At 34.3% G+C, this 144,179-nt stretch overlaps 2 protein-coding genes across 4 annotated transcripts in view; one reads left to right on the forward strand and one right to left on the reverse strand.

Annotated features, from left to right (window-relative positions):
• Positions 1 to 4,655, reverse strand: part of LOC123718828 — a 34,208-nt gene extending 29,553 nt beyond the window's left edge. Inside the window, exons 1-2 of the mRNA XM_045675736.1 lie at positions 4,421 to 4,655; positions 3,517 to 4,127 (exon numbers count right to left, since the gene is read on the reverse strand). Coding sequence (XP_045531692.1) covers positions 3,517 to 4,127; positions 4,421 to 4,547 — 738 coding nt within the window. The 5' untranslated portion in view covers positions 4,548 to 4,655. The remainder of the gene's footprint in view (positions 1 to 3,516; positions 4,128 to 4,420) is intronic.
• Positions 4,656 to 9,380: 4,725 nt separating this feature from the next.
• LOC123718631 (homeobox protein caupolican-like) lies at positions 9,381 to 98,132 on the forward strand. Of its 3 annotated transcripts, none has more exons than XM_045675304.1 (6): positions 9,381 to 9,743; positions 69,906 to 70,274; positions 83,833 to 83,945; positions 87,927 to 88,234; positions 93,178 to 93,754; positions 96,358 to 98,132. In XM_045675304.1, exons 1-6 carry the CDS (start codon positions 9,654 to 9,656, stop codon positions 96,359 to 96,361), a joined length of 1,461 nt encoding a protein of 486 aa, XP_045531260.1. In that variant the 5' UTR covers positions 9,381 to 9,653; the 3' UTR covers positions 96,362 to 98,132. The 3 variants fall into 3 exon arrangements, with proteins under 3 accessions (XP_045531260.1, XP_045531261.1, XP_045531262.1); XM_045675305.1 differs by lacking the exon at positions 9,381 to 9,743 and adding an exon at positions 51,163 to 51,400; XM_045675306.1 differs by lacking the exon at positions 9,381 to 9,743 and adding an exon at positions 58,962 to 59,018.
• Positions 98,133 to 144,179: the final 46,047 nt, after the last annotated feature.

Here is a 144,179-nt window from a genome sequence, read left to right on the forward strand (position 1 = left end):
TATAACAATAGTTATAATAAGTGCATGAAACTGCGAACGATTTTTTTTTCAATTTCTCTAGTTAATTGCCTTATACAAGAAACAAACGAAGAAATGTGCCAACGTCCCCTTAAATAAAGTGTTTTTTTTTTTATATTCTATTAGCGCCGGCGCACTCCGCTAATATCATTATTAAAGACATCACTTTCTTGGTTAATGTTTTACTTGGAAATGGTTTGGAATTGAATATACCAAAATTAATTATGGAAAAATGGCGATAATTTAACACTGCCGGTTCGCCGTTGTATCCCCAGGCTATTGCGTTCAGCCGATATCCTGGCGCGATCAAGAAAAAATTAATATCGGTAATAATCAGATTTACATCATTATGACCGCTAAAGGGTCAATGGGGGTTTTACAATTCAATTAGCCTCGCCAGGTGTCGGCAATTTTACCCGAAGAGCAACCAAAGTTTTATTATTTAAAAGTTAGTTAGAAATAATCATTTAGTATTCATTCATTCAATGACAATGGAATATTTGGATTATCTGGACTTGTATGAACAACAATAGATCTTTCTTTTATTCCCTTCTATGCATGATATGAGTTAATTTTTCGATCTCTCGCAACTTTAGCAAGTGTTTGTAGCGTACGTAGTGAAAAAATCGAAGTTTAAACGGCGACTCACGCACGCTTAGTCCAAGAGCGAATTCAGAACCTGAGTCCAGTCAGGGGCTCGCTGTATCACTTACATATATGTATTGACATTCGTACAAAGGCTTCTGTCTGAACACAGAGTTTATACGTTCTTATACATAAAAACCTTTGTGTCACGAATACAAAATTAAATACAATTTAACGGTTATCCTGTATATCCCACCCTTTAAGAATCGATTTATCGAATGACCAGACCAATATGAACCATGTTTCGTATCTCTATATAATAAACAGATCGTACATTGTTTTCTATGTCGCCGTTGGCTATTTACCAAACTTGCCGTAAACTACCGCCATACTGATGATCTTGTACTTCGATGACAATAATTACATAATTATAAAGTGGGACTTGCAAACAGGAGTAAATTGTATCAAGACATTAATAAATAACATTTCGATAATGAGAGACAAAACAAATGATATATAATTATCACTTCTTTTACGACGTCGAAGAGTTGAACGTATGAATATCATGATAGCAAACTCTAAATCCCTCATTTATAAATGTTGTATGGGTAAAATTTGTGGAGTAAGGTGTGGCTCATGCTTTAATGGAGGCCGTTGGAAAGAAGCCTTCGAATTTGTAAAAAAAAATCTGTGGTGCTACATCCTTGGGTCTCAGATTTCAGTAAATGTTTCATGTCCATTTGTTAATCTAATCGGCTCCTGTGCCTGAGGCACGCCGGCGACTTTTTGCGTTTAGGGAAAGCCGATGTTTTCCTTCACCGTTCGAGCGAATGTTAAATGCACATATAGAATGAAAGTCCATTGGCGCTGGGGATCAAACCTACGACCTCAGGCATGAGTCGCACGATGAAGCCACTTGGCCAACACTGCCTTCGAATTTGTAGAGAGGTATATATTCGGCCGGGATAACTTCGTTAGCGCGTTTCAGGGTAGGTATCGCAGTGTCTGTAGCCATGGAGTGTAAGTGTAGGTGTAGGTGATAAAAAGCAATCTCAATTTTAAGCCAACTATAACACTCATAAATACGATTAACACATGGGGTAATGTTCTTACTAACTCTCGACTCTAAATCCTAACATATAAACCTCAAATTGCCATTGAATGTTTTGTGAACCATTGAAATGTAACGAACCATTCTTCAACTAAATCAATTTTATAGTTAGTTAATTAAAAAAATATATATTGCTACGTATCCAGTATAAAAACAGTTAGCTAGAGCGGCGAAGTAGACAATTACTGAGAAAAGTATTTTATTACCTATATTTTTGTATAAAAATTATTTTCTTCGTATAACATCGTAATACATAACTTTTTAATACTTAACAGAATTATAAAAAGATTATCACCAAGCCGCACCCCAACAAATTTAATACCAGTCAAGTATAATGAAACACTTTCTTGACAGACACTTGGTTAAATCATTTAATAACGAGGTTTGTCGTTATCACATTGTTAGGGTCAAAAATATTTTTATACAGCCGGCAAACAGGTGCGCATTACTAAGACATTGAGGCCCAAAATTTTCGTAATTAGTCCTCGTACAAAGTAATAATTACGTAAGTAAATGCTACATAACAATGTGAGTGAAAGTGCTAATTAAAAGACGATTAGACCCTTCGACTTTTTAAAATAGGGGGAATAATTTAACGTTTTATTTAAAACACGGAGACGGTTTGTTAACTTTGTAATTAGAAGTCCAACTTGTCGCAAGGAAATTATAAAGTATAAATTATTATAACGTAAAATACGCCTGTGTCAAATATTTGTATGAACAATCTTACAGCGCACAATGCTAAGAATTTTTCGTTTTCGTTTCGTACTAAGTCAAACTCAATTAAAGACAATGAAACGCCTAGTATTAAACGTGCTGGAGTTTCAAAAGATATAATGCTACCGAAAGAAATAACTGGTTGTGTTTTAATACTGGCTTTCCTACTGCAATGCAAACTGTAACCACATTAATAGGTACTAAAATGTCATAGATATATGTTTAACTCCATGTTTCTCACAGCTGGCTGTTAGCTAACAATGACTTTACAAATAAATTTACACATAAAGTTTCACTACAAGCATTTTGCTAACTACAATATACAAGCAAAAAGGGTTACACTAGTTCCATCTATTATCAGAAAGAAATAATTGCTTCTAAAATTTTGATGATATAAGTGTGGCAAGGGATACAATACAGGCACTATAATTAATATCTTCTATTTAAAACTATCATTCTCCATTCATAAAGCCATGAGCCTTACTTTGTACATATATCTCAACGGAATCATATGAATTAAAGTAGCATATAAGAAAAAAAAAACCTTAAATATTTCAGATGCCATTTAAGTATTTAAAATATTTTGTTCATTCAATGAGATTTGTCAAAACACATTTTATTTTTATAACTACATATAGCCAACAAAACTCTATAGTTACTTATGCTCTATTTTTATCCGTGGTAAATTAATATTTTCATATTAATCTAAAAATTCATTTAATAGTTTATCTATAGATGTCACTTTGATATTTGTTTTGTATTTATAAATTATGTAAATTTAACAAATTACTACAATGCACATAGTATCAATAAAATAATTTCAGGTTTTCACAACCTACTGAAATTAATATTTTTTTTAGAGAATGTGGATTTAGATACTAAATATCCTAAATACCTATGAAAGGTATGTAGTTGAACCAGAACACAAGTATATGCCCTGGACGGTGTTTTTCCTAAAAAAACAAATGTTTCACATAGCACTTACAGTGGTAACTTATGTCAAAATCAATTACCTATGAACCTGAAACATGAATGTACTAAAATATGTGAGTCTAATGAGAGATATAACAATTACAGTTACTTACCGAAGTATTGTTGCCGGACTTATTGGATTTCAACACATCACTCTCAGAAGCCATTCTATTAAACATTTGTTTTCTTTCTTTTACTGATATTTTTTGCTCACTATCCACAAGCATGCTGTCACTTTGAGAAGAAGTTAGACTCGGTGTTTCAATCATTTCTATTGTTTTGTTAGTTGAGATTTGGGGAGATGTATTAATGTTTCTTGTACTTTTTTCCATTAAATTTTTTTCTGATTTTCTACGAGGATGTACCTTTGGTGGCACATCTTCTATTAAACTTTCTTGTGATGTATTTTGTGGGGTACCAACAGGTGATTTTTGGTACACGGGCTCCTCAACTATAGGGTCCTGTGCTGGCAAAATGGATCCTAGCATATTAAAGTCCTGATTAAGCAATGGAAGGGGAGGTCTAGCTGGAGGCTTTTCAGGTGTTTCTTCAACACTTTCTTCGGTCAATTGAGTCACAGGTTCAGCTGCTTTGGTCTCAATTTCATTTTCTTTTGAATTACTTGGAAAATATTTCTTTTTCAGGATCAACCATTTTTCATTATTTTGAGTTTTGATAATAGCCAAAGTATTTACATGCTTTTTAAATGTATTTCTAGCTTCATCTAAAATAATTTACAAAAAATAATTCTTTATTTACAAAATATTTGAGTCATATTAATCCTATCTAGTAAGGTTCAAATGAAGAGTTCCAGGTATGAAATACATTATATAAATAGTATTTTATTGTTATGAAACCACATAAAATTTTAAGTAATTGCATTACTATTTCTAAATAAAAGCTAAAATGTGATGTGATGTACTATAAGCTAACAATTTGTAATATAATATGTTATTTATTAAAACACTTAATATGTCCTTGAATTATTAGGATGTAAGAATGTCTAAACTTACGTACCTCTCATATTTGGGTTCATTAGAAACACTTTAAAATGTTTAACAAGATCGTGATTTGTAACCTTGCCATTATGTGCTAACATAAATTTTAATATTTCTTCGAAACTTAACTCGGCCGGCGTATTCATTTTTTATTGTTTATATTAATATCTGTACATAAATCACACTTTATAACGCCAAAATAACAGTAATACTACTTTAAGATAAACGAAGTTTGTTCAACTTTCCAGCGACAATCAATTATCAAAACAACGTAACGTTACAAAAATCACATGGTGTCAATTGTCATCGCTACAATTGCGGGCAAACGTTTCGTTTTACGTTTATTATTTCCATAATCATATAGATTTACACGTATTTATAAAAATTAAATTTTGAATGAAAATCGTACTTTTAAATAAAATAAGATATTTCTCCAATGTATTCAATCATCGCTCCAGACCATATCTCAGGTGTTTCAGTTAGTTCATACTTGTGCATTATACTAAGTCCATGTATCTATCCTTAGAATTACATAATATGTTCCACGTAATAAAAATATATTTTTTAAAGTTATTACTACTTTATAAATAATTCTTCCAACTAAGTATTGGACGCGATTAGTGCTTTAAATAAGAGAATTATAAGATTTCTCTTTCTCTAAACAATTATTGATGAGTATTTGATCTCTGACTTTTACTTTTCAGCTCATAATTTCCAAAAAAAATATATTCTACTATTTATGCTTCAAAATATTCAGTGTAACTATGAGTTGGATATTATAGCTAGCTGTGAACCAGTACCATTAGTAGGTACATTTTAGAATTGTACTACCAATATTAAAATACAATAACTATGAAGAATAACGTATTGAAATTTAAGGTACACCAATCACCAGGAAACAGTTTTATAATAAGTACGTTTAAATTATAAATGTCCCGACATACATTAGTTTAAATTTCGTAAATACTCATTATATTTTTGTGAACTTAACGCGATATAATGCGCTGGTTGTTATATAAGTCATGGCAGACTACATAGGTATATGTTTTGTAGTAGCTCTATCGAGACGAACAACAAGTCCATTATACCGAAATGCATAACATAGTTAAACACTTAGCGGATGAAGTTGTGAACCTAACAAGCGTCCAATTAAAAGTTAAATGTCTAATTCTTGTTAAAGTTGAAGTCCACAACGTGGATCAAAAGTTTCTGCTCATAGGTAAGACGTGTCCTGAAAGTTTGCTAATAAGTAACCAATAGATTCTCTTCCTGAAATAGCCAAAACACGCATTACCTGACTCCGGTTTTATAGTCTCACAAAGAGTGACGTAAACATAAACATAGTATAACAATAAAATCGTTAATGTTTTCTCAGGTTTATTTTTATATTTAGAGGGACAACATATAAAGCATAAATTTATAAATAATTATATAGTAGATATTTAACAACAATTTATAACGATTAAAAATTGTGTTCCAAAAGTTCCTATAAACTTACCTCTTAGTGTAAATTTGGGTAACGTAACGTTTACAGGGAGTAGTTCTAACCCATTTAGTTTTGTAGTCTACGTATAGATACTGGTCCGTTAAATGTTTGTTGATAGAGGTAAAACGTTTGGCTTTCTTTGTTAATTTATTTATTCATTAATTTTTACATAGGGTGAGTTGTGTGTTTCCTTCGCGACTTTCAGTAATCATACGTGTTAGTGTTGTGGTTAAGCGTGAGGTTTTCATAGAGATCGTTCGTTTCCCATTTTCTCACAAATAGATTTTCCTCTACATTTGTGCTCAATAAATCCAAGAAAGTAGGAACTAGGAACTTCTTAGTTCCAAAAATCAACTATTATCTATTAAAATTAAGCACAAGTAGAAATTTAAACATAGACTATAGACTGCTGAAATGTGAAACGTTGATTAATGTAAATAATGTTCTATAATAGCGTTATAGATTTAAGGAAGTTGATGAAATAAGTATTTAATCTGGATCGAACTATTTATTGTAGTTCAAGAAAAATCCTTTAGATATTATCTTTAACAACACAAGTACCATAGAGTCAACCAAATTCAAAACTGCACCAACCTGCACAACTGTACAGATGAAAAAGCGACAAATTTTAATATTAGTTCCACAGAATAAACCGATCTGTCAAATAACATATCGTTCGTTTAAATAGTTTTGAGTAAGAAAATAGTACGCACATTTGTGTCCATTATATGGAGCAAATAAATTAACCTAAAATGCTTATTAACAAGTACGTGAAATACTTTGAAATAAGTGTTTTTGAAAAAAAATATCCTCCCTCACTGACTCGAACGTTTTTATAGAGTATCAATAACATGTAATGTTATAATTATTACGTTACAAAACAACAAATCTTGTCTTTACATAAGACTTTAAATTGTCACGAAACAAAATCATACAAAAATTAAGATTAGATTTTTTCAGGTCACACAACGAACGTATCGTTTATATTGTATTTAGTATAGTTAGTTATATATTGTACACTCTTCGATATGCCTACTCTAGGACTTTCGCTGTCAAATTGCGTTCCAAACAATTGTAAAGTAAAATAACCCCAAATTAAAGATATATTTACTTTCGGCATCACAATGAAAATTTGAGGAATACTGCATCTTACCTTCATTTACCCTGGCAGAAGGCTGATGACGTAGTTGCCTATTAGAAAATATCACGAATCAAATACAGAAATCTGAAACCATAAAAAGTTGTAGCTTTTTTAAATTAATTATAGCACAATTTGGAGTATTAAAATCGATTTTTTTTACCCCACTTTCAACATGCTTCAAGTTTGATAAAACTTATTTGTATACGTAAAAAGATATTTGTATACGTCAAAATAATATTGTAATCACCACAGAGACTAAAATCAGGGTGAAATTACTTTTCTAACATTGATTTTGTTCCTTTGGAGTAGAGACTCATAGGCCATGGGGTTCAAGAGCACAGGCGCTAATTAAAGATTTAAATTGGCGCCTGGTAGTCAGTACAGGTGATCACAAAGCTGATGCTGTCTTCGTTCAACGAGTACGTATCGCAATACAGTGAGGAAATGCCTGCATTAATCCCTGTGGACCAAAATTTTGTAAAAAAAAATTATTTTCTATTTATCACTTATTTATTATTATAATTACTATGTAGGTTAAGAATATTGTAAATACCATATACTTCATACTAAATTAAATCTTTCATATTTTTCAACTACTTCACGAATTTCACATTTTCTCTTATTTTTTACTTCTGTTGCTAAATAAGTTACTCGTGTTCTAGTATTCGGTGTCTATACAAATATGACTTTGAACCACTCGTAACAGGGGGTTTAGTCAAGATGCCTTAACAGTAGTGTATGTTGAAAGTCGAAAACTAAATTTGTATAAAACTTTGTCGACACGAACTGTCATTTTCATACAAATTTAGTTTTCGACTTTCAACATACACTACTGTTAAGGCATCTTGACAAAACCCCCAGGTTGAATGTATATTTCGTGTTTTTGATAACTCAAAACATTTTGATGTCAATGTCAATTCTAAACTTTTTTAGTAAGGCTACAGATTTTGGCGATGATTTGAGATATAACCAAAAAGTACATAATTAAAAAGGATAGATTATCTTAATTATATTAAAAAATATCTTTTGAAAGGGATGATATAAATTTACGCTCATTACAAAGTCATTTAATGAACATGGAATAAAGTTGTATTATCAAAGTTACCTACTCAATTTAACATTACTGAGGGGAACCCCGGTCCATATTAAACGGAATTAATTAATTTTTTATACGTTCTATAAAAATACTAATTATTTATTGATTGGCTCCGAATGTATTCATATATTTAGTTAGATATTTATAATTAAATTTATGTAATACGAAATATTTCTAAACCTATTTGGATTACGAAAACATGACTATTAATAATTAAACAATTTTTAAAGATAATATAAATAAATTGAAAAAAAAAACTCAAAAGTTGCTGGGCCGATTCGATGAAATATGTAATCCCTTAAATCTTTTCTTATGAAAACTTCGATAGTTTAATCAAACCTATATCGCATACGCTGCGGAAACTGACACCAAAGCAAATTGATGTACCATCTACAGTTTTATAGCTATTATAGATAAAAATAGCATTTAAACGTCCCTTTTCCGAGGTAGGCTGTACAAAGACCAAATTAATGGTGGTGGAGTACATGTAATTCATTGAAATGGAGGTTTAATACGCGCGATTAAATGTATTATTGCTTGACTTTTGGTTATAGATAAATTTCTCTACAGTTAGTTGTTTTAAAAGCGTTAATATATTTATTACATAGCTTTTGTCTAACGTCATGATTCTTCAACAGCCTTTATAGTTGTTGTAATGTGGTATAAAATATTAAAAAATCGACTCATGAAATGTAATTATAAGTTGTCGGCTAGTTCTTTGTGTTGTTTTCATTTATCCTTAAAACGGAGACAGCAACAACTCGAACACACGACCTCGGGGCTGAGAATGTACTACCACTGAGAAATGTGATTATGATAATATGATTGATGATGAATATTAATTTCTTAGTAACGCTTTAAAAGGAGTTAGTATGATAATAAAAAAAACATTGGAAAATTGTCAGTTGTGTTCATGAAAAACTTTCAAGAACTTTCTTAGAAACTTTTGATATGACATTGTACAAGCTGCCTTTGATTTTATTGCGGTATTGTTATATATAAGTTCCTGATGAACCTTCATCATGATGAAGCTGATGATGGTCATACGTTGGTGAGCGATTAGCAGAGGTACGGCCATGTTGCGGCCGCTGACGGCGGGAAATCGCTGCCGCCCATGGGAGGCGTGAGGCGCCGAACCGATAGAGAGGGACAGAGTGAGGCGCATCAGAGAGGCTAGAGAGGGAGGGACGCGAGGCGGCGCGACGCAGAGGGCGTTTTGCCTTGCAGAGACCACGCACTCCTGTTCCGGTCGCGTCGACGGGCGGCCGGAATCCCGCACCTCGCAACACTGATTCCGTACTAACATCTACAACTTTTATACGCTTGTGAATGCGCGCAGCACTAAGCAGCGGGCACGTGAGAAGCCCGCTCAACGTTTTTCTCGCTCACACCCTGTGACAATTGTGTCGCGAACTGTTTCCCGCCAATTTCGGTGAAAAGTTTTTGGCGCGAAAGCCCACGGACCGTGTGAGGATGGCTCGTCAGTGAAGATTGAGGTGTGTTTTGGCTTGTTTGGCTGATTTGACATAATGGATGACTGGGAGAGACACGTGACTCCCCTTCTGCAGGACATGGGGTGTTCCAATGAGGCTCAAGATGACTTCTTTCATCAGCAAGATGTAAGTGCAACCATCTTTGTGATTTGACATAGTTATGTCTTTTAATTCAATAAAATGTAATTTAATAGTGAAAGTTATTTTTGAATTAATCATACGTTATCAATTAGTCTTTACTTACAATTTTTTTATAATTATGTGTGTAAACCATTATCATATATAAAGTGAATGCTCATTTATGATTAATATTCACTATCTTAGCTCCAATTCTATTAAAATAATCTGGATAATGATAACGTCAACTCCAAGTTGGGAGTGATTTTTTAATATAGCTCCATCTACAGTCCAAAAAAAGATTTTTAAGACTATATTATTATTGAATTAACAAAATTGTTTGTATTGTATAGCCTGTGCGATTTTATAATATTACCGCTGCCTATTGAATTTACGAACCGATTGTCTTTAAATACATAAAATTTGCTTTATCTGAAATATATCCATATACTAACTAACTGCACTTTTTAACTAAAATAACCATTATTAGGCACAACATAATATATTGTAATACCTTAAAATCTGAGTTATCGTCTTTATAATATTAGTTATGGAACTCAATTTAATAATCTGTCCTCAGAATCAATTGCTGCGTGATATTAATACATAAGTTAATAACCATAGAGTACATTATTAGAGTGAATATAAATAAATCATGATATAAATAATAAATAGCCTTTTTTATTTTAAGTGGCGTTTGTGTTTTGGATGAGTGTAAAAGCTGAATAGTAATGTTACATAGAAGGATAAAGATTCAATGAATGACGTTCTTCGACTCTTGCATAATAAATAATCCTGGCTAGTAAAAAAAAAAATCATGCAATAGCAGAGCAATCCTGTTACTCGAAGAGGTAATGTTTTACGATTGCTTTACTTTGTATATTTAAAGTTGTTGAATGATTATTTGTCTTTAAGGAGTTGTACTAAAGCAGTCACCCATTGGAGTTTGGTAAATTTTTGTGAGTGTGTTAGTAATCTCATTCTAGGAAAAAATATATTATTTTGTACATTCTTTAAGGCTCACTACATTATTAACCATAATGTAAGTGTCCATGGGTATCACTTAACATCAGGTGAGCCTGCCCGTTTGCCTCCTATTAAATAAAAAAATACATTTATATAGGATATTTAGAACTTGTATAATGAGGAATATACATGAAGATATGTGAAATAAGAACGCAGTAATGATAAGACATATATCCTTGTTTTATTAATTAATTGCTAATCTATTGAAAACTAAATTACAAGTATATTTTAATGCATTTATACCTCAGGGTTATTCCGTACCTATAAGTATTGTCATACGGTGAGGAAATGCCGGCATTAAAGGTACACTGCCACAGGGGCAAACTTTTACAATTTATATTATACTTTTATATACATACGATCATGGAACATTTTGCTATGCTACCCCAGAAACTGTTCGGTTTTTAGGACTGAAAACTTTTTTGCTTTTTCTGTGAATTTTTCTCTATATAAAACTCAGAGTTCAAGTCATAAGTTTTTAATTAACAAATAAAAAATAGGAGTTGATCGCAGAGAGGTAAAAATTAAGATCTGTATGTGTTTTTGTATGCTTTTTCATAAAAAACAAACACATTTTGTTTCAAAAATACATTTTAGGGGTAGACCACCCTTAACATTTACGGGGATGAAAAATGGATGTTGTCTGATTCGCAGACCTACCCGATATGCACACAAAATTTCACGAAAATCGGTCGAGCCATGTCGGAGAAGTTTAATTACAAACACCCCGACAGGAGAATTTTATATATTAGATTGAACCTAGTTCACGTATTTTTGTCGTAATTCAGAATCCACGTTAACATTACAGTAGATAACGTAAAAATGTGTACCAATTTTTTCATAGAGGAAAATCACAAATAACTAAAACATTCCCAAAAAAATATTTTCGTAACACAATATAAATTTCTAAAAGAAATTAGGAGATACCCAACACAACTTATACGATAACATCGGTCCAAAGGGGTTGTTAAAGTAACAGTAGGGTTTAAATTAGGTCTCTAATTTAATGGAAATTCTACATTCAATCATACGGTAAATTGCTAGGGTTTATAAGTCAATCAAAAAGTGGAAATCAATCATAAAAAAGTCTTATAGGCGGCCTTTAATATTGAGTTTATAACTATGTAAACAAATATATTAAATACCAGATTTGTATTCTATGAAATCGAAAATTAATTTCAATGTAATTGTATTTTTCTATGAATTTTTTGTCATTACTTTATTTACTTTAACTTTAAGTATAGTTGTTTGGTAGACTGTTGGCTCGTCGCTCAACATACTCAAGTATTCAGCGAGTAAACTATTTTTTTTATCTACTTGTAAAAGTTATTAGTTATTTTATCATATTTTTAACAGTTCTTTAAACTTTAGAGATGTTGTTAAAGATAGTTGGGAAAAATAATTGGAATATTTTTTTTTGTGATTGGTTATTTTTTTCTGCTAAAGTTGTGTAAAACATCCTTATTTAAACTGAATCATAATTTTTAATTTTACTATGTACACCTTAGAGCAATTTTGCTGTACTCAGAGACGCTCATTAAGAGTTAATTTAAGCCATCGATTAAAGTCCACCACAGACCAAACGAAACTCAAAGGTAAACAAAAAAGGTACTTAAACAAATCGATAAGTAATAATCGAATTTCGCAGCAGTATCAATTTGAATGAATAATTTTCATTAAAATATGATTTAATTCATTGTTTTAAAAAATTGTTAACCTCTTAACCTCGGTAAACGAAATAAATATTTTACATCGTGCTACGATTGCTGAAATGTCGAATGTATATGTAAATAATACATAAATTCGGGAAATATTTTAAGTATTTTACAAAACTGAATTCAATTAGATTCCATTGAATGTGTATATATAGAATGTATCAAGAAACACTTATAAATTCCAGCCATTCCATCTGCCTCCCTTGTGGAACGCCAGTTTCCACAAGAGCGCGTTTTTAAACTTACTTTCCGCCGCACACCACCTCTATGTGGAGCCAGCTGCCAGAGTTATTTCCAAACCGATACGAATTATCCCTCGCGTCCCCGGCGTTATAGGTGACCGTGGGTTATCCAGGCCCAGTTAATTCAAATAAATCCGCCTGCTGGTTGGAAAGGTCAAAAAAGGACTTGAACAACGGTATTATTTTTGAGGTGCTCAAGGATGATGATGTTATACAATGAATATGATTTGCCTATAATGTCTGTAGCACCTAGTAGCTGAAGCGTCCAGCTCTAACCCTGAGGTCGGTTGAATCGTAGCAGTGACTTATTTCAATTACTCTTGTTCGGTGAAGGAAAACATTATGAGGAACCGAACTTACTTGCATAAGGCTTCGAAGGCTGATCTTTTAGTTGCCTATTTAGAAAAACAATGTGGATAATTCAGAAAGTTGAGGCCAACATTTAGTGACGTAGCCCTAGTGTACACAATTATACTTCCTTTGGTATAGGTTTCCAATGGAATAGGTTATCATGCTGGTAATTGTATTTTAAATATAGATCGATCTGTTTTTACTACATTAATTCAATTAAGCTAGTCTTGCATACATATAAAGAAAAATAGTGCACTCTTGAAAACACACAAATTGTCACTGATCTGACTGAAATTAAATTGTTTATTTTCATATAAAAAAAAAGAAAAAAGGAGTTGGCCTAGTGGCTTCAGCGTGCGACTCTCATCCCTGAGGTCGTAGGTTCGATCCCCGGCTGAGCACCAATGGATTTTTTTTCTATGTGCGCATTTAACATAAGCTCAAACGGTGAAGGATAACATCGTGAGGAAACCGGCTGGCCGTAGACTCAAACAGTCGTCGGCGGGCTTAGGCACTGAAGGCTAATCACCTACTTGAAAATTCGATTAACAAATCATCATGAAACAGACACAAAAATCTGAGGCCCAGGCCTAAAAAGGTTGTAGCGCCATTGATTTTTTTATTATCATACAAGACATGATTGAAATCTGTTCGTAAAATTAACTGTTTACTACAAAACATAACTATAAATACATAGTCTTGTACTGCATAAATTAAATAATTAATATTACACTAATATACAATAATTAAATTCAATCTATTGACTCTATCGCTTCACGGTAGAGTCACTTTTAAAACTAGTAAGAAAAAATTACAAATGAAACCTGTTTTTGTATCTTGTGCAATTTAATCGTTGATTTTAATTTAAATATTCGTTTTCAAAAGCTTTGATGTTTATCTATATATTCTTATTTTAATATAAATGATGTAGAATTCAACAAAAGAAAGCAAGAGTTAGACAGTCGTAAATCTCTCTTCGTTTTATTACTCCTTTGAGTGTTTATAATTTTATATAAAACTTTGATGATATGATTCCAAGAAAGCACACTAGTAGCAATTCAGAAACATCAAATTTTATCATAGATCTTAATATGTATATGATCGCAATTTATTAAGACTATGTAATGTATATATTATATATTCCGTGTATGTTTGGTATCATTGTTTTTGTGTTGTATATACGTTATGTAAGCTAAAAACTATACAAATAATAAGACGTGTAATAAATAATACTACCAATGCTAGCAACTGTCATAGGAGCAAAGCTTAAAAAAGTTTGTTTTTGTGTTTTATTTATAGTAGTAGAAAGAAACTTTGTTTTTTAATTATTTTACATGGACGGAAAAACATTCATAGAAAATTAGTTTAAACTCGAGTATAAGACCTCATCTTTATTATGCCTATGGCAAACTTCATAAAAAAATACTGATATTAAGACATTGGGCTTGAAGTAATGTATATATAGTAAACCTTATTTCATTAGCATAATATTCAAGCCATTTCAGTAAACAGACATTTTATATAAGTACTGTTTATTTACATTCTCTGAAATACTATGTAAAAATTATATAATCAAATATTAACAAAGGCAAAAGAAAGTTTACAAGAATTAAAACAATAGTTACAAGTGTTTTAAAAGCCAGGCGAATTTCACACGAACAATCACATTAGAATATATTTGCAATGAATAAGGTTGGAAAGTGTTTAACAAAGTGTATTCGCAATCGTTCGTTACGCGAACCGAAAACGGCAAGTTTTTTTATCAACATTTTGTGAGAAACTTGAGGGGCGGTGTATTTTCAATTAACTTTGTTTTATTTTAAGTTTTAAATATTAAATTCTTTTATATATTTAGCAGTGTGGATTTTATATAATTAGAGTAAAACTTCGTCTTCATTAAAGCCATAAATGTCTAAAACCTGATTAAAGTTATGAAGTATATTAGACGACACATTATAAAAATATTTTTGATAATTATAAAAAGGTTTTTTAAAATGTATTACCGTGTTCACAACTTTTATTTTTATTTGTGACGGTTTCCAGATCTAATTGGCGAGTCGTTGCTTATCATACGATCTTGTTCTGTATAAAAATATATTTATTAAACCGCTAGTTATGCGGGCGAGCTGGGTTAGTAACTCTAGTGTTTTGCCGAAAGTCATAGTTTTAAAATCACCTAATTACTTCAGATCCCCCCTTGATTTCTGTATTTGTTAGGTGATCATATTTTCCAGTATCATAAGCATATTTAAAATATATTTCTCCTCCATAACTTCATTACTAGGAGTTAAATAAGTCAATATTTTGTCTCGTTTATTTATGTTGGAAATGTAACGTCATTGAGTTTTACGATAGAGACGTCCGTCTTTCCACAACTGAGCGTTATTTAAGACAGTTTTTCCACTATGTGGAACCAGCTGACCTCTAATGTATTTCCAAACCAATTCCAATTAGAGGTCCCTCCAGAGTGTACTAACTATTAAAAAGCTAGTAACGCATTCGCGAGCCTTTCGCGGTTGAGAATGTTCAACGTCGGTGCGGTATCACTTAATATCAGGTGAGCCTATCTGTTCTACAAAAACATGGATTTTTATTTATTGTATGTGTTTAAAATATAGATCTTCATATGCATTTACTATCAGTTCCCAACTCTACACCATTTGTAGAACGATTATTAAATACTAAGTTTTTGGTTTACAAAGAGGAAGAGCTGCAATCATTACGCCATGCTTGTCATATTGAAATAAAATGTCATAATAAAGTTAAGTAACCGCTAATTATTTAGTATGAAGCTCGTTTAGTTTACTTTAAATACTTTATTGTGGATGATCGCTGGAGCGGATAATTACCAGTGGTCCGAAGACATTTACGTGAACCTGTGTCCAACATGGATTATTATCGTATAGACGATTTGTCGTTTAAAATGCAAGCGTAGGTGAGTCTTTAAGCAGTAGAATCACTTCTCTATCATCAACTAGGACTAATTAAGACTCAACCATGTTGTATCATTTGAATGAAACGAATTTTGTAATGTATCATAGTCATATTCGTAGTGTAAGTCGTCGACTAGTTACATTACGAAGTCCTGTTTACGTATAAAACAAAATTTTATGGGGATAAAACCAGTTACTGACGGTGGGCAAAAAATATTTTCGAAAATATATGCAAAAAGTTTAGCTAGTCTAGCTTCCACCGCCGAGTGATATAATTTGGTGTCCATGGTTCGTTGATTCTTTTATAAAAGAAAGGAAGGAGTCTTTTTTGAATTAAAGTCTTTGAACCGAATTCCGGCGTCGGGACACTTCCGCCGTAGGGACGTGACGATCCCAACGCCCACAGGTTTCATCAGTGACAGGTTATTTCATCAGCGCAATCAGTCAACCCTTTCCTAGTGGGAGTGCCATGCTGCGGGGTAGTAATACCATCTCCCAAAAAAATTGCGTGAAGTGATGCAATAGGTTCGCCTTATTGTAATCGTGTATCGTGAGGTGAGAGAGATTCCCGGAGCCCTCTCCCCAAAAGATAAAGGTGCAGAACAAACCCTAGTACCGTGGGTTGAACACGCACTCGCGGTAGATAATCCTCGTCTGGGCGTCCTCCATCGGGACTCTCAGCACAGGCTGCCCTTCGTATTCTTGTAATTTTGCTTTTTATGACCAATATAAATCAATTACTAATCGATTTCGGGGCAAACGGAGGTTTGCTCCGTTGGAATGGATGCCTTTGTTGGTTAGCCAACAAAGGCATCCATTTCCACACTCGCCGTGGACTTCACAAATGTTAGATGGCTCCATTTGAAAATCCACGCCGTTCACTATCATTTATTGACTGCGAAACCGGCCTTTCTTTTTCTTACCGAGACTCAGAGATCCTACCCGGCTGATGATACTTCCTACCCCTCCTACTCGGATACAAATTGGAACATGGTATGGCGTGGTGGTAGTTTGCGCGTACGTCAGATAAATGTTCTTGTCACCTCGGGACGCTTGAAGGAATGGACCTATCTAACCTCTGGCTGCGCGGAAGTCAAAACTGTGCTTCGTGGAGTCTCGTACTGGGGTAGACTAAATCTAGTCCAATTGAACCCCAATAAGACACGAGCTCGCTAAAAATCTCCTTTGTTGCTACTTCTCTCCCTGAAGATACCCTGAAAGCCTCAACTAGCAGCGGAATTCTGGGCGGAATACTAAGTACAAAGTGGCAAAATAGTACCAGTACTTTAGTTAGATATAACTGATTTTTATTAAAAACGTTTTTAACGTTCTAAAATAAACCTACAATCTACCTTAATTTCTTAATATTGGCTGGACACCATTACGTCCATCTGGTAGCTGAAGAGATGGTCTTCCTTATTTCGCAACCCGATGCTAGCCAGGCATTCAGACCCTCTGGGATACTTGTAATATAATCACATTTACTACATAATGCAAATCATTCGTGTTTTTTACGTGTGCTCGCGTGATTAATGTTAGTTAATAAATAAATATCCGTAAAATCAAACGGTTTTATTTTTGTGTCTTTATCGTAGAGACGCGTTTTTATATATGAACACTTGCATGTAAGAACTTTGCATACCGATGTTTTTACTCGGACATCAAGCACAGCTAGGTAAAAAATGACCGCGTAATTAAAACTATGTACCATAATTACCTCATGTATTTTTTACACATATTATATGTTTACCGACTGTGGAGCTAATGAAGCATAAGCTTTACAAGTTAGCGATTTACAACTACTGTAAGTAATTAATGATCGCTGGCTAGAAAATAATGTGCGAGTTAAAGTCCTGTAATGTCAATGAGACACCTAGCTGGAGGTATTTGAGTCATATGTTTTAAGAAGAATGTCAAAGATGATTTTCTATGGCTCTCAAACTAAAAGTCGCCTAAAATGAGAACGATTACATTGTTTAAATTTTTAATGGTCTTTCACGAATTTTGTAAACGATTTTGACATTCAAGCATGCGCTAAGACGCATCTAGACTGAATAAACATATTTTGATTGATTTTATGTTACCTACGCTTGCATATCTTCACATGAACGAAGTCCCACTGGCAATAGAAGAAGTGTATACTTATCGATTTTTAAATTTTGATTTGTATCAGATGTTAAGATAAATTCGCACACCTGCAAAATATAAATAAACATATTTCTACTTTCTACAAAAATTTTTTTCAAATTTTTTTGATTTCAATCCAGCGTTTGCGATATCCTCTTACAGCTATAACTGGCGTATATTTATAGGCCAAAACATACTTTATATATATTCATAGAAAACTACTATTTATAAAAATATGTGCGCGTACTAGTGTACACACGTAAGAAGTAAAACTTCTTTATAACCTTATTTTAAAAAAAAAGTTCTACTATATGCAACTTTACAGAAATTAGATAAATAAAGTTAAATAAGATAAAGTTTAACAAAAGGCTTTTATCGACATACATGACAGACATGAACACAAATAATAGAATTATTTAATTTTACCTTATTACTACTAAGATTATTACAGAATTTAATTAATTGTAATAGAATTATACTATCATTGTTATCGTTATTATATATTTTTGTTATTAATGGCTTCGAATCTCTACGAATCGACTGTGGTAGCGACAAGAAAAATATGGCTCGTAACCGAAAAATAAGATGGTAATTTTTTTTCCAACGCCCATAAAGAAGTTTCACTTTGAAAAAAAATGGCCGTGTAACAAATACAATCTGCGGCCCAGGCCTAAGAGGTTGTAACAATCACTTTTGTATAACAATTAGAGTTTGTAAAATATCTTGGCTTAGTAGTTAATACAGTGGAGGTAGGTAGGGTGGACTCAATTTCCGCACTTAGACGCGTGGTTGGTCCGTTGTGCGTAAAAGTTCTGGCTAATTTAGCCAGCCTAACTCCTTCCATAAGCACAGAAGTCTCCCGGGCACTTCACAGGCTTCGCGGAGCGACCTCACTGTTCCGAGGATTTTTTTGCGTTGATTAGCCACAGCATCACATTCCAGGTCTACGTGGGCGACTGATTCCTCTGCGCTGAAACAGCTCGTTCACAAGGGGCTGTCTGTCGCGCCTAGGACAAAAAGATGTTTATTAAGGAGACAATGGCCCGTGATTGTCCCTATCATTGTTTTAAGATTGGTTCTCTTTAGGTTTAGAAGTCGCTTAGTAAGTTGCGGGTTCACAGCCGGCAGAGCCATTTTGGACTGTTTGCAATCTACACTTCGCGACCATCGTTGATTCTAGAGTTTAGCGGATTGCTGGCGAATCCAGGTTCGCATTAGCGAGATCGGCAAGGGGAGGAGCGGATGCGGGCCAGCAGTCATCATACCAGAGCCTCTTCTCGCAAGCTTGTCGGCAGCATCATTGCCGAGAAAACCACTGTGTCAATTTATCCACTGTAAGGTAACTCTGTTGGTTAGAGCTATTGCCTCCAGTGCTTCGTGACACTCCAGTATTAATTTGCTAATACAGTGGAATATATAACAAAACGAAATCAATTAAATATGTTCAAGAATATATGTTTTGATAATTTTACTAATTACCTACTTCCTAATAACCCGAATGACGTCGTCTAATCAAATCCATTTTCAATCCCCCTTGTGTATACTAAAAACGTGACAGTGTGAACTTTTTATGGAATATAATGATCTAGGTATTTTCTCCACTATACTGAGACCTTCTGTTTAACGGCTGGCAAATAACACGTACATAAACCCCCCGTTGTTGCAGGTGTCCATTGGCGGCTGTTAGCCTATCATTCAAAGGTACCCGTATGCTTTGACTCCTATGCCATAAAAAAACTTTTCTATATCCTATAATAAAGTCTTAAAAATAGAACGTTTTGTAGAAGATGTCGTAAGAATGCTTGGAATTGTCCTTCAACTTGGGACGTTTATAAAAGATAATGAAGATATATAAAATATTCGTCAGTTTAGATTCAGATAATTTTTAATAAGCTGAGGTACTATCGGTTATTTCATAAGATTCTTTTTCCCGCCTTGACATATCACCGTTTATATTCATATAACGAATATTAAAGAAGATAAGCAAAAAATTACAATCACAAATAAAAGGCATTCAGATGGTTGCTACTGTTTTTTAGTATATTTGTTCATAAACAACTTGTCGAAGTCACCTTTGCCGTGGAATTACGAGAACAATACATGCATGGACCTATGTCAGGAAAGGCAAACCTTTGGGTATAAAAATCACTACTGTGAAGCGGCTTTGTGGTAAAATTTTAAGTATATCGCGTCTTACCTCTGTCATGTCATATTTTATGGTCTTTAGTGTGTTTTAAATTTCCAATGCCATTTGAATTGTTATTGAGAAATTTATCATAAATATAAATCAATAAATATAACGCGAATAATGTACTAAGCTTATCTTGAACAATTTAAAGTTATCTTACAAAAAGAAGCGCTTCCTTGCTGCGTTTTGAACACTTTCCATTTCCTTTCAATAGTTGACAGTAAAATTATAAGCATCCAATACTTCTAATTCATACAAAATTAATTTCGATAACAAAACCTACGGAATTCAATTAAACAAAAAAAAAGTTGGTATTCATAAATCTAAATTACATATACTGCTAGAACGTTCTCATATCAATGTCATAGAATAGACCAGATGAACTGGCCACTCTTTCTAATCTCCTCTTTGTATTATAAAATCTATATCAGACTCTCCATCAAAATACTTGGGTTCATTTAAAATTATTTAACATTTGTATTATATTGTTCATTATATACAAGGTTTGTGACTCCTGGCATATGTCATGAAACGACAGAGGTTTTTCAATTGGAACTCAGCGAGGCAAAACCATTGCGTGCCCACTAAGTTGTGGTATTGTATTTGCCAGGTTTTACTGAGCATCAGAGTAAAACATGTACCAAAAAAAACATTACTGTCTCTTGAGGAATTACAGGTAAAATTAATGAATAATTCACGACACCAAACTGAATTTCAAATGCTCACACATTGACAACAATATCATCGTTAATTCAGTGATCATTATTAATATAGATATTGTAAGTGATTTTTGTATTTGTCTAAAAACACACAGTTTCATTTAAAAATAGTTTTACCGTTTCCTTGTTGAAAAGCTTGATAGAATAAACAAGCTTATTTCCAATCTTTGTAATGGCTTGTTGTTGGTACTCGTTGTCCTGACTTCCTTTAGTACTATTTTAACTTCTTCACGGGTAAAGCCTCCTTGAGGTTTTCCCGTCCGATAGCAGTATTGGTACCCTATAATTAAGTTCGATACTTCTGAGTTCCATAATTGCGTATTTATCACAAGGGTCAATTTTCAATCTAATTGATTAACTTAATATTAACAAAAAATTTACACCAATAAATACTTAAAATTTTCTTAATTAAAACAATAAATATTCTATGAGTAATTGGTGTTAAACTGCCATATTAGGTGTAATAAATTGTAGCAAAAAAGCTCGCTTATAAACTTACTGCTAAAAATGCCAACGTACATATTTCCAATAAACGAACAAGTAGGTTGATACACGCAAAAATTAATATTTTATTACATACATTCTATAGTTCTTATAAACGAGAAATATTTAAACATAGCCCTTATAATTCTTTAAAGCGACCATTCACGAACGTGATTATATGTGGAAAAAAAATCTATGAAAAATGTATGACAATTTAAGCTCTCGTGTGAAGGCTTAAGATGCAGGTTTTGCCCCGACGAACATCATTCGAAGTGCAGTCAATGCATTTATACGAGCACTTATGTTAACAATAGTCAATAATGCAACACGTTTCTTTAGAAAATCAGCTAATCACAACTGGTCACCAGTTTTTGTGACAAGATATGTGTCTGAAACATTAAGAGACCATTTATTTCAGAGTCAACGGTTTTTAAAATATACAGGCTTATGAAACTGTACAGAGTTCTCAGGACTGATCTTAAGAATATCTATAAATACTGCCATATAAACGTTTTACAGATAATCATTATGATAAATGCACGATTCATGTGTTTTTTCATTATTGTCTCACTGTTTACATATGTTTTAATTGCTTTGGTTTGTTTCATTATTTGTCTAAGTAATTTTATGACCTATGTAGTTTTGTATTTCTTGAGCTCGCTTTATCTAATTGGTTTAGGTTTTTTTTTTCTCACAGTCTGGAGGAGATTGCTCAAAAAGCGATAAGGCCCTCGTCCTGAATATTTGAATAGAACTGTATTTCCATGTCACCGCAATGAAGTGTTAGTACAAGTTAGGTCCGTTTTCGTTGATATCCCATTTGGAGTAAAGTTCTTTGGATACAAGTGCAGATTGTTTTCATCGGCACTTTTCTTGTTTGCTATCAGCGTCGCAATACACCGAAATATCATATACATATACATTGAAAATTATTTTATTTATATAGCCCAGTTCACGTTCATTTCTTTACACTAGGGCCGTGCTTCGATCCCCGTGGGTGCAACACAAAATTTCTCTTTTTGTGTGACTTCAGTTGATAAACTGCTTCACACCTATGCCTATCGTGACTCACACTCCTCTGGCGCAAGCACCCAAAGTGAGTATCACGAGGCCTTCCACGATCTTGCGCTTGTCGACTTCTTGGAGCTCGTGCAAGTGAAATTACCGTCTTGAAATCTGGACAAGTTTAATTAGTTGTTATATATACTGTTATTATATTTGACTTCACGTTTTATTCGTGCGATGGCCTCTGAGGTGTAATCGAATAGAAATGTTATAGCAATGGCGCTTCGCATTTCACCGGCGGTGGGATTAAAAATTCAAAGTGCGTTTTGATGCGCAAGAAATTAATTCGCCATCGAAGATATTCAGCGGAGTGTGGCGCAGCTGCACTTAAGTTTAGAATTACATTAAAATTACCGGTTCTTGGGGAAAATAATGCGGGTAGTTGAACGGTTAGCGGACACACGTGTCCGAGGTGACACTTCCTAATGCTACTCGCCTTTCCCACGGCAATTTCCATTTCTGTTTACTAAAGCGTTAACATTATACCCAAGTTTGCACTTAAATGACTGTCCTAGTTCATGTGGAGTCATTGCTTTTTTCTATAAATTATTGCCTAATAGCCTAGACAAGATAGTAAAAAACTGAGGGGATTTAACGCTTTAAGTCCTGTTTTAAAGAACGAAACGAAACTTCATGATTTATTCATTACAAAAGATTGACAGCGGAAGAGTGTTCTATCATCTAACAATAAGGCCTTCAAGAAAAGTGCGTACCATTTCTTAAAAGGCCATATATGTACTTGCGCATCTGGCTGTGTGTGTCATGGTTGGCGGTATCACTTAACATCAGGTGAGCTTCCGCTTGTTATAAAATAAAGACATTTAAAAATCGGATGATGCTGATAATTGGTTTACTCGTTGATAAATTAAATTGTGCCAGTGTGTATAAGTGCATAGGCACAAATTAAAGATTAAAAGTGGCGTCTGGTAGAAAGTCCCGGTCACTCCTGAGCCGGTAATTTCGTCGCTCAACGAATTAGTATCGCAACACAGCGAAGAAATGCTGACAGGATTCAAAGTAGACTGCCAGAAATCTTTTTAGATTTATTTTATTGTTATAATATACGATTACTTTAATATTGAAAGAGATATTTTTTAATATGAATGTACGGGTAGGTACAGCCCACAAACCTGTGGTTTCTGCTATCTTTCATCACAATCGCCTTGTATTTACATTAATTCTCTTTACAAAATGTATCAATATGTTCTAAAACGATTACCTTATCACGCTTATTACGTAACATCAATAAACTTAACTGAAGATCTCTGTCACTCATAATTCCAAGACTACGAATGATATTAAAAAGCTAAACCACTCTTCTTCGTGAAGCGTATCTTGTGTTGCGCCGTATTTATTCACCGCAATTATTTCGCAGTCACAATACCCGTAGACTCCCCAACTTTACCAAGCCATGATATTTCCCTTCCACCTACACGTCGGTTTTTACCCGTCATAATTAATTAGTGGTCGTGGCGCAACACGTGGCCCCAGTACGCAACTTTTTGCTATGAATACTACGTTAATTGGGGTCATTGTAATTGATTTCCAATTGTTTATATATATTACGTTAATTGAACTGCTAATCTGTAATTTTCTATTACAACGGTACATGTTAATATACGGTAGTAAAAAGAGGATGTAATTATGATCGCGAGTATATCAAATTTAATGCGTCTTTAACGTGTCATCATAATATCGTTCTTAGCCTTTACGACAAATAACTACTGTAGTTTATGTGTATTTTAAATAGTTTTTGTATGAAGAATGTCAAAACGGTCGATTTATATTGTTATTTTACGCAGTTTTATTATTATGTCAAGTATGCAATGTTGATATGTCAAATTTAAAATAATAGCTCCCCACGACACGGGCTAGCGCAGTATCTTTATTAACTAAACATTTTTTATTACGTATAGTAAACGTTTTTCTGTATTTTCTTTATTTTGTTCCAAATCATCATTTATACATTTTAGTGCATAACTGAACTAGATTTTTGGGTATTTCTTCTTTTCATTAAAAAGTAAAAGACGGTACCTTTTGACGTACGAGTCCCTAAGTGATTTCCTTACTCTTGTGGCTAAGTCTTAACGATGTAGTCGGGTCACTTATCATCATATCGTTTAGAATTTGGCGGAAAGAGGTAAGTATATATAGTAAGTAACAACATTTTTTTTACTTGCTTGTACATAGTATACTTTGTATGCACTTTCAACGGTTGCAATTAGCTAAACATTGCGTGCCAAACGTACGTAAGTACTGAGACAACGGAAAACAAACTGTTACCTGCGTTTTCGTAATTATTTTTCCATATATTTGAATTTTATCGCATTCTATACCTTAGATAATTGGTCTGATATAATCATGACTTTTTAATACTTAGATAAGCGTAGTACTCGGAAAATTAGCTTGAAGGTTAAGAATTACTTAATACTGATTAAAGAGATACTAACATGATAATTTTTTTCGTTGATTGAAACAGCTAATCTTACGTGCGAATAAAAATACTTTTATAATTATATTTAAAAGCACTGTTGCAATATTTTTATGGTTATAATATAACATTTTATATACAATAATATCAAATTAAGATTAATGTGTATGTATTGCAGTTTTAAAATGAAATATATTCTAAAACTTGTTGGGTGAACGAATAGTTCGTAGGCACCTCTTTAGGCCAGGTCTTATTAAGATATATGTTGCTTATGTGGAAAAAAATCTTTTGATGCTTATCTTTTGATGATTACTCGATATATTTTATCTTAATATGGCAATCACAATTTATTGAGCAGCGTTGGCTTAGTATCTGCAGCGTACGTCTCTCATGCGCGAGGTCGAGGCTCGAACCTCGGCTGTTCACCAATGGACTTTCAATATACGTATTTAATTACTTGGCAAAAAAAATGATCACGATGGAGATACAGAAATCTGAGGCCCAGACCTAAGAGGTTGAAGCGCCACTGGTTTGTTTTTCGTAATTACAATTGCTTTTGTGTAAAAATTGTAGTGTTTAGTGATTTACAAGCTTCAATAACATTCAACCCCCCACTAATGAAAACATTAATTGTTTATTATCAGATTTAATTACATTGAAAGCAACATCGCAAATTACAATAAGAAAGCGATAACAATGGTATTACTACGTCTTATACTGACATAAGCATACAATGCGCGTGCACAAGATCGCACGATAATATTTATCGAATACTCATCATGACCAAGCTTACAACAAATTATAGGAGATCGTCCACATAGACAAACGAGTACAAATTGAGGAAAAAATACATTGCGTGTAAATGGACAAGTTGCTCGAGAATTAGCATTCAACTGTCGAATGCCGGTTCAAACATTTAACCTGAAGTATTATCTCTTTATCATGAGCTAACCTTTCCGTGAGCGTTATTTAATATAATAACATAAATGATAATCAGCCTGCTGTATGGTAATTACAATATTAAAGATATAAATAATTCAAAGGGCTATCGTGCGACGCACGCGACGTACTTCCGGGAACGCCTAATTAATGCGTGTCTTTGACGAACTACGAAAATTATACAATTATCGAATATCTATAGCTTTATTTAACCACATTTTCATGCGCGAACGCACTAATTTGATTCTCATAAATATTTACTGCTGAGCGTCGAGTCTACATTTGTTGGGAATAATTTTAATGTACTTTGTACAATTCATGGGGTAGATTTCAATTGATAACGATCACACTAAGAGGTTTTTGTATTCTAATTTCTTAATAAACTAAAACCGGTCGGTGTTTATCAAAAATCCTTTAAGTCATCAAGTGCTCTATCAGATTTGCACGTGATTGTGATTGTTAAAGGTCTCATGATAACAAGAACAGTCTTAACAATCTTGGTACACGTAAGTCTTTTTTTTATAAATTGTCATTATTTAACATTACGATCTACCTACCTCAACTAATGAGTAATTAAAAACTAAACTAATTTACGAAAATGTTTATTGTGTCCAATAACACTACTTACAGTCTCTATTAAGGGGAAAACACCCCGTTCTTGCGTAAACTAACATGCATTTACTAACGGTTTTGTCGTTTTCAATCTAACAAAACATAGGTCATTTTATCACTTATTTTGCTTATCTATCTATAATCTTAACAGATTTCCCATGATATTGTTATTCCATTTAACCACAGGTTATGTGTTTAGTATGTATACATTTGACTCATACGAAATTTCAGTTGCTCTGCAGCTTTTGAAAACGTCACTCTGGTATATACGTTGTAAGTTTGTAGCCTATTTCATACTGATCGATTTGAGAAAGAAATTATACACTGGCGGATGTAGTATTCGATTTTATTACGTTTCTGGATAATTGGTACATTGTAACAATACAGCCTTTTATTCGAAATTTTATAACACGGATGTTATTGTTACCATCGGGTAAACTGTTAGCTTTGGTTTACACGATTAGAAACTTGTGAGAAATATTTAATATTTGCATACGATTACATTTTAGTAAAAAAAATCGAGAGATGTTCGTTATAATATTTGTAGTATGTTGTACTACGATTGTTGTATTTATTTTCTCTTTTATATTTGTAATACCTTTAAATGCGGTGCACAATTGTCATTAATTCATTGGATGATAATTTATCGTATGTGTGTTTGTTCAAATTTTTTTCTTGTAATACTTGTTATGTGAGCAATGAAAAGTGTCTTAAATGGTCATGGAAAATCATGAATGAAAATGGTCACTTTATGAAAACCAACCACGAAATTATTTATCAAATAATTGGTGCTAATTTAACAACATTTGTACTGAATGAACGAACGATACGGGTCATTCAACTTGACCGTCCCAAGAAATATATGCACTGAAGCGTGGGCGGAATTTGCTTGAATCGTGTTGATGTACGTACATACCGAAAACATTGCAACACCTCATTTAAAAACCTGTGTTTTTTTTGTTGAAGACACCAAGTGATACGTGATACGTTATATAGATAAAAAATTTCCTTGCCTAATATTAAACTAAATACTAGTTGAAAATAGAAAGCTACCCGCTTTAGTCTCGTCTCTATTTATCAAATTGTGTTTACGCTGTGTTGAACAAAGACAGATGAGTGCTTTGTTAGACTTCTTTTTTGTACGTTAACCACGCTTTAGTTTATCCTTCTCTGGATAAGTTTGCCGTGATAAAAATATGAGAGCTAATTGGCTATAATTACAAGTATAATTGAATGTACAATCTCAGATCGGGCGTTCACAAACGCAATTATTTCCTCGTAATGAGAAACAATTAATTGACTCCGGATATTTGTTTTCTAATCGATATTTAGATCGATAATTTTGTAATTAAATGCGAATGATGGTGTGAATGCTTGATAAATAGATTCATATATTAAAAAATAAGACTGATCGGTACGAGATAACGGCCAATTAAAACAATTCCATCAAAACATTTTGTGTCAGGTCATTCCACCTGCCGCGGAGTTATAATTTATTCATAAGGAGTCAACAGCGATTCGAGTCCGCCTTAAGGGCTCGTTGTATGACACATGGTGAACGCAGCGTTTACTGACAATAAGTTTTTAAGGCTTATGCATTATTTGTTTTGATCTGTTTAAAATAATTAAGCTATGGTTAAGCTAGTAGAAAGGTCAGATAAGTCTTCAAACGATTCTTGTTACCAAATACACTTTTTAATTAAAAGAAATATGAATAATGTGAGTAATTTTTTTGATTGTACCTTTCAAATTGAAAATGTTTCAGAGTTCCTAGCTCTACCATAACTAGACAGCAAAATAAAAATGCAATCTATGTTGTTGTTGTGTTACGTGGTAAATAAAGTGAATGTGATGAGTTCGTTCAACATAATAGAAATAATTGTATAAATCACGGCGACATTAAAATTTATTATGATATCCTTCATCATAAAGTACCAAAAGTTTTAAAGCACGCAGGGTGTGTGGACAGCCTTTATAATTAACGTAGTGCCTTGCTCGAAAGTTGGCTAGTCAGTGTTTAGTTTTTCACTGGGCGATATCGGCGTTTGATCGCAGACTAACCACTAAATTATTGCCCGCTAATCCATATCGAATTTTTAACATTTGTTTCTCCATTTTATATCTTAATTTGTCTGTTAAGGGGGTTATTATAAAAACATATGTGTCTCGAATACTTATGAATCGTTTATGACTGAATAAAATTGTATATACACATTTTTTTTAACGTGACGACTTCTAATAAATTGATGAACGCCGGCTGCCCGCACACAAAGCACGACACATTGTCCCGTTAAGATTATTGTCCCGTAACGCTCATTGTCCCGTTTGCACCACATCTACTCTTTAACACTCGAAGACTTAAGTATGCAATCATTTCATCAATGTTTAGTAATGATGTTGTCACGTTAATCTGTCGTCCGTAAACCGACTTTACAAACAACCAACAAAGACACACAACAGCCAATATTTTTTTTAAACTTTATTCATATAGGTAATTTAGTACACTTATGAACGTCAACAATTATTAATTTGGAAATATTAAAGCAATTTTTTACGCTTCTACTAGCCGTAGTCTATAACAAATAGCGATTGAGATTTTGATTTCAATTTATTTCCACCCCAAGGTTGAGGATATTGAGAGAACTATATCGAACTATTTAATGTTACAGAGTACCAGCTCTGGTCACGCGCAACCAAATTTACCAGCATGCTGAGTAGACTGGAGCCTAGGGTGGCACGTTTTTAGGGCGCCAAATTTGTAAATTTTTTGCTATCTCATAGATTCAGAAATCAAAAAGATTTCTGCATGACGGTTTTCTGATATTTTACAGATAGAAGTCTGTGTTTTTGCCCAACCCACCAACCAGAAATTGACCTCTGAGCCCTCAGCTCACACTTTTTATGCGTGAAAAGAGCTATAATGCAGAAAGTGCATTTTTTCTTCCCACTATCAACCTGTACATGTCAGTCCTACTTCTGGTGGGCTGCGAACTGGATGGCTTGTGTATAATTTGTGCTCCAAAATCAAACCTAAAAAATATTAACGTGCAATTTCAACAGAATTGTTGAATTCGAAAAATAATCTATGACATGACAATTATAAAGGCAAGGGGGAATAAAACATTCACAGCATATACCTTGAAATTGATGGATTTGTAAATCCGCCACTACGCGGAACTAAGGTTTGTGTTCAAGGTTACTTGCGGAGTGATCGTTTGGTTTAGTTATAATGTTAAGTTTACGGGATATTCAATAAGCAGTGGTATGTAGGTACAATGTGGTGTATTTGAAACGCGAATACAATATAGTTAAGAGTAGAATGATATATTTTGTTTTATGAGTCATACTAATTTTATACTATTTTATATAAAGTTACCTAAATAAGTAAGACATTAATTTGTCTTAGTATTTATTTGAAGCGCCTCTTATATGAAATCCATAAAATTAGTTTCATATCGATAAAAATGTTTTGCGAGATTTCAAACACAATTAACGGACAATATTTTTTTTGTATAAATTTCCATTATTGTGCACTTTTTCTAGTCAAGGCTTACTCGAAAGAATATCAAAACAAGCGCACTATTTCAGCACTGTGTATTGATCTATGGACCGACACGTGGATAAAGTGACTATTCATAGGCACGAAGAATTGTAGAATTTAGTATACAAAATTATTTTCGGAGCGTCTCTAATAAATATGTATGGATATAATATTACAAGTTTAACAGAGCACTTCACCGTGTACTAAGTCAGGCAAATATTATTTGTTTGTAAATATACCCGTAGCTTTTCATGGAGGGTGTTAATTAGTTGGCGAGAATACGTCACCAGTGCTCCTTTCATGATGCCCAACGTTACTACCTCTGCCTATACGTATTTCAGCACCAACGAACAATCTTTATAGTCTTTGCAGGATCATACAATAAAAGATTGGTATGTTCATAATACGCTCATAGGATGAGACGATGTGGAAGTTTTTTTATGTAATAAAACTTTCATATTTAATTAATTTTAAATAAGTGATTGTTATAGAGGTAGTCCAAACGGAGACACTTGTTGATTGTTCTTTTTTTTAATTCATTCGAATTTCAAACAGTGTCGCATAACTAAATATTTTTTTTAATAAATACTTTAGTGTTATAATATTAATACACATCAAACAAACAAAATATTTATTTCACAGATACAGAGGCATGAAAAAATAAATATTAAACACGGTTATCTGTCTCTTGTAGGTTCCTTTAGCTACTGCTCTATCATCGAATGATGACGATAAACAGTGCTCTTTGCTAGAGAATCTGTTAGGTACAGTAGGATAGGATATATATAACTAGTCTGGCCATAAATACTGTTTATTTTTTTCCAAATTTATAATTTTTGAAGTGAAACTTCTTTATTTTGAATTTGAAGCACGTTTATTATTTTAAAAACTACTTTCTTTCGATTTTTTCGTGTTCATTATCATATTACAACATGGAATGGGGTGTTAAAGCAAAATAGGGTTGCTGTGATCGCCTTGCAGAAAGTATGTATGGAGCCGTCGGTCTTATTCCAGACACTTCAAAAGCTTGGTATCGTCCGTATATGGTACTATCAACAGATACAACAACACTTCATCCGTCGAATACCAAAAAATATTGCGGCGATCGCGTGCTGTTAGAACTACAAAGGCTGCTATAAATGCTGTTAAAGCCAGAATTTATCAAAATCCGATAAATCTCAGATTTAAAAAAATCTCGAGAAATGAAGATTCCCGCTAAGACTCGGTCGTAAGGCTTATCATTGATATACATGCCCTAAATGAATCTTTATAATTAAAGAGGAAAACGCCTTCAGTCGCGATACGCAGGTGAAAAGCACAAAAATATCCTCTTCCTGGTGAAAAAAATTTCACGATTGAAGAACAAAATGATAAAGTTCGCGCGGTAAACGTGGTTATCATCCTGCGTCGGTATTGTTTTGGTGGATCGTGTCTTATCAAGGTAAATTTTCCATTAGAAACAGTGCGTAGATCCAAAGATTCGTTGCCAAATAGATTTTTTTTTTAATTTTGCTGGGACTTTGATAAATGTGTATATATAAATTTTAATGATATTACATTACTTCAATAAAAAAAATGCATTTTCTTTGTAACAAAACTTATGGATAGACTAGGTAAAAATAGGAGTGTCATATAAAAGAGGATTTAGTGACAGGGTTACGAGAATACGGGTGCTGGTGGTTTGGACATGTAGAAGGGATGAACGAGAATCGGTTTACAAATAGGATATGGTCAACTATGGACGATGAGGTCAGGTCGGGTTCGCCGTGCACACCGTAACCAAATCATTGACGTACTAAAAAAGTCAAAAGCACCCAAGTTTGACATATTGAAAAACATTCAGTTTCGCGGTCATTTGGAAAGAAAGGCTCCTGCCTCTAAGAAACTCGGTGGGATTAGCAAGGCGAGGCGATACTTGCAACCACTGGTTGCCTGCAGTTTCGTGATCGGTCATCGAGACAGAATCTAAAATACCATCTTTATCGCCTCGACATCCGTCGTTCCACACCTGAGCGTTTCTTCAGGCAGTTCACCACGACTATGTGGAACCGGCATCCCATTTTAATTTGAAGTATTTACGAACCAATTCGAATTAGTTAGTTCAATAAAAGCAACGCAGTACGCTTGCGAGCCTTCTTACAATGTGAGTGTTCCTGGGTGAGCCTCCTGCCCTTTTGCCCCCTGTAATAAAAAAGCAAAGGATTTGTGGTATCAGCAATCAGAAGAATGGGCGTGAATGTTTATAAAAAAAATATATCAAATCCGACTATGAATCTTAATTTCGTATTACAATTTGCTGACGTTACATATATGGTTTGTTTCGATGATATAAGACGTAGGGGTTAACAAGGCCGGCAGATTGTCTGTAGATGACAAAGGTAAGGTGAACGAGTGGTCACCGGCCCGTCAAGATAAGGATCTTCACTGTGATAACGTGAAAACGAGCTTGGCTACAGTCGCGTACAATGTTGTTACGATTTAAGAAGTAAATTGTATTATTTAAATTCAAATATAAATGATTAAAGGGAACAAGTTAGTTGAATAACTTAATTTTTAGGTCGGTATGTGTTTGTAAGAAAAAAAAGAAAAGGAGTACCAGAAAGCCTTGGAATAAAGCAAATAACGGGGAAAGATATAATAAGATAAGAGAAAAGGAGGAATAAGTCTTCACTCGGAGCTCATTTACTTATATTAAATACAATAATAACGTATACATAATGAAACACTTTTATATTTGTTATTGTTGTATGTAGCCCTCGTATAGAGGTTAATTTCATTTATAGTCTATACAAGCTCTAAAGACCTTCAGAGGTCGCTGTAGGCATTTTTAAGTACAATACAAAATGTTAAAAAAGGCTTAATTAAAATATACTAATTAAATCATTTCGAGCATATCATTAAATAGACCACAGTATTACCAAACCATTTAACACTTATATTAACGACTGTACCTCACTTATAGTAAACAGCTTTTAGCTTGGCTGTCCCTCCTTTATCTTTGTAGCAGGTACGTACTAATTATATGTTATTATTTTACACAATGTCATTAAGAAACGATGTTTTTATACGTGTTGAAAACAAAGGAATATTGAAATTACACCGTTTTGTTATCTGTGGAGGTTCTAACGTTAATTATTACATTATTATTGTTTTAATTATCCCAACTGAAATGCATCTAATTATCCTACTTATCGTATGCAGTTTATTTTATTCATTGCACATGCGTATAATGGATAATTTTATTTTTATTGCGTTATAATTTCTTCGCATTAATACCTGCCAGCCGCAATGGTTCGTTGGTGAATCTTTAATCACATAATGAAATTACGATCGCTGTGTGTTTAATATAATTTCATTTATTATTAAGATATTCATACCGACATATAATTTAAAACGCCTTCATTTGTTTTGAATAAGCCCTTGAAATCTTCTATTGGAGGACACGCACACAATACATTTATTAGTAATTAAGGACCAGGGGCCAATCGAGCAGATAGCCCACCCGATACTAAGTGGATGGATGGACACTCGCATAAACTCGCGAGGGCGATGCCGGCCTTTTATATTTTTTTCTTGAAGGATCTTAAGTCAAATTGGTTCGGAAATACTAAATATTATATTTGAATTACTTAAAGTACTAATTCCTTCGGTTTAATAACAATTTATTTTACACGGATAATGGTGCCGACTTAACCTCCCAAACAAACATTTCTATTCAAAAAACATATCCTCGGCTACGTAATTAAGGAACCTCATAAAAGTTACATTATGCGCGAAGCACTAGAGGCTATGTTTAATAAAGCTAAATCATCGTCCTTTATAATGATAAAAGGAATCCAGAAGCCAATCTTTGTAACGGACATGTATTCAATTATATAGTGCCCAGGGCTCTTCAGAATTCAAAGACAAACCCCAGTTCGCGAGCGCTACGGCATTTTTATTTTAAAATATTTTTCTAACTAATTAACGGCATTAAAATAAGAGGATTAAAACTGGATTGGTTATCGAAGACATCGGACGTTGTGTCGTGGCCACCAAAGCGGGGTTCTCTTCTCAATAATTAACTAAAACCAACACATTGAACAAAGAATTCAACTTCGAAAAAACTGAAAAAAGGCGAACGCGACGCGAATTATATTCAGTGTTTCCCGTTCTTATTTATCAGACATTTTTAATTTATTAAGCGATTAAATAACACTTAATTAATTTTGTAGTATTATCTAGACACTCAGTAGTATGAAATTTAATAAATGAATTGATTATATCAATCAATCGAAATATTTTAATCGCAAAAATGTCTAAATTTTAATAACACTAAATGTTTCAGATCGAGGTTTAAATATCAAAATTAAGTGTGAGTTAAAAAAACAAATTCATCCCAAAATTGTGGTTTTTATTCGTATTGTCCTCATCTCATAATCAATCAAAGTAAGCTCGTAAAAGGTCCACTTTAGTAGGTAATTTTATTCTTTTGTTTTTACAAAGATCACTCTTTATCTCTGGAGACTCGTCGATTTTATCATGATATAAATCCAGATAATTAAGTAGTGTAACAAAAAATGTAGGCGTTATGTGTTTGAGGCCCGTCGCATCTTATAAAAATAGATTATAATGAATGAACAACGATAAGAGATGAAGGGAGACTTGGGTCGACATGTTCGCGTTTTGTGAATGAACGGCCATCTCTTGTGAGTGTGATTACGGGGACGAGTATTCTTTATGCTGTTTGAACTTTGACTTAAAATTAACTCGAACGGACGCCTCCGAACGGGTTTTTAACGCCCATTGGGCAATTTTATTTGTGTTTTAAAAAGGTTGATACGTAACTTAAGTTTGGGAGAGGTATTAAGAATTTATTGTGAGATCGGCACTATAGAGTAGGTATTTTATTGGTATATTATATTATCACGATTCAGTGCTTATTTTAATATGTTTATGTTAGTTTTAGATGAAAAAGCTTTAAATTACGGACTGCCTTTGAACTTACGGCTTTTGCCTCAAAGGATTATTTAAAAAGCTAATGGATTTATTGTGAGATCCCCTGATTATAAACAATTCGGTGATCGTGTATAAATTACGATTACATAAAGCTTTAAAGTTATTTAAAATAAAACCTTAGAAATCTTTTACAGGCATTAAATTAGTAATTGCTTTCACACCGGTTAAATTCTGATCTCCAATTATAATGTAGAATAAACGCTAACACTGGCTCGATATTATAATCTTATTCTAAACATGGAATATATTAAGGGGATGTCTACGTTGTTGCTCCGTCTGACGGCCTTTTAAGCGATCGGAAACGCGTGGATGACGCCGAAAATTGAATTAAGTGTTTTATTGTTTTGCCTTATGCAGTACAGTTCACGGCTATTATTTTATCTATAAAAGCTGAATATTCGATTGAAAACTTTATGAATGGTCAATTTATCAGCAATAATGTGGTTAATCGCGGGACGTGCGTGATGAAGATAAAGAAATGAGAGATAGAGTAAGATAAATCTTTCGTGTATGTCAAATTTAGTTTCATTTATTATTTATATTAAATAAATTAATTTTATCAGTAATGTATACGTTTATAATACAGAAACTCTTTACCAATCGACTGTACAGTTCCGCGAATTGAAACATAGATCAATAGAGATATATGTATATGTGCGAACATGACACAATCATAGGCAAGTGTACATTCTCCCACAGGATCTTGTGACATGTAAATGCAGTCCCGGTACGCTCATCTTAGAAAGCTCTTACGTTCAGAGGCGTGCTCTCGAAAAGTTTCCGAAACAAATGTTTTAATATATGAAATGCATTTCATCTTTATTAAATGAAACTTTTTGTGAACTGAAATGGAAAAGGTTTATTTTATGTTACATATGTAAAAGTTATTAATATAATTCAAATTTTATTTTACAATAAGAGACAGATATATGTAGAAATATTAACAAGTTATTAGTGTGCTGAAATTATACTCAGGAGTGGTTGCCTGGAAGAAATCTATTGTGTCAATTGTATTTTGTTTTTGCAACGACGTGTTAATAAAACAACAGATTTCAGCAATAAAATAAAAAGCAAAGTCTTTAACACATTTATCCTACGATGCCTTATATATGGCTGCGAAACTTAGGCACTAACCAGCACAGGAAATGCTAGCACACTGAAGAGCCGTGGAATGAAGCATGCTGAGACTAAGACAAGCAAAGAGACAGACATAAGACATTCTCACTCAGATAGACCAACTAAATAATAATGATATGCTACGGAGCCCCATGAATAATGGAGCAAAATATTGACGGAATGTTACCCTAGAGACTGAAAACGAAGAAGAGGCTGAAAACGAAGAAGAGGCCGATAACGTAAATGATGGGAGGACGAACTCAAATTCCCAGTACACAACTACAACTGGAGAAGAGTTGCAAAGGGTAGAGAACGGTGGAAGGGGTTAGAGGAGGCTTTTACCAAAAGACACACTGAGCTTCAAGATATACCATTGTAAAAATACATTAAAGATCACAAATCAGAGTTTCGGAATATAAAGGCTATATCATTATTAACACAGCTGATATAATCAGAATATACTATTATACTTGTGAACCTGCGGGCAGTTTTCTTAATTTAATTGATTTTAGCTGGGACGTATTTTTCCTTATTATTATGATTATTTAACAAATTACATTCCCGGTTGCAGCAAGTTAAACACGTTTTCAGTCTTGGAAAACTGATCTATTTCAGGCGAAAATTTATAATAGTACAATAACCGGTATTCAATCAGTTTGACATTATTAAACTAAATTTTTATCCAATTATAAAATTACTTATGCACACAAGAAGCCGATTACATACGTCGCATACAAGGTACTTCGCGCTACTATTAGATTAGCGTCACACCGTTGTGCAAATCTCATTAACAACCCAGTGGCAATGAAACTTCAGTACCAGGTGGAAAGTTACCGCGTAAAAGGATATATATGAACTAGGTGTACAGTATTATACAGAGAAATATCGCACATTTTAGCCAGTTGGCGTTCGATTTTTGAATCTGTTTCATGACCATTCGTTCTTCTAATAGACATTCTGTGACCGATCATGGACTTTTTGGGTCTAAAGCCGATTACCATTTCGGGTCTATGTTTAAGATATATTTGACAGAATATTCGTCATATTAAGTTTATATTGTACCACCATAATATTATTGTACTAAATATATCTGCAAGTATTATATATATTTACTTGCAGATATATACATAGGCAAACGCGCAGGAGGCTCACGCGATATTAAGTGATACCGCTTCCCATGGATACTCATATTGCAAGAAGGCTTGCAAGTGTGTTGCCGGCCTTTTAGACATGGTACGTTCTCTTATTGTAGGACCCTAAGTCGAAGTTGGTTCGGAAATACTTAAATTATTATTATAACTCCCAGGTGATTAATGCCCAGATACATTCATTGAGAGACGAAAATCTTGGCCTTGGAATTTGATTAAAACGTTTATAAGCGAATTATTTACATAGCGACACATGCTTCATAGAAAAGGTCAGCAAAAATCAGTTTCTACTACTAATTACTTTAAAGAATAATTGCTATCTCCTTCTGTCAAATTCTGTTTACACTTTGATGAAAACAAAAAGATGAATATTTACAGTGCTAATATACTTATTTATTATAGAATCAGGCCTGTACCAAAGGAAGCATCGACGAAGAATGTGTAACTAGTCTGGCCATAAATACTATTATATAAAAACTTTTATTTTTTCGACTTTTTAATTATTTTGAATTTGGAACAGGTATATTTTTTTAAAAGATTTTCACATATTTTTTCGGATTCAGTATCAGATAACAATGTTAAAGAAATTAGAATTGCAGTAATCGCCTTGCACAAAGTGGGTATGCAGCCGTTGGTTATATTCCAGACAGTTCAAAAGCTTGGTATCAGCCGTAAACCATGTAAACCAACTTGATATCTTAGAGCCCAGCTGAGCTTCTTCTTGCTTCTTCAGCTTGAGCTGAAATCTAGCCCAGACTTCAATCCTTTAGACTTCAAATTATGGTCAGTTTTAGAGGATATGTCCTCTGTAAGTGACACGGCAACAGTTTCTTTAAAAAATCTTTGGAGCAAGCAGTGCCAAAATTTCCCTTGGAAGCAGTGCGTAAATCTATAGATTCGGGGCCAAACAAAGTAAAGGCCTGTAAGAAAGCCAAAGGGGGCCATTTCGAATGAAATATTAATTTATTTTTAGCTGAGACTTTAATAAAAATGTAGGTATACATTTTAATAATATTACATTACTTCGTTTAAAAATCATGCCTTTTCATTAGGTATATGGCAGGTGGTATTAATAGATAAATGTTTAAAAAACCAGAGATATTGTTTAATTATATTATCACAGTCAATGATCTACCACAATATAAGAAGTTAGAGTTTTTCTGTTAGTCTGTTAATTTCGGTTAAACTATGAAGCATTTTACATAGGCAATAATTATTTATAAACACGTATTTTTCCGTTTCCATGGTAACGACGCGAAACAGGAAGGTAGTGACAAATAACTAAATAATAGACTTTGCAATGTATGTGTAGTAAAAGTTATAATAGATGCCAGTAAGTGTAATTGTAAGGTTCTGGATTTATGTAATCAAGCTTAATTAGTCGGCTTGGCGTGCACAGAAATGCGAAACGGTACTTCACTCCAGGCCATCAATAAAGCGCAAATTTGACTGTATCGACTGCCATAGAACCACTGAACTTTGACTCCGACTTAGGCACCTTCGAGAAAGGTTCGTTCTGATTCTAAAGTAGCCGGCAACGCACTTGCAAGCCCTCTCGCAGCGTGACTGTCTATAGGCGGTAATATCATTTAGTAATTTGTCCCTGCTTTTATAAGAGCGCGTTTTGGCCAAAACTCGATATCCAGATTGAGCAATCTGATCAACGAGAAAGATCTGGGTATCCATAGTCGCTCTACTAACACTTTTAAATCAATTTTCTTTTAGTTTTAATAATTAATGATGAAATTTTTTTCTCTTCGTGTTTGTTAAGTTTGACTATGAGCGTTTGTCACATTCAATTACATATTTTCTTATGTACCAATGTGCCGAGCGTTGGCAATAAAATAAATAAATAAACATACGGTGAGCCTGTTAGCTTCTATAAAGTAAAGCTCTTTTATAAATCATTAAAATGAAAATGAAAACTTATAATAAAGAGCCACTTTAACCCAAAACTTTCTTGATTGCCTGGTTCCGAACACATTCAACTATTGTGTACCTATTCAATAAATTAAATGATAATATTTCCACGTGTAAATTTGAATTGAAAACTATAAACCTAATTACTCGTAGCAGAACCTGAAACGATTGTGTGGCGATAAATAAAAAAAGTCGGTAACTATATGTTAATTTAGAACACGATAACACTAAAAGGCTGTAAACATAGCGAACACGTGTAACAGATATGAGTATACTTCTATCTGAGGGTTAGTTAGAACAAGAACTAAAGATTGGCTTAATCAAAAAAGGGCCTTATAGCCTAGCGTATTATTAAGTGTCTGCTAGGTGAGGGTTCGTTTCCCGGTTGGAGTGCAATTTTATTTCTATAAATTTAAATTTGTTCTCTGCCTTTAGGAGGCTTGTACGGTACCGATTACTTATATCGTACATAGAGGGCGCGGTATTACTAAGGCAAAGCACTAAGACAATAGACTGCGAGGTTTAGGATGTATGTATCAATACGTCCTAAGTCGAGGATGGAAATTACAAGTGGAAATTTAACTTCTTGTTATTAAACATTTCGCTTTACAAATTGTAAAGAAGAAGATTTCAAACAAAAACTGTTAGTTCAGTGTGAAAGTATTTTGTTTCATTTTCATGTACTTTTATTTCATTTAATTTTTAATTTCTCCCCCTGTTTGTTAGGTCTTGCAGAAAAACAAAACATATTGTTGATTCATTACCTACTGATAACTCACATTATATTAATTAAAATAATAAGACGTTATTTAACGAAAATTCTTTGTAAACGCTCTGATTTGTTTCAATAAATTAGTTAGTACCCAAGTATGTATAGGTGAGGAACCGTGAAACTTAACATGTCTGAAAACAGGTAATATACACGTTTAAGGAAAATGTTTTCTTATAACATGAAAATTAATTTTAATTACATAATTTTATCGATATGGTAACCTGTATAAAATTTAATAATTTACTTATATGACATTTAACAGTTAACGCTGGTCTGACTACAAAGACTATGCTGGCATAAATATATATTTTTTTTAAAATGGTGTCGTATCGTTCACGTCAAATATTTTAGAAAAATAATACGATTCCTGGAAAGTAGTATTTTCATACTTGTATTTGTATAAAAACGTATAATAGGGCTGCCTGCAATCGACATATTAGTGTTCGTCTGTATTTAAGAAACATATAATATTAAAATCCCTTTACTATAGTAAGATTTATGTTACATTTAGAGATGTAAATACGAAGCTGTTTCCATTATCTCGTAGCTGGTGTTAATTAATAAAGGTCGCAGAGGTCCCAGAAGTAAGTCCTTTTCATATAAAAAGTTGCAACTCTGTGTAGCTTACATTCCATAATTTCCGTATAATATTACTAAATATTCTTAACAATTAATAAACGTAGTTGTTAACTGATTTTTGGATATCGTTGTTTAATGTATGCTTTCAGCTTTAGTAGCAGAAAAACTAATTATGCCATTGTATCTTGTAACACCTCAAATTCGGTTTGAAACAACAAAACGATCATCGAAACCAAACTCTTTTAAGTAGGTTAAAATTCAAATGAAGTTGTACGTTTCTCCACCCAGTAATTAGTAACTATATTTTCCACTCTGTAATTAAATCCATACAAATAGATTTTCTATCATTATTTAATAAGGGAAACTATCTTAAAATCTCGACTAAGTGCTTGTGTACAATGATTAATGACCACTTTAATAAACAATGAAAAAATATGTAACGTTCAGAGATAATGAGCGTTGACTTGATAAAATTAATGATATCGATGTTAAAGATATGTCCAAATAATTAATTGATAGACCATTTTGATTAACATGGACAAATGAGGACATATTTTAATTGTTTATTTGTGTACGAGATAAGTTGGTTCAGTTCCGACAAATTATAATTTGATTACCAAAAATACATCGAGTTATGAATTTATACTTAGACCCAAAAACATTAACCAAACCTTTCACTACTGGGACCAGACTAATTATTTTTTGTTTCATTTTCCATTTTTACTTATTCTTATTATGAGTGGGTATATATTAAAAATACTAAATACAAGATTTATGTATTACATTATTTATTGTTCATGACATCTATGTTTACACAGTTTGTCATGATATTTAGTTCTGCCGGATAATATTTATAAGTCGCTCCGCAATTGTTATATAAACCTGTGAAAGCTTTGATCGATTTTAAATAATTAATAAACGACATTTTATATAACACCCACGACGCAAAATAAAGATTGGTAAAAATGTAATCTATATCTTATTCAAAATTCAAATTCTAATAACCAAAACAGAAACAAAAATGGCGGCCGGACCACGCACTGAGAAGACACGATAAACGCTCGCAACGCAATTCAGCCAGTGCCTATTCTACAGGCGAATTCAATTAACTGTACAAGGCACTGGGGTAATAAATTCTCTAAACAATCAGAATTCGAGCCCTGGTAATATGTCCGTCGGCTTGCATACGCATTGCGGCCGCGTATGTTTAATCAACGAATAAACACGATGTGCCTACAAGCATATGTATCCCTCTAGAAATTAACATCATCCCATTTTTTCGTGCAAAATATTCATAGTATTATATTCAAGGAGGATGCGATATTTTATAGTACCCTGATAAAGCGATAAAATTCAAAACCAATCCATTTAGTTGATATAAATTTGACATGCATAATAAACTTCGCAAAATCGAGAAATTTAATAATAGTATATCAAACTTTGTTTCAATTGTGATGGATTTTTCGGATAGTTAAATTAGTACAATTTTAAAAATACGATATTAATAACACTGCCCTTAATGGCGGGCCTTGTCCCGCTCCATTAGCCAACGATGTGTCAGTGATCGAATATCGTAGTATCAAAGTTTATGTTTTTATTAAAAGTACAATAAATCAATGGCACTACAACCTTTTTTAGGTCTGGGCCTCAGATTTCTGTATCTGTTTCATGATCATTTATAAATCGGATAGGCAAGTAGGTGATCAGCCTTCTGTGCCTGACGCATGCCGTCAGCTTTTTGGCTCTAAGGAAAGCCGGTTTCCTTACGATGTTTTTCTTCAGCGTTCAAGCTAATGTTAAATGCGCACATAGAAAGAAAATCCATTGATGCACAGCCGGGGATCGAACCTACGCCCTCAGGGATGAGAGTCGCACGCTGAAGCCACTAGGCCAACACTGCTCACTGTAATTCCCGCTCAATATTTAAATATCGTTATCTAGTCCTTAACGACGTATACAACTTCATTATCGGTGTTTGTGATTTAAGCTTCTCTTTGAAAAGGAGCGAGTAGAACTGGCCTTTTGCCTGTTTGTTCATGTTTCATCAATAAACATATCATATACAATGGACGCTATACAATACTGTGTAAAAAATTGCATACATTGATTTTAATATATACAAAATAGAACACAATATAAACCACTTACCAGCATCGTGCAACCAAACCAAACCAAATTCCTCGAAGGGCTTGTCGAATTGTCAAACTCAAACGTAATACTGATCGGCTTGATTCTTTCTCTTTCTGCGCAAAGACATTGCATTTTTATCAGTATCCCATAAAGTGTACTATAAATAGACCTCTGAAGAGTTGTTTTGGTTCCCTTCGGCTTGGTTTCAGCGCCGTACGAGGCGTCGCTTCAAAATTAACACCTTGATGGCAGGAAGTCTTCCACGGTCCGCTTCACAACACACATTCTTTAGCGAACTAGTGATATGTGGAATCGACACCCGGTAGTGGTCTGCCCCTGAGAGATGCGACCTCCAATTGTTCAGAGTAAGAGTATACTCCTCCCTCAATGGCCGGCACTAAATATGGCCTTTTTGAACGACCCGTTGGTTCGTTTGCCACCGTAACCTATTAGGAAATATCTTTCTCAGTTTGCTTTTTTTCATATTCTGATGGTAAAAGAAATACGTCGGTGGCTGAACACGATTTTAGGTTTAAATTTAACCACTTGAGGTTAATAGAGACATTATAGTTGGATTATAAGGTGACGCTATTAATATTTCACGAGCAGTGTTGGCCAATTAGCTTCAACGTGCGACTCTCATCCCTGAGGTCGTAGGTTCGATCCCCGGCTGTGCACCAATGGACTTTCTTTCTATGTGCCCACCTAACATTCGCTCGAACATGGGGGTGTAAAGTTAACGGCGTGTGTCAGGCACATAAGGCTCACCTACTTGCCTATTAGATTAACAAATGATCATGAAACAGATACAGAAATCTGGTGCCGAGACCTAAAAAGGTTGTAGCGCCATTGATTTATTTTTATTTATATTTAATACATTACGCCTTAATACTAAATACCGCGCTCTCTATCTCTTAAATACCATCTTCTTCAATACTAAAACTCCTCCTTATCTCAAAAAACGTTCATCGGGGCATAAATATATACTCCAAAAACTATATATTTGAAATACCATCACATAACTCTTCCATTCTTGGCGAAAAAAGGTCACCGCAGATGCTATGGAATTCACTTTTTGGACCATTCCGCTAAACTTCTTCTCTAATTTTGTTTAATGTACAAGCATTACCTGGCCTGTCTTTAACTTTGCTACTAACTGAAATTATCATGATTCATGAGTCCCTTTTCCCGATCTACATATTTTTAATTGCTTTGTTTGGTTTCATTATTTATGTCTAATTTATTATCTTACTTCCTTATTTAATTATTTTTGTATTTCTTGTTGTGTTAAATAACTTGACATTTCCAAAACCATTGCATTAAGGAATCTTGCAATAACTATAGTGCATCAGCCGCGTCCAACTATTTGTTAGATGTAGCGAGCGACAGCTTATCAGATGTATCGTAAAAATTAATTATGTACCAACATATGTTCATAAATATCTAAGCGTTTTCCAACGTTCGATCACGCAAACGCGAACTTCACGCAATAATTAGCAACCGCCTCCAGCTATGACAAAACATACTATGAGTAATATTATACTGGAATCTTCGTGATTTTGGGCCCTACAGTGGGACGAGTCACTGTTATAGACTTTTCTTTCTATTAAGAAATTGGCGACGGCAATCACCGAAAACTTTTACTATCGGGCTTATAGCTATAAGGTTATAAGAAAATAGTTGAATGATACTGACCAAGTCCCGGAATCAGCAGTGCCAATTCAATTATAAATATTATTAAAATAGTAGTCGGTATCCTATTTTTGTAATGAAACTTTGCTTTGTTTTATATTTCTTCTTATTTTAATTGGCTACACTAAAGCCTCACAATATCTTCCATCACATGAGTTAATTGTACTGCTCCACATTATTCTGACATAGATAATAACTTACCCGACCCACTAATGTCTTCCATGCGCAGGCGCTTGTTAGTCTCAACAAAAACTTGACATTGTCAAACGCATTATTTAGTATTTGTTTTTATCAACTTCCTGCGAGAGCGATGCATGAGCGCGTCGTATTCCAAAAATGCGAAATTGGCTCAAATTGCTTGTTATTAACGATGACAGATGTCTTGGCGCCATGCGACAATACATTTATTGAAAATCGACTTTATTACATAGGTACAGAGTAGTTTTTCCGTTAGCGGTGAGTGAAATCTCATTCGTAGAGCGATCGGATGTGTTGATACTAGACCAGGGATATGCAATTAGTGACAAAAACTTTTTTTGTTATGTCCTTTGGGAATGAGATGTAAAGATACGCGTGGCGTGGTAAAGGGACATTGAAGCTCATGTTGGGCATAAGAACTGTTTTTATAACATACTGTGTAGGAGATAATTTTTGTAGTGTTTCAAGTAATTAATAATGAAAAACAAGTTAAATATTTTTTATTAATGAGAGTTATAGCAGTACCTACATGTATCAGTGGTTAAAGCACAATGTGTAAAGAGGTTCTCATCCAATAGTTCAATCGAACACACCCAGAATGTGCAAAAGATCGGTACTACAAATTACTTAAGTAACCAAGAATTTGAGGTTTTTTGTCACAATTTCAACAATACTATCAAAATAGTAGTAAAGGACTAAAAATACAAAACACGGTTCAAAATGTATATAAAATCTATCATATGCAGGAAAGTATGTACACATAATTAATCAAATGGTAGGCAAATACTGCCCGTATTGGCCCAGTGGCTTCAGCATGTATCATCCCTTTTGTAATTTGGAACCTGTGCATCAGTTGATTTATTATTTATATAGTGAGGAAACCCAAAAATGACGAGTATTGGCTGATCACCTACATGCCTATTTGAATTTGAAAAAATATCACGAAACACACACAAATCTGACTAGATCTAAAAGGTTGTAGCGGCAATGGTTTAAAAAAAAATCAATGGCGCTACAACCTTTGTAGGTCTGGGCCTCAGATTTCTGTATCTGTTTCATGATCATTTATTAATCGAATAGGCAAGTAGTTGATCAGCCTTCTGTGCCTGACGCACGCCGTCGACTTTTTGGGTCTAAGATCAGCCGGTTTCCTCACGATGTTTTCCTTCATCGTTCGAGCTAATGTTAAATGCGCACATAGAAAGAAAATCCATTGGTGCACAACCGGGGCTCAAACCTACGTCTTCGCAGAGAGTCGCATGCTGAAGCCAGTAGGCCAACATTGCTCAACTACTGCTGCGGCCAATGGTTTAACTTTGATAAAAATTCTTTCATCATAATATGTTACCTTTTTAGTACTTTTTGCTATGGTACCCCATATAGACGGGTAGCTTTTCCGAAACAATAAATTCTTCAATTTTTTAAATGTTTTTACAATTTATCTCTCAAATTTTTAGTTACGACTAATTAAGGATTTCTTTTTTATACAACAGGGTGTATACGGGCAGGAGGCTTATAGCCCGTAGACACTGACATGGCCAGATGGCATTGCCGGCCTTTTAAGAACCTTTTAAGGCCTTTCTTGAACCTAAGTCATATTGGTTCGGTATTTAGTGTGCTCCATTTGCCCCAAAAGCAATTGTTCTTCCTTAAAGGTGAAATTATCTGCCCACCACCACATATACCAATTTAATATTCTATTATTAGCAATTATGCATTTATTTATTTCCTACAACTTAAATTATATAAAACAAAGTACAATTATAATAAAGCTTTATAGCAAAAGATGACATGACAAACATTTACGAAACATAGAATAAAAATAAAAAAATCAATGGCGCTACAACCTTTTTTAGGTCTTGGCCTAAGATTTCTGTATCTGTTTCATGATCATTACTCACGATGTTTTCGTTCACCGTTCGAGCTCATGTTAAAAAAAATCTATTGATGCACAGCCGGGGATCGAACCTACGCCCTCAGGGATGAGAGTCGCACGCTGAAGCCACTCGGCCAACATTGCTCTACGAAACTTAGAAACGAATAATAAAAATATATTAATAATCAGTTTAAGCATTGCTAGAGATATCACTAATAACTAAATTAAAATCTTTTTACAATTAGAAAGATTGATGCTTATCTGTTTTACTAAGCCGTACCTGCTCAGAGTAAATTAAGATCAATGTTTTTAGTAGAGCTTAATTAATCTAAACCTTTCTTAGGAAAGTTAGTAAAGTACCTTTGATCTGGCTTTAACGAATCGGACATTAAAATACTTACGACTCGTATTTTTATTGTATTACTAGCTGACCCGGCCAACGTGGTTTTTCCATGTATATTATTTCCAGGAAACATTTTAGTTCAATAAAAATAACCTATGAACTTTAATAAAAAATAGGGGTTGATCGTAGAGGGGTGATAATTAGGGGTTGTAGGTATTTTTGTATGTTGTATCAAAAAAAATTAAACCACAAAAATTGTCAAAAAATAAAATAATTTTTTTGAGGTGTACACGCCTTATCACTTAGGGGTTGAAAGATATCTAATAGCCAATTCTGAGACTTACTGAATATGCATAAAAAATTAATAGCCAAGCCCTTTCGGAGGAGTATGGGGGTATGTCACAAACATTGTGACACGAGAATTTCATATATTATATTATTATTATTTTATACTTTAAATACAATGAGGAAATCAAGGAAGACAGCCACAGAAACCAAACTTTTCAAATATGTTTTAATTTTTTATCATAACTATTTAAAAATATTTTAAATGCTGTATATTTGTGTGTTGTACATCATTTTAGTTATTGTAAAAAATACAAAATTGCCAAACTCACTTCGAAAACCCAAAGAACGACTTGTATTAAGTCGCATTGCAATATACATGCATTCATCGAGAAAACTCACATAGATATCTCCATACTCTTTGTTTTAAATTGCCTGTTATGTACAAGTATTTAAATCGAGATTAATACGCTACTATTAAAATTAATGCTTAAAAGAAATATAAAAAGTAATAAAACGATTTCTTCTAACTGACAAACATATAAATTTGACAGTTGACACAATCATAATGAAAACACAGACTAAGGCTAAAATTAAAGAGTAAGGACTGTAGGGTGCATTCTGTAGTTGGATATTTTTAATATTCCATTTTAAAGCTGAGTGCAGTTGCGTGTCTGTTCGATACACATGCTTTATTAAAGTAATAATTACGTGAAACCAGTGGCAATACATGCGTTACAAGCGTTATGAATATTTTCTTAGTACATGTAGTTTTTAATTTGAAATACGCTTGTGAGCGCTGGACAAGTCTTCATAAGCATTACCACCTAGAGTTAAAGTTAACAAAAATCTGCTGTTTATTCTGTTTACACTACTTTGCGCTCAAACTGACAATCTTTATCTTCAGTTTGTCGAATAGATAACCATATTCTTTAGTAATTGTGTTTAATTGAAACTCATTCCCCATAAATCCTCTTTGAGGACCTTATATTGATTTAATTAATTAAATTGAACTTTGTAAGCAAAATGTTTTAAATACCAGTCCTATTTTTGTAAAGAAAACAGTCCAATAGCATGATTTCAACTAAATACTGACCCGTAAACATAAGTCGGGAGATAGAGAGGGAAAACTAAACTACATAGGTAATTGTGATTAAAATTTTCACAAATGTTATTTGTTATAATCAAGCATTGCTCTGTTTAATGATTATTTAAGATACAATAAACAATTTGAATCTGTGTGACCGAGTTCGTAACTCTGAAACAGCTTAAGTGTTTGTTTTATTAAATTAATAAAGCGAAATAATACATACATAATAAAAACCTCACAAATAGGTAGTACACAGTAGTAGTCACACAGTCCCCACACCAGGGAGTCCTTTGTTGTGGGTAACGAGATAAAAATTTGTCAGTGGTACACGGTGGGTACTTGTTTAAAACAGTTTGTAGTGTTACCACTAATCCAAGCCTGATGAGACATTAAGTGTGTATGAATGTGTGAGTGTGTAATTGTGTGTCTGCGCATATATTTGAGAGTGTAGCTATAGAAGCGTGCGCGGTACGTTTTTGGCACCTTTGAGTCAAGATACGTAGTAAGGCATCTGTAGATTCGAAATCCAATTCATCAATTTTTTATGTGATTAGTGAATTTGTATCTGTATATTTTGACTATCTCAGAATCCATAGATTGGGAAATTTTATTTTAAAGCAAATTTGGGCCCCTTCATACATATAAACCTTCACCCCTCCCCCCTTGAACCATTCTTAATTGAAACTGTAATAATGTTTTAATGTCTAAACTACATTTACCGGAGCATCACTAAAAGGTCGGCAACGCACCCACTTAAATAGTTCCATACTGCCTTTTATGTTTCGTAGGCTCGTTTGCCCCTACCATATATAAAACGTTTAAAAATGTATCATGGGAGCTTCGCATTCAAGAACTTATCAGTAATCTTTTAATAATAAGTACGTTAACGGCAATACTAATTGTATAATGTAATTTTATTCTAATTACAGTCCGAACAGGGCTCATTATATCGTGCATAATTATAATGTATCGTTGCATACATTTGTTAAGGCTGTATACAGCGTTTATCACCTATTTTCATGTGGTAATTAAATGTATCCGAAAAATCATTTTGTAATGTTAAATAAAAATTATAGCCCTACGTATTAGGTAGCTAAACTCTTGGTTTGACTACTAAGATATTTTACAAATTGTAGCCACAAATATCTGACGTTTGACAAGTAGTTCTGGTTGGTTGTGTCTGACCCATGAGGTAGGGAACAACTTCATATATTATATATAAGTTTTAATTGATAATAATTTATGTAATTAAAGAGCATAGTAGCTTACACTAAATTATAACTTCACTGAGGAGATGTTTCTACGTGCAACGTATTCTTGCACGTACAATTCCAAGTACAAAGAAAATAAAGACTTGGTTGACAGCGCTTTTCATGGCGCCATCTATTGAATCCAAGCGAAACAACTGCGGCCGCGTCGAGCTTTGAGCTTTACCACAACAAAATGTAGAGTCACTCATAGGAGTTTGAGACACAAAGGCAAATACATTTTATATATTGTAAAGAATATTAAACGAAATTATGACAATAAAAATATTAAGGCGCACGTGAGCAATTTTTTTTTCTGCTTCTACGTTTATGTGGCCGTGTCAGTCCCAAATTCGTGCGTTCTATGTGTACCATTACTTATCGGGAATGAAATCGTAACAAGCGCATCTAATATAAAAAAATGTGTCTCGTGTCCAACAATACAGAGGGACTAAAATCTCAGGTCAAGCTGAGTGTTTCCCAACGTGGGGCCCACGCCCCACAGGTGGCCAAATCTATGGCTAAGGGGCGCCATTCAAAAATTTACTAAATTTATTTGGGATTTGAATTTCACTTTTATATTGAACATTTACTTACTGTTTTTGTTTACAATTTCCTAGCATTTTCTTCTTAAAACCTATCATTTAAGTTTATAAATTAAACAATTCAATTATGTATATAAAAGTTATGAATGTTGAATATTGGGCATAAGAAATTTAGGCAGGTGGGGCACAAAAAAGGTTGGATATCACTGAGGTTGTAGCGCCACCAGCTTGATTTTTAGTAAAACTAGTTTCACAAGTATATTTACGAGTACAAAGTATTGTACTTTTAAAGGAAAAATTAAAATTACTCGAGATTATAAGATTTAGGTTTAAATTTCGAAGGTTTTCATTTTACTTAGTATTTTAACAGACATCTGCTGTCAGGAACTATAAGTGTCAGTTGATTACCTAATATTTTATAACTATAAAACGAATTTATTATTTTCATTTTGATCACGCCTATCAAGAATGTATGTAATAAGCTTGTATGTAAGTTTAATCTACTAGAACAATTTCAAAAAATCTTTAACGATATATTTATATTTTCAAAACATTAAAAATAATGTCCGAATATATACCGAGACTGCTAAGTAACATATAAATTGTAATGTCAACATACAATACACCCTCAGATGTGTAAACGTATCTCTGATAAAACATTCATAATGCATTATCAACGTGATAAGTGTCATTTATCGAAAACATTACCTTTTGTTCTCTTATCATTTCCGCTATAGACATAATACACAAGATTCCCCATACCATCTGACAATGTGAAAAAACTTGTCCGATCAACTTGTTTTTTTGCCAGTACAGATTGGCTTGCTCGTCGTACACTCTACGTCGCCGAAAACCCATAAACATCACTCCTACTCCACCACTTTTTCCTTCACCCCTCCCCCCCACCTCAAACGCAGGGTTGGCTAAAGGAGGCGTGGCCTACATCCAAAGGGGCTATTTAAAGCAATCCAAGTTTCCATCGGTCTGAAAAGGATGGACGATTTGCTCGTCGATTGGTGGATTTTATCAGACCCCGCCTCGAGGGTGCGGCTTAGATAGTTGATTCCTTCAGTGGAGGGGCGTTTACGGTCTGCCGCGCGCCAGTCTGTGTTAAGAGTTGGTCGTGCGAACGTGTTCGTCGATCGAGCGAAAGCAACCGGGATGCGTGTGCGTGATTTACCCTGACGCGCGGTTGGCGGCGCGCAACCCACCGCGCTTTTAAACTGTGATATATTAACATAGACCTACCGTCCGTGGATAGACTTTGAGAGACAGTGTATTGTGAAGCCGCCCATATGATCGTCCCTATGGCAGCATACGCACAGTTCGGCTACTCATACCCGCCCGCCTCGCAGGTACCAACTAGATTACTTATTTCATACGTATCATAATGTGACTATGTAACCTTTGACGTAGAAAAAAACAATGAAAACCGGTGCCAAATGGAAAAGTTAAAGTGAGAACTCTAGCTCCGCTTATTCTTAAATATTGTAAACAGTACTTACTTTTATTACATTTAATAAGGTGCTTAATCAATGCGTAAAACTTACCTAATTTTCAGTTAATCATATTGCGTACAAAGTAGGTATTACAACAAGTATAGGTAGTAAGTATTAGGAGTAGGTAATACGTAATATAAATAAAATATATATTTATATGTATATATATTAAATCTAACTACTTTTTAAAATTTTGGACATATAGCCAGAAGTAATACACAACGTTACGCTTCGTTGTATTTAACAAAATTACAATAAAAAAAATTAATAGATTAAATTCTAAAATTACAGAAATAATTAAATAAATAATTAACAGAATAAAAGTTATTTATTGGCTGATTTTAATCCTAGGAATGTGTTATTATTTTATATAATGCCTATATATTATATTTAGTATTATATACAGTTGTACAATTGCCGTCGGCAGGTGACAGGTGAATATTTTAGCAGATTTATTTACAGGTTAAATATTTAATAGCTTAAAAGTTATCTTAACCTGTTTCTAGTTAACTACTGTATTTAGTTAACAATAAACTAATTCTTAATCCTTAATCCTTTATAATAAAAATAAGGTTTTAATTATGTACTGTAACATAAATTTACTTATTTCATTTCATAGTCAAATAATAACCTCTTAGTGCTTAGTATTTAGAAGCTTATTACAGTTTAGTTTCAGATTTCTAATTAATCAATTAAGTAGAAATATTTAACAAAATACTATAAAACGTTAAATAAGTACATTATTTGATACGTAAATATATGGTTATCGAATAGACGATTAAAAGACGTGACAGAAAGCAACGCTGGCGTTAGGATTAGGATCTACAACGCAACGTAAAGTATGAACAAATATTCATTAAATATGCAAACAGTCACAGAAATATTAATAATAATAATCGTATTATTATTAATAACGCCTTCAAGAACTATTGGATTTAAGTGGATACTTTTGTTTGTAAATGTGGACTTTCAATTATACGCTTACTTGCCTATTATTATTTTTATCGAGAAACATATAGGTAAATGCATAATGCAGGCCAAGATCGGACTACTGGATTTTTAGACCGCTGGGCACAGTCGTGAATAAAAAGATTATTTGTGGAACCAGCTGCCCACTGAAGTGTTTCCAAACCAATTCGTCTAAGGGTCCTTCAAGAAAAGAGCGTACCGATTCTTAAAAGGCCGGCAGCGCGCTTGTAAGCCTTCTGGCAATGTCCATTGGTGGCGATCACATCAGATGAGCCTCCTGCCCGTTTGGCCCCCTAACATAAATTAAAAGATCAGTGATAGTTGTTTAACATACATTACCCGGATAAATATTTTGCTATACATTTCAATTAATAAAGTATTTATCAATTTCATATACTCGTAAACAGTTTCATATATTTAGCAGGGCAGCAGGCACCTTACAGTGACACGACCTTCAGCGATGAAGAATACGTCTGAGAAGTTATCAGTTTTATCTACTGTAAAGTAGATCGCATTTATAAAGATATATTAAAAATACGCCAAACGTCAGCTCAGCTAAAGAATTTTCTATTATCTATTAACAAAGAATACACTTGTTGTATTAGGAATAATAGTAACCTGAAAATATATATCAAAAAGTGAAAACGAATTTCTCGCTATTATTTTCCCAAACGCCTTTTGGCTATGTAATATATAGATTTTATTTGCGCTATTCTCTTTTCTGCCCTTTGAGGAAAGAGTTTCTTTAAAAGGACAAATTCATAAGGGAAAACATACCATATCATTACTATAAGATGACTCTTATAAGACTACTTAAGGATCTTCTAACATAAATACTGTTAGAAGATCTATACAGTTTTCGGGACTGGATATAGTAGTCTATAAATGTTAAAATATGTAAATAATAAACATTAAAACTAAATATTTTTCGTTTGTACTTTTAGACCCCTTTTCTGTTGTATCGTCCGTCTCCATATTGGGTAAAAACCTCCAAACTTTATATGCATCCTTATATATACCTAAACAAAACTGCAGTCCAAAATAACCAATACTGTTACTACAAATACATGGTGAGAATGTATAATTTATGTTTATGTAATTCATTATGGTTGTATGTAAATTAAAATATAACTATTGTTGAAGAGAAATCTTCTTTAATCGTGTGAAACGCGCCAAACCGCATACAACAATTGTCCTAACGACTTAGAAAAAAACTGATCAGTATAGATTCGCAGCCCAGCTTTCAAAGACCGCTCAATCCTTAACCTAGATGTCTTCGATTATTATATAAACAAAACAAGATAGTTTAGGTATATTCTTATCATTTATCAAAGTGTTATCGATATTATCGGTTAACACGCCATGTAGCGGCTCTTTTTGAACAAAAAGTGTTATTAGAACACTTAAATACATATCTATAGATATCGCAGGCACCTTTGCAAAATAATTTTACTGATTTATTATCAAATATAATCAATTAATTTAATTAGTAATAATTATGTTGAACACTTTTTGTGTCAACTACGATAAAGCATTGGTATATATTAATTAAAAAAGGCTGTAAGAAATACACTATATTGTGAATGTAACACTCTATAACGAACAATAGATGATGATGAACAAGATGCGCCAACTAGGAGAATGCCAGAAAGCAATGAATGAAAAATAAGAAAAATACACAAAATTAAAGTTGAAAAAATAAGACGAAAACCAAAGTGATAGATGCCTTTCATTATACCCGCAAGATACGCTTATTACAGCAAGATACACAGATAAAAGGTGGACATCGAAGATAACTGTACGGAAAGGACCAAGGGGAAGAAGGAGAAGCGGGGACCGGAAAAAAAAGGTGGATTCAAGAAATAGAAGATGTTGCAGGAAGTGAATGGAGAAAGAAATCCAGGGACATAGTCAGTCAGAAAAAGCTGGAGGAGGCCGTTACTCGTGAACGGCTTGCAATCGACGGTACTGAAGGTAGCTGGGATATATAGGAAACAAGATAAATATAATGTATTAAATGTAAAAAAATCTTTGCTATTATTATTGTTTGTCTAGATTTAAAATACACTTTATTATTATTATTTTAACGAACAATAAATCCTTGAAGATTTGACTCATATGTTTATAACGAAATTTAAAACTTAAAGATTTAACATAAACCATTTTAATACGCTCAATAACCAACCTCATTATTGGGGATGGAGATTTCTGGCATTTGATTAGAAAGCTTTTATACATTAACTTAATTCTTAAGTAGAATTTTGATTTGTTCGTATATTATAAAGTAATTTACGCATATTCAGTATACAACTTGACATTCAATGCCGTTGCCAGTAACTGTGTGTTGATAAAATTTCAGGTTAGGTCTGAACTTGATTTATGTTGTATTTTCAAAGAAGACGCGGTATCACTTAACATCAGGTGAGCCTCCTGCCCGTTTGCCCCCTATTTTATAAAAAAAAAAATTGTTTGACTTCCTTAGGGGTTATGGTACTTCAAAGAAACTATGGAATTTCAAGGAATAGGCTTTATTGGAAACAAGCGCCTCTGAACGTGAAAACAAAGTGAACAGACGCGAGAATCTCCACGCCACGCCTTTTTAGAGAAAAACTTGAATGTTATATATATATATATTGAATGCAAAATTTTTCTATTTCATCGCAGAGGCAAATTATTAATATTTAAATAAGTAAATTAAAATTTAAAAATAAAATAAATCAATGCCGCTACAACCTCTTTAGGTCTGGGCCTCAGATTTCTGTATCTGTTTCATGATCATTTGTAAATCTAATAGGCAAGTAGGTAGCAAGTAGAGATTAGCCTTCTGTGCCTGACGCAGGCCGTCGACTTTTTTGTTCTAAGGCAAGCCGGTTACGCTGTTTTTCTTCACCGTTCGTGCGAATGTTAAATGCGCAATTAGACAGAAAGCACATTGGTGCACAGCTGGGCATCGAACCAACGACCTCAGGGATGATAGACCCACGCTAAAGCCAACACTGCTCTGTTAAAGTTAAAGTTTAAAATTTGATTTATTTATTTGTCTCAAAATACATAGACAGGTCTTACGTGTAATGCATTTCAAATAAACTCATAAATCAGAATCAATAAAGTCCAAAAAAAACATAGTATTTATTACACCTTCTCCCCCAGCAACCCTATGTATATGTGGTACAAAATCAATCGTTACAATCACAATTGCTATCAAAGCAATTTCACAATACAATTCATATGAGTTTAAACAAGGCAATACAGGTAACAATTTTCCGTCTAATTGAACGAATTAAATTGACCATTCAATTTGGCTCGGCGTTTAATAGCTGTATAGTTGTGTGGCACTCGTAGGTTAAAACCAGCGGTGTCAATCACGCTTAACCGAATGTTGGCTGGCTACATTGATCTCGGTTAATACGAATACCTTTATTGAAAAACTATATACGCTCTTAAAGGCTTTTAAAAATTGTTTATACTGAGCGCCATGTCTAATGTTAGTTCTTACATTGACACGAATATCAGCCTTCCGTGTGCAGTCTAGACAGAAGCTAAGGTCAAGTTAATTCTGTCTTTCAATGACACGAATAAGGTTATATAATTGATCGATAAATGCTAAAATTCAGATTAATTATAGATTAAATAAACTGAACGTAACGTACTTCTTCAATTTTAATTACTGCAAGTTCACGAAAGTGAGTGAGACTTACATGAATTATAATCGAGCTATACAATAATTGTGGCTAATAATATAATGTTGAGTCAATTTTCTACAATACTAATGAATAGCTTAAACTAAGTTAGTGTTCATTAACAGTCTTAGTGTTCTGTAATGTTTTGACGCTATGTTCGTGTATTACATTATATATTCACTACACTACGTTTATTAACTCAAAAGGTTTAGTTCTTTTAAAGGGTCTTAATCGTGTTGTGTCCAGAAGTTAGATTGCCTAAGCATTCATATGGCTAAAGTCCGTATTTAGGACTGTATGCTGCTTTAATGAATAGTGAGTATTGTTATGGTCTGTGAAACGGTAATGTTTATTAGTAATCATAACAATTAAATATACAGTATTTACAATTTTCTCAACCTACATAGTAATATTAAAACTAATTAAAAATTAATAAATGAAAATTAATACAAGTTTGAAAAGTATGGTCCCTGTCGCAGTGGACTTTTAACGCCGGCAATATTTCCTCACTGTATTGCGATACTTATTCGTTGAAGGAAGAAAGCACCAGCTCTGGGGTCAGCGGTTCTATCTACCACCAACTTAAATCTTTAATTAGCGCCTGTGCACATGAACCCCACGACCCAAGAGTCACTACTCCAAAGGGAACAAATTCGAAGTGGAGGTAAAACTGTCATATTTGAATCATTCTTGATATTGGTGTAAACTGCAATTAATACTTTCTGTAATTAGTACAGTAGTTTTTGGGATTTTCGCGAACAGACAGACCGAGATCTTGTTGTATGTACTATAAAAGTTAGACATATTTTTGTAGAAATTATCAACCTTTTTTTAAGAACTCAATATACCATACTACTCGTTAAAGCGTACGTAAGAAACCTTTACGTTCGGCCTGGTCTCACCAAGGTCTACTACGGATCTAAATACCGCTAGCATATTATGAGACTAACAAATAACGTAGTGTTCTATAAGGCAAAGATTTTTTTTAATCGGTTCATTAACAGCCCTATGTAACCCACTCTCTATATAATATTAGTAGATAAAAATATAATAATTATTTAAAATTTCTCATTAGTTCCAACAACACACAATTCTTATTGGTCGATATTTGAGTACCCACTTAATACCGTTTCTCTTTCCTATTGGAAAGTTTTAATGAGCTATTTTTTATTGCATCCATTATTTTTTTCTTATTTTTGTTTATAAGTGTAAATATATAGTGTTTACAATTTTCTTAACGTGCGTAGAGTAATAATTAAAACAAATTTAAACACTTTGTTCCCTGTGGCAGTGTACCTTTAACGCTGGCAGCTGGGTTCAAGTCCCTACTCTAAAGGGAACAAAATCGAAGACTCTTTTATTTGAGCCGTTTATTATTTTCCACTTGCTCTGCGGCCACCCCAGCTATTTTCTTGTCCATGGGAGGTGAAACGGGGCAAACGTGTCCACAAACGTAGCATTTCATCTTCCAAGGGATCAACGGCATCTCTTGCGCCGCCTGTTGTCTCCAAAATGGCTGGAACATTGATGGAGAGAGCGCAGTATAATGACGTTGAACGTGGCGTGGCTACATTTTTTTTTATAAAATAGGGGGCAAACGGGCAGGAGGCTCACCTGATGTTAAGTGATACCGCCGCCCATGGACACTCTCAATGCCAGAGGGCTCGCGAGTGCGCTGCCGGCCTTTTAAGAATTTGTACGCTCTTTTCTTGAAGGGCTGCAAGAAAAGAGCGTACAAAGACTACCTGCACTCTTATGGCAATGGTGTCCAAGGCTTACTTAAAATTAATTAAATTGATAACTAGAATTTTATTCTAAATAAGTCCCGTGACCCTTTGTAATAAGACTGATAAAGCTGATAAGTACCAAGCGTGTAAGCATGTGTGAAATCAGCAGGTCTCTTATTTGATATAAAATCTACCGAAGAGCTCTTCACGTTAGCGGTTTTTATATAAAATTAAGGCTTAGCATAATTAAAAGTATCATCTGAATGACCACAGTACAGGTTATGATAATTACTTTAACAAACAAGATCTTCGCACCGTTTCTCGTTCATATGGGACGTTACATTACTGCGAATTTTGCAAACGCACTCTCTGCGTAAAGTGGGTCCATTTATTTGGGAATCCGGTGGGAGGTGACAAAAGTCCACAATAAAAGCCGGGTCCGGTAGGTAGCACAGTTTAATTGAGTCCCGACCTCTTAATCCGAACCCCCGCCCCACCCTCTAAATGTTATTTATAAACCAAACTCGAAACACCCGTCGGCCTCTACCTTACCAACATAATAATATACAAGTTATTTAACCTATTTCATTAGTCTTAACAGACCTACTATTACACCGTTCTTTGACTTAAGAATAAACGCTCTAATATTGTGTCTTTTTATTATATTTTTTGTTCATAATTCAGGTAGGACTCCTACGAGAATGAAAATTTAAATTTTATAGAGAATAGTCGTAGAGAATATTGTAGTTCATGATAATGTTGTTGAACAAATGCTTGTTCTCTAAAAATATAAATTAGACTCGCTATACTTATCCATTCTAAGACGTGTAACAAGTATGCAGTATAATTACATAGACAAAGTTTTCTGCAAACAATACTCACTGTAGTCTATTAATGAAGGCAGCATGTTACGTTTAATTTCTTTACTCTGTAATTAATGTTAAAGCTTAGCATTTATCGATAATAATTTAAGGAGACATGCTTCTCAAATTGCCGCGTTGCGCCTGATTGCATTTCATTTAGATTGTGTTCGCAGTTCGCTTGAAGATTTCTCCATTAAAGTTATTTGCTATGAACCAACCGTACGATGCATTACATGTAAGTGATTTTTGTATTTTGAATATTTGGATTATAAGCATTCGATAGACAATTGACACGTGTTCAAGAATTAATTATCGAAAGACCAACTATTGGGAATTCGGCATAACGCAATTCGCCTCACAATAATTAAACGGAATCGCGTTAAATGACCATTAATTGTTGTTTCGGACGCGATTGTTATTTATCAACGCTGGGCTCGGGGCGACGTTGGGTGCGAGCCATGCGGCATGCATTACTAATGTCGCATGTCGGTGTGACGGGCGCTCGTGAAGCGTCATTCAAGCACATCGTGACTTAATGCATGTCAGTATCATTATAACCTTTACGGTGTGAGATGTATCCTATGGACTACGACTCATACTTGTATATTGCTTTGCCTAAAATTACCTATGTACCTACATATTTTTTTTTTATTCGAGTAACATATGCTCATTGTATATTGGCAATAAAAGTACCACCTCTGGGGTCACTGCTACCTACTACGGTTTTAAATCTAAAATACACTATGAAGCTAAAACTGCAAATTTGACCGCCAATAGCATCTAATCTGTTGCTTATTGGCGTTGAACCTACATACCAATGCCAAGTTAAACGAGAGCCAAGTATTCATAGTAAACGCTAACGTTACTTTTTACTACTTTACTACTTACTAAAAATTAAAATAAAAACCAATTTATAAAATAGGCTTACGTTGGGCGAGGAAAGCACTGGCTCTATGTCACCAGTACTATCTACCAAGCGCCAACTTTTTTTTATAAGCGCCTGTACACTTGAACCCCGCGGCCAAGGAGTCTCTACCTACTCCAAAGGGTACAATCAAAGTTAGAGAAAATACTTAATTTTGAGCCGATTTGTTATTTAATCAAATATATTTTAGTATCAAAAATGAGAAATCTCACGTTACTTAGCGTATATTAAACGCTATGAGCCATTTTCGAAGGCATCCGTGATAAATTTACGGCTACTACTTAAGCTTTTAACCAAAATTACCCAAACGCTTTTTTGCTCCAGGCATGAGATACTGATCTTCGAGCAAACTCCTAAATAATCGTGACATACTAATTCCATGGGATCATGAGGTAGCGACAACCAAACTGCTTATAATTAACTTGTTTTATTTATCATTTTAATGAGTAAAGTGTATCGCTCAGTTATACATTAACTCCAGTAAATTTAAACTGTAATCTTTAAGATACCTTGATTATTTAAACCACAGTAGGTATTTTAGTCAAAAAAAACTGTGGTTTTTAACGTACAACAGTAGGAAAAGAATTTTAAGAAATTTGGTATTTATTTATAAAAGCTGGACAACGCTCGGCACACTGTTATATTGGTGCAACAAAGAAATCTTCTCTCAGAAAGAATTTCTACGATGACATCTTAAAGTGTGCTAGCCTGATTTTGTTTGTACAAGATGCCACTGGAGAAAGTAGATACCACAGTAAAGATTTCAAATTATAATAAAATGTTTTTTTACCCACATTAAACACAAAATGAAAGTACAAATTTGCCAATATAATTATAATTATCAAAGGAACATAGTAATAACTGTTCGTGGCCAGCGTGCGTGGAATCTCTCCGCCTAACTTCTGTTCGTCAGGGCAAAATAAGACAAGTCATAATCATTATAATGATTAGTTATCGATTTCAATGGCGTGCTTAAAAGGACCAGCGCTTAAAGGCCGATTACACATTCGCCTGCGGCAATTCTAATCAACCACTAGGGATTCACTAATATCGATACTTAAATTTTGGATATATACCTCGTTATCAATCGATTCAATCGATATTTTATCCACATGAAATTGCAAGGCCTATATTAGCTAATATTCAAAAAAAATTTGTAATGGTACATAAATTAAAGGAATATAAATCAGTGGTGCCACAATAGGCATATATAGGTCTAGGGCTCATATTTCTATGTTTGTTCCATGGTAATCAGCCTCCTGTGCCTGACAAAACAATCGCTGTCGACTTTTTGGGTATAAGGCTAGCTAGTTTCATCACGATGATGATCATTCACCATTTGAACGAATGTTAGATGCTCACAAAAAAGAAAGTCCATTGCTGCACAGCCGGGGATAGAACCTACGACCTCAGGGTTGAGAGTCGCATGCTGATGCCACTATGCCAACGCTGCTCTGATTCAATTATATATGAAATATAATACTCCATACTAACAAAACATTTCTACTGCATTTAAGCCCAGGCTTTTCTACATTGATTATAAAATGTATCGACACATACTATGCCCGTTTGAATATTATCTCGACACTACACAAAATATGCATTCTTAATGTTATGCTCAGAAATTCATATCATAATAACGGTTGATAACGATCTAATTATTATGATGTCCTCCTTAGCATATCCCGTAACTTTGGAAAAAATTGTTACCAGAATTAACTATAATAAGTATAATTGGATCAACGTTATTTAGATTGTTAAACGCTTTTTACTACGCTATTTTAAAATTTAATATAGTTTTCGTATTACGCTAGTAATCTCCAATTAGAAGTTGTTAGATCTTAAAAGATTATTTGTAAACTAAAGCATTTAACCGTAGGTAAAAATAAACATTAAAAAAAACCCTATTACGGTCTGGATTTCTGTTTGAAGATCATTTGTTTCTTTCTAATAGGCAAAGTAGTTTTTGGGTCTAAGGCATGCAGGTTGCCTCACGATGTCGAAGATCTCCGAACGAGTTTCATACATAGACAGGAAGTCTTTTGGTGCTCGGGAATCAAACCTACGACCGAAGAGATCAGTGTCACACGATGAAGTAACTAGATCAACACTGCTCAAACGAAAACAGCCAATGAATCAAATCAATCAAAATACGTATAAATAAAATATTCATTTTAGATACGTCTTATTGCATGCTTATGAATGTCAAAAACGTTTACAAAATTCGCGAAAGAGCAAACCTACGCAATCCGTACGCAAAACTACCAGGACGCCTTGTTCTGAGATGAACGGGCAAGAAACTCAGCCGTTTAGTATATTTAGCCATAGTTTTATCTAGCATTCGTTCCCAAATCGTTCGATCGAGCTCCTTCAAACGTTCGTGTCCGTTCGAGCTCGTTCAAACGTTCGTGTCCGTTCGAGCTCGTTCAAACGTTCGTGTCGGTTGGAGCTCGTGTCAAACATTCGAACGATCCTGTTGACGTTTAGTTCGATAAAAAATAAAAATAGTAAGCTGTAGTTACTTTAGTATTAGGAATGATTTTTGATTTTATGTATCATTCTTGCTAAATCACCTTTCGTTAGCTGGTACTCGCGCCATTTTTCATTAACTATAGCTACATAATTCTATATGCAGTGTGAAACTGTGAAAGTTAGGTATGTGCTTAATAGTGTCTTAGCCACTTTAACCTCATAATAAGGTTAAGAACGCAGCGTATTTTACTCAAAGAAACATACTTAGCTGTCCTAGTTTAATTGGCAGTAAAGTGATACTGACGGATACTTTAAAAAAATAGTGGTGCCACAACCTTTTTAGGTCTGGGCCTCATGCCTTTTATGTCTGTTTCATGATCATTTGTTAATCTAATAGGCAGGTAGGTGATCAGCCTCGTGTACCGATGGTCTAAGGCAAGCCGGTTTCTTAACGCTGTTTTCCTACATCGTTCGAGCGAATGTTAAATGCGCACATAGAATGAAGGACCATTGGTGCACAGCCGGGGGTCGAACACCAGGGATCAGAGGCGCACGCTAAAGCCACTCGTAGGCGAACACTGCGCTTCAAGGAACGAAGCTTAAACTAATATAAATTATATTTATGAACGTAGATTTGTCGAGTCAAAACTATGCTTGGATGGTTAGCTTACGATAAACAACTTTAAGGTATACGTTGGAGTCCAGAAGGCTGAAAGCAAATTGAATCATAAATTTATCAGTATATGTGGATATGCCTACTGATAAAATCAGTATGTTTCAACTCTGATAAATTTACGATAAAAAAATAGTTTATAGTAGAATTTGAACTTTCTGAGTCTAAAAACATTTAACGTCTATATAAAATATATTTATTTTATATAATATATAAAACATAGCTCGTTTCGATATATCGCGCACAAATATATATTTCGTCTTGAAGGCAACAACAAACACCTAAAATCAATACATTGTTAAATATGAAATAGAAAACTACGGTGTAACACTCCTAATATATTATTTAAAATGCGAATGACCGACGTTCGCCGTGGTGGACATGCTTCGGACCTCATCAAATATTGACGCTGAAAGGCCATTGGCTGGGGTATCTAGTCGTACTTTGACCACGCCCAACAATTACACACCGCCTCCGTGGGTTAAAGCTGTAAGTCCAAAATTTTACTGGTGAAAACTTATTTTATAAAAGCGGTCAACAACACTCCCAAAGCTGGGAGCGAGCTAGCTATAATTCGGCACAAAGAGGCATAAACAGACACTAAGGCACGAATGGAAAGTTATGCAAAACTCACGTATAAAAAGTTTAGCATTACTATGTAGGTATACCTACGTAAAATGTAAATGATTTCGAAAACTTTTTCGAATACATATTAATTGAACTTTTCTCGTTCGTTCGTTCGTATATAGACCTCTACCCTAGAATTCCAGTACTACCGATTTCCCGCGCTTTGCACCCAACGCCTTCCCTTCACCCTCACCAGGTCATTATCCACCATCTGGCAATCTAACGCTTTGCTGACTGGTCCAAAGCCTGCATTCCAGGACTTTTTTGCCTTCCAGGAGTTTAGTTCTTCTATGGATCCCTTTATTTCTCGAGCATAACCCTCACCTTAGCTTGTTGAGAAGTTGATTTTTTTTCTCACAACAAAATAATTATCATTAAAAGTAGATATAAAACTCATTAACATATCATTAATACTAATGAGGTAACACCTTCAAAATGTGATAAATGTCTGTTATCAGATTGCAAAGAGATCTTAGCGATGTGTTATGTGACACAACAAGAGTAAAAAACTGTACAACACTGATTGAGTTTAACGCTGCGTTTGAAACCTTTCTAAATGCTCAAAGGAGGTTTTCATTTGCTGTTAAATATTTATAAAATATTTTCGACTGACCTAAGCATTGTTATCTCTCAAATTCATCGAAGAAAACGGAATTAACAAACATACATAGGAAGTGATATTCTAATAATATCCTTATGGACCGGACTTAGCAACTGCTATTCATTCTTATCTTATAGAATCTCTGGCATTCTCTTATCACCGAATGTATCTTTACAATGTCTATTATAACATTTATTTATATATTTTATTTTCTTATTTTCTATTTTTAGCGTAACTTAATGCTAATACACACAATAAAAACTTATTAATATAAAAACCAGCTAAGAAGATAATATTTAAAGATATCATAACAATTTTACAAGTAATTATAAATAATACAATTCATGTCACAGATATGTCTTCTACGTATTAAACGTGATGTAAAAATATATTTTTTGTAAATTTAAAAATGGTTTTCAGTCGCAGAATAATTTCTAATTGGGTTTAAAATAAAATTGAGTCCTATTATTGCTGGTGTATAAAAGTTATTAAAAAAAATATTCATATCATCGAGTAAACTGGCTTAAGGCTTTCATGGTATTTCACGTATATTTTATGTGGAGAAAATGATTCTTGCAATTTACAAACTAGTATCACAATTTATTGAAGCTCACATTAGGCCTCCAGACCAATGATACTTCCATAACAGTATCCGTTAACGGATGACGGGCGCTAACAAAAAACCTCTAGTTAATTAGATATCCAAATCGCAGAGTAACATATGCCTGTTCATACGAAGATAACTTAATAGAAAACACCATTTGCACCCTTTTAATTAAAGTCTTGATTGACAAATCTCCAGTATCTGTACAAGGGCCACAACACTAGTTAATACGAAATAAATCCATTCTGATTATAACACTTCCCCTACGTATTGTTTTTCACCCCATAATATCTAATAAACGCCCATAAAACATTAACTCTCCCTCTCTTTGCGGAACACTTTTCACTTGACAGATTGGGCTAAATAAAGCTTTTTTTATTTAATTTAAGTGAAGTCGTAGCCTGTAGTGTTTGCTGTGTCCTCTCTGGGTAGTTTTATTGAAACTTCTGTTTGCCGAGTCACCCCACTAAGTAATAATACTCTCTGTTTACTGAGTATAGCATTGGTTTTTTTATGAATTGAAGGTAATTATACTTTGACGTCATTACTAAACTTTATATTTTAGGCAGTTGTTTAATAATAAGAAATGTTGATCTTTTTAAGTAATTAAAATATCTATAAGTAGCCTGTCACTTCCATTTAGGTAAACTAGAAAATATTATTAAATGCCTTATTGATAATGGTGAATTCTAATGGTCAAAGAATTTATTATTTCGGTATAGAACCCTTTGAGTTTATTCGCTACAAACATACGTTATCAGGCTATAATACATTGATGTTGTTGGAAAAATTACAATGTAGTATGTACTAAATTGCTGGAACTAGTTCAATTGTTATTTTGAGGTCACTTTAGTTTCTATTAATTTGTTGATTTAGTTTCTATGTTTTGACAGATTAGTAATAAAAAAACGTAATGTTCACATGACAAAAGTCGATAGATAAAATAAAACACATTTACGGTAAAACTGCGAAAGGACATGTTCTGTTGTATTAAAAATTACCGAACAGTACTTTAGCAAAGCCAAACATCGGTTGTCGCACTGTTTTCCCCCATCTATTACCGTTATATACCGTAAATAACCCCTAACCTATTATTTATTCTAATAATAACACATACAATCGATCACTAACATGATTCACTTATTAATTATCACATGAAATTTAACCCTTTATAACAATTCGGATAGAGTTTATAATCCAATGACACCATACCACATTGTAACGTTATCAGTTGCCGGGTGAATCAGTGATAGCTAAATATCAGTACGACCTGTAATAACGCGGTAGATACTACTAATTACTGGAATACACGCTATAGATAACTATAGATTACAGAAAATAGCTGGTTTCCAGAGTCTTGTCTATGTGTGACGATTGTCACTGTGATAATTTGGATTCGAATAAATACACTTTTTTTGTTCAATTATTCTATGATACTAATCAGCTTTAGGCTTCTGGGTGCATAGCTTCGACTACATAGTGTAGCACATGAAAGCTCAGTTGAAGGCTACGGATTCGGAATGAAACAAAACACGAACATACGAAATTTAAAAAGAATTCGTGTCAACTGAATGAAATGATAAATTCTCATTGAGCTGTTAAATCTGACAGGTATTGACAAAACTATGTATTGCAGTTAAGTTAATGTCAATCAAACATATAGGGTAAGATTGTGACGCTAACTAAGATTGTCGTATGTCATTAAATACGTTTTTGATAGCTCAGCTGTACTTTTAATTTTACCTATATATATATGCAACAATAAAAATATATGTTTTCGTTAAATAACATTAAAACTATTTTTATATACTTTAAATAACTTTCCTAAGCCGCATTTCCAGTCTGAAATAAATAAATACTCTAATGTACTGGCCTGAAAAGGCACGACTTAACCGCGATAGGGTCTTGTACCTACATGGTATGTTGAAACTCGTTCATCCATAATGTAGTATCAAACAAAAGGCTCTAAAGACGTTTCGCTTTGTTTAGAGAAAACACATCAGTGCTCAAACGGAGCATTAGTGGGTGAAGTATTCCGTTAGGGATGTCAATGGCACACCTAAGATTCCATTTTCAAATTTTATTCTTCTTCACACAGTACAATTTTACTAAATACTAAAACTGTCCTAAACACATGATATTTGTTTAACATTTTTAATTTTGTAAATTGTCTTGTTTCCATTAAAAAAAATAACTTTATTCCTTTTTGTTTTTCATGAACAGTGACGACACATCTAACATTTGGGTATTTTAAATTTGTAATTTTTTTTTGCACAGAGTATCAAGACAATGTTAATCGCCAGTTATTATTTGTAACATAGCCAACCCTATAACGTAGGTATGCGTACTTGGCTATTATTTCTAACTCTACCCCAATGTTTGACCAAATCTTTCAACGTCCTTTCGACCTCTTCACTCCCTTTAATCTTTTACCGCCAAAAGTTTAAGTATATATGATAAATAAACATGTTTTTATTTGTCATATCTAGTTGAAGTACGGTAGAGGGTACTTAGGAGTATCATTGAAGTATTTCGAGTAAATATTATGTTTGAAATGGAGTTTTGAATGGATTAAAAATCCTAATTGTACTGAAAATTTACCGAAATAGCATTATTGATTGAATTTTGACCTGGTACAAAGAAAAACAGGACTTAAATAAAGCGTTATACTCAGCATTTTATCGTTAATTTTCATTTCCGTTCGATTCTACGAGTTTATTATAAATTTATTTAACCCTATCAAAAGTGCCTTTCAACGCACATATAATCCATCAAGCAGTTAATGTGCGTCAAGCCATAGAAATTATGTTCGCAACCTCGAACAACAAGGCTTTGCAAGTTTTTGTTTTGATTCGAAGCCTTACTTACTTACCAATGTATAATAGGCCTTATATAACTGTGTATGAAAAACTGCTTCTTTCGTTTTATTAAATGCTAGACTTAAAAATCTATCAGATCAGAAATCTACATGGGAACGTGATTATATTTAAATCTGTAATATTTTTGCCTTTGATAACGAAATTTTAATTGTATAATATATATAATTTGCATGTTGTTGAATGTGGAGAGCAAGATCTCCATCCTAAAGGATCCTCCATGAGTTAAATCTCTGACTATCCCCTGTTTCTTTGCTTTCTTTCAGCGTGTATAAAAACCACAAAGCTTTTGGGTCTAAAACTCTGCAGGTTTTGTTAGATCTTGTTAAAACAGTTAAAGCTAGAACACAGTCACAGCATACATGTGTGTTGAAAAATGCCAATGATCTGGTTAAGTTTACTTAACCAGTTTAATTAATACTAGGTTTTGATATAGAACAGCAAATAGTATTTAATCACATTTAAAAATATCAATCTACAGCTATTTGTCACAGCAATGTAGTAATTTCATTTGAACTAAATATATGATGTTGGGATCATATAACTATTTATATGTGATCAATGCGATATCAAGACGTGATAAAAACACTAATCAATAGGATTGTGCGTATGCAGGGCTTGAAATAGATACCTAATGAGTATCTATTTCACGCACTGCAGTATATGCTAGAGGATGACAGAAAGTAACTGTTATGATACTAGGGAGTATTTACGCTACTTGGAGTAACAGTTTCACAATTGTATTTTCATAGACAGTATAATATGAGTTCATTTCCGTCAATCGTCTGTTCAGTTGTATATAAAAAAAGACTCACACAAGTAAGTGTTGTTTGCTATTTAAATTGTCCGATAATTAAATATTATTAGTTATCTAAAAACAATATCTGCAAAAATCTTTTAGGCTGACTTTTGGATATCCATCCTTCCTAACCTTTTTCTTTTTGACGCCTCAATCATAGATAGAGATTAGTGTTTGGACACAAATTTACATATTGAAAAGAGTTTATGAAATATGACTATATGATTTAATATGATTGACTTTAAAGACCGCTGTTAATTATCACAGAAACAGTGATAAGCTGTGTTTTTTAAAGTGTACAACACTCGTAAAAATTTCTATTGATTTTGATAATTCTGCTCATTAATAATTAATTTATTGTTATCGCGTTTTGTCCTCATGAGATTTGATCTGAGATGTTTATCTTTATATCCAAGGTTACATCTTAAGTAATATTCAGATTCTGATACAACTGTATAACTAGTTTTAGGCTAATAAATAAAACACGTGGTACGAAAACTATTAAACTAAGTACTTAAACTACCTAACTACTTAAAAATAAGTTTAACAAAGTCATACACATATATACGTTCTTTATGAAAATAAATGATATACTAATCTTCAGAAGATTTTTTTTAAATCTTTGAACAATATAGCTTGTAAAATCAATAAACAATAAAACATTTTGTGCTTGGGAGCCTTCTCTGTCTGTTTGAAAACCTCTCGAGATCGAACTCAGCTAATACATGTTCGGATCGGAAAAATATTGTTGAATTGTCCGATGGAGACTATAAAAGTACGAATTAATAATACATATCGCAATACAGTGAGGAAATGTTGCCAGCATTAAAAGTTAATACTGTATATTTGTGTTTTGGAAATAGATACTTTAAGTATCTATACTTTTTTTATACACAGTCAATTGTTTCTAAATAATCTGTGACGTTATTATAATCAATATTGTATTAAAAAAACCTATTGACTGTACCTTTTAACATTCCACATCCACTAAGACCCAATTAAACGTAAATACGTTTATTACAGTAAGATCGTGAAATAAACAGGTCCTTACGGCGGCAATTATTTATTTTTATTATGTGTTTAATGCCATTCAAATTCAACAATAAATATTGGATGGAATGAATGGTGAGTTTTCACTTATTCTGATCGAATCTTTTCTCTACTTCAAAAGAGGTTATGTCCGAACATTATCGTAAAATAGCCTTTATGTTGACGGATAAAGATGCACACTTATTCAAGAAATTCAAATGAGAATCAACGGTTCAATTCAGTGGTTTATATTTAAAAAAATCTCAATGAGTCGTTATGGGATGATAGATGTACACATTTATCGCAATATTTTATTTCTATTGGCTTAGAGCGTTGAAAGAGCGCTTAAAGAATAGGTTAAATCGTATTTTTCATTAAATTTCACGTTCATTTACACATGCGTCATCGTAGTAGATATATAATCTTACAGAGATAACCCAGGAGATATACACTTCACTAGACTAAAGTGCCTAATAAGAATATTTTTTTTTACTTATAAATATGCTTCGATTTCAGTTGCTGGTTGGCAGTAGCGGGGCGGGCAATGGTGGAGCGGCAACCTCACCAGACGGTGGTTCCAGTTCCGCCCCACCACTTTCACCAGGGGGCTCTGGCGTCGTTGGCGGCGCTCTGTCACCCGGAGCTGGAAGCCATGCCAGTACACCGGCCGCATCGTGTTGCGATACCCCTCGGCCTATAATCACAGACCCGGTCTCCGGTCAAACAGTTTGTTCCTGCCAGTATGATGGAGCAAGACTTGCTCTCTCCTCATACCCTCGGTTGTCAAGCGCCGCGGTGGGCGTATACGGCGCCCCATACCCATCTACAGACCAAAATCCGTATCCAAGTATTGGCGTCGATAGTTCAGCTTTTTATTCACCTTTGGTAAGTCATATTAATTTTCAAAGGCGATACAGTTCTTTAAACTAGACTACATTATTATTGTCTAATTTCTCGAGGGGCTTACGATGTTTTGGCCATCGAATATAGTTTTTTTTTAAAATGAATGTGGCTAAATAATAGCGGGATTGTGTCGGAGTAAGTTTTAACGTTTTTTCTCCTCGTTTGGTTTTGGGTATAGCGTGGCGTGCATCCAACCGGTCCGTGAGCGCCGGGCCAGAAAACTACCGACACCTCGAAACTTGCGCCGCCACCTTGTCACGAAACATTAATATTTAAACTCGAAAATATATTCGAAATACAACCGCCATTATTATACCAATTACACTCTCGCTCAGCCTTGACCACTCGCTTGCAATGTTATAAGTACGCCTTATTTTTCCGAGTCAAGTTCTTAGTGTCAATTCAGACCGCGGTTTCGTAGAGATACGTCACTTTGCACCTTGTCTCTAGACTAGGGGACAAATGAGCGGTTCCCGTGTGTGGAAGTGTTAATCCTTAGAAGGGGCTTGAGCCATGTCGCTAGAGACCACAGGAAAGTAGAAAAAATCCTGCGTCAACAACATTCGATTTCTGAACAATTCCGTATTATAAGAAGATCAAGTCAATTTGATTCGAACGATTTATACACGTCGCACATGTGAAATATACTAAGCCCAGAAAATCCTATTGAACGAAAGATGATCCGGTTTTCGACAAGTGTTAAACGGAAGTTTCCCGTCTTAATCTTGAGAGTTGGAGGAATTTTATAAATCACTTTTCCATTGTTTTACAACTGATGCTTTTTGTAGGTCAGATAGGCCAGAATATAATTCAATAAGTTTGTTGAACTTTATAATTATAATATCACCGTGCGCAGTAATTGTTGATGCATCCTAAATCGCTGGCAGCGATCTCTATCTGTCATTGTATTTAACGAGGTTTCTGAGTACCTACGCTCTGTGAGTTGTGACCCCGTGCATGTTTAATAACAGGTGTTTAAATGTATGTACGCTGTCATTGTGTGCTGTGTGCTCATACCTAACTCACGACAAGCCCGGCCGGTTCCGTGCAAGAGACAATTTAGCGAACAATGACGGCGCTCCGCCACAAATATACTGTGTCTGACTTCATAAGTCTTCATAGTATTTAACGTGAACTCGACTTATGTGCGTGCACTTAGGTTTCAATTTTGAATAACGCAAGCTTTAAATCTTTGCGAGCGAAAATATTCAACTGCCATTTTAGTATACGAGCGACTCCGGTGGCGCCGTCTGTCGCAGGGAACTTAACAACAATGATCATCGCCATCTTTTATCTATTGTGTGCCTTTGATAATCAATATGCTTGGTTTTTTACAAAGCAATTTCATTTTGTCAACACGCAGCCATTCGGATTTATGTTAATTCATTGACGTCATTATGCCTCTTAATGATTGTGTAGATGATTACGAAGATTATGTCAATATATAAGAAATGCGATCAATTAAAATATGATTCAATTGGGAAAAATATTCGTCTCTGACATGTTGTTGTCACGAATGTTGGTTTAACTTTATGTCAATATTATTAATTTATTAGGCCATATTTACAGTTTGGCTTAAAGCTTATATTTAATATTATTGGCAAGTTCGTGATCAGCCTTCTACACACTCAGTTTCCTTTTGCTTTATCATACGGACATGTGTTAATTGTGCAAGAATCGCTCGGGATTCAGGGTGAGTTTCCGCTTAATATTAAAACTGAAATATAAAATCTTTCACGCCGTGCATTGAAAACAGCTGCGTTGCGTTACATTTCCACAACTATCATTACTAACGGATATCTCTGATACTAAATAAACTGCCAATCTATATAAGATATCTTTATTTTATACTACAACACAAGATGACAATTGATACGTCTACAGAAACCTTACCTTTTTACGTTTTCTTTATTTAAAATAATAAATCTATGGCACTGCAACTTTTTTAGGCCTGGGCCTCAGATTTCTATATCTGTTTCATGATCATTTGTTAATCTAATCGGCTAGTAGGTGATAAGCCTCCTGTGCCTGACGCACTTTTTGCGTATAAGGCAAGCCGATGTTTTCCTTCACCGTTCGAGCGAATGTTAAATGCGCATATATAAAGTCCATTGGTGCACTGCCGTGGATCGAACCTACGACCTCAGGGATGAGAGTCGCACGCTGAATCCACCGCCAACACTACCCTGTCTTTATTTTACTTTGTTAAAAACGCGTCATCTAAAATCAATTCCAACTTGAACTTCATTATCATAAGTAAATTAAGCGCTTGATAAGACTCCGGACCGATTCGTAACAGAACACCAATTTAAATACGTCACTAATCTTATGTTAAAGAGAATTAGAAAAATTCAATTAAAGGGCGCAGGAACGGGACGGTTGCACGCAAACGGTGGAAAAGAGACAAGAAAAAATAAAAGTACGAAATGAAGCGAATTCAAAATAGCCATTAAGGTGTTAATGAGTGTCTTATTAAGCCGTCTCCCTGTGGGTGGTCCCGCCTTTGCTTTTATTCGTTAATCAACAGATCTCGCATCTAATTATCAAATTAAAGGGAATAGTTTGTTAAGCTGTGCAAGATTAGTTATGGTTTAAGGGTTTTGCTATCTAGAGTTATCTATGTAAGGAACATTTCATATATTCTTAATAAAATATAAATAGCATTTTTGTTAACGATTATTAGTATGCAATTTTATGGTTATTACTCTCAGTATAGATTAATTGTATTAGAATTTTTAAAAAATAAGTAGGCTTAATTGTTGGTAATGTACTTTTGAGATATCAGAATGTAATGATTTTTTCAGTCTGCTACCATAATATTATTAGTACTTTATAGAATTAAATTAAACATTATAATAAAAACAAAATATTTTTTTATTTTAACCAATAATGGTGAAACGGTATAACCAATGGATGGCCTTTCAAATGGTGGATTTAAAAATAACATCGAGGCTGTTTTATTTGTTATCCGCCTTGGACACTTGGAAAAGTTTTAAAAGTAATGGAATATAGTTTGTCAGCAAAAAGTGGAGGTTTCAGATTTTTATATATTATAAGATATTAAAAAAAAATGGACAAATTTTTAATATTTACGTATAAACGTATTTTTATACATAAACAGACCTAAACCCAGATTGTATACTTGTATTGTACTTTTGTGTGTTAATAAGTATTACTGATTTATAAAATTAAAAAAAATTGCTTTTATTCGAGTAGGTTAGTACTAGGGCGTTCTCTCTGGACCACTCCAAGCAGACGTTTTTGACTTAAGACGCGGGCAGTTTCCACTTTAAGTATTTTAAGTGTGTTATAAGGTCCGTTTTGCACTATAGGTTAAGTATGTTGAGTGTGTTGTCAGGTTTGTTTGTTTTGCACTATGTATTTAATTTCTAATTCATACCAAAATTCGAAACTCCACTCCACACAACTGAGCGTTATTTATGGCAGTTTTGGCCGCGTTCCACTATTTGTACGATATTATAAAATAAATAATAAAATAATCAGGATTACACTAAGTCCATGTATCATGTTTAACATGAATTAACGAACTCCGACGGAGTGAAGGCCTCGTCAAAATTCGGCCACTTGTCTCTCATCCTCGGCAACATGTTTCTATGTTTTTTCCCACAATTTACCAAACTCTTACCAGACAAGTTTTCGTGTAGCTAAACTCTTATTACAAGATTCACATTTGTCATATCTTACTAGATAGCATGGAACCTATCGATTTTTTAGTAACAACGTGTCTACTTCTATATCAGCCGCCATCGCGATGACGCAACAGTCCGTAGGTGTGTTTATCACAACATCTACGATTTGACATAAATGCGTTAGGTTATTTGACAACTGATAAAACGTTGTAAGAGACCGCCTCGCTGTGATTGACACTTTGTTTGTTGTATATAGATATCCAGACGCACACTTCTGTGGCCTTATCTACCGGCTATATAAGCGCTCTTCATATCCGATTGAAATACATGGCCATGCAAATAAAATCTGTCAGCTCTCGTGTCAGTTTAACGCCGTAATCATTTACAAACAATGACCGGTCCATTACCCTCGCACCTTAACAGCGTTAATTTCTCCGCATCTTCGCACTAAACGTTCGCTTGCCGACTTTAATGACTAGACAAACAGTCGGAGTGGCCGAGCGGTCACCCGCGTCCTGCCTGCGGCTCACCCGCTCATAAATCTTCGGCTTTTCCCGATTTCCCGACGTCCCGCGGAGGCCGACGCGCGCCCTCACACTCCTATAAAATATTACCTACACGGTTCCATAATAAATCAAACAATGGCCGAGCTAAATGCATTTATTGTTGTTTGGACACACTTTCCACACCGCGCTGACCGCGCAACGCGGCGCAATCATAGCTCATCGGTTTGTGGATGAAGCAGTTTCCTGGAAATTTGTTGCGACCCTTTTATTCGACCCGGAATTAAGGGTATTGCATGCCTTCCGCGCGGAGACATTCACGATTAATCTCACAATTTATTCTCGATCCCAGGAAATTGTTCTAATGTAATCTAATTGAAAGCTTAGAGAAACAATTCTATATTATAAGCAATTGTCGGTCGTCGCTAAGCGTTCGTAACTCTTATTAACAATGTAAAGGTGTTTTGACCGTTATCTCGGCCGGAAGTTAAAAAAAGGTGATTCGGGCGTAATTTTTGTCCGCGGCGATTCGTCGGGCATTAGTCGGATAAAAAATGAGGTGTCGATTGAAAGTAAGATATGTGTTGCGTTATTATTTCATTTGAGTTTGTTTAAGAATTGTGTGAGGGTTTTGGTTAACGTTTTTATTATTGTATTAACGAGCCTTTTTAAGTGGGCCATGAATTATTGGGCTTAATTTATATTCGTGAATATTGGGGCTTAATTATTATAAACTGTTTGTGCTACTTATAAGAAGACCTAAGTGGCATTGGTCGATAAAGTAGAAATTTTATTATAATGTGTGTATATTTTAGTATATCAATGTATAATCATTATTATATAATTTACTTAAAATAGCGTTTTTAGGTCGCGGTAAGTCTTACGGTCGGATATTTTAAGGAAAGTAGGTGATCAGCCTTATATATCTTCCAACTGTATATCAAATGCGCCGGGGAACGAGCCTAGGGCCTTCATGTTAACCACTAAGGCGGTCAGCAAGGCAACCAAGGATTATTGGGGCTAAGACAATTTCTACTATATTTTCCTACACCATATCAACAAGCAGTAAGACATAGATAGGTTCATTAGTTGACAACCACGCTTCGAATCTACGACGTCAGTTAAAAATCCTACGTTAGCCACAATTATTAAAATATTTACGATTACAATTTAACTTAGTTTTAACTATACTAAATTGTAGTTTAATAAATAAAAATGCAATTAGGATTATAGTCACTAACGATTATAATTAAATAACCTTTACGAAATATCATTTAATATTTATTATAAAAATAATAAAATATTTATGATTGATTTTACACAATAGCAGTTAACCCAGCTGTTAATTTAAAATAGTCCATAGGTTTGAAGGTCAGGTATGTCGCTCCGCACAACTTCCTCCACTCTCCTCTGTCTAGCAAGCACCCTGTAAGAGCCTTTACTAGATCAGGTCTAGTCTCGTGTCCTGGTTCACAATAACGTTTCCTACATTTTCTAGACTTCTACGTGTAACATGTCTACTGTAAAGCTTAGGATCCTATAGAAAGAAATTGTCGGAAGACAAATTTTTACCTGTAACCGTCTCAGTAGTGTGAACAAATAAACACGCACAAAATTTACCAGCTTAAATGGTTAATAGATTATCTAACTTATTCCAACAGTTTAAAGAGATAATCTCCTTTTGAAGACACTTAAAATGAGTGTAATGAGCGGCGTTATCATTTTAAAAGTATACCTAGTAATATTTATAATATACAAACTAGTAAGACTCTTGTATGGACAGCCAGATATAGCGGCATCAAACATTTAATAAAAATTACAACACAGACTGTTAAAAAATCTCACTTATTTATAACAATTAAGTCTAATCGCATTATTTTAACTAGTATTTCGTCTTACTGTCAAAGTTACCGCTTTGATGAATAATTATTTTCGGTTCAATATTATCTTAAATTAAAAACAGTGATTACACAAAGATTCTTAGACAACCTCATTGTTGCCATATTTATTTCTAGGCTGACAAACTTAGCATTCTTTTTAGAGTAAACCTGAGTAGGTACCACGAGATTGATTCAAGAGATTTTTTATGAATGATATAACAAAATAGCTTGGTTTTTTTCTGATGCATTTGCTATTTAGAATAACATTAATACATTATTAAGAGTGTAAATTGTATTTTTATGATCTATGTAACTCATAAGTGCTATCCTAGTAACTTCGGGATGCCTCTCTCACCCCGGAGGTCGCAGCTTCGATTCACTGATGTGCACTTATAGAATTGTTGTGTAAGTACTCAATTATTACTCTCTCGTACGGTAAAGAAAAACATCTAAAGGAAATCGGTATTTTTTAGACTCCATAAAGGCTACGCTTGACTTGCCCATTAGAAACAAATGATCACGAAACATATTCAGAAATCTGAGGCCTAAAAGGTTGTAGCGCCATTGGTTTATTTTTTTTTAAATTACACATCAGCACGTAAAGTAATACAAAGAGATTCTTGTTACACAAATAAACTCTGTATAAATGTATTTCTACTTATTTACGGGAAAGTGAAACATCAAATTCGAATAAGATCGTCATTCAACACAAAACATTAAGCACCTTGAAATGCCAAAATTTATCACCTCTTGCAATATTGTGACAATTCCTATTAAACGGACCACCGTACTGGTTCTAAATTAAAAATAGAATGAATGATATGTCACTCGCAACAATACTGTCAATGAAGACGTAGATATATTTTACGTTTGGTTACTCTTTAGTTGGTGAATCCGAGTTTTTTGCGAGTTATTGTTGCTATTCGGACAGATGTCACGGGCAGGGTAATTCGACAATAGCGCTCCGGGGGCGCTTTGTCCTCCCCCTCTCCTCCATTAACTGACACCTCTAACATTCACTCCAGTATCAGAATAAATTATTCAATTTATTTATTGCCATTCACAGAATAGTTATTGCCCTAAATGGTTTTTAATGTCCTTATTTTATAGATAATTTATACCTACGTCGTTTACAGCTGCTCACCCTTCTGACAGCTATTAGTAAGACATCAGATATCGAGTCCGGAAACTCGAGTCGATTGTTGAGTTATTAATACAGATGGCTGAGTTTTCGATTGATTATAATTCATGGTGCTGGCCACGCGTTTGGTGAACGATTATGAGCCTATAATTTAAAATGTTCATTGGACCAAAACCTCGATACAGGTACGATGGTGATACATAGGAGTCCGGGAATATGTGGGTCTCATAATGGCTTATCTATTAGCTTAGGTTTCCGGACCAAAGAAAGTTAAAAAGTTGCAATTAATCCTAATAAATTGTTCAAAACGGTACGGGCCAATGGCAGACCGCAGAGAACGGGAGAATCAATCAGCGTGGCTCAATAATAATTGATTGCTCAGTCTGCCTTCCCCGACCTAATTACCTCTCTCCCGCGTGCGCACGCCTCATTAAATATCGTCTGTTGTTTGTTCTCCTAATTAAAGCAGAACTTTATCGGTCCCGAACCCCGTCTAATTGATATCATTGCCGGCGTTTACGATCATTGAATTACGGCTATAGGTTCCCGTCGGGTTCGGCTGTTAACCGAAACCGCACATCGTCTGATCTCCAATTGAACTGTGTAATCCCAGTTTATTGTTTATTTATTTACGAGCGGCCGTCTACCTGTCGCGACGCTTTTGCGATCACTATAAACGTTGCTGTCAATTGATTAATTAAGTTCATTCTAAATATTGTCAGCATTGAATCCATCAACTAACTAAATGATCAAACAATTTCTATATTTAATAGTCAACCCGATAAAACACAATTCAAAACGCCAGAACTCAATTTGCGTTTCAAATGAGACGTTAAGAAACGTTTGCGGCCATGAATAAAAATACAAATATCACGCGTAATAAAATAATATTAACTTGATGCCAAATCGCATCGTTATAATGCGAACGAAGTGGAAAATGAACAATTTCGCTTAAATCACAATCTAGCAATACTTTGATACCCGTGAAATTGCCGGAACGAAATAAATGTTAAATAAAACCTAAAATAAAATTATTGTGCCTCCATCTCCACAAACAAATAATTGGTGCTGGGAACGTACCTACCCGAAAGGCCGTGGCGCCCGTTTTATGGCTTATTTGGGGGAAGCTTTATTGAACTTACCCACGTTGTCGTATCGTTCCGCAAATGTGGACCTTAAACTTTGCTTTGTATGACACAAAATTCTGTAGTATTCACCAATTGCGTCACCGTGCGGCATGAAATGACTGTTTCGTTTGTATACGCTCTTTATCCACTTATAGTCATTCTTTTTTCTACTCGCTACAATTCACTTTCAGATTTTGCTAGTCGTGCTGAGTATCGTTATTATTTTATGGCATGAATAATATTATTATCCTTTTTGTAGTTTTGGGGCACTTTAATATGAGTGATCGATTACTTCTTAGCTTTCTTTTGTGAGGAATATTCTTTGAAATATAGATACGATAGTTTTTTTTAAATGAAGACATAATCAAAGTTTCTTCCTTCCAAACTTAATGCTTTCGTTATAACAGCCGTTCCGTTATAACTATTTCGTATATGTTATATTTTGTTTGTAATTGAGACACTTTAATATAAAAGTTATAAAGTAAATCAGTAGCACTACAAGCTTTTTGGGTCTGGGCAACAGATTTCTGTATCTGTTTCATGATTATTTGTCAATCTCATAAGCAAGTAGGTAATCAGCTTTATGGGTCTAAAGCAATTCGGTTTCGTCACGATGATTTCCTACACAGTTCGAGCGAATGTTAAATGCGCACATGGAAAGAAAGTCCATTGGTACACAGCCTGGGCTCGAACCTTCGACCTCAGTGATGACAGTCACACGAAGCCACTAGGCCAACACTACTCTTAAACGTATCCGTTATATTCTGTGCAATTTACGTTAAAGTTCACAGTTATCTTCATAGACAATCTGTCTTCCCCTTGGAAATTCCGTAAATAGAACGCGTTTGAATATTATCTACATTAAATTGTCAAGGACTGGCCGTAGTGAATACCACATGTCCTGGATAAATTTATTGTCGCCCTATAAAAACACCTTTTGGTTAATTTGCAATTCCGCAAATAAATTGCAGTGTACACGGCTAGTTTTCAATCCAATTTGTTTCACATGACACTAATGATAGTACAACGTTATGAACGATAAAACATTCTATATTTATTTTTTAACTGTTACAAATATTTTTATATTATGATAATATGTTTCGTATGTTACTGACATTGTTTACTAAATATATTAAATTTTCCTATCAAATTTCGTGTACACTGTAATGAAAATAACGAATAAGTTGTTTAAAAAATTACGTAAATTTCCATCGTCATGATAATCAGATCGAAATTACTACAAGAATATCCCAAATCGTATGTAACATTTAATAAATACCCTCAATTTTATTAGAAGTCTTTTGATAAATAATCTTACAATAACTGTATAAGTTGCGTATAATCTTAAACGAGACGAGAATTTTATAAACAATATTTCCCATTTTTAATGTCGGTTAAAAAACAAAACAGCACTCTATAGCCTATGGTATTAAACGTATCCAGTACAGTCTGCAAAGACAATACGCCCACGCTGTGATTGGTCCATTATTAGAAGTTACAGCGCACTAAAATTTATCTGTTGGCTAATTTTAAGCAACGTGATTTGGCTTTCGCTCCAAAAGCCGTCGTATATGCAGTTTATGAAGCAGAAAATGGTATCACACAACATGCCCCAAGTAAAATTTAGCCTTAACGGCGGTCGGTAGCCAGAAAGCTAAGTTAAGCATTACGTAGAGGCGACAATTTGGCAAAGGCGCGGGTCGTCGCGGCGCCTGGCCTCGGGCGTTCCTCGGCTGGCGCCCAAGCAGGGGTACGACTTCATGAACCGGCAAATAACTACTTGAAACAAATGAATCTAATTTATGAACCGCACTGATTCTGTGCTTTTTTTTGCACACTCCTTATTTGTGAATGTAGTGGCGCGTGTGAATAATGTTTACTGCGGGGCAAGCCCCTTACACTATTGTTTATATTTATTTGGGGTCCACGTAATGAGTCTCTAACGCGCTGACTCGCGAACTCTGTGGAGAATTGATTAAAACGTTGTTAGCTTCAGTTTTACGGAAGAGTGGGGTGAATTGGGTCGGATAAGATTTTTAAGGGTTACTAAATGAGTTTTATCGCACAGTTAACTCAAAATAACGGTTTGTATAACTCTGAGGAGGTATTAACAGTTTTAATAGGCCCTAAAATACCTATAAACAAGCGGTTTGAGCGTGCTTCTTATGTCGAATGCGTGCAGCGTTAGTTAATGAAATGAAAATGTTTTACGGCAAGTGTTTTAATGTGGAAAAACACGAAAACAGTATTGTGAACTACAAATTTAATTAGTTAACAACTCCGAGTATTTTTGGATAATAATTATTTTTACCAATATGTATTTTACACGATTTCTTTGTTCAATCCTATAAGTACTTTTTTAGTTGTCAGTAGCTCAAAGACTTTTCTATAATTTTTTATAGATAACTCTACTCTAAATTAATTTGCACAACTAGGTTGTATCTATACAAAATTGTCTTCAAAAGTCAAGCAGTGAAACCATAATATACATAATTAATATTTATTTCCAGTTGATGCGGAGTTGATTGGATAATGATGTAGGGGTGTAAGAAAACATCAGTGGTGGCAATCCGTGGTCGTTAGACCGAGTAGTCACGTGACCCCATTCTCCTCTAATTCCAGGGGCGAGCCACTCATCGCTCATAGTTAGTGAGTCTCCAGGGTTGTCAGAAGCAGGAAAAAGCACAATTTTTATCTCTCCCTCACAAAAGAGTTGCCTTCGTGAATTTGTCACTGGCTTATTTAGGGAAAAAGTACAACCATGCAATAGATATTAATGATGTGGTTGAAACTCTCATATTTCACAATCAGTGAGTTCTGTTTTGATTAGGAATGCAATTACTTGCATATTTGCAGGATTTTTAAGGCTATTTTTGGCATAACATTAAAGACGACTTGAGCCGTGTTGGCCAAGTGGCTTCAGCGTGCGACTCCCATCCCTGTGGACGTAGGTTCGATCCCCAGCTTGCCTTTGACACAAAAAGTCGACGGTGTGTCACGTATAGGAGGCTGCCCACCTCAATTGGACATAGTACTTACTGTGTTCTTCATAGTCTGATGTGATAATAGTAATAAATAATATATTTTTAACATATTTTAAATGATACAACTTAGTCTGGACCCTTATTTATATGTGTTTAAAAGATTTAAATAAGTGCTGCACAGAGCGATGTACAAGAGTCGTTTAATTATCGGTGATTAAGGTATGAGATTCCACATTTATGAAATATTTTTTTTATATTTCCTAACAATTTGTTTAAAAATAAAAAATATCTTATATAAAAGTTTAAATTAAGCTATTACTAATTACTTACACTTAATCAATATTATTGGTTCGATCTAAATTTAGAGGCAATAAGAGGCATATTTAGGTAATTATATTTCGAGCGGGTATAGTAACGTAACAGATTCTCGTTACAAGGTAATATGGGACTTAAAATTATCATTCTATAAAAAATAGTGGCACTACAATCTTTTAGGTCTTGGCCTCAGGCTATCTGTTTCATTGGCAAAGGTGATCAGCCTCCTGTGCCTGACATCGACTTTTTGGGACTAAGGCAAGCCGGTTTGACGATGTTTTCCCTCACCTTTCGAGCGAATGTTAAATGAGCATAGACAAAATCCATTGGTGCACAGCCGGAGATCGAACCTACGATCTCCGGGATAGAAGTCGCATATTGAGGCCATTACGCCGAAATGCTCAAAATTATCTTAATTGGAAAGGAATCACTCCTTAACTTTAATCTTAATTAATTTAATCAGTAACAATAAATTATTCTCAACTTGAATACTGTGACAAATTCAGCAGTTACCTCGAGACTATTAAGTATGTATTATCACGCAATTACTATGTTAACATAGTATTCCGAAATCTATTTCATATACGAGTACAATCAAGTCTTATATAATGTAACTGTCAAACGTTTGAATGTTGTAATTAAGATGAAAAAGCAATTACTAATAGCGCGTGAGCTTTTGGCGTATACGATTCTGCTTTTTTAAAGTTTTTTAAGTACTAAATTAAATTAATTATAAAATTATCTAAATTAAATTAATTATAAATACGTGAGCTACATATCTTACCAAACCAGGTGAAAAAATATAAAACTGTTATTTTTGCAATTTAAAATATTTTAAAATCCCATACTAGTACTATTTCTTCTTATCGTGACATTTATTTTAGCAAATTATTAAATGTGCGACATTTAATGCAATCCATGATAAATAATGTTTACCTCAGACATTTAACCCTCATTAATATATAATTAGCTACGTAAGATTATTTTCAGATTAATGTCTAAATGAAACGAACATATTTATTTATATATATTATAAAGTTGCCTCGGTCCTATTAAAGAATAAGGGAACTTTTTTCAGTACTGTATTCGCCCCAAACTACGTATATATTCTTTTGTCCGGTACAAAAAATTGCATAATACATCGTTATACGTAAATTTTAGAATTCAATTTCTTCTTTTATAGCCCTGAAAATTCAGTCTCAGTTCGGTACCGCAAACAATGACAAAATACGAAGGAAAAACGCAACAACAATCTCGTCACTTTCCTTAAAACCGAGGGACAAATAAGCTTCCCTATTCAGTTATCACGACGCAAACACCATTCCATATGTATCCTAATACTTTTTATTATCAGTGCGCGCAAAGGGCTCCAGACAAGGGCTGAGGTCCCGAGGCGAATCATTCACACTTTTAATTTAGTTGCTCCTAATGTATGCGAATAACTTAGGAGGGTATGTTCCCTCAGTTAAACTATCCGATGCGAGGGTGCGTGAGTCTTAATAGTTTTCCCTTCTATATTCATACATTATGCAAATGCGTTAGTGATATGTCAGCCCGTACACTTGGGACTTTTATTGTTGTTCATGAGTTTATTCCCTTTTATTAAGTTAACTTTAATTAAATTCAAGTCGGCGTATTTGTCAACCGATTGGCTGAGAGGAATTGTGTGTTGTGATTTATCTCATATTACACGCGTTGTCGATTCTGTGGACATGTTATTATGCTGATTTCTTAAAAGGATTTGATTTTGATAAGGCGTATTGTGTTTTACTGAGAAACGAGAATTACGCCTCGTACTGAGAAATATAATATCGTCGATGTGTCTTTATCGTTTGTTTTTTTTATAGTTTGTTTGGTTTTAAAAGAACTGTATCGTTTATCTAACGTGTAATAAAGGCGAAAATCCTCAGTCTAACCTTAAATCTACTGCAATTTTTCAGAGTAACCCATACGGCCTGAAAGAAGGTGGTGGTGAAATGTCTGCGTGGACATCAGCAGGCCTTCAACCCTCTAGCGGATACTACCCATACGACCCTACATTAGCTGCCTACGGGTAAGTCCCAGGGGTCTCTAAGACCGAGGCCCATCGGCCGCGTCACTTTAGATAAAGCCAGCGCGGCGCAGATTAACATAACACCACCCTTACTAAACTTTATCTTTAATAAAGGCATTGCGAAGGGCTCATGTATTTAATACTCATTTATCCGTATGCTATTGTTCATGTAATCGTTGAGTCACAAATTTTTAACGATTTAAGCTAAGCTTTTTTAAATAATTAAATATCACATTACTTCCGGTGTAACTAAGCCTTATAAAAATGTTTAAAGCCATCACTATGTACAAAGTATTATAATTGAAACTTGTCCGATTACGATGTACTAAACCTGTATCGTGATTAAAAGAAAAATATCAGTTGCAACAGTTTGTTCCAACATGCACCTAAAAACCTGAACCTCTTAATAATAAATTAAAACTCCAGTCCATAAACGTACTTACGCTTTTCCACGAGTGTCTGTAATACTTACTGTACCATTTTTTATTCAGGATATAATAAATCATTTAGTCGCGTCGTCATTGCTGTGTTTTTCTAGCAGCGGTTAATTAAAAACCTGAATCGTATTGTAACAGATCTTGTAAGCTTTGTGGTACCGATATGTGTGGTCGATGTCTATAAAATGCAGTTTATTACGGCAGTGGCCTGTTTTTTATCCACTTTCAGTTGCATTGGTACGATGAAGACCTTAGGTATCTAACGATTACCATTCTTTTCTGTTTACTCGATTATCGGCAATTTCCCGTATGAATAAAAACTGTCGTTTAAGGTACCAACGTGGCTGTGTTTGGCGTTCGTGCACAAATGACCAAGTAACCACACCCGGTTTTTCGTCGTCTCATTTTGATACACGGCCACCCCCGAGTGTGACAGAGACGAATGATGCCACAACCGTTCGCGCTAGGGTTTGATTAATTCACAGTTTTTCTTCGAAAATCCAAAGCGCGACGCGTCGGGTTGACATTTTTCGCAAACAATGTATTTGTAATTTTCATTTTCTCTTCTACCTACTGATTTTTTTATAACTATGTACACATTCAAAATTGGAATGTTGTTAAGTATATAAAAAATATATTATTGTATTTTGACTTGCAAAGATTACAGTGTAAATCTGCATATAAAACTTACTTGTAGCGCCAGTAGATTTGTTATGTTTCACGCACACTTGAAAAATTATCCAGCCATGAATCAAGATCTGACTGAAAATAAAAACAAATCATGGTACATCAAAGTGAAGTTATGCTGACAATTCGGCTGCGCTCGACTTAATATATAGCAGGCGGCGCGTTATAATCTAAAAATAATTAGGAGAGACATTAGTTTTTATGCGTAAAAAAGACGAAATGATTCCGACGGAATGAGCACGAAAATACACCGTGATGTATCACATTCTCTACTCTCACGCAACTTACTATAACTGACATAGGGTGATTTTTACTGAATTATTTTAAATAAAATGTCAGTGCTTAATTCGTATCACCTTAATTGAATATCACAATAAAATTCTGTTAACACAAAACATCGGTGGAAATGTCCAACAAAACGCGAGTCGCCCTTCAGCTAAGTACAGTTACCGTATTATTTTGAACAGCCTGTAATCTGCCACGCCCGCCGAGCGCCGAAATGAAAAATGACTCCGCTATTTTTAACATTATTCTCGAGTACAGAAAACGTACAAAAATTAGAGAAAAGAGTCGAGGGAGCACTTGTACCGCTCCATTGAGATCAAAATACGCAGGAAATTACAACGCTTCGGGCTGGCGACGCTCTGAGGGAATTATTTGTGTGCCAACGATTTGGGCTGTTACATTTTAAATAAACCGAATAAGGAACGCTCGTTAGCGAGTCTCGGCTTTTAAATGACGCGTTTTGTGTCGTTTCAACTAGTTAGATAACGTATTTATACGCGCGTCGTGCGTAATTAATTTATCTTAATTGTGTTTTATTAATAATAATGTAATAAATCCAATCGGCCGACCACTGGCTGAACAGTCGTGAGCGATAGTTTATAATTAACGCGTCTTGATAAGGTGCGGCCGGTAAAAACGTATCGCTACGTAGCTTGTGTAAGGAATCCTGATACGTTTCACCCGAGGGTGGGAGGGGGTTGAATTACTTATGTACGCGATTTGGTACATAGCACGGGTTGGTTGGGAGGGCACGTAGGCCGCAATTCCCCCAAGCGGGCAGATCGTACAAGCGATACCGCGGATTCAATGCGCACCTCCATGTATTACAGAGGCTGCGCTAACCGCCCGCCCGCAAACGATTTCCAATACATCACCCGGAAACATGGTTGAACTATTATATCGCTATATTTTACTTGTAAAATGCTAGTTGCTCGTTTATTTTACTATTTTTATTATCCCACTATGCTCACTACCAAATGATATTTTTTTATTATTTTTTTAACATAAACACCGCATAGATATAAAGGACTAAATTATATACAGTTTTAAAAAAGGAAAAAAAATTGCATATATTACTGTTAGCATTTTCCATTGATTATATGGATTCTGTCTAAATTAATACAGTTGCCGAGCAAGTGTCGTAAGTGGCCTGTCAAAATTAATTACGCAGCTTTCAACGCTGAAAGCGAGGTAAGCCGCTGCCCTGAAAACATCCTATGTTAAACGAGATATTTACAGCGCGACGCTTCTCTTTTCAACATCGCTTCACCGCTATCCGGGCAGAATTCTGAAGAGCTTATTCGTGTTAAACTAATGTGGTTTTGCTTCAAAGGCTTTGTGTGGATTTTACTTTGACAAAAGCATTTATTTGTTCCAACGCTTATTTTGAATGCACTTTAAGAATTGGGCATTATTTTTTTATTTGTGGTCACAAAAATCAGCATACGCACTTAATAGGAAATCAACCAACCATCACAATTATTAAATTATATCGATTCGATAAATGGTTAGTTTTGTATCAAGGAATACAAAAAAATTTCGTTTTAAATAAAAACGCTCTAGTAATCCTCGAATAAAGGAACCGATGTTTAAGTCTTAGCGCTACAGACATGTCACCTAGACGGCTATCCGATGACTTGTACCTAATCTGTGGCCGGTTCGCAAGATGGCGTCGCAATCGATTCCAAGTGTGCACTAACGCCTACACAGGCGCAACCCACGCTGCACCTCCCTGATGCACTCAAGTTCACGCCTTCTATCACCTTCACGTGTCACTGAAGAGCCGACACCTCGAATCGATGCGGCTTCAACTTTATTATGCCACAAAAACGCCAACATTAAAGTTACGCCGTTCAATGATACCTAAATCAAAGCATCAAAACATTCGTGTCACGTACAATGTTCGCGCGCAAGAATTTCCAACAGCGAATCTTCGAAACACCGCACAAGGTATCAATTTGTGTGAACATACGAGCGCAGGGGACAATTTTTTAACTATTTTCCGTCGCAATACCTATTTATTGCCCTCTCTAGACTCGCCTTTGTCATGTCGGTGGAGAAATCGAGACCAGGTACGGTCTGCCGACGCTGAGGGATCGAAATTCACGTCGCCCCAAAATTACGCTTGAAATTCAGATGCAAATGCGATTGAGGGCTTTCTATATTGAGGCTGTTTTATTTTTGCGGCGCTATCTATTACTCTCAATAAAATGCCTATCTCATATCTGTTACGAAATTTCAATATCGATTTTACGAAGCGCTTCGAGAATGGAATGCATAATAAATATTTCTTATACCATGTATTACCAAATACGTAACAATACCTTACGCGTTATATAAAATTGCTTTAGACAAGAGTTGTTACTCGCCTATTATAGTATCCTATTATTTAGTTGTTTTATATTCATTGTCAGTGGGAACTAATGTGTTGTAAAAACATTAAAACAAACGTTACTTATCGTTTGAAAATTGTGACTCATAGATCTTAAAGTGTAAGGCGAATGTGTGGTATAAAGAAGGCCAGAAGCGTTTTACCTTTTAGGTATATGGATAAATTTATGTTTGTCAACAGATATGGCGCGGGATACGATTTAGCAGCGAGAAGGAAAAACGCGACGCGAGAGTCAACAGCGACGCTCAAAGCATGGCTGAACGAACACAAGAAAAACCCGTATCCCACTAAAGGCGAGAAAATAATGTTAGCGATCATTACAAAGATGACATTGACACAAGTCTCGACGTGGTTCGCGAACGCACGAAGACGACTCAAGAAGGAAAACAAAATGACTTGGGAGCCAAAGAATAAAACGGATGATGACGACGACGCCATGCTCTCCGACGAAGAGAAGGAACAAGAAGAGAAAATTAAAAATAGCAAAGGTTGGTTGAGTTTTTTAACAGTTCGACGTCCGATAGTTAACGCTGAAAAGTTTAAACCACAATCGAAACAAATCGAATGCCGTTAAACCGAAATCGTTGACAATCGGATGTTGAATCATATTTCGTGCGTACATTTTGTCCCAATGAATTATTGATGTGCTCTGCGAATTGTTACTGTCCCATTATTTAACCTGCGTACTGAAATGCGAATGTGAATTGCGCCAGTTATTGTTACTAATTTGCCTTTTACAGAATGCTTGTTCGATCGCGACGTCCGTTCGATCGGTTTTTGTTTAAAACAATTTTAATACCACCGTTGAATAAATTGTAGATGAAAGTAAGCAATATCCGATTAAGGGCACGAGAGAAGAGTCCAGAAAGAGGATTCGGTAAGGAGAGGGGCTGGGGGGGAGGAGGATGGCTGTGACGCGGGGATCGGTCTCAGGCGTGTAACTGAGCGTAACCGCTGCTCGCTCCCGGATTTCCTATTTGTAGTAAAGTGGGCGGCGCCCTCACCCAAAATTCATATAAACCTTCCGTAACGTAGGTAGGTACGCTGAAATTCGAAGGTCCCGTTCAGTACGGCTGACGATCTGCCCTACTTCATGTTCTTGGCAAAGGATTTGTCGACTTCGTGGATCGTTTTCTCTCTTTTATGAGGACATTTCGTTGAACGTAAGTAAGTACGCTTTAGGGGATTTATAATGTTTGCCAATCGAGTATAGGCCGATTTTGTGCTACGGTTATTAGTGGTATACGTTACGTTGTCGCAATGCGCGTGTCGAGAATGTTGTGGATTATGTCGGACATAAAATTCAGGCACGGTGGGTGTGCTTTTAGTCTCGCTTGTCAACAACATAAATTATAAGTAGGCATTGTTGCAACTGAGATGGTTTGGCAGATGAGTGTTTTCGTTGGAAATGGAGGGGGTCACGGCTAACGCGTGGCATACGTTGCTTAATGAACCTAGCTATTGTTGGAAAGAAGTGCACTCAAATCGCTATCGACATTGTCGTAGCCGAGGGCAAAGGGTGATGAAATATCGCTCGCGTAGCGTAGAATTAAAAACGACAGTGTTCATTAAATTTTAAAGAATTAAAATAAATTAAAAACAATTAACATAAAAAATAATCTTACCGATTATAAATTAATTATGTAAGGTAAATACTGACGTCTTGAATATTTTTATATGAGAAGCATCAAACAAATTAACATATATTTAAAAACTTAAAACAGGAAGTTAACTAGACGGTTAGAAAATGCGGATAAAAGCCTACGTAGTGTTATGTTAATTTAATTATTTATTAATCTTGATTCGATGCAACTAAATAACATGTACAATCTTTTAAATAAACTTAATAGATCGTTATCTAGATATTTATATGGAAATTGTTGAACTCATAAAATACATTACAAACTAGCAGATGCATTTAAATTATCATCTCAACATTGCTTCAATAACTCGTGATTTAAGTAAGATTACATTCGAGCGTTTATAAGAGTTTCGTGTGATTTTATTTATTCATATATTTTTTATATATAATATGAGGCAAACGTGCAGAATGCCTACCTGATTTAAAGTGATAACACCGCCGCCCATAGACAGTCACATTGCCAGAAGGCTCACAAGTGCGCTTTACTTTAAGACTTGGTACCCCCTTTACTGAAGGACCCTAAGTTGAATTGGTGCGGTAATTCTTCAGTGCGCAACTGGTTCCACATAGTGGTGGTACGCGGCAAAAACTGCCTTAGGAAACGCTCAGTTGTAGAACGACGGACGTCGAGTATGGCGTATGACGGATATTTGTCTTAGACAACACTCATTTGTTCTATATGTATATTTTATATACGTATGTTATAAAGACAAATCATTTGTTCTATATGTATATTGATTACATAATTATCATACATATAACAATTAAATTTATATATTACTACAACTAGTACAAAAAAGATAAAATAACACAAAATTACACATTAAAAATAATTAAATTACCTTTGTGTCATTTTATATCTCTTATTCATCTATACGTTACAACGAACAAGATTTTATTGTAAAAAATAATACACTATAAAAATTCTATAAGTAAAGCCTGGGCTAAAATATTTCCTAATTCAATTTCAAACGGATCAGTGTTTAGCGGCGTGACAGACTCTCGCTTTATAACATTAGGACGTATCAAATCCAGTAATGTATGTTTGTTAGGCCCCCTTCGTAATGGCTCGAATATGGCGAGATGGCACAATGGTTGCGGATTACAGACACGTGCCGAACGCTCAACTTCCGTACTTAGAACACCCATTATAATATTATGCAATGTATATGTTGTTTTCTAATTAATGATTATTAATATTCATCGGAGACTAACTGTTTAGTTCTTAATCTTAAACCTGAGAGACTAAGAATGACTTCCGTGCAATACTTTACTTTATACTTTTTGTACGCCATATTTACGAGAGTTTGAATCTTTCGATGAGAGATAGTTGTAAGTTTAGCGTAGAAGCGTAGCGCTACAAATAACATATTGTAGCTACGACGCGTAGCAAATATGAATAATAAAAAAGTTTGTAGTCATTTTTATTAAATCGCTTTTAAATGCGATTGGATTGATAATTCGCAGTGTCAATAGTCATTTATTTTTGAAGGCCCTTGGGTTGCCTCTTCAAGACGAATATGTGACATACAATAAACAAAGTAAATACTATTTATTTTAATCTCAAAACCAAGATGTGTTGATTTAAAGGCTTAGGCATAGAAATATTCCAAAGCCAACAAAGATATCCTATTATAATGTGTCACAAAATAATTTCGCAAATTCAATAGCCACGTTGTCCAAACAAGGAAACTTTAATCCGCTAAACCTAATCCCGACACATCCACGCGATTCCCAGCGCCTAACCAAACAAACCATAACGGACAACCGACATGCATAACGCACAATTCTACAAAAATGTCAATGTTCACGACGTGTAATATATCATTTTAAGTCGCTGCAAACAATCTATAAAAGCTTTCACACGCGTTCCCTGGAACGACAAACATCACAACTATCTAAGCCACTCATGAATAAAAGCAATCGGACCCCACCGATAAATGTTAATTTTTGTCGTAAGTACGCATTGCAAACAAAATATTAATCCCGCGCGTTAATGGAAAACGAGTCAGGAGAACAAACAAGTGTCAGTGGACGTCGCTCGAGGTGTAATAAATTGCAGTGGCCTTGCTTTAAGTGCACTGTGGCGAAGGGGGGTTGGGGGGGTCTCCCTACGCTACCGAGACGAGTTTTTATTATGTCTCACTTCGCCCCTGGCTTCGGTGACTAAAGGGGAAAACCATTTGAGGCAGAGGCTCGGCGGGTTCGATTTTCACGTGCCCGGACGCCCGCGGGATAAATCTATCGTTTGCATATTCGATAAAGGGGGCCATTTTGTTTGCATTCTGGTGATAACGTTTTAATTTGCTAAAAATGAGACCGCAGGATTGGTTTTCTGATTTAGATTAAGATTACTGTATAAACTTGGTTTGTACTACCCACATACAGTATAGATAATTGTTTTTATACAATGAAGATACCAGCATACTGTGACTATACTGATTTTGGAATGGTAGTTTTTAGCCATAAAAAAAGTAAAATAAATTTAAAAATTCAAAACAATTTCATAACATATTTTACCATTTATTAAATATTACGTTCAAAACCTTGCCGGGTTTGTCCAATCAAAAACCAAATCAGAAAAGACTATTAATATCACACTCCCAAAAAGTGAGGTACTCAAAAATAATGGTAAATCTAAACAATTACATCGGAAATTAAAACCATTACAATTTGCCAGATAATTGCAGTATACAGTAAACGTATTGAACACTACAAAATAATCAAATTACCGCTTATCTCCCGGCGTTGTGAGCCTCTATTACATTAATACAATGAAAATTAAAACAATTTGCCGGATAAATATCTTCGCGCGAAGTATCACTGGCGTCCCTATTTATCCCTCGTGAAGGGCAACGAGTATAACCCCTCTTAAAAGCTAGGAGCAGTCAGCATTAAATGGAATAAAGCGAATGAAGTCGCGCGGTCGAGGCCCCCGCAGCTCCGGCTCTCCGAATTTCATTAGGCACCCGAGCCCTTCTCACCCCGAAAGCCACTTTACAACGGCAAATGGTATTATGATAATACTTAGAGCTTTATAAAATTTTGCTGAATTTCGGCTTAATTGTAAAATGTATCCGCCTCAAATGTAAAATTTGCTTTATTTTTATGTTATCGCCTCTTTGTACTGGCCCTTCTTTCAGTTGGATGTTTATCTCGGCATAATATTTAAAAACGAAAGCCTTAACGTGATGCCGTCCATCTTTATTTGTCTACATCGATTTTTTTATACTTTTACATGTTGATTTCATATGTACAAATGTTATCATCTTGGTAAAACGGTGCGTCGAATGTGACAAAAATTGAATTTCAAACGATAAAAATTGTGAATGTTTCCACAAAGGGTAAAATAGAGAGGACGAGAAGCGAGGTTGACCATTAATTGTGTGGCACATTCCGCGGAGTGCGGCGCCGCGGGGCGAGCCGGGAAATGCGAAATAAATGCTCAGCTTAAATATGAAAGGGATCGAGCGCGCCCGAGGCGGGGAGTCGCGCCCCAAAGTGGTATTTTCACTTCGCTAATCGGATAACCACTTAACGAATGGGTCACTGCACGCCAAACGTATTTTCACACGACTTTCCCGAAGGGAGCAGATACGGCTACATCTTACGAGCTAAAACTTACGTCCCCGGTGTAATGGTCACGTCGGATACAATGCGAATCGTATCGATTTCGGAACGGTACTTTAAGCTCTTTTTTATAGTTATTGCGTTACGGTATTGGCTATTGCGAGTAATCCGCTTGTACACACACACGGGGAATATGAACGTGAACTCTGTTGTTTTCAGATGAGGAGCGGAAGGATGATCTGCTGCAAGGGATGCATAGCCAGCTACTCGGATACGGGATAAAGGAGGAATCGAAGCGGGGCCCCTCCGAGTGTGGCGTGCCTATACCTGCTTCAAAGCCGAAAATTTGGTCACTGGCTGATACGGCGGCGTGTAAAACTCCGCCACCAGCCGCTCAACCTTGGCCTCAGCATGGTTATGGACCCGAACGACCACCTCCAGCCGATGGCAGTTCTAACGGATTTGTGTTGCCGGCAACGGCTGCAGCTAGCCCTGCGAGCGGCTCCTACGGCCGATACGGTGGCTTCCCTGGTGGCCAATACAGCGGGCAACATCCCTGCATACATCCAGCTGCATTTCCCGATGTGCAGACGGACACGCCACCCCAAACACCCCCCAATATGAAAGTGCACAGTGTCGCCAACCCTCTCGGTAGTGGTGGTTCTGGCTACTGCTTCCCCCGGCACCAGCAATCACCACAGCGTGACCCCTACCACAATCCCCATCACACGAACAACCATCAACCGAACCAGCATCACAACGAGGGATCGGCAGCCTTTAAACCGTTTTATAAGAGGTGAATATATATATTTTATTATTTACACGTGAAGTTTTCGACGTAGGCCGCGTGTGATTCTACACGGATATAGTCATTATACAAAAGTATTAAACGCCTCAAAATTCTACAAGTAAAGATGATCACAAATGGATGATCGTAGTAAAGATACCAAAAGGCCATAAACAGAGTTGCGGTTTCGTAATGGAGCTTGCGCCGGTGTCATGTTGGTAATTGAAAACAATGGAAGCGCGTCGAAACGCGAGGGGTGAGGAGGCGATTGCAATCTCGTGTCATTTGTCAGTGTCAAACGACGTGAAACAAACTCCTACGTGAGTGCAGAACACTGACCCGCTAAAACTATACATCTCTTTTGTAGCGGATTTGTAGTAATACTAGCGCAGATTAAGTAATTGTAACATTTACACACACTTTTTTGCTTATTAGTACCAAATTTTACAACAACTTTAATAATTTGACTCCATTTAGTAGATAAATAGATAAAATCGTATTTATAAAGACTAATTGTCTATTAAATCCTCACGGATTACTGAAAGGCCTACATTTCCTTATAACTTTAAGTCTAGATAATCAACAACGTTATCCACAACAAGAAATACATGAACCAAAACAGGTTTGCCATAGTTTTATAATTTCCGTTTATCTAGTCGCATTTTTCTAAGAGTCGCCAAAGGATTTCTCAGAAGGAGCCGCGGTATCTGTCTCATTACAATAAATTGCGGCCACGACAGCGCCCCACACGGTGGCTTCGCAAAGAATTCTGTTTTAAGCAAACGCTCACAAATTCACATCTATAACTTTTTGTATTATTTTGGTTTTCACGCCTTTTTGCCCAGCGAATTCCTTGACGCGAAAATAACTCCTTATCGCGGCAACCCTTTAAAGGAGTCCCAAAAAGAATGCCTCGAATCGACAGTTCTTATTCGGCTTAAATAACATACCCGCGTCGTTTTTATTTAATCCAAATAATGCTACCAAAACGATTATGTCTATTTAATTTATACTGCTATAAATAAGTAAAACTTTTAAATTGAATTCTAAAACCAAGATACAAAATTACTAATGTGGTATGTTTAACATAACAAAACACCTAGAAAAAATTACTAGTTAGGGCAAGGGTCTGGAACACCTACGATGTTACTCATAGTCTCGTTTAATTCAATATTATGTATTTGTAAATCAACACAGTGGAAACGACAAACTATTTCATATCTATTTAGTTGAAACTTCTTTGACGAATAACGCGAAATTATTGCACATAGATGTCAAATCGATTCATTTACACAATTATATAATAAGTGCGATACTCAATAATATGATTTTATAATTTATATAACACACAGTCATATTCACGAGTTTAATCAGTCAAACAAGATCACGTAGTCAAAGATTCTTAGTTAAAAGTAATATTTACACAACACTTAAGTATTATTACGCTGACATACATAATTCATGATTAACAAGAGTAAAATCGTCAAACCTTTGTATACAGACACACCTAGCTCTAATTCCATTCACTACGGCTCATTTGAATAATCGGAATTGTTCTATGGACAAAAAAATATTCTCAAATACGCATTGTTTGGGATGTGAGCTTACTTTTAAGTGTGGCTACTGCATACAGAGTACCTATAAACTGTGAAATTTAGTTCCAACAGAATGTAGTAAAGTCTATTCAATCTGTATAATATATTTATGTCTAGACATATTCGATCTAAGATATATGAATGTATGTTTTACATATACTTAGAGTTATATTTCGTATGTATCTCTTAAACTTTGGCCGTAGATTTCGCCGTAATTTTAGTGTTAAAAGTGGGTTTCCGTATAACTGTTGTTGGGCTGTTAACGCTTTGCTAAATCACGTGTATTCATTTCCTATATTTGTAGGTGAGAATTGGTATTGTCTTCAAAAGCTCGATCTTTATAGTACTCTGTGCTTTAGATAACGCACGATGAATATGCGTGGGCGAGATCTGAATGGGTTCTTCATTCACAACCGCATTAAAACCACTTTTTTTCGAGAGTCTAATCTTTCCTCTTATCTCGATCCCGGGTCCTCGGTTTCATTCAGGCGCGAGTCCAGCTAACCTGTTCGAATATTTTATTTTTCAAAAAAGTTTAGATGACCGCGGGCGAGGTCGAATTTTTATTTCTTTCACATTTCGGTTTTCCGGTCGGACCGATTCGTTAATAAATTCTCAGATAATGAGACTGAGCGTTTCGTCACCTCGTCTCGATTGCTTTAAGTTTTATTCTTATTTTAGCCGTTATGTGTGAACGCTGAGGGTTATAGAATGGGCTATCTTGGATTCGATAATTCCTTGTTTTTATGGTTGAATGCGATTTTGGGTATACCGTTTGAGATTAGGATTTAATTGTCTGTTTTCTATTAAAACATTGATTTTGGTATAGATTTATTACTTTTGTAAAAGTTACCGCATTTCTTAATAGAATTTTAAAAGTTACAATAGTTCTAGAGCACTAGCAAAACAGTGTCATTTTTCGTAAGCTAACTCACTTAGTTTTATATTTACTTCAAGATGAGAAAAGAAACTGTACAATAGCAAGGTTTTTTTAATTATCATCCCTTCTTGTTTCAGATAAAGTAAGTGGAAGCTGGGCTGCTGCGCGGAAGCCCCGTCAACTATTAATGGACAATTAACAGTGGCACAGTGTTTCCATAAATCACAACCACAAACGACGTAGAAACGACACTTCGATAAAAAGAAACACGAATACAAAATAGTTTTCGTACATTTTTGTTAATCATTTTGAAAATAAAGCACGTGCAAATACGTATTTGTATATTTTATATGTGGAAAGCTTGTAAGTACAGTATCAAAGAACGTATCTCATAATAAGGCTTCGTTATGAATTTTGAAAAAATAACGCGGAAATACTAGAGCCATATTCGAATTTTGAAATTGGAGTTCGTACTGGTTGGTTAGTCATGCTTTATTAATGCGTTGAGCTGTTGACTGTTCAGAAAGTAAAAATTGTATCACAATTATTGCTCAGTATTTTTATAGAATTAAGAATATTGTGGATGTAATATTATCCAAATTATTTATAGAAAACTAAATTGAAAGGTCTTGTGGAGTTGATTAGAGAAATATTGTAAATTAATTAGGAAAAACCTGATATCCTATTTTTTTGTTCTTCCATATAATTTCGTCGTAAGGTGTATAATTTTTTAATTGTTAAAATCCCCGTGTAAAAGGTATTATTTTTGTTGAATTGAGTAAACAATTGTCGACTTTCATGTTGTTGTCTTTGTATATAAGTAAAGTTATGTAGATTTACTAATTTAGTTTCACATTCAATGTACAAAGTAATTAATGCTTTTGATGCAGTTTGCACATTGATGCAGTTTCGTGGCATCTGAACGAATTTTATAAATATTGTTAAAAGTATTATTAGATTACATGTATATATATTTTACTGGCAACGTTCTTTTCGGTTTTAAGCCTATGTTATGGCTTTACTAGCTATGAAGAATGCAGGTTTTACATTAGATTCCAATGCATTTATGTAATCAGTCAAAATTCACGTATTTATAAATGTAAGTTCACAATCTCCTTAGTTAATTCTCTTAGTGCAATTTTATTTTAAAATACACTTAAAATCGCTTATAAATTATTTATGACCAAAAGCGCATATAGAGTTATAGTGAAGTCCAGTTAAATTGTATATAGCTAATACTAATATTATTCAGAGAAAGCAATAACCCGACTCCTCTTATAATTGTTTTAAAGGGCCTGTGTTCAGTAGTTACTGATTATCTTATATATACTGTCACTCAAAGGACTTCACTGGATCTTAAAAAAGAAAATTTTCAAATGAACTAAGTCTCAAAACACATTAGTTGTAACACATTATCTGTTTACTCTAAATGTGACAAAATATTATTTAACTTCTTGAGGCGTACGTTTCTGAACAAGACTGTGTTTATTTCAAATATATGTAGTATTGATGTCATAGAGCATTACATTTTAATGTAATTTACAATTTTATACGTGAACTATGGCCTATGGGCGCGGAGTTCTTTCTGCGATCCCGGAACGTTATGAACTGCAAAGTATGTAGGCAATATATACTTCTATGTTCAAAGTGAAATAAATATTGATACAAAAACCTATCATGTAATTGATTTTGAGTGTTTAGTTTATTTAACTAAGGTAACAACTGAACATTGTCACTTAACAATTAAAATGAATTTGAAATACAAGAGTGTCTGTCGGACACTTGTATCGTAGGTCACACGTTAACTGCAATATTTTGAGGCTTGTTATATAAGACTCAGTTTAAAATAAATTGTGACCAAATCGAATACATTTTCTTAATATTAAATGTCCTATATAGATATTTCTAAATATGTACCTATTCATATAATTAAAATTATGTAACGATTGTAATTAAATCTTTATTTCAATGGTGTATATTTTATTTTTATCCTTTTTGATTTTTTTGAGTTTTAGTTACTGCTAATAGGGCAAAGGCAAAACAGTGAAATCGTCTTTAACCCAAAATTGTTTCCCGTATTAGACACAGAAGGTAAACTTGTCTCAAAAGAAAGTTATCACGAAAACAATAATTGTGGCCAGCCAGTATAAAAAAAATATATTTTTAATTTTTATTCAAGTAGTATGAATATATTTTTTTAAATATCCAAGTATTAAAAACTTAATTGAATTAGATTCAGCAATTTCCCTTCAATTGTCAACTAATTTGTTAAAATTAAGTAATTTTACAATTAATTTGCACCAGAATTGAGACTTTTATACGAATATCTGATATATTTAGCTTAGTCAAGCGGTTCATTGAGTCTGCTTTGCTAGAAAAGTAGTCACCAGCTAGTTCAGTAAAATTATATAAAACAACCGATGCCAAGAATACAACTTTCAATACATAACGATTGATTTCACCATTGTGTTCGATTTACTTTAAAGTTTAAACCCATGTCAAGTCTGAGCAATAAATATATAAGTAAGAGAAAGTACCTAACAGTATAAAGGTACCTGAAATTTTAATGTCGTTAAACCGCTTGACAGCTTGAATGAAGATAGAACCAAATCAGTAGTCTCAAAAATTTATCCTAGATTCTCGATATTGTAATAGGCACAAAAGTTCGGTATCGTTCATAATGAACTTAAACCGCTTGAGAGTTTGAATGAAGATAAAACCAAATCAGTAGTCTCAAAAATATATCCTAGATTCTCGATATTGGAATAGGCACAAAGTTTATCGTTCACAATGAACTTAAACCGCTTGAGAGCTTGAATGAAGATAGAACCAAATCAGTAGTCTCAAAAATATATCCTAGATTCTCGATATTGTAATAGGCACAAAGTTTATCGTTCACAATGAACTTAAACCGCTTGAGAGTTTGAATGAAGATAAAACCAAATCAGTAGTCTCAAAAATATATCCTAGATTCTCGATATTGTAATAGGCACAAAGTTTATCGTTCACAATGAACTTAAACCGCTTGAGAGTTTGAATGAAGATAAAACCAAATCAGTAGTCTCAAAAATATATCCTAGATTCTCGATATTGTAATAGGCACAAAGTTTATCGTTCACAATGAACTTAAACCGCTTGAGAGTTTGAATGAAGATAAAACCAAATCAGTAGTCTCAAAAATATATCCTAGATTCTCGATATTGTAATAGGCACAAAGTTTATCGTTCACAATGAACTTAAACCGCTTGAGAGTTTGAATGAAGATAGAACCAAATCAGTAGTCTCAAAAATATATCCTAGATTCTCGATATTGTAATAGGCACAAAGTTTATCGTTCACAATGAACTTAAACCGCTTGAGAGTTTGAATGAAGATAAAACCAAATCAGTAGTCTCAAAAATATATCCTAGATTCTCGATATTGTAATAGGCACAAAGTTTATCGTTCACAATGAACTTAAACCGCTTGACAGCTTGAATGAAGATAAAACCAAATCAGTAGTCTCAAAAATATATCCTAGATTCTCGATATTGTAATAGGCACAAAGGTTATCGTTCACAATGAGCTGGCCTTTTCATAAAATTGGCCATCGCGATTAACGACTATTAAAATGCTTCTTAAGAGGTAAAAAATGTAAACATAAATTCTTGAAAGGGGTCGATAAAGTGAGGAAAGTCGTCACTTGCGAGAGGGTGGCTCCTTTTACCTCTTACAATACTCAAAGACTAATAAAGGAACCGCTTTTTTCAAGTTTTAAGAGGCGCATTAGATACGGACCCTACTAAGTTAAGAGTTTCGTAATTTGGATTAATTAAAGGGATCTTAATTAATGAACTCATTGGATATATTTTGGTTGAGATTGGAGGGAGGAACTTTGCGTTATATTAAAATTATATTCTATGTATAATTAATTATATAGTTTGTTTTATAAGTGATTAGTAATTTTTTTAAGTAAAGTCTATTTTTAAGTAAATTTGATATCAATACATATTTTTCTAATAGTTGGTGCTATTTTAAAAATAGATATAACAGGTTTTTTTAATGCGGCATTACTATGTATGTTTCTTGTAGTTCAGATACATGCCCCCTATTACGTACTAAGCGGATACCTACTCTATAGTCACGTACAGTAAGGAATATCAAGAACCAGCAGGTCAAAATCTACTCGTACACTACTATCGTACTAAATATCGGCAAATATTTATTTGCTATAAGTCAAATCTCGTAAGTATAGTTAATGAAATCACAAACTATCCCAAGTGAATGTCTAATAAATCCATCAATAAAATAGCTATAAACTTTGACAACACAAATAGAGACTAATATCCACTACGCTAAACCAATGCGAATACATTTTATAGTCTACCTTTATAAGCAATGATTGCAGCAATAAAATTGTGTGCTGGAATTAATTAATACTATTTATCGAATATTTTTATACGCCATAAAATCTTTCGTCGGTTGGAAATCAGATATATGTATTTTTTTGTGAAAAAATATGCTTCAATCAAAATTAAATTAAATCTGTGGCTTAATGTTAAATGCGGCGAATTAGACACAGTGCTTTGGCCACTGTTATAAAGAGCTTATCTGGGGTGGATAGAATAATATAAAGACAATTTTGTATGTACAATTTCAGAATACATATTACAACCAGATCTCGAGGCCATTCAAGGTTGCTGGACCGATCAAGCAAAGGTCTTTACAGGTCTTACCGGCACCCACGCGCAGAAGCTTGCCGAAGACGAAGTTATGCGGAGCCACTAACACGATCTTCGCGATGCGATCGTGTTAGTGGCGATGCGACTGAAAAAAATAATTAACGACAGCCATTTTAAGGATCCTACTGCTGATACTTCTAATAAAGTACTAATGTATAGTAAAAGTCGTTGACTTGACTAAGTGCTAGTTAAGATCGAATCGAATAGATTGTCTTTAAGATATATTTTCGGACCGCTCGATTGTAGGAAGAACATTCTGTTGACTCAAATGTTCCATTATGTTTACTCACGTCGTCCGCACCTATCCACATACTTTGTGTAACTAGGCTCTTATCTTACTTGTATATATGTATTTATAACTTAATGATGTCCGTCTAAAGGCTGATTTTAATTGAATTAGAAAAAACCCATCACTGCCGGGATTCGACAGACTTAGGACGCAACCACCAACTGCACTCAATCCTAACATTTAGTGCGCATTATATTTGATTTATTAGTTAGCCTTTGGCAATGCAGGTGAACAACTAATTCGGTCATTACAACTGCAAATATTAAATTCACACCCAGAAAATTAATGCATTAGGCATTTCAATAACTTATCCAGATATAGTCGAGTCTTAGCGTTAAGTATATCAACATACTTTTATACGTTTGTAGCATATGGAATGTAATATACGGGAATGATATTTGTCACTGACTGAGAACATGAACCCTAGAGCTAAAATATTTTCCGGACTGTGTTTTATTGAATTTATACCCTCTTTAATGAACCGATACTTTGTATATTATTTGGTGTCCTGCCCTATCTAGGGCCGTAACATACCGGGAATATTACATACCAATCTATAATTCCCGAAGTAATGTTAAAAGTTTTAAGCACTGATCCAATCAAATATTTTAGATTTCTGTTCAACTATAGTTTGCTTATTAGATAGTTCTAGGTTGAAATAAAATATAAAGATCAAAAAAAAGCAGTTAATTCCAAATACATTAATACTAATAATTATTGTATAAGGATAAGCGAAGCCACATTTTGTAAAGGGGTAAATAATTATTATTTAAGTAACTGGAAGCCGGGTTAAAGTGGTCCCTTAACCCTTTCATTTAACCGCAAAGGTCTGAGGTCCGAACGCTAGTTAGTGTATCTCTGAATTTTCCAAATGTTGACTTCATATTACTACGATTTATTGATTTTTTTAATGTTGTTGGAGTAAAACGGGAATTACATGATGTTAACGCCCATGGACACTCACAGAAAGCTCGCAAGTGTGTTGCCGGCCGTTTAAGAATTGGTAAGCTCTTTTCTTGAAGGACCCTACGATTAATTGTTTCGGTAATACTTCAGTGGGCAGCTGTTTCCACAAAGTGGTGATGCTCGGCAAAAACTGGCTTAAGAAACCCTCACTAGTATTATTATTTAATATAAGGTATACATTTGCACCTTTACTTACATACCTTTGCATGCCGTATTAAGACATTCCGCGAAACCAGGCTGTAGTTTGTTCATCAAATTTGCTGGAATTTATCAAGGATATCATATCTATGCTCTAAAGCCGAAGCAGTTGGTCCGGTTGTGTTTTAGAAGATATTTCTAAAGACGCTTGATGGCTTGCTCTTAACCCAACAATTTACACTAACTAAAGCTATTAATTTAAAGAAGAAATATTGCATATATTAAAATATCTTCCGGCTAGAAGTTTTAAAACTCGACTTAATGTACTACTTTTAGGAAAAAAATATGGTCCTATAAATGATTATTTGCGTGAAACATATTAATTGGACAACGTAATAATATATTTTAGTCATGTGATATTTTATCACTACAAATAAATTATAATATAAGAATTGAGTAATTGATATAACTCATAATGTAAAATTTATTTTAGGACAAATTTGTACGTCACTATATTTGCCAGAATACTGGGGACTTTCGATTGTACCACCAAAACATTTTTGTATCATATTCTTGCAATAAATTATTATTATTATAATTCAAAGGTATTTAATATGGTTGATCTACAGCATTGTTATATAATCAAAAATGTTCATAAAACATTAATTTGTTTATATTATCTCGCCTTTTTCCCAAAGGGGTAGGCAGACCGCGAATCCACACTTGCTACAATCTTGACAATCACTATGTACGCTCGGCGATTATGGGTACTTATTTCATGTCCTTGGACCTTGTCTAGTACCTCCTGGATTTGGTCCAGGTCCAGGTCCATCTACGACAAGGCCTACCCAATCCGACTTCACCAAGGCTGCCTTGTATATCCTTGTTAACTGCTTCTCTTTCTACCGTTCTACATGGATGAACCACCTAGTATTCCGTATCATAAGCATCCCTGTAATTGAGATATTTTTTTTTATAAAATAGGGGGCAAACGGGCAGGAGGCTCACCTGATGTTAAGTGATACTGCCGCCCGTGGACACTCAATGCCAGACGACTCGCGAGTGTGTTGCCAGCCTTTCAAGAATTGGTTCGCTCTTTTGTTGAAGGATCCTCGAATTGGTTCGGAAATACTTCAGTGAGCAGCTGGTTTCACCGGTGGGATTCTCATTTGTGGAACGATTGATGTTGAGGTATATACTGCTGGAATTTCGTATTCTGCCTCGACGTCCGATGATGAAACTCAGCTGCAGGTATTAATCCGAACAACTCCTCTGAACACTTTCCATGGTAAATGCGGTAGAAGATGCAGAGTGGCCCCACATTTACTTCATGCATGACTCAGAATATTAAAAAACGTAATTATTGTAGGATCTCTATCACTACTAAACTTTCGTTTGCCTTTGCCTAATTATTTTAACGGTAACTACATCGTTTCTGAACATTTGATGTCTGTATAGCTTTTAGGATAAATGGGGAAATTCAATTCAATTCGACCAGCTCTATCAGGCTTAGGTCTTGGTGAATCCGAGTTTTTATCGTAAATTGATTATTTAAAAAAATACAAAATTAAAACACGCTTATTGCGACTTATTAACTGAATAATTTTTTTTATACTCGCGTTAAAAAAAACATTATTCGACCATGTTTCAATTTATTGTTTCACCTGACGCGAAGTTTTACAAAATTAGACCACTATTAAATGAAATATTCAAAAATATTCAAGGGCCGGAAATCCTATGAAATCTGTTTGGAGTAATAAATAACTAAGAGGATATCGATGCATACAAAAGCGATATTACGCAATAGATGATTTATTGGGCCGCAAGGTGTGAGAGGTCAGCCCTCCCTAACGTGATAGAATTTTGCGTCGGCAATTTTCTCCCTTACTTTGAATATTTGAGGCGTTATGTTTTTATACGTGTCGAAAATATTATATGGTTATCAGTTTACCTCATAGCAGACACCTTTAGCTGTATTTTTACGTTGAAATGTTACTTATTCAGCAACTTAGTCAGAGTTCTAGTCATAATTGTGTCGAATCGTAGTTGTTGTATAATATTTCCTCTATTAAAAACACACATTATAGAATACATCATTAGAGCAGTGTTGGCGTTGGATCTCTTCCCTGAGATCATAGGTTCGTTCCCCGGCTATGCACCAATGGATTTTCTCTCTATGTGCGCTTTTAACATTAGCTCGAACGGTGAAGGAAAACATCGTAGGGAAACCGGCTTGCCTTAGACCCAAAAAGTCGACGGCGTGCGTCAGGCACAGAAGGCTGATCATGAAACAAAAACAGAAATCTGAAGCCCAGACCTAAAAAAGTTGTAGCGCCATTGATTTATTTTTTTAATAGAATACATTCGCACGTATGAAAAACAGGTAACATTTTTAATATAGAACGTTATTCAAACAACGACCAGCCTGTACACAAAACAAACTATTTCAGGAATAGTCCGAACTTTAAAAATAATTCATTTATATTTCAGAGGTCTATTACGGCACATCTGTCAATTACACCGAGCAATTCCACAAGGTCCAGGCATTTCCTAAATTTTTAATGAAACGTCAAGTCATAGCTTATTCAGGATCAGCCCACCGGATGCGATCAAGATTTGTCTCATTAATATTTCTCGAATCAAATATCGAAGTTCGAAATACTTTCACGGTTGAGCCGGGAGAGATTCCTGAGAGAGCGAAAGTTAAAGCAAGATTTGAGCTTGTGATTTTCAAAACAATTTTCATTGATGATTTTAAGTATCAACTAGAACTAGTCTGATAGAGACCACGCTGGCCTGGCAGTGAGAGAGATAGATTAAAGAGAGTTATACTGGTCAATAAAGATGCCTTACTAGCTAACAAAACTAAAATTTTAACCAAGATGATGACCACTGGAGAAGTTTTCGCCTTTGACAGCTCGTTGATAGCATAAAAATAAATCTAATCCAATTTGTCAATCCCACCTTCGTAAGCACTGAACTCCCCTTCAAGGGTATTCTAGGCATGTGTTCGTAATAAGACTCCTCAACGGCTAGACAGATTTTGATAAAAAATTTCGTGTGTTCAAGTGGAGTCGAGAAAGATTTACAGTAACAACGTCAGTCAGATCCACTAGTTGATATATACCTAGATATACATATTGCATTAGCCAAAAAGAAACATATGAATTCTGCTTCTTAGGCTTCAAGAAATGTATATTCTGAGTGCCCATTTAATTAAATTATGAGCGCAAGTTGCAAGAACCAGATTTTGTAGCTGAACGGTTGCAAGAGCGTTAAGACGGCGCCGTCTCCATGTTTATTTCTCACCAAAACGCCAACATTAATATTTTAATCTTCACATTAACAAAAATGAACAAGCCCATATAAAACATAAATCGGATCCCGCCGCGAGAACTCGGGCCTTACGCCGAGTTGTACGGCGCATCAAACAATATTTTATTAAGAATCACAACACTACACGATGAATTACGGTGTAAAGTTGCTGTCAATTTCGCGGTATAAAATTCCTCCTCGGACATGACAAAGGCAGCTGTCATCGCTCGCTGAAGGGTCCGCCATCCCAAGGGACTAAGCCCCCGACCTTAGATGGAGACACGCACGACCACACGGCCTAATCTCACCTACTTCGCACATAAAGCCATCTAATTGATAATAAAAGGAATTCGGAAGCGTGCGGTTACATAACACGCTAATCGATTTTTACGACTTAGCCATTCGAACTTTTCTCCACACTAAGTGTTAATTCAATTAAGGAACTTTGCAGCCAGGACACTGGTTTACAAAATTTTATATACAGTAAAGATATACCATACTCGCTTAGAATGTACTATTAGTATAACTATGGGATCTTAAAGGCTGTGTATCACATTGATATCAGAAATGTGATTGTATAAACGTCTTAAAAATATTAACGTGGTTTCAACATCAATGCCGACCGTTGATAAGTTGCAGCGGCTATTTATAGAGGCACTGATATATTAAATCTTTATTCAATTCCTAATCCAAATTCATAAAACATTAGTCAAGTAAATAAACACAAAAGCAATCCGGTGTCAGTGGTATTTGAAATTCAACTTTTTCTATTTTCATCTTAATAACTCGGACAATATTTTTTGTTATACGTCTTATTTCCTAGTGAATGAGAATTTGTTGGGAGTTCTTGAACGTGTACAACATAATGTTATTATAATTTATGTCATACTAAGCAGGTGAAGATATACTGGGGAGTCATTCATTTTATTAAACATGTTCGCTAAGTCGATTTTGTTATTTTTTTGTCGTTCAGGCGGAGCATCGATCACGCAGCGAGTGGCCGCTTTCTACCTTAGCTCTTCATTATAACTACGATTTCCGGACGCAGTTTACATCTCTGTACTCTTAAAAACGAGGTCCTTAATATATTCATTGCGTTCAGAATAGACACTATAAACGGATAGTGTTCTCAAACCGTCGATAATAATTTAATTCACCTGTTACTGCATTGCTCTCTCGATGAATATAAAATTTACGGTACACAATAATTTTTCATGTCGAACCAGGCAAAAGACACATGCAGACATCGAGACTAATAATTCCATAAAGACAATACAACATTTGATGGGATGATAATAAATTTTGCGTTCTTCTAAATAAGAGAAACATTTGTGCAGAATGTGAGCGTCTGGCAATCCATTATACCATGTCGCCGGCATCGGCCACCTTCGTATAAGCACTTTGTATTAAGTCAACAAATCCAAAAACCATTCAGAGGACATTTGTTTCCATGAATAATATGTAAATGTTTTAATATTGTGAATGTAAGAGTGCTTCCCGGGCCCGAGTGGACTCTGCATTGTAAAAATAGGACCAGCTAAATTATTGTTATTAGCGGCGATAAAATTATCTTGTGTTTGAAAATGTGTCATCGAGTTTATACAGTGGTAAGTCTAAGATAATTTATTATGTGATATGTATTTTTATGGCATAAGAATTATTATTGTAATTTATATTATTGGCAACGTAATTAAATCGATTTTCAATATCCTGGAATCGATTCCCGATGAGTAAAGCAAGCTTTAACAGACCAACATATATTTCAGAGTTGTTTGGACTTATACATGCAGCTTAGTTTAATAATCGGACTTTAAAGAATACAAATACAATCCGTATCGACGCCGTCCATCACTCCACATCTGAGCGTTTCTTAAGGCAAATTTTGCCGCGCACTACCAGCCACCAGAACTAGCTGCCAACTGAAGTATTTTCGAAACAATTCGAGTTAGGGTCCATCAAGAAAAGAGTGTACATATTCTGAAAAGGCAACTGGCGAGCCTTCTAGCAATGTATCCACGGGCGGCATTACTTATCATCAGATGAGGCTCTTGCCCGATTCCCTCGTATTACATAAAAAAGGCGAATAGTAAACTTCAAGTAATGGTGGTATAGGTCAGTTGTAGGCAATACGAAACTTACATCTCGCGAGTATGGCATCGAGACTTAGATTGTAATATTCCTTTTGTCTTTATGGATCACGAAATGTTTTGTGTACTCTGTCCCCAGGGGGCGAAGACCGCCCGCCGCGGCTTCCTTCCTACATAAAAAAACAGCCTCAAATAAAAACTGTTGTTATAAAAATGCAAGAGCAACAAAAACTTTCTCCGGGTGACAAGTGGTTTTTGTTTATGATGTACGTTGATTTGTTTGTTTATTGATGTTCCTCACACCTGATGACTTGCGGTTTGCGTGTATAATGTCGTGTTTGTTTCGTTGAACAATTTGTAGGTTGAAGGGCGCGGGTCAATCTTGATTATAATCTAGGACTTTTGAACTATAGATAGACAAAAACTTTTGTTTATGGAATAGTTCAGTATACACTTCTGAAAATGAAGAAAGGTTAAAGTATAGTTTATTTACGTTTCTCTTGCAAGTACGTATTGCAAAGAATTTGCAATCCATAAAAATTAAGAAGACTTAATCTTTGTTTAGCCTAAGTAAAACTAAACTATAAATTTTCTATATGCACTTATGATTGCAATTCAGAAAATAAAGATACAAGCTTTTTTATGTTTTAAATACGTATACTAATAACTGTTTTACTACCAACAATATTTTTTCTCACGTTTTTCCTTATTAAATCTAAATTCTAAACCTATCAGCTGCCAACTGTCAAAACACGCAATATTTTATTTGTGTGATTTGTCAGTTTACATGTACAGTACTGACAATATTCTAAAACTACATAGTAATAATTAAAAGTTTTTCATAAATAGTAAACAGTATTTAATAATACTTTTACTCATATTTGTGTTATCTGTGCTGTCTCAAAACTAACAATCGAATTTCAACAATTTTTTTGTGCATAATCAAAATTTACTGAATTATTATTTTTACCGATCAATCTCCTTCGTGTCTTCTCCATCGACACGACACTGGCGAAGTACCAACTGGGCGGCATAAATAAAAGCCATAAACAAGAAGAAAAAAAATATAAAATGACAATTTTAGTATGTATATTTAATTATTTAGTCCCTGTATAACTAATTGTATTGCAAAAAAGGTGGATAGAACAAATAGTAGTTTCAGCAGAAAGTGAATGGAGAAAGACAGATATTAAAAGAGATATTTGAAAAAACTGGTAGAGGCCTTTACCTATAAAGGGGTACCAATCAATGGTACCAAAGGAAGTTGTAATAAAAATTTAAAAAAAAAACTAAACTGTTTCAATAACTAATTTTTATATATAACAATCAAATATACAGTATTAACAATTTTCTTAACCTGCATAGTAATAATAAAACAAATTCAAAAAGTTTTGTTCCTGCGGCAGTGTAACGCTGCCAGCGTTAAAGGTACACTGTGTTCTACGTTTGAAAATATTGGAACTTAACGGGCTTAATTATTATTATTGTTATACTAATTTAGACTTGGCTTTATACAAATATTGGAAGTTAACCCTTTTTAGACTACCAATCGAACCTAACAGCTTCAAATTAGTCGTATCGCCATACATCCGAACATCCGACACCTTATAAAATTATTATTTAAACAACTTGACAACACATGTTAATGTTATCTAAGAAATCGTATCGGACGCCCCATAGCGAGAAGATGCATTACTCACGATGACCTAATGGGCAAGAATAAATCATGTAATAAAAAAACTTGCTTTTGAGTATACAAAATTCATGGAAATGAGAACAAATATGACAATACTGTGTGCTGGTGGTCCGAATCACGAGCATGATGTTTCAATAGTGGTTTCGAAACTCACGATTATATTAGGCATTTTCGCATGTATATAGGACAACGTCAGGATGTTTCTGCGTCTTTAGTTTAGGACATATTACTAACCCGAAATAGTTCACCGACATGAATATATACACAATTAATATTTCGTATACAAGAGTTGATTACGGCCATTACTAATAGAAGAACAAGAACGTTAATTTCGAATTCAAAAAATACGTAAATGTAGTTGGTAAAACATTCCATTTACATATTTAGTTGATTTATATGATATATTGTTTTACAAATGAATTTAATTGAAAATCTGTATAAATGCTAATTTACAAAAAGATCTCAAATCAACTTTTAAACAATTTGTTTAGCATTCAAGTAACTAAATTGTCTACGAGCAAACAATTATTGTTTGCGAACAATAACTCTCGCTCGCCCTTTGTGGCTAAAAGTATCCCAACAATTCACTCTAATATCGAATAATGCTGCGTATAGAATCATCATTTGCCAATGTCATATTAGTGAAAGGTTCGCGTTTTACTATTTTGTCAAAAGATTATGTCACTACAAGAACCAAATTTATCGACATCGTTATTCTATTTATCTGTTTCAATTTTGAAAAAATAACATGTTTAGTATACAGAGGAAAAATTCATTGTTTGCACGGCTGTTATAAATTACATGGCGAAGTTCAGGGGGACTTCGCAATACACAATGAAAACAATAATTCGGTCGTTAAAATAATAATTACCGATACCGACTGGCCAAATAATCGTTTCAGAGATAAAAGCATCGATAAAACTGGTTTTTAGATAAGTTCAAAACACAATCTGATGCTAATAAACATTTTTAAATAAAAGCCGCTCTCCTTTAAAAAAATAACGATTTATAGCGACATACAAGCATTTAATACTTTTAAAAGGTTATATTAAGTACGATAAATACGTATACCCATTTGTATGCAGATACAATTTTATGGTAACTGGAGACAGTAATATTTATAAATTGAGACATTTTCATAATGTTATCAATGGCAAAAACTCCCACGAAATAAGTTCTGGAGCGTGAACGACGAACGCAGGCGGGGGTTGAATTAAACTAATTCATAAAAACTGAGAAATCCCTTTGATATGAAAATGCCTAATCCGAGCCACGCGACCTGATCACCGGGAGATCTTAATGCTTGTTTGCCTTATATCATGTATTTATTATGACCGGGATTTTTCAATAGAGCTTTTATTAATGCCATACTCGGGGAGTTATAAATTATAATTTATCTAGAGATTAATGAATATAAGTTGTTATAATTGTTGTAACGATGCTGGATATGACTTGAATTCGAGGAATGCGTATCAGCCGACGGTATGATTTAATGTTATACAAATAGAATTGAACGTTCCGATAGATTATCAGGCATTATCGATATTCATATTAATGTGGAGATTGTTATTTTGACCTTAGCACGAACTTTACGATGATTTTGTCAAATATTCGATAATGTCAGTTGGAACCTATTTTTATATATTTTTAACGTCAAGTCTAAATGCAATTTGATTACTGTTCGAAACGTATTATATTATTACTTGATTTGTTTTTTTATATACTGCAATCATAAAAAACCGTATAGGAAATTAAATTAATGGTTTAGTTAGTTAGGGTAAACAATATTAAGTCTGTATATATATAACATATATATTAATTATTATATTTTTTTACGGATTGCACATTCTATACAGTCCTTGAATTTAATCTTATTAGAGTATATTGTTAATATTTTACGTCAAGATCGGATTAATTTAAGTCAAGGGGTATACAACATTCAATTTGTATGAATAAAACCGTATACACGTGTATGTCTACAAAGTATTAGAAACATTTGAATCGTCGTTAAACAGAATACAGTGACGAAAGCTTTAAGTTTTTTTTTTAAACTTTGATGTAACGAGAGTGTCTAAGGCCCCATTGTCTACCCTAAAAAACTTCAGCCATTCAAGTATAGGTATTGTTCGTCTGTTATCTGTATGTTGTACTATATGTCAACTCCTAAGTTAAGGAAATTTGCCTATCTTTGTGAAGTAGATTTGAGTTACAACTGGATTGGAAAGATGACATTTAATGTCAGACAAGATAAATAGCTAAAATAGTTTAGTATTATAGTATTTAAAAACCCTGAAAAACGCCTCAGTAAACTTAGATAGATTCTAGGTTCGTTTACTAGCAAATCTATATTTTCGTCAACTTCTAAAGAAAAGTAAATAAAAGACGATCGCAGATATCTTACTAAACTTTACCAAACTTCACTAAAATCGTCTCAGTAGTGATTGAGTGTATTTAGTTACTAATGCAGTTAATGATAAGGTTTAAAAAATAATTAAAACAGAGAAAGGGTTGAACCACTTTTAAATGCTTTCGAACAATAAACAACTTTGCGATGTTTAATATCATTTTAACTATAAAAACGGTGATTAAGACTGTAAATGTGATAATTGCTTTTATATCGTTGACTTTATTGTTTATTCGTTTACCGTCGAGTAGCATTTCGCCCTGATTTATAATAATGAAAATCAGCTCAATACGCTACAGCAAAATGCATGTAACAAGACTAAGCTGGGCTTAGTTTTGACATAAAGACGAATCTTAACTTCAGAGAATGCGCTACAGGTGTCCATTTCTAACTCTAATTAACAAAAAAGATATATTCAAGTAATAAATAAAATAGATTCGATTGAGTTAGTAATTGAGTCAGTGAGTGTGTGGGTGAGTGAGTGAGTAAGTGAGTAAGAGAGTGAGTGAGTGAGGGAGCGAGTGAGGGAGTGAGTGACCGAGTGAGTAAGTAAGTCTTCAAAGTGAGAATTGAAGTCTACTATTAAGTGCGTCTACAATGTTTGGTTGTACAAGTGTGGACTGTTTTTATGCCAAGCAGTCTGTATCACTTGTGAAGCGCCCTAAAGCCTTTAGTGTTTAGCATGCTGACGGTACTTGTGAGAAAGCTAGATTGTCCTTACAATGCCCTTACAAGGACTGCACGTTTCCGGTAAAAATACCCAGTTCATCATCTGACATCAGACCGCGGAGACGTCGGAAGGCAGAATACAATATACCATTCGTATCATCTGGTTTTTGCCGTCACTATGGGATCACCTGCCCAGTGAAGTATTTCCGAACCAACTGGACTTAGGGTCAAGAAAAGTACCAGTTCTTAAAAGGACGGCAGCGCGCTTGCGAGATTTCTGTGAGTGTCCATGGGCGGTGGTATTACATAACATCACATTAGCCTCCTACTCGTTTACCTCCTTTAACATTAAAAAACCTAATTTATTATTTACTACTATATTAAACACAATAATAACCAATATGGAATTACAATTGTCTGATTTAATAAAGAAATTATTATTATTTACATATTAAAGCTTCCTTTAATCGATCTTTATTTTAATGAGCTTAATTCGTTGATACAATTAAGCTTCACGTTATTTCCATATAAAAAAAATTGTAAGATGCGTTTATATACATAGGAAAATATATTTAAATAATTATTTATTAATTTTTCTATCCCAGTTTCATTTTATTTCAAAACTGATGGTCTAAGTACTGTGAAAGAATTTGTTTGAACTACTGGTACCTGATTATTAACTTATGTACTAATTTGTACAGGAGGCTGACATGATGTTTAGTGATACTATCTATGAACACTCGCATTGCCAAGCTCGAAACTGTGTTGCTAGCCTTTAAAGAATTGGTATGCTCTTTTTTCTCTTAATACTAAACTACTTTAAAAAAACATTTGATGCATGAAGATGAGCGAACAAAGTGACATAGTCATTTAGATTTAATGATAAACGGACAGGTAGATAATGCTGATTTGTTTATGTTTTTCAGTCGGAAATATCAATACATGTACCAGCTTATATTTTAGTACTTACTGTTATATTTAACCAAGTTCAATAAAGAAAGAAGTTCAAATCCTTGTAGAAAAAGGCATCTCAATGATATTAAACTTTATTTAATGAAGTGATAATTAAAACCAATAAATAAAAATTATATTACGGCTCTTAATTTTAGAATAAAAACAAATAAAAGAAACACATATTTATACTGTGTCCTAAATGTTTGGAAAATGTTGTGTTGGTTAGTTGTTCTAACAACTAACATACAACACCTACTTGATATATCAAAAACTTTGATTGCTACGGAGTATTTGTAATCTGTTTCGAAAAGTCGAGCGATATTATTCTGTCAAAAATAAACATATGCGATTCGGTGTTCTGGGCCCGGGGTCGGCAATCGATCACAATTTTTGTTGTTTATTCAACAACGTCGTGTGTCATAACATAACTTAATTTATAGTGTTTTTATATAAGCTAAGCTAAAAGAAGTTAAACATATATATGAAGATTCGATTCTACGCGAATGCAGCAGTATTTTTTATTTTATTTATCATTCGTTGAAAACACAAATTGTCTGTTATAATATAGATATTTCATAGTAGTAAGGGTATTAATATAAAAAAAGATCAATCAAATTACGTAATATTACGTTCCGTTGACATTGGGTATGGGACAGACACATTTATCTGTTTGTAAGTAGGTGATTAACCGCCTGCGCCTGAGACACGATTATGGATATAAAATATGACAATATTTATAATTATTGCACATTAAATTCCATTGGTGCATATCCAAGGTTCAAACGCACGAATAGGGCTTAAGAAATGAATGCTCTACATTGCTCGCTAAAAGAAACATTTTTTCCGAATTATTAGCAGCCCTAATCATTCGGAAAAATCTCGCAAAAATGTATACTATTGATATTCTTAAGTCTAGGTTCAATCCTGTTTGTTGCCACTAAAACTAATTAAAATCAATGAAGGACACAAAACACTTTATATTAGGCGAAATCTCCAATCACTCAATGGTACGGGACCTCTGTTCGTTTTATTTTTCGTTTTGAAACAATACAAACAAATAACCGCGCCTTTCAAAATAAACAGAGCAACTTTAAATAATATACTTTGTGATGTGCTTCTTCTAACAGGCGGTATCGAAACGGCTAATCTTACGATCTTAATAAATAAAACCAAGCGTTTTATTTGAATCCTGGGCAAGAGCCGTTAGTTTTACGATTCGGTATAGAAACTGTTTTCTTTAGACGCCGATTATGCCAGGTAAGCTGGCTTTAGGTAGGTTTGCTGCTAATATAAATGATTATACGTCTATATTCTTAATTCAGTATATTATAGTTATTCACAATTCGTTACATTTATACAGAACAAATAACATAATGCATAAAAATAAGGGCCTTATCGCTAATAAGAGATCTGTTCCAGGCAACCCTAGTCAGGGAAAAACCTAAGAAAAAAAATATGATTGGTAAAGTACAAGAAATGTTTAAAAAAAGTTATGGCCTTAATCTAAAATATTATTTAAAAAAAAAACAAACTAAAAAGCTAATCTCACGGATTCATGAATTGCGATACAAAAGAATAAGAAATACAAGAATTTGAAAAGTCACGACTTAGCAGGAAAGGATAATATGGTTTATTAGAAGAGTTAAATATAATAGTTTGTTTAATAAATGTTTAAGTAGAAGAGTTTTAAAGATGTTAGTGAGGTAGCCAATCGTATGGAGTCGGGCAGTCTATTACACAACTTTATTATAGGTACGTACGTAATACTTTTTATTTTATAATTTACCTCAATTATGTCAATAGTGTTTATTGTTCTGGGAGTAAATGTAGCCTACCTTCAGGGTCCTCGCTTCCTCCCAAACTGTTTCGGCGAGGTGTTTGGTACGGTTTATAGGTACACCAATAAATTTCTGCAGCGTTGCCCGATAGCCTTGTGCTCTTAACACTTGGGACCTAGGTTCGAATCACAAAATTCTGATGATACTTTTGGCAATTCTGCTTTTTTAAGGGAGTGAACACAGAGGATATTTAAAGACGAGAGAATCGAACCACTAAAAATGCATTAATTTTAACTTATTACTCTGTTCTGAGATTCCATTTGTCTCTCTCTGACTAATTGTGCCAACGCTGCGATTAAGAGGGACTAATGATTTCAAGCAGTTTCATGGAACTAATTATTTTTTATGAAAATTAATAGGTTAACTAGTGGATTGTAAATATAGTATACATGCCAGCGGTCTGTGGCGGATTCGTATTTTGCTTTTTAAAATATTTTCACAATAAATATAACCCCAATTAGGGATGACATGAAATTTCCTAGTAATCGATCGTAAGTTATCCTGTTGCAATTTATTCGTTAAATAAAAAAAACAAGTTTCCCTTTATTATATTTGTATGTATTTACAGGTTTTGCTCTTTGCTACCATTAAATAGTGATTCATAAGTGCTTAATATTTCATACGCTTTTAAAATGTCTTAATTAGTAGCTGTAAAAGGTGTTTGGTTTTTAACTGTAATTAAAGTTATATGTAAGTTAATTAGCTGATATTTTAAGTGGGTTAAATACTTTCCATATGACTTTATAGTATACTATGTATATAATAACGTAGTAAAAGCTTGATTCCTTAGGGAAAACTGGACTGAAAACAGGATTTACAGGAAGCCACAAATTTATATAGGTTACTTACTTGGCACTGAAGTAGCTTAAATGTCGTTAAAATCATAGCAAAACGCCGAATTTGTTTATCAAGGCTGTGGGAATCAATGACAGTCTCACGATGAAAAAAAAATAAACATATACAAAAATGCCATTATAACACCTACCTGTGTTGTGTGAACAAATAAACGCAAAACAAAATCTTAGAATCTATAGAACTGGCATGCAAAACAAGCAAAACTGTTTTGGAATATTTTAAATTGATTAGGTAAGGTTAGGTTACGTATAAAAGAAATCAACATTCCGTTTAATTCCTATGTAACATAGGTTTTTACTAAACTCTTTTATGTTACAACAATCAAACTATAAATAAAACATTCTATTATTAAATTTATATTCAGCAAGGATTCATTGACACAATAGATGCTTAGAACATTTCAAGTGAACCATATTTGTATGATTCTCACCTAACCCATGGCCATGACACCTACCGCGATGAACAGTGCAGTTCTTCGCATATGTATTCAACGTCGCGGACAATTCGGACATGTAAGCAAACATCTTAATGTTTACTAATGAAACATTTCGGAATACATTGATTGATGACACAAGGTTCGCTCTTTGTGCGTATTATACTATTCATCAGGCGCTCTGCGGGGAACTGGTGCAGCGTTGGTGGGACGACTATTGTTCGACATTTTTCGCCAAATATTTGGGCGACAGTTTTTTTTTTGGCTTACGTCATTTAAATTTCATGTGTTAAGTGATGAACATCAGATGGGCTTCCATTGGGTGAATGATTAAGACTGGCTGGAAGCGAGGGTGTTTGTGTGGGGACTGAGTCTCAAGGGAGCGGTGAGGGCTCTTCGCCTCAATGTGCAATGCTCACAATTAACTCCACTCTCTGAACATTATCTTAGCATTAGATTCCGAAATCCATATCGTTTAATTGTTATTCCATTTGAATTATACTACAAATCTATATGTTCTAGTTTACTTAAAATAACGTCTTCATACTCGAAGACTAACATATATTTTTTGTTGTATTTATCACTCAACTTGACTTTAGGCTTTTTGTTTTTTTCTGTCTGCAAAGCCTGCAACGTACTTGCAAGCTTTTTGGCAATGTGAGTATCCATGGGCGATATCACTTAACGTCAGGTGAGCCTCCTGCCCATTTCACTCCTATTACATTAAAATAGCAAGAATTGGATGTACTAATATTACTGTGAATCCTAATTTTATTTACCAAATGATTAAGCCTATTTAACTATAAGAATGATTCTATAATTAAATCCAGCTAAACTCGTATATTTTAAGTCCCACACACTTAACATCTCAAGATACACCCAAAAATTTAACACATCACAGCTCCCATCTGTAATATACAAAAGTTAATCATATTAGACGCCGGGTGTCGAACTCATTGTTGCAAGTCTATTCGCCCCCACAACGATTCGTTGCTTATTTAATGCAACGATACACACGTAAACATCTAAATAACTTTTGTGACACATCTCCCCTCTCATTTTACTAAGTAGCTATATCTCTGGGTACAGATTTAGCTCCATTGATGATCATTTCAACGTTCGTATCATTACAATCTTCAAATTAAATTTCTAAATTCAAATTGGTTTGGGAATGGTAATGTGGGGATGCAGATAGGTTTTAATGAGCCTGGGATAAGCGAAAAGGACGATACGAATATAAATTCGTAATAATATTAACATTTACAGAATGTAAACAAAGTTGCGGGTTTGGTATGATTTTGGATTGGAATTGAGTTTAATATTTAATACAATTACGTGAACCTTGTTATTGTTTTGTTTGTAAACAATTTTGGAACAAGGATTTTTTTTATAGAAAAATCTTAGTGTAATAGGATTTTTGTTATGTGTTTTTTTTATGAATATTAAATGCTATGCTAGTTAGATGAATGTTTTTTACAGTTTGTTATCAATATACGGACTAACGTTCTTAATAAGTAAAAAGCATTATGCAAGTATAAAATGTCCCCAAAGTTTTTGGATTGCACAGCAATCTGTGGATCGCATCGCTCACATGGATGCACAGAAGTCATCCCTCCGGCTTCGGCCCTCGCCTGCCAATCTCCTGTCACGGCTTACGCAAACCTGACAGCCTCCCAATAATTCGTTACGAAACGTGTTAATCGAACGTGCACTTTTACGCTTAACATCACAAAATTAGATTAAAACCGATGACAATGGTGACATCTGTAGTCAAACGGGAGTCGTCATATTTTGACAGGTATAGTCGTTGGACGGCACCCTCGTCTGCCCACATACACGTGTTCAAACGTTCACGTACAGATCTGACTACTAGACAGCAAACTTACAAAGGAACTGATTTCACGCGGCGCGAACATTCATTTGTCGCGAATCACACTATCTCACATTAGCCAACGAGATATTGAAAAAATAATACGTTTGGGACTTTGACGGGCCCCATGTGCTCACGGCAGTTTCCTTTGACGCAGCCATAAATGAAACAGGGATGATAAATTTATTTAATGTATACAAATGTTTGGACATTTTTATTTTGTTGTCGCTTAGACGTAGGTAACATAATTTAGCTCACCATATGTTAAGTCGTTACGGTTTTGAGTAGGAAGTGAAAAAAAGATGGTTTACGACTCGTGAGAGTAACTATGACAAACTGATCCTTTCCCGTATGTCATCCTGGCGGTGAACGGCCGTTGTTTTTTGCGAAAAAACTAATTGACGAATGAGCGCTTTGAATGAACGCGGCAATGGTGTCAACTCAATCAGAGATATTGTGTATAGTATTTTAAGTTACTTTGATGCCTTTAATTTCATTATTCATTTGTCATCTATAGAACTAGGAGGGATTCAAAAGCGATTGTGGTCGCGGGCGTCATAAAAATGGCCGGCTCATTAACTCTCTTAAATGCAGGGTTTCCTAAATTGATCTGCCGGAGTAATTATTCACACGAAGTACGTAGAGTAATAATTATGGCTTGGGTAGCCCTTTTTCCTTGTCTCCCCCAGTGCTAATCACCGTTAGAGCGCCCGGTGTCAATGACGCCTCGCTCTTGGAGTGTGATGACAGCATTTTAATATATTTGGGTGACGTATGTAAATTGAGATGCAGCTGTTATCGAGCTTAGTTTCAGACATGCCACGCGATTTGTAACGCAATTCGCTATCGGCTGACATTTTTATATTTAGACAATTGAATATAGATTATATTATACCGTTGACAGGTTACATATATTCCAGTAGATGTAAAAAGCATTAGAAACCGACGATTAATATGAAAATATTCCAAATATCTGCTAATTCATATTGATGTGACGGTTTTAAAATACTTCAATTTGATAAAATATTCACTTTTTTATAATTTTATTAATTGAACGACCTAAGCTAGGTTGTCCTAAGCTAGGTTGTCCTAAGCTGAACCGCTAAGCCACACAGCTCATTGTTCTTGATCCATTCTCCAATGAAAAATATCGCAATGTTTTTATTTTACCTCATTTATCCAATGATAAAGATTCATAAAAATCACATACTTTTTGTAAATAATGTTAAACCAAATAGGCAGTAAATTGGCGTCACCCTTAACAGAGGAAAAAAATGTAGATGAAAAGGAAGATTTATATTTGTTAAGAAGTTGTTCGTCTTCATAAGGCTCGGGAGTTTCATTTCTGTCTAGGCAGCGGCAAGTAGACCCTCGCTAACCCCCTTGTTACGCATAAAATTTTGTCTTATTACTTCCAACTTCGCTATTATATTTGACGACACGAAGTTCCGAAGTTATTTTGTTATTAAAATTTTTGACGGCGACACCGCACCGAGTCTAGTTCGAATGTAAATGCGAATTAAATTATAAAGCAAGAACTTATTTGATTGAACAAACCCTCGGACTGGCGGATTAATGTCGGGAATTCATTCCAATTCTGATTCGAGGATTTTTGAACGCCCCGCTCAAAAGAGGACAAAATAGGATTCGGCGGAATGTAGGATTTCAATTTTCGCAGATTATGCGTTGCATACCGATTTTAAAGGTTTATCATAAGTACTGTGTGTTTATTTCCGCAACTGTGGCACAATTTATGTAGTTGAAATTTCATTAATAATATACTGAGTTTTTGATTATGTATAATATTTGTATAAGCTATAGTATATATCTTAGTAGGCTAGGTTCGAGAAGATATAAGCACTATACGATTATATGTTTGACATAATAAATATATAATATAATGGCGTCATAATTTCCAGTAAAACTTGATCAATTTTTGAGCTCATGATGTCCAATTTGAACACACTATATTTGTAATATATAATTTCATAAAACGCTTTCAAATTTGATTTTCTCTCGTTTTCTTTCACTATAAAATGACAATTAAAATTTAAAAATAATGTTAACGTCATGAAGTAAATTTAAGCACTTTTGCAATTAAGAAAAAGTTGCCGTGTATCTTTTAATATATGTAAATATAAAAGCCAAATATTTCGTGAAATAACTTAAATATACAGCATTTACAATATTCTTAAGATATAAATTAGTAATAATAATAATAAGTTTTATCAAAAAACCTTAATTCTTTAACGTCTAATACGAAAATGTAACTAAATAAAAACATGTTTATATTTTCTGCGTAATGCGCATGTCTTGAGCGAATACTAGGAACATCTGTTCCAACCATCCCAACAAAATTAACACCGTCTCAAGCAACTGAATCATCTTAACCGACCATTCTCAGCTCTAATGTACCTCCGAAAGCTCGCCATCTGCTTACATCACTAAATTCAACGTAACAACCCTTTGTTTTATAAAATTTGTAATAATTCTTACAATTTACGATCGTATTCCGTATTTTGATAATACAATAAACGCTGTAATTGTTCCGTTTGAGTTAATTAAAAGTTATGAATTTGAAGTGAGGAAAGCGTATTTTGACGTTCGCCCAGTAATAGCCGTTTTGAATATAATGAATTTATTTTTGTTTTATGATTGTGTACTGTTAATGAGGAGATAAAGTGGTTATTGCACTTTCTGTACTACTTAATAGTTTAATGGACTATTGAATATGCAAACTAAGTTATAAAGATGAAACATTTGTATTTGTGTATGTTTATAACAAATTATTTCATTTCTGAACCAATATCATAAATTCTTTTACCATTAAAATGTTACATTACTAAATATGTATTTGAAAAATCGAACTTACACTAACGGCCTGTACAAGCGCGACAAAGGCTGTGTAGTTTGTAGTGAACAAGGGTTTAATAAAAATTAGTACCTAGTATTTGAAAAAGATCTAAATGAGGCAAGTGATTGGCCTAATAAGGCACTGCATATGCATCTGTGTCATAAAAATATTAACTAATAAATTAATATTACTTTCCCACAACGATTAAATAGATCCGCCATACAAAGGGTAAATGAAAATGGCGTACAGTTATGAAAACAAATACATTATGCGTTCCTACGAAATCTCGCACAACTAATGACGTTAAAAGCGAGGGTAAGAGTAACGTTGTTAACAGTCATAGTTCGACTGATATACTAAAACCTTAAAACATTGCAATTGAAACGCATACATCGATAACTCTCTGATACATTGACGACTGGTCTCAGCGATTACAAAATTATCATACACAGCGACGCGTAATGGATACGTTGTTTGTAAATCCAACGGGCGGAGAATTTTGCCTGCCTATGCCGTGGTAGGGGTCCGGGTGTGTTTGCCAAAACTTTGGTATAGAGCCATAAATACCGCCACGGGGGGCCTTAGCGTCGGAACAATAACGTATACGTACACGTTCGTGTTAACATTAGCCCATACTTAATTCCTTGTCCTGAGTCGCTTAAGAGGGTAACACAGCTACACCGTGTTAATTAAATAATTACTTTATATAATAACTCTTAGGCTCTAGCACCTTAACCCTTGTTATGTACTTGTAGAGAAAGTAATATATATAAAAATGAATCGGCGAAATGTCGTGTTTCCGAACGACTGTGTCGAATTAAATTATTTTGTTATGACAAGGTAAATTATAGAAAATATCTACATTTTTAATGAGATTTATTAAGGTTGTGTAGTAAGATATATTCAATATATTAAGAATATAGTGGTTTTATTGAGGAGGGCTTTATAGCATAACGATACGACGAGAACACACTGGACACAGCTAGAAAATTCTCTTCAAGTTTAGTTCTTTCTAAATACATAAAATAGTTAGTATTCAAATGTAGTACATTTTCATGTATATAATACACCAGACTAAAATACGGGTAATTATTTATTTTTAAGTTACTGACTCGACCGCGGGATTAATGGTTCGTAGTTTGGGCCAGTCTAATAATATTGCCTAGTAATTACGAATTGTGTTAATTAAACAAGATTGAAACTTGTGTCGCAGCTCTTTAATAAATAAGGTTTGGTATGGACTTTGTACTTCAAACAACAGAGAGTAATTTTTCTGTTTATTCTGCAAACCAAAATGTTTAGTATAGCGGGTTTAATAAAAACGTATACGTTTAAAATATTATAGAATTAAATGATTTTCTGGGTTTGAAGTATTTTTAACAGTGTTTTCATAATATCATTTAAATTAATAAGTTATTATACCAATGACACATTTCAGTTCAATGATCTTATATCAATTCTAGAATTTTAATAATATAGTGAAAATTAAGTAAAATTAAAAAAAAATGTTTTTTCTTTCTTATTATTGTCTATTAAAACTTCTTCAAACTGTAAGCTCTAACATGGCACCGACACTAATCAATGTACTCTAAAACATAATTAACACGAACTTTTGCCTTCAATACAAAACAAAGCAGAATTTTCGAGAAGCACAATTTTACTAATTACATAATTAAAAGTAAAAAATATTAGTAATAGGAGGCGGAAGCCATGAAACGTTTCAATACGTTGAGCTCCCTAATTAGGTATATCTTGAAAGTGACCACCCTAACATTCTAAAAAACAACACTATTTTTATGAAAGTATAATTTTTGGTTATTTGTTCACAGAGGCGTGGCGAGTGAAACAACCTACCTACTATTGACTTTCTTCCGCCACTTTCTTAAGTTATGATAAATGATAATACACACATAAGAAAATAAGCTTTATAACAATGCAATGAAGTCGTTTTCAATTCGAATAAAGAACGATCATATTTCATTTCATTGCATAGACGCTACATCTTAAATAATAAAAGCTCTTTGTAAAAGTTTCCCTCCTTGAGCTTTCTAAAGCTTTCGGTATCCAGTAATTAATATTCATGGAGGCTCGAGTCGGAGGGGCCGTGTAATTAATAAACTTATATGATACTTTTGTTTACAGTGTCATTTCTGAAATGCGGGGAACATTGTACCAGGACATTAGGCGGACACAGAAATTCGTGAAGCTATATCGTTTTTACAAGAATTTTCAATCGCTAGACTAGTTCAGCTCGCATTCGTCTTCAAATTGTGGCCTGCCATAGGGTTGTAATAAATTTTATATTAAATATACTGTTCATAGAACAGTATTTCCCACGAATTCCGTAGTTTATTATAAGTGGTATTGTATGTATATATAACGATTACTACTTATATATATATATATATATATATATATATATATATATATATATATATATATATATATATATATATATATATATATAAGTAGTAATCGTAATAGTAATATATATATATATATATATATATATAATCGTTAAAACTAAACCAGAACTCGCTGACTTAGATTCTCGAAGTTGAGTCGCGTTGAAAGCATTTTCATATTATTTATAAAATAAGCAAGCAAAAAACATGATTAACTAATTAAGAATGTCTTTAAACAAAACATTATTTATATTTATATATTTTTGTGTTTTAATTAATATTGTCTATACATAAAGCTTTGTTAAACGAATTTATACCACGTCCGGGATTTCTTTCTATAATCTGAAGAAAAATATTGTCGTGAAACACAAATTATAGTAAGTGCCTATTCATTATTGTTCTTAATCAATCATAAAGCGAATATTCTAATAAACACTACCTCACCAACTTAACGATGTTTTGACATACGTCAATGTTATAACGTTAGCTGACATCTTAAACGGTTAGTTTTTCCGCACAATTTGAAGAATTCACACGAGTTCTATTCGACGTTTTTTAGTTCCAACTTTGTCCAGTGCTACTCGTGTTCTATTACTAGTCTGTGAATTGTCTCAAACTTTAAGTATTGTTTCATATGATAAATGCAAAAACTCAATCCTTATTCATTACTATAAAAGTGTTTCTTATGACATGTTCAAATAAAGGCAATTGTACATTCCGTATTTTAAATAAAACTTGGCTTATTTGTTTAATTATTCAAATTAGCTTGCAAGCAAAACACATCTTTGAGCAAGCCAACCCCGTATGGAGTGAAAAAGTTATTTCAGAACATGAAACATTTCATTATACAAAGTAGCGCACTCATAAAAAATGGGCTTTAATACATATTCTTCCAAATTAACCTCCCGTTTTATGCTACCGGATATACAAATTTCGGAATACATTAATGTAATAATTGCTACCAATCACAAATTTTAATTACATTTAGTCTTTGTAAGGTAACGCGAATGTTAAAGAACTGAAATGGGGCAAAAATTATTGACTATATCGAGAGTGTTTGAACAGTTTTTGTATCTCGAATCTGTAGTACCAAATAAAAGAATCATAAACACAAACATTCCATTTAAACTATCAACGTTAAGTAGGTAACAAGTTGAAACAAATCTCCATATTAATTAATTCTTCATATCAAAGAGGGACAAGTATCGTTTAATTTAATTTGAAGAGTCAAGCAATTTGACAAAACTTCTGTAATAAAATTATCGAACAGTGACCGTGGCCGCTGATAAAATGTGAGTGGGTGTGGACTGGGAATCGAATGTGCGACCGGACACAAGTCCCCATGTTATTACACGTAAAACGAAGATTATCCATAAAACTAACGAAAGCACAAAAGGTGCCGAGCCGTCTTCAGGTACACGGCTGGATCGGATTCACAGTTTATTTAACCCGCGACTTATTGATCGTTGATTGAAGATCAGCGTCTTTAACAGTCAATAATAAGAAAACTATTCAAAATAATTTATACAATTTGATACAATTACATGAATCTTAATATTCAATAACTAAGACGCGGTATTTTCGTGATAAATAGATTGTAAATTTTAAAGTATACAAATGTGTGTACCGATAAATTTGCATTGCTTATTCATCAGTGAAACGCAATCCCTTGCAAGCACTTAAGCACTTAGCGTAAACATATCGATTCTCAATACTCACCCCAGGGATGCTGTGACAACGTAAAAGCGCGATGGAGCTGAACGTTGATTCACTTATTTGGTCTCATGTGCGGCGAGTGGGCATTGTAGAACGCAACTTAAACTAGGGTTAAAACATTGGGGTCAGACCCGGCCTTATAATATTATAACGTGTAAGGAGTAAAAGAGTCGCTTTTATCTTCAACACGAGCTCGATTCCTGACCACTTTAATGGGAAAAGCATGTTAGAATTAAACTAAACAAAGACGACGCATCAATTAGGGGGTATTCTTTTTTCTCATTTTTTATAAAGGGTATAAGTTTTTAAAGCTTGTACGTTGACCGAGATGCGCTCGGGTCTTTCGTTATTTTATCCGTTTGATTAGGTCAATCTGAATGATCCTTGTATGGATTTCAATTAGGTTGATAAACGGATAAATGGAAACAAATATCGTCATTCCTTTTCCAAATCACGATGAGTAGTATAAATAAAAAAAAAACGTTTTTGTCCTGATTTCATTGCAGTGGCAAGTCTGCTCTTTTATAAGACTCTTAAGAGCAAGGATGTAATAACGGCGTAAAACAATAAATTAAAAAAAAACAAACACAATATCCGAACATAAAATTACAGCATTATCATATCAATAAACGGACATCGTACCACCAAAGAACACGGCTTTGGAAATACGAAAAAAACTAAACCACCATAAAGTGAAGACGATAACGTGATTGTAATTAAGACGAAGTAAATATATGGAACATATTGACGCATCGTAAACTTAAAGGATTCAGAACAACGCAAAATGCAAGGTACACTTTACGACGGCGACTGAACTGCTTTTATTGTTGTTGTAAAATTCACGATCCATTATTAATTATTACAGACATCATTAATCTACTAATCTATTTAAGGACGCGCGATAAGAATCTCATTTAAAGTATTGAATGAAGAGTGTCCGTAGTGGATACGAGATAGGCTTAAATTAGCGTGGATGGTCAGGTAAGAAATACAGGTAGTTTATCAATGCAAAGTGATGTTTATTTCGTGGTAACAAAGTTTATAATACGGTTGAATGACATGCTACATATGTTATTGAAGAATGTGCGTGCAAAGGTCTGATTTATTATAGGTTGGTGTTTAAACGACAAATGCATCGAAACAGATAGGAGCTACATGTCCGACATCGGAGGACCGATGTCTGCCCATATTCATGTATACATCGCAATATATACATTAGACATAACAAAAGACATTATATTCGCTAATTGACTATTGTGACACTTGAAATAATTTTACCTCTTAGAAAATTGTGAAGCATCTGGCTAGTTTTGAAAATATGATTATCATTTAACTTAAACCTTGTTTTATATCGTTGAGACTCTAATTATGCTTACAAGTTCGATTCACGAAGTAATAAATAAAATCATAAAATTCAAAGATTCATCTTAAGATCTTGTGTAATATGTTAGTTTATCGTGTGCGTCCCGAGTAATCGAAGACCGGATGGACTTCTTTGGGACATATAATCTTAACAACAAAATTGTGAGCTGATCGCGTTCTAATGAACCAACAAGAACACATAGATAGATAAGAGTAGCGTTGTTTTCAACAAAAGTTTGAATGGATTTAATCTCTAGACACGTTCTTTATTTCATTCGTATAATCAATACATTATTTTGTTAACAAAATGTACAATTTAGACATAATTAAATAAACAAGGTTAAATACAAGCATACAACACTTGAACTTTATATTTAGCGCAAGGATTGTATTGAGTACGTTAATATAACGTGCAATATTGCGAGGTGTGCCGCAGGGAGGCGCTCTGGGGCCGCTGCTCTTACTCTGCCACCACATAGTTTTGTTCGCAAGCTCTCCTCGGCCCTCTAGCTCCTTGTTTAAGGCCCAGTTATCGCTAATTGGACATTTTCGAGTGCACGTTGCAATGCAGTTTGTAACAATACAAAGGTACGGTCTGTTTGTTAAATTACTAAATCCCTTTATGTTCTGTCTTGTTGTAGAGTACTTATTATTCTTTCATACACACTCGTTACTAACGTTGGCTTTGTTATACCGCCAGCTTCATTACTATTCCTAATATTGTTCCTGTGTTACATTATATTCAAGTCTCTATTATAAATATCTGAATTTAACATTAATTAAAAAGAATATTACGGTCAGAGTGTTTTTGTTACTTTGCTATAATTGAAACAATATCAATGATATAATAATTTAAAGTGCCTAAACAGTAATACGCTAAAGATTCAACTCGTTTAAAAAATGTCGCCTATTTAATTTGCGAGTGCGTTGCCGGTTTTTTAATCTAATACTATCAATTGCTACTATGCCAATGAGCGTTGTATCCAACAAACAAATTTTATGTTTCATAATTAAAAACCTATTTGTTCACTAAAATGTCCGTAATATCAAATAAAAAGCTTTGCCTTAAGAGGGTCTAAGCGGAACAGTATTCTCGCTAGTTCTTGTTAAACGCTACCGCCCTGCAGCTTAAAGCAATTTGCAAAAGTTCATAGCATCGTCGGGCTGTTTATTCCGTCGTTTTACAGAAGCTAGTGAATGCAGATTGCTTGCACTGTTTAAATTGCAACTATTCTTATTTCTCGTTTTACGTACTAATTACTTTGCTATACACACATGACTAAGTATGTACTATGGAAATGGTATTCATCGTTGAGGAAAAAAGTTCGCTTATGTCATTTGCCTTATCAATAGTATTTAAAATAGTTGATGCGACGTTTTTTTTGTGTCAGCTGTCAAAATCAGAATGGAAACAATCTAAATACTATCCTACGTGGTCTCTGTTTGCATATGTTTTTCGAAGATTTTTGATTTTATAGAAGTACGTGATGAACACATGTCATTAATGTTTGGGTTTGATACATACCGGATTCAACTCGATGTTTGCTTTCACCGTAGGAGTATGAGCTGTGATTCGAATTCGTGACCTCAGCAATAATAAACAATATAGCTTCAAAACTAAGGAAAACTTATAAAACAGACATTTTATACTAAAACTTCAGAAGATACACATTTTTCGTTTTGTTTCATGCATAAAAATTGCACAAAAAGAATAAGTATTTTTATAGGTATTTTATCAAAAAAACTTACAATGTTGCTCACATTATAATATATAAATATGTCATTAGATAATTAACTGTGTTAATGTGTATCAAAGTCTAGTTCACCTTGTATGTGGCAAATGGCGACATAATACAGAAACTTTTCAAATTCGCAATCACGTGAAAGTTCGCAACTTGTATTAAGTTTACTTTGCAGTAGGTGGCGAGATCGTTACGTATACCGTATCAAAGTTGACTAGTCGCTTCTCAACCACAAAAGAAGTTACACACCTAGATCGCTCGGAACGTTCCAAAAACGCCTCTCGCGAAAATCTAAGATCATGTCCATCAAAGCAAGAATTATACATTTTTCGTTGTAAAACGAGAATTCGTAGTAAGGCTAAACCACTATTGCAAATGGTGGCGGTAAGCTATAAATATATAGACTTTACAATATAATTAATGAATGAATGAATAAATGTATGAAGCCATTCTTTCAAAAAACAATTTCTTATACCAAATAAAGAATCTTAGGCGTTGACATATTTAGATATTTTTTTTATTTTAAAATCAAACAAATATCCAAATCCTTTAATCCTTGAGTATGAATTAGTCCTTCGACTAAGTAATATGCTCAGTCGCCTGTTCGTTTTCGAAAAAACTATTGGGGTTATCACAGTGTCCGACTACATTATGAAATGTGTTGGACTTGCTCCATTGGTGGCTAAGATATCTCTTATAAGACAGTTCAATTTTAAAATTCAATATAAAATAATTTTGAATAAACGTTAAATATTTCCAAGTGTTACGTTGTTAAAATTAAAACGCGACGTTTATAACTCATCTGCCGAGTCCTTAACACTGAACAGGCGGTTCTCTGGAACAGAATTAACATAGCGCAAACTGCAGATGTTAACTAACACACATATTATAACAATATTAAATTACCGTATCTAGCAATGTATTGAATGTTTAGTACACATTACTCGAATTCGCATTATCATAAAATACTTTTTATACCAATTATTAATTGTTTCCTTTGTCTATAAATTATTGTTGAAAACGGAAATTAATAGCGCTGTTAATAGTCGAACAAATGTTCGTTCGCCATACAAGATATATTGCATTTAGTGTAAACATTTAGGTATTTTGACGGTTTACTGGGAATAATAATACGGTGGCGCTACAAAACTGGGTCTTATTTTTTTGGTCATTATGTATATATATGTTGATCAACCATCTCCTAATTGATTTGTGTCGTAAATTTTTATCAGACTTCAAAAATAGCGAAGAAGGTCGCTATTTAATTTTATCGATAATAATATTTTTATATTACTTTCATTTAGAACCAGACTCTAAACGATAGCAATAGGCTTTTAGATTTTAGTTTATTTAAGTATTTTCTCATTGTTTCGTAATTCTCTGGCACTTTCCCTTACTAACGTTACCTGGAGAAGAAGATTGTAAGCGATAATCCGTTGCATCCCATTTATGTTATCGGTACTTTGAATAAATCAATAATTATCATTCCCGTGTTACCAAAACGTTTGGAGATCGGGAGCCGCAAAGTCTCGATACTGAATCTTACCTCAGACCACGACCAACGTTTAAAACTAAAGAGATTAATACGTTCCTTCAATGTAGCGCAAACAAAGTTGCCGTCAGTCCGACGAATTAATCTCTTAAAAATTCAATAACAAACTTCCTGCAAATAGTAATTGCTCGAAGTGAAAAGCGAGACGCGAAGTACTGGAGTTTCGAAAAACAATTGGGAACTTTCCGTTCGCAGAGGGAACTTGATCTCTTCGGCTTTCAACCTACGATTCCCTCTGAATACAGAGAATTACTTCTTAGTTTTAGTTGGGTATAGTGTTGCACAATTCTGAGGTACGTATTCCGGATTTTTTATTTTCTCCTATACGTTACTTAAATACTAGCTTAACTTAACAAACTTGTGTCTGAAGTCGAAACTCTACTACGTGGAGTCTCGGACTGGGGTAGACTAAACCTAGTCAGACAGAAGACAGAAGAAGACACAAGTTTGCACGTTTTCCGCGAAAAAAACACCCATTGTCGCTACTCCTCTTTTCGAAAACACTGTTCTTAAAGCCAGCATTGGAATACTTGGCGTTGACATATCGAACGACGCTCAGTTTTTGTCGCGCACCATAGCTATGTGGAACCAGATGCCCACTGAAGTATTTCCGAACCAATTCGACTTAGGGTCCTTCAAGAAAAGAGCGTACCAATTCTTAAAAGGCCGGCAACGCACTCGCGAGCCCTCCGGCATTGAGCGTGTCCATGTCTCTTAACATCAGGTGAGCCTCCTGCCTGATTGCCCCCTGTTTTATAAAAAAAATGACAACCTGTGTCAGATTATATAAAACATATTGTGGACCAATGGACTATTATTGATTATAACATTTTAAATTCCAAACCTTAACGATGACCAATCGTCAGCTTTTTTAAATTTCGCGTGTAGGTCCATCAGGAGTTATAGCCATGTTTTAATTTGTTAGTTGAATAATGTTTTTATCGCATTTGTCATTCCAATTACGGTTAATATATAAAATAAATTTGTAGATGAAATTTTATTATTACATAAAAATATTGTGTAAAATATGGTATAGTGCGGACTTTTATAATTACTATACTCATTTCCATATCGTCAGGTTTAGTTTTCAGATGTCATTGCCTCCCTGCCTTCAGAAAGACGAGAGCAATTTTTATAATTAAATATAGACAGATAACAAGCTTTTAGTTTGAAGTCCATGTAAAACTTCTGCGCCGGCTTCATTTTTCATTAAAAGGTGAAAGCTTCTGAAACTACGAGGAGTGTTGGCCTAGTTGGCATGCGATTCTTATATCTATGGCTCGAACCCCAGCTCCAGCAGGTCTGTGGAGCAAAGGATTTTTGATGTGCGCAATAAGAACTAGCTTGTACGGTGAAGGTTGTTACCGGCATCTACGTTTTTCTGACACCTCAAAAATAATTATTGTTTACCTGTATATCTAATTAACTAAATACACATTAAAACATATTAGATATTGATTAGGATGCATAATATGATAATCACTCATGTAGATGCATAACTGTCTGTGCCTTAAGAGGTTTTTATTCTTAAGGCAATACACGTGAAAATTAACATATCCCATAATTTGGACAAGGATAAACTACGTATTTTTATTCTACAAGGTACCTACATTAAAATACAAGAATTGATATCAATATCCGACGCACACAGTAATACATATCCGTGATAATTTTTTTTAACAAGCATTAAAAAGTCATAAGGAAATGTGACTCAACACGACAATATATAATTTCATACATCGACTTGCTTACAATGATATCTTTCAATTAGAAATTCACATCGCATCCTCAGAGGAAGTCTATTCATTACTTTACCGCTGTACGAAACACCAATTAAGTAAATAAGGCCGATGAACGATGGAAATATGAGATTTATTTTACGAGCTTATCGCAGTAAAAGAAAATATATAATACAATATCTGAATATAATTTTTATGAAAATATGTTGTAGTAGAAAAATTTAATTTATGTATTTAATAGCTTGTTTGTTTTTGTCCCTGTCCTCAGTTTGATTAAGGAGACATATAGAAAAAGTCTAATTATTGAAAGTAGAGTAACGAAGTAAAAATGACTTTAGAAAACAGTATACAGGTCCCCATCAGAGCGAGTTCCTTTTTGCAAATGAAGCCCCAACAGTAGGCGATAAAATGCAGAAAAGTTATCAACCCTATATTATACATTATCGTTGTCCCAATAAAGTTTGGAGCAATTTTAATTTCATCCACAGATATCTAACATGCAATTTAAAGTGTTACACAATATTGAACCGTAAATAGACTTAATTAGGTTTAAAATTCGTAAGTAAATAAAGCGAAATTACCATCCTTGTAGAAATTAAGAGGTCATTATTTAACAGGGGTTCAAACTGAGGCCGTTAATAATGTTTTGTATTGTAAGCATTGTTTTGATGTTCCATGAAATTGTTGCAGAAAGTTTATGGCTATTTAAAACTTTATACATAGAGTTTATTTTACTTATGAGGGAGAGATCCGAAGCTAAGCAAGTCTGAAGTCTTGAGATCCGGAATTCTCCAAACAACCCGAGCTGAATTGTAATGGCTTCTCCTGAAGGCTATCATTTTTCCTAAGGAGTTGTTACCCTCAACGGCGTGATTGCCTTAGGAAACATGAATAGTACTTTTGGTAATGATGAGACCAAGTGAAAATGGAGATTTTTAAGTGCTGGTGGGGTTTGGATATAATATTCTGCTAGACAAAGTGAGTATAGACTGGTTTGGGAGGTGACTGAGTGAATGGGACCTAAACCAAGACAGAGTTCTAAATTTTAAACATAACACATAATGTACACGGTACAAGCATAATTATTTTTAATATTAATAAACAAGGAAAGTTTTTATATTTACTTTTATTAATACAACGTCTTTATGCTAAGTAATGCTATGAAACACTTTGCGAAGTTCCCTTTTTAAAACGATATAAAAATCCAATTTAAAAATTAAAGTCCCATTGAGCGTCGTGTGTGTGACGAATCTAACGTTTTCAACCCCTTTTTCTAAATATGTGCAACAATCTGTGTTCAAAGTTATAGTGACAGTAACTTTTTACGGGGTTTGGTTATGAGCACTATTTATTATTGTTAATATGCAATTAATTTTATGATTGATAGCTAATTTATGTAAAGATATATTTCTTAACTCGTAACGTTCATTATAAGCGTCTTCAATTATAATGAAATATATATATATAAACTATTAATCTTACGAAAAACACTTTTTGAACGGATTGAAGCTATGTATTATCATTAAAAACTTATAATTATTTACATAATTTTTTTTTCCGACGTTTCGCGTGCTTCTCAGCGTGCGTGGTCACGGTGACCAGAAAAGATAAAGAAAAAATAATAATACGTAGCTTCAATCCGTTTAAAAAGTGTTTTTCTTAATGTGTAAAAGCTATGTTAACAAAAGACAATACTATTATTAATCTTATCCTATTTTAATTCTTCAAATTTCATTACTTTTTTAATGATTTTAATAATTTTCTATACCGCCTCATTCTTTGTATATAGTTTGTCTTCCCATCGAGTCAGATGTATTCCGCTACCTTTTTAACCTTTGGTAACGTTTATTTGATGATATTATTTTACACCGCTGGGCCGAAACGGTCTTACCTTTTCGGCCCAGCGGTGTGCGCTTTCCCGCTTGAAGTATCAGAAATTATCGAACCTTGTAGTGTAACATCGTTCCTCTTTATACCCTGATGACATACGTTCGAACACCAGCTGTGCACCAATGGACTTTCTTTGTGCGCATTTAACACTTTCTGGTACGGTGAAGAAACGAGCCTGCATTAAACCCAAAGATCTTAGCTTCTGTTAGGCATAAAAGGCTGATCACCTACTTGCCAATTAGAAAAACATACGCAACCTTTTTCTTTTTGAACCTAGACTTTATTTTGTTTTCTTTTTGTTTGGTTCACACCCGCTCACCACTGGTATTGTTCAATTCACACGTTCAAACTAATCTCAAAAATCATAAAACATTTTTGCATGAACTTCCGGGAATCGCTAACGATGTATTAAAAGTGCTTCCTAATCTATTTACGTCCCCTACAATGCTAATAAACAACCGCATCGCAAACAAAACTCACCTAATTCTCACACGAGCGTAAACCAATTGGATTGTTGTAATTTATGAGTTAAATCTAAAAATATGTCTATCCAATACCCTCCCTCGTCACAGATGGCTTCACAATATTATTGAGACCCCTCCAAGGGGTGAGTTTATATTACAAAGTTTGAATAAGATTTTAAAAGGCACAGTTAAACTTAAGATTCTACACAACTCCCCTAGTCTACATCACTCAATATCGTTACGTTGTACAAAATCATTTTAAAGAAGTATTAAAAGTGTGGGCCTAGTGCGAGCCCTGGTGGAGCATTGTTTTCTATATGCGCAATGTTAAAATAATTGTGCATCGGCAAATCTTTGGGGATATGATCCCCGATAGAAGTCGTTGGCTCAAAAACGCTCACGTGCTAGGTCTCGACTCTCAATCTAAAGTGAATTACGCTATGTCAAGACAATTATGGTTTTGGCATACTCGAGTGATAGAGTTAAGTATAAACTGTATTGGGTTACCTATCATATCTCCTTAAAAATATTTGACGCAAACGTTTTGATGACTGAAAATCTGAAATGAGATTTATTTCGTAATTATTCATTGTTTAGGTGAACCTTATTTCATAAAACGTGTTTCATAGTACCAATTTGAAGTTTAAATATAAAAGTTTTTAGGAGTTATCAATCAGAAAATATTTTGGTTTATTTGTCTTGACATAGTTTTATTTAATATTGGCAAGTTAAGCTTTTTTTAATAAACAATTGCAACATTTTTTTTTTAATGGCGTAAGTTACTAGTTTTAGTTACTGTTGAATTAAACAAATAAATACTATTTGAATACACTTCATTGGGACAAAATGCCTGAACAATTACATGTTTTGGATTATAGGTACATTACTAACAAAGTACGTGTTTTTAAGCTTACACAATCGCGGGTTGACTTATTAATGTGTTTATTTTGTATAACACGTCCAAAGGCTACGTCCAGGAATAACGGAGATTCCTTTCTAAGTCTATTTCATTGATTTAAGGCAACCGAACAATACGTTTCTCTATTTATTCTCCAAAAATTGAACGCAGACCAGGCCTTATACGATATCTATACTAATATTATAAATAGGAAAGATTAGATTATTTGTTTGTTTATTTGCATTATACCGGCTTCAAAACTACAGGACTGATTTGATACCATTCGTTCACAATTAAAACTCTAAGATTTTGACGAATATAAGCTATAGAATATTTAGTATAATATATTTTGCATACACAAAGTTCTGTAAAATTGCTGTGTATGTAAGGGATGTTACGATAGTGTAACCCAATGTGTGAAAAAGACCAATAAATATTCCTAAATCAGGTACGCTGCAGAAACTATTGACAATAGAGCCAAGCGATAAACTACAGTTTTATAGAAGATGTATCTCTAAAAGTCCGCGATACCATATGTTTAAAAAATACCTATTCTGTTTGCATTTAAAATCCAAATCGGAAGAAAGCTTTTGGCTAGAACATCGTACTGCGAATTAAGCAAAAAGTGACAGATTAACTAATACTTTAAAAAGTCAGCGTCTCCTTCGTCTTAGTATGTACTAGATCACAATCTTTAATCTCATTCAATATCAACACAATAAAACTCGATGTGCCCTCTACACTTCCCTGACAATAAGGATCACTTTGCACAAACGAGTAATTCGGAATACGTGACCTCCGCTGATACACTCCAATCCTACCATTCCTTAAGATTTCCCTCTTCGCCACGTCTGTGAAAGTATATATATGATTTTGTTTTATACCCGACCTATGAACGGATAGACAGAACGCAAATTTCGTTTTACACAACTACAATAATAATATATATGAGATTCATAAAATCAAAAATTTTTGTGGCCATCAAAATCGCCTTGAATAGTTTAATGAATAATTAGGCAAAAGTAAGTTTGGAGGCGGATGTATAGGATTCTCTGGACAGCTATGTGTTTATACCAACACTGTTACAGGAAAAAAATTGTCTTCAAACACTTTGTCACCCACGCATCCTAAGGTTTCGGACATGTAACACGTTGAGATTCAGGAACTTTAAAAAACTCATCTTGACTGGCAGAGGAAGGAGACACCTCGGTGTTCCATACTTGCAGAACCGATCAAGTAAAAGTCCTTATAGGTCTCACCATAACCCATGCCCAGAGATTGTAAGAATATAATAAATATAAAAACCTCTAAAACATTCTTAGTTCTACACACGCATCAATATTCGGACGGCGTACGAAGTCCTTTCTTCCCTTCCGATAGTGAGTGTCATTATCATCAGTTTTTGCCACATCCACCGTAGTCATAGTTGTCATCTATTGACCACCTACATTGAGATCCATTACAGCTTCTCTAAGCACTTAGGAGTTCGCACTTTTATCTAGTTACATTGACGCGCTTTATAAGTAGTTGGCCATAAATACTGTTACATAAAAAGTTTTATTTTTTCAACAATTTAATTATTTTGAATTTGGAACAAGTAAATTTTTTTAAAAACTTTTTTCGGTTTTGCGCCATTTCACATATTTTTTCGTGTTCATGATCAAATTATAATATGGAATAGGGTGTTAAAGAAAATAGGATTGCAGTGATCCCCTTGCACAAAGAGGGTATGGAGCCGGTCATATTCCAGAAACTTCCAAACCTTGACACCAATATGTGCTGTATGTTCGTACTCAGACATCAACAGATACAACAACACTTCGTCCGTCGAACACCAGAAATCGAGTCGAGATCAAGCATCAAGTGCTGTTAGAATTCAAATGATAATGCTGTTAAAGCCAGAATTCATCGAAACCTCATTAGGAAGGAAAAAATCTTATCGCGAGAAATGAAGATTCCCGCTATGACTCTGTCGCGTATTATAAAACAAGACCTGACGCTCGGTGCTTATCGTCGATACCTCTCAGCAATACGGTTTTAAAAAATATACCGTTGACTTTTCAGTGGAATTCTGCACCTGGTCACAAGGCATGAACTACCCAAGCCCGGCTTGATTAAAGGCCGTATACAGGCCTGTATAAAAGCCAAAGGTGGCCATTATTTTTTTTTGCTGAGACTATTTAATATGGAGGTATCAATTTTAATCATTATATTACATAACTTCAATAAAAAATGCATTTTCATTTGGAACAGAACTTATGGCTAGACTAGACTAGACTTATCCTAGAATCATGCTTTAAGTACAACATGATATAACCTGCATTTTATAGCTTTGCTGCTGAATAGTTTATCTGCAATAATTTTATTTAAATAAATGGTTTTATTGCGTGGTGAATGATTAACTTAAGAAAATCCTGGCGTTTCATAATATTATAGATTGAGTTATTCATAAATTGAAATATCAATAAATATATTACGCGGATAAAAGAAGTTTATTGTCCGTATTGGGTGTGAATATCCAGGGCAACAATTATTGTTTACTGTTCGAATATTTTTGCGTGGATTGTGTGTTATCTTAAAATTGAAAATAAATGATTTTATTTAACAGTTGTTAAATGTAAGTAAACTACACCTAAATGTTGACATTTCCCCACTTATTTATCTAGAAGAAAACACGATATAATATAAATCAACTGTTATGCCAGCTAGCAAGCAATGCATATATTCCGCTAAATATCGCTACTTAAAATTTTATTATATCAATATTATGGAGACACAATATTTACAACCTACTAAACTAAAAATCGATATGTACACGTGAAAAGATAACAAAATTTTATGCTTCCCCAAATGCTACTGCGATGGCATAATTTATAGTGAGCGGTAAATATAAATTTTGTTTTTGATTTATTCCGATTATCATTGCACGAATATTTGACGCCATAAAACTTTGCATTCGTCAACATGTGCTTTTTATGTGGACTTCTTTCTTCTCGTGATTATTTAGAGACTGTCTACACGTTATAGTGTTCGTACCAGTGTTGTCAATGCACTTTATTTTGAGATTTTTCTACTACGTTCGTGAACTCCACGTAAATCTTACAAGTAGTATCCACATATTTGTGTTTATTATGAATCAAACACCATTTTTAAAATGTTTCCATACCATCTCTTTCGCCGTGCCGACTTGTGTTAATTTTACAAGCTGCCCACTGAAGTATTTCCGAACCAATTTGACTTAGGGTCCTTCAAGAAAAGAGCGAACGAATTCTTAATAGGCTGGGATCGCATTCGCGAGCCGTCTGGAATTGAGAGTGTCCACGGGCGGCGCTATCACTTAACGTCAGGTGAGCCTCCTGCCCGTTTGCTAACTGTTCTAATAAAACATAATTAAGAATATGTGACTAAACCGAGCGGACGAAAATCATATCTTTAATCATACTTAGTTAGTCATGGATCGTGATATTGTGGATGCATACAAACAACGAACTCAAAAGCTCTGTATATCAGTTTACACGCGTCAGTTATCTAGTAAAACTAACTCTAACTAAACTAACATCGTGAAGAGTAACATAGTATTCGTGTTTCAATATCCCCAAAGGTGTATATCTAAGTGAAGGCAGCCATGGAAAGGAGTAAAATGAAAAGTAGACACGGGTCCGATAAATAATTGAAAGATTTGATAAAGCATCGGGAATCCCTGGTCGAACGCCCGCCAAGTTCTTCGGGGAGCGATCCTTCACTCAGCCCTCCTCTGCTACTGAATTATTCTGCAATAACACACTTGTTATAGACGTTTCTCGAGGAGTGATACTTTTATGATTTACTTCAACTTTTATTGGCACTTAAAGGAAGTATACGATTTATTTTCCGTTCAATATAAGGTGCGGAGTATATCATTTTTTGAGTCGATACGAAATCTCTTAGGGCGTTATGGGACCGAATGTCACACTCCATTTATATTTGGGGCGTTTAGAACGTATGGCTCGTTGTTTTAAGTGAAATTCTGAAATTTTTTATCGATAAAAGCTGCGTTCGATTAGATATATGTATATTCATAACTCCGCCATTGTTAGCCGTGTTCAACATTTCGTGCTGACGACTACCGGTTATAACGAATCGAACATTCGAACTTCCGCAGTAATAAAATCGACTTGTCTCCGAAATGCATAATTTGTACGACAGTCACGCGCATTATGCTACTAAACGGTGTCTCCGAACACATTTCACACTAAACTCTCAAGGGGCTGCCTACCGATCGTAGATAAAGCATCGTTTTATGTCTTTGAATTATCATCGACGACTACTTGTTTATGGACGCAACGGTATTAATATTGCTTTATACCAAAACTTTACCCATGCGATCGAATAATGTAAATTGAGGAACAATTGGAGAATATTTACACAGGACGTATGGCGACGCATTAAATGCTAGAGATTATTTCCCCAGCGGTGTCCTTTGTGACCGAAAGGTTCCTAGCGAATCCATTAATTAGTGAGATATACGACGAGCCCGCACCGTTTGGCGTTCGATTACACTCATAGCCCTTTGATGCTTGATTAACTCCGACACAAAACTGACCTATTAGGCGCTTGTTATCGTTTCAGATCTAATCGGCTCAAAAGCCGCGCGCATCCCGTATGCCGGTTTAGATGGTCGCTCAAAATTCCCCAAATACTTTCGGTGAAAAACAATGAGCTGAGGACAGGGGCAGATTCACGTAATAGTCGGGGCTTCCGGTGCGTTTATCAAAAAATTTATTTGGACATTCCTCGCGCTCTTAGGTTTGTGATGGCGGGGTGTGTTGGTATTTAATTTATCTATCGCTAGAAATGCCGGGAGACGCGGCCAGCGGTTATTGCGGAGCTGGCCGGCGTGCGGCGCACTTCCGCTATGCCGATGATTTATAACCATTTACGGTATTTGCGGCGTTCAACTGTGTTGTCCAATCCATTGTACGTTGGGTATCGCTTTATCGTAGAATATGGACGAGGAGGATCATTCCTGAGTTATGGGCGAGGGAAGTAGCTGCTATAACTTTTGATTTCTTAATGTTCGGGGTCGGAAATCGCTTTGTCCGTATTTCTTTGTGTCTCCGTATCCTTTAATCCACTTATTATGTTGCGCTTGTCAAAATATTTTATGTTATGGAATTAGGAGTTAAATTTATTTATTGCGACCGTTTGTTTGATTTAGGTTTAACATATAAGATATATATCCGACATTAAGTTTATTTATCATTCTTTTTAATGGTTGTTTTTAACGATTTATCAAAACTGCAAATACTCGTTGTGTGAAATTAAATCAATATTTATTTATTTATATTTCATTTAAAGAAAAAGGTAGATTTAAATTAACATGTACCACTAGTTCCCAAGTAGAGCGGGCAAGAAGAATTGGCAATACTTATAGGAACCAGGTAATATTCGCATTACACAGATTTACGTAAATATATGGTACAAAAAGTCTTCGAAAGTATGAATTTTTTCAAAATTCAAACTAAATGTTTAATTCTTTTTTCATTATAATATCCTTAATTCAAATTGTCAGAAAAAGTAGTTCTGTATAAAAGTCGTAATTTTTGGGATTCCGTTGAACATCACCCTTTTGACGGGTCGATTCCGTGTCAAGTAAAAGTGTCGGCAGGAGATTGAGAATACTGAAATTTACTTTTGTATTGTATAATGATAGACACACTCTTGTGTACCAATACTTACTACACGACCTCCTTCGTGGACGCCTTGACTCGTGGATCTCCTATCCCAAGTTAAACTCTCTGTCCCTAGACGGAAACAAGACATACAATCTATTCTCTGTTAAGACAAATTAAAATAAATAGAATTTGTTTCCAGTATATTATTTATTTTCTTAGTAATACATACGTAAGTTACTTAAGTAAATAGTCACATACACTCTCTCACAAACGCACATAAGCACATAACACATTTGTTTTAATAAAGCTGTTGGCTAATAGAAAAAGAAAATTAATACTATTATATTTACTGAATTTATACTGATATAGCCGTCATAATGACACGATATTAGCAAAGCTTTTTGTACTGAGTTTCACACGCAAATGCATATATGGATCTCGAACCGGTGAAAGTTATAAAGTACCAACATATGTAGGATACTTGCAATACCAAACGATCGAGGTAGGATTTGTGGTACCTCGGGGACTGGACCGAAAGAAGTATCTTTTAACATTTAATACTGATAATGACTGTGTGACGCTAGGTCAGCTTTATAAATTCTATTAATAAGGTTTCATTTCCTAATAATAAGGTTCGATATCATAAAATGGCTTAAATACCATGCTACAGGTGTATGTCTTGTGTATGTCAGATTTTTTTCCAACAGTAAAGTTCGCAAAAGAGTACATTAATTACATTCTAGTCTATACAATATTTATGGCTAATAAGTCATATTAAGTTGACTTAATTTCTATAATACTAATAAATAGCTTAATCTAAGTTAGTGTTCATTAACGGTATTAGTGTTCTGTAATGTTTTGACACTATGTTCGTGTGTCCGAGATACCGCAGTTGCACTTATATTCACTACACTAGGTTTGTTAACTCAAAAGGTTTAGATCTCTTTACGCGTCTTGTTCCTGTTGTATTAAGAATTTGAATTGTCTATCATTCACATGTCTATGTAGCCTGTTTAAGTGAATGCCATATGTCCACCGCACATATTAAAACAAATGAATATCTACATTTGGTTCATTGGTTGATTGATTATCAACTGACAAATCAAGGGTGTTAATGGTGCGAGAAGAACTAAACGCCGACGGCTGCGTATTGATCACCAATTTTGGTTTTTGGCGATTTGGTATGGTGGTATGCAGTATCATAACGTCATGCTTTCAAATTCAATTCAATCAAATATAGAAATACATATTAAATGCTTCTAAAGTTACATTCACTGCCAGTTCTCAATTTAAGGACGTAGAATGGACGAGAAGAACTGGCCATAAACTCTCCGCCACTCTTTTTAATCCCCAAGTTTTTCGTTAACAACTTTGTCTAACAAAACGTCTATATTGAGATCTTAAACCTTCCCACATTGTTACAAAACTAGTTGTTAAATAAGTTAATTTTAAAAGCTGCTATTACAAGTGTGATCAAAATTTCTTTCACCATTAGAAAGCTGCATCTTCACGGACTGACATAGGCTATATTATTACATTTTCAAACAAAAATAGGGATCTCTAACAAAAATGCAATAATATAATATAATGTGAGAAAAAAATATCCATACAAAATCTGTCATCGCTGTGGAAACTATTGATGAATAAAAAAATGTTGTACAATTATTGAACGTATAATACAAAACGAATATATTACTCATGGGAAATTGTATGTTGGTCTATCCCTAGTCGGAACTCCTAAAACGTGATTTTTTTTTGCTATCAAAACTACGTCAAATGTTGTGTACAGGGTAGTTCTAAGGCACTGAAGTTCTATAAATAAGTCTCTTTTCTAATATTATAGGAGATAGTTTAGCATTTTTTATTTTTAACAACTAATAATAATCAAGCTGAAAAATTCGTGGGCTAATTAAAAACTTCTTTAAACTACTTCAAAAATCAAGGATTTTTCAATACCTGTAGAGTATTCTTAAATTAACTAATGTCGGACGTTCTACGTAAATAATGTTACGAATTTAAAAAGTGTATATTCGATATGTGATAGTAGAACAGTTTAATATTTTATATTGATATATAAAAATAATGAAGTTAAAAAATCTCACAGAGAAAATTTCACACTACACGAACTATTTTGCATCGGGGCTCGAATATATTCGTTCTAAAATGAAATCTCTTTATTGATTAGATCATGAATGTAATAATCTAAGGAAGCAATTAAAATCTAAAAAAACTTTTAGAAACAAAAATATATCTATAGTCCGACTTAGTAGACTTTCCAATTACACGAGATCGGCATCTATAGGAGTGAAACCCTGGGTCATATTTGCTAGTTTTATATAAAAACCCACTGTTTGCCTCTCGTTCCATAAAAAAAACTTAACGCGTCCTGAAACGAGATTTCATTACTTTCCAGTCTCGTTATAAAAGGTTATAATCGAAAAAATATGTAGTACCTACTAAAGCTTCCAATGTTACATAACTCAAAGAGCTTTTGGATTTTAAGGAGAGAAAGATTTGAGAGAAAGATTTAATCTAAGATTCAAAGTCTTAGCTTTAAATGACTACTGTTTGGCAAAAACATATCATAGTTCGCGCTAAGTAACGTCTTTGAGATTCACCCTCTAATTGAAATATATTTTAGGCGACAATAAATAGACACTTATATGCGTTGATCTGATGATGATGATGGTCTTAATTGACCATTTGTTAGAGTAAGATTACCATTTTCCACACGAATCACCTTTAGATCCATCCTTCCACGACGGATCGTATTTTAAGGTTTTGACGCGCACCACAAGTATGTGGAACCAGCTGACCATTGAAGTATTACAGAACCAACTTGGGTCTTAGGAGGTCAAGAAAAGAGCGTACCAATTTTTAAAACGCACTCGTGAGCCCTCTGGCATTGAGAGTGTCCATGGGCGGCGGTATTACTTAACATCTGGTGAGCCTCCTGCCTGTTAGAATCCTGTTCTATAAAAAAACCTTCTCATTAACTCAACAACAACAAACATCCAACTGCATTTGTATGTAAATTATAATTTGAATAGATTATATATCAGGAAATTATATGAAAGAGTCTCAGGGCTAATTAAGTTAGAACATGATGTTATATCAAGATCTCCTTGTCACAATACATTCTTAATTAAATTAGTAGGAAACTTAGAAAGTGTGGTCCATGTGCATCCAAGGGCAGGGTACCTTTAATGCTGGCATTTCTTCAGTGTATTACGATACTTAGGTATTAGTTGATCGACAACACCAGCTCTGTGGTGTCGAGATATACAGAGTAATGACACATTCTCCTTATTACTCTGGTGCGGTCGCAGTTAGTAAATATTTTGTTCAGCTTATTATTTTGAAAAAAAATAAATTAAAAGGCCGGAAACGCATTCGCGACCTTCATGCAATGTGAGTATCCATATAACATCAGCCTCCTTTCATTTTG

This window comes from Pieris brassicae, chromosome Z (genome assembly GCF_905147105.1).
Source record: "Pieris brassicae chromosome Z, ilPieBrab1.1, whole genome shotgun sequence".
Classification (NCBI taxonomy): Eukaryota; Metazoa; Arthropoda; class Insecta; order Lepidoptera; family Pieridae; genus Pieris; species Pieris brassicae.

Excerpts from the sequence above, each read along its gene's own strand:
- LOC123718631 (XM_045675304.1), top strand. The coding sequence starts at position 9,654 with ATGGATGACTGGGAGAGACACGTGACTCCCCTTCTGCAGGACATGGGG. Across the intron at positions 70,275-83,832 it reads CAGCTTTTTATTCACCTTTG|AGTAACCCATACGGCCTGAA; the intron begins GTAAGTCATATT and ends GCAATTTTTCAG. Across the intron at positions 83,946-87,926 it reads CCTACATTAGCTGCCTACGG|ATATGGCGCGGGATACGATT; the intron begins GTAAGTCCCAGG and ends GTTTGTCAACAG.